Source organism: Pygocentrus nattereri, chromosome 24 (assembly GCF_015220715.1).
Source record: "Pygocentrus nattereri isolate fPygNat1 chromosome 24, fPygNat1.pri, whole genome shotgun sequence".
Lineage (NCBI taxonomy): Eukaryota > Metazoa > Chordata > Actinopteri > Characiformes > Serrasalmidae > Pygocentrus > Pygocentrus nattereri.
In genome coordinates, this window is record NC_051234.1 from 15203427 (window position 1) to 15310096 (window position 106670).

Here is a 106670-nt window from a genome sequence, read left to right on the forward strand (position 1 = left end):
CTCTTGCAGCTTTTTGAAGACATATGCTTAGGTTCTCTGTAGATTCCTCACTTAAAATAAAGAAGGCCACTGGGACTCCACAACCTTGAGGAGACTTAATGATGACAGCATAAAAAGCAAATCCATACTGAGTTATACTCTTGTATGTTGCATCAAGGTATATCATGTCAAACCCATATTTCTTCAGTGGATCTCTCTGCCAAAGTGTGCTAAAAACAATGATGAGTGCCTGCTTTTCAGAGTGTGATAGAGGCTGGTAGTGGATTATGTTATCTTTAAGCTTACTTTTGATTAATCTGTCCACACTAACGCAGTCATTTAAATCTGTGCGACTGTGTGCATTATAGCTTTTCCATACAAAAGTAATATCATCGGGTGTTACGTGGCACCGTCTGTTCTTGAGATACTTCTTGCTGTGGGTGTCCGGCCAGTCTTTGCAACAGAGCAGTACTTCAGCATTTGTATGACCCTGCTGAATGAGGGTATACATGTTGTTAATGAGATCAGGGTGAATTCGATTAACACTGCTCTCTAAGGGACTGTTAGGATCATGTCCAGATTGGTGGCTCATCAGTTGTATAATGCACCCTTTATAACAGTTTTTGCTAACAAATGTGAAAGATACATAGGCCCCACAACTGTTGGCTCTTGTTTTTTGGGGCTCTCCAGTAGACTTCCCCTTGCAGTGACTGGATCTTTCACATCACCACTGAAACTAATTGTCGTGCATTTTCTTAATGCCCACAAATTTGCCAAGCCCATTTTCTTCAAGTTAGTGCAGTTGTGATGACAAAGGCATCTTGACTCTCATCAGACAGTATTTGAATTGTCCTCTTTACATTAGGATTTGTTTCTTTTCAAAGAGAGTTCCCCCACTGCTGGAAAATAAAGCATACATTTCACAAATCTATAACCTTATTTATAATATACCCTGACTAGCCACTTCATTAACTATACCTACCTTGTATATACACTCATTGCCCATTTCACCAGCTCCGCTTACCATATAGTTTCACTTTGTTGTTCTGCAATTATAGACGGTAGTCCATCTGTTTCACTGCATACTTTATTAGCCAGTTTCACCATGTTCTATAATGGTCAGGACCCCCACAGAGTTGCACTGCCGTGTGTCTGATCCACTCGTACCAGCACAGCACACACTAACCACCACCACATCAGTGTTACTGCAGTGCTAAGAACTGTCCATTGCTCAAATCTGTGGGAGGCCTGACCAAAAATGCATTCACGTATGGTTTCATCACATATGTAAAACTATGCCTAACATTAAATAAAGACTGCTAATACAACAATCAAGAAAAACACAAAAATGGTAAAAAAAAAAATAAGTATATAACAAATAATAACATTTGTTTACTCTCTGACCAGTCACGCCATTCCATCCTTGTGGTCAGCCGTGCGCACTGTCGCTCCACAAACACGTCATCAGAGTGCTACCGCTTCTCGGACCAGTAGCGGTTACTGTCTCCATGACAGTGCTACTCACAGAGCAGGATGGAAAATGCGAACCTACTTCGACTGATACCGAGATTCACAGATTTATCTAACACCACAATCTATCTGTTTAATGCACAATCATTGGCAAACATGTCCTGCCTTATACATGACCATATCCTGGACAAGTCTCTGGATTTAATGTGCATTACAGAAACCTGGCATCAACCAGAGTTTTTTTTCTGTTTTAAACAAGACCTGTCCCTCTGACTATTGTTATCTTCAGAAAGCCCGCAATACCGGTCATGGTGGTGGTTTGGTTGTGATCTACCATAATGAATTCGATCTGTCCCCCTTGCCCCTGCCTGAGCTGTCTTCTTTTGAATGTTTGGCATTCAAACATAAACCTCCTTCTCCTGTGACAATATTGCTCATCTATGGACCACCAAAACCTAATCCATCGTTTATTTCTGAGATGTAGGTTACAGCTTTTTATCAACATTCTGTACTTCCTCTGACAATATTGTAATACTAGGGCACTTTAACATCCATGTTGACATCCCCTACTGTCGTTCAGCCGTTGAATTATTGCAAGTACTGGACTGTTTTAATCTCAGACAGCTAGTTGATATGAATGACATACAACTTTACATTAAGATTGACACAATTTCCTCTAATGCTACTGCTCCATCATCATCACCAGCATCATCATCACCATCAGCCTTTTCAATCCTCACTGCCTGTCTGGAAGAGATAAACATGTGGAAGAAACACAATTTTCTTTGGTACAAAAACTGAGGTGATGTTAATCAGATCACATCAGATTCAGTCCTCTCCCATTAACCAATATAACTGTCCGGTCGCACCACGCCTTTATCAACAACAGTTACCAATCTTGGCATAAAACGACCCGACGTAAAACGACGATATGAAGCCCATATCAAACATCTTTGCAAGATTTCCTTTCATCATCTCAGAAATATTGCCAAACTTCGCCCTACACTCACTGCTTCAGATGCGGAAAGGCTGGTTCACGCATTTGTTTCCTCCAGACTGGATTATTGCAATTCACTTTTCATTGGGATTCCTAACAAGTGTCTTCATACATTACAGTACACTCAGAACAGTGCTGCTCGGATCCTGATGAGAGTATGGAAAGATGAACACATCACACCTATCCTTCACTCTCTCCACTGGCTTCCCGTCTCTGTTAGGGTTGAATACAAGGTCTCCCTACTCATTTACCAGTGCATCCATGGAAATGCTCATCCCTACCTGAAAGAACTTCTAACTCCACAAACCTTATCACGATCTCTCCACTCTACAAACTCAAATGCCTTCTCGTTCCCATGACTAAGCTCAGTACCATGGGCAATTGTGCTTTTTGCTATGCCGCACCTCGTTTATGGAATGCCCTCCCTGACCATTTGAGGGCACCACAGACAATTGAGAGTTTTAAAAAGGATTAAAAACATTTAGCAGAATTTATGATTCTTAATTAACTTGACTGGTGTTATGCTGTTTTATAATGGTGATTTTACTTTGTAGTGCTTTGAGATTTGTTTCAAATGTAAAGTGCGTTATAAATAAAATTTATTATTATTATTATTATTATTATTATTATTAAGTAATTTTTCCACATCCTACAGGACAGCCAGACAGACTTTGGCTTCTGGCTACAATGCAATGCCATAGAAGGTGTGATATGAAATGATGATTAGCCTTCTTATCAAGCTTCTAATCAATCATTCTTTCCTATCAGTCTGTAAACTGGTGGCTTTTTTCATGCAGCAGTCTTGAAGGCACATGACTGAGACTACGGAACAAGCTACAGTGTAAAATGTTCATTGGCCTTCTTATCAGCCTGGGAGATGACAGGCTGTACAGCAGTCTTTGAGTATACTGTCGAGTATACTGTCTTTTAATGCTTAAAAAGTTGAAAGCAAAAACAATTAGCAGAGATTACAGTCTTTACCCTCATGGAACATAAGTAAAGCCAAAGAAGATATGATAATTAATCTTTTAGCAGCATTAAGGACATCAAAGTAAGTGATATTAATAGCACTACAGACATTGGTCACTGGCCTACAAATTAGCCATGCAGGCATGTTAAGTAAATTGCAGTAAATTCAAACACTGGCTTTTTAATCAGCCTTAAAAACTAAAGGTTTTCCATCTGCCTCTGAGACTAGTGTACTTCATATCAGCCTGTAAGACATACAACCAAGTAATGCCAAAAAAGTGATCACTGAACTTCTAATCAGTCTGTGGCAATGTTTCCTATGAGGCTTTCAGCATAAGACCTTGCACATCAGTCTTGAAAGGCAATCAGCTTGGAAGGTAAAAGTGTTTATCAGCCTGGAAAACATATAACTAAACACCATATAAGTAATCACTGACCCTCTAAACAGCCTGTCAGATGAAAATATTTCTATATCAGCCTTTTAACTTGGCAACTTTTACATCAGCCTTGAAGTAAATTGAAACATAAGCAATATCAAGCAACAATATGAAGGGTAAGCCATGTTAAATAGATGACAGTAAATTTTCTTGGCATTCCAACCAGCCTGGAAGGTAAAAAAGTGTTTCCATCAGCCTAAGAGGCTAATTTACTTCACATCAGCCTGAAAAACATATAACAAAGTAACAGAAATTAAGGGATCACTGACCTTGTAATTGGCCTGTGAGGTTTTGAAAACAAAGTTTTTATTGGCTTTCCCATCAGCCTGAAAGGCATATAACAAGCAACAATGTGAAATGATCACTGGCCTTCCACTTCTATGTTAAGACCGCTTTAATTTTACTTCATCATAAGTATATCTAACTCAGAAAAAGCCAGAGCAGCTTTAATATATAAATATCATGCATCTAATCTTGTACAGTTTGATTCATCAGCCTTTGTAAAGTGCAGTTAAATCAGCCTGGAAAGCATCTAGGTATTTCCAATATCTGACTTGGGGGCAAGTACTATGTACATTACAGAAATTTGATAAACTATGAAACAGCCATAGAGCTAAACTTCTAATCAGCCTGTTTTCGTGTCACTTGCACTGCAATCAGACTGAAAGGATGCACGTTTTCCTTTTCAGCTTTGGACGCATTTTACAATAACATTCTGACCTCACTAAAAAGATAACTGTTGTTTGTTTTATTCCTCTCAATTTCGACACATCAACACTGTATTAGCTAGCCATCCTGCTAACAACATTTAGAGCTGCTGCTACTAACTGCTACTAACAAACTGTATACACTGGCTGAAATGGAGGCCTATACAGATCTTCTAAAGTAATTCAGTAGAATGTATGAACAAAAACATATAGACTTCCTATGAACTATCTTGGGCATTTTGCTTAGAGCCACAGTGTGAACTTCCTTTCACAGTGTCCATAGTCAAGTTTCAAAATAAATCTCATCCAGTCCCTGACCTGGCCTAGCCTTGCTTAGCCTCTTAGATCAACCCAACCCAAAGGTTCCCAGCCCCATAGAGCCAATGGCTGAGGCAGGTTTCCAGTGTTGGCCATTTACAGTACCTCATCACTCTAGTAGGATTTCTTCATTTTAATTCAAACTCATGTTTATATCAAAGTAAAGGTTAGGTTCATAACCTGTTTCCAAATTCTAATGTTAGGCAGCTTCAATACAAGCCCTAACAAAGTCCCACATTACTTAGTTTCATACATAAGACCAGACCAAGGGTCTTGTAGGTTTGGATACACTGGATGAAACCGGAGGCCTATACAGTTTTTCGAAAGTAATTCAAAACAATGTATGATCAATTACATGCAGACTTCCTGTTAACCGTCTTTGACTTTCTGCTTAGTACCACATTATGAACTTCTTTCCACTGTATCTGTAGTTTAGTTTCAAAATAGAAGTTTGCTTGAAAACCTTTGAGCTATAGGCAAGCCAGCATAGGCTCTCATCCAGTCACTGACCTGGACCAGCCTTGTTCAGTTTCATAAATCATTTCAGTCCATGGCCTTCCAGCCCCATAGAGCCACTGGTTGAGGTTCACTTCCAGTGTTGGCCATTTAAAATATTCCACCACTCTATTAGGACTTAATAGAGGCTGACTATTTTAAAGATGTTCATTTTAATACAATTTTTTTGTTGATTTCAAAATATAGGTTAGGTTCATAACATGATTGCAACTTCTATTGTCAGTTAGTTTCAAAACAAGCCCTGACCAAGTGCCACATTGCTTAGTTTTTAACATAAGACCAGACTAAGGGTTTTTTATAGGTTTGTACATACTGGATGAAACTGGATGCCTCCACAGGTCTTGTAAAGATATTCATTACAGTATATAATCAGATACATGCAGACTTCTTATTAACTGTCTTAGGCCTTCTGCTTAGGCCCACTGTATGAACTTCCTTTCACTGTATCCATAGATTAGTTTCAAAATAAAGATTTGGTCGAAAAGCTTTGAACTATTGGCGAGGCAGCGCAGCCTCCCATGGAGTCACTGATCTAGATCAGCCTTACTTAGCTTCATAGATCAATCCAACCCAAAGGTTCACAGCCCTATAGAGCCACTGGTTGAGGCCGGCTTATTGTATTGGTTATTTAAAGCATCCTGCCACACTGTTATGACTCAATAGAGGATGACGTTTTTAACGTTCTAAATTTCCTGGGCTCACTAAGTGTTTCTACTACTTAGTTATCCAGCAAGCTCAACACAGCCCTGTAAGAGGGACAAAGAACAATAATGCAGACCTTGGTGTAATTATACTCCCCCTCTGATCTCAGCACTGCAAGGTCTGAATGACAACTTTTTTTTTGCTAGGATGTCCTGGGCTGTAGATTCTGTCCTTAAAAATGCATTTTATTCTAGGTTCTAGGTATAGAATTTTATTTCATTATTTATTATTGTTATTATAAATATACTCAGATAACCCTGAAAATATAATTTTGTAATGTTTTAGCCTAACATATATTTCTAGGTTTACTGTGCATACTCTTTCAGTGTTTTCATATGGTTTAGCTTCACACAGCACTTTGACACGTCATGATCATGAATGATATGTTACAAGTGTAACATTTAAAATAAAAGGCGACATTGAATACTGATGTATTAGTCAATCTTTCTGTATGTCTATATCGAAATTGTAGCATCTCTTTTACATACCATCATCTTACATCTGCAAATATTTTATTATATCTTTTCATGGGACAGCACTATAAAAATTTAACTTGGATCTAACTTAAAGTAGTCAGTGTTCAGGGTGTATAGCAGTATAGATTTACTGTCCTCTGAAAATAACTCATCCATCAATGTCTAAATAGCTGGCAATACAAGTTAGTCCACTTCACTGTGAATGTGTCCAAATTGTGTCCAATTGTGTCATTGTCCTTCCCTGGTGTCATAAGACTCGTTATAGTTACAAGGTTCCAGGAGTGAATGGGAAGCAAGGCTGTTAAGTTTGGTGTTTTGGGTACAATTCACTCACACTGGCCACTGAATATTCAACATGGCACCTAATGGCAAAGAACTCTCTGAGGATGTGAGAAATAGAGTGTTTGCCCTCCACAAAGATGGCCTAAGCTATGAGAAGATTGCTAACGCCCTGAAACTGAGCTATAGCACGGTGGCCAAGGTCATACAACGGATTTCCAGGACAGGTTCCACTCCGAACAGGCCTCACCAGTGTCGACCAAAGAATTTGAGTCCACATGTTCAGTATCATATCCAGAGGTTGGCTTCAAAAAATAGAATTCCAACATGTACTGTGAGATTCTGAAGCAGACCATGATCTCCTCCCTTCGGAAACTGCACCGTATATAATAAAATATTTAGCAGAAATGTGAGAGGTGTACTCACTTTTGTGAGATACTGTATGTGTATGTGTATATATATATATATATATATATATATATATATATATACACACACTGCTCTCAAAAATCATCTATATATTTAGGTGTACTCACTTTTGTGAGATACTGTATGTATACACACACACACTGCTCACAAAAATCATCAATGGAAATCAAATTTATTAACCAGTAGAAGCCTGGATTTGGAGTCACACACAAAATTAAAGTGGAAAAACACACTACAGGCTGATCCAACTTTGATGTAATATCCTTAAAACAAGTCAAAATGAGGCTCAGTATTGTGTGTGGCCTCCACATGCCTGTATGACCTCCCTACAACGCCTGGGCATGCTCCTGATGAGATGGTGGATGGTCTCCTGAGGGATCTCCTCCCAGACCTGGACTAAAGCATCCGCCAACTCCTGGACAGTCTGTGGTGCAATGTGACGTTGGTGGATGGAGCGAGACATGATGTCCCAGATGTGCTCAATCGGATTCACTGCCAAACTGGTCATGCTGAAAGATGTTGCAGGCAGCAGATCGCTCTCCACGGCGTCTCCAGACTGCCATGTCTGTCACATGTGCTCAGTGTGAACCTGCTTTCATCTGTGAAGGGCACAGGGTGAGCACAACCCCCATCTGTGGACGTCGGGCCCTCATACCATCCTCATGGAGTCAGTTTCTAACCGTTTGTGCAGACACATGCACATTTGTGGCCTGCTGGAGTTCATTTTGTAGGGCTCTCGCAGTGCTCCTCCTGTTCCTCCTTGCACAAAGGCAGAGGTAGCAATCCTGCTGCTGGGTTGTTGCCCTCCTACGGCCTCCTCCACGTCTCCTGGTGTACTGGCCTATCTCCTGGTAGCACCTCCAGGCTCTGGACATTACGCTGACAGACACAGCAAACCTTCTTGCCACAGCTCGCAAAGATGTGCCATCCTGGATGAGCTGCACTACCTGAGCCACTTGTGTGGGTTGTAGAGTCTGTCTCATGCTACCACGAGTGTGAAAGCACCACCAACATTCAAAAGTGACCAAAACATCAGCCAGAAAGCATAGGTACTGAGAAGTGGTCTGTGGTCCCCATCTGCAGAACCACTCCTTTATTGAGTGTGTCTTGCTAATCGCTAATAATTTCCACCTGTTGTCTATTCCATTTGCACAACAGCATGTGAAATTGATTGTCAATCAGTGTTGTTTCCTAAGTGGACAGTTTGATTTCACAGAAGTTTGATTTACTTAGAGTTATACTGTGTTGTTTAAGTGTTCCCTTATTTTTTTGAGCAGTGTATATATCTCCCACTACAAATATCCAAAAGAATATAAAAATGTAAATTAAATTTTGATAAATTTTTAAATTAGCTACTTAAATATGCTCAATATTTACACTATATTTACACTATTTATAGTGTATTTTACAGCTGTTACTGCATTTTTTCTACTTCTACTAGTTCTACTTGTAGTTTAATCTCTACTACAAGCATCACAGATGTCATCCTTGCCCTCTGGAGTCTTTTTAACACTGTAACGAAACTGCGAACAATGCTCACAGTGAACTTTAATGTTTAATTACAGACATATTCAGTACCATTGTTGGTTATAAATCTAACATATAATAATCTGTCAGAGCTGAATTTGACTGCAAATGAAACAATACAAATTTATGATAAAGTAATTACCAAGTTCAGGTCTTCTTAGTAGCACAAATCAGGTCATTTAATAAAAACTATAAAATTCTCTTATTGACATATAAAGCCCTGTATGGTCTCTCACCGGAGTACCTGCAAGATCTTATTTCCCATTATGAACTGCCTCACTTACTCAGATCCTAGGATGCTGGTTTTCTACTGGTTCCTAAAATTCAGAAGACTTCAATGGGTGGAAGAGTTTTTTTCTTAAAAGGACCCAAATTGTGGAATAATCTCCCAGTTAATGTATGGGACGCTGACACAGTCTCAACCTTTAAGTCTAGACTGAAAGTTTAGATTAGTTTAGCTTTTGATTAGTCTTCCCCTTTAGATAAAGGCAGGAGATCCATGGGTTCATGGGCATCGAGGCTTATGGTAAACTGAGATGTTGGTGCTGTTGACCCACCACCTCACGCGATCGCACAGGTTTGTTGACAGTGGAGTGGGGGGATCCCAGTGTCTCAGGGTACTCTCATATCTATGTTAGCTTCTGGTTCTCTCCTTTTAGTTTATGTTGTTATAGTTAGATTTGCCAGAGTCACCAGCCACACTCTGGGGGAAACCATATTTATTACTGTCATTCTCCTGAGCAGAACTAATATTGTCTCTTTATTCTTCCTGAGATAATGACTGCCCTCCCATCCTGCTGAAGACTGACCATCAGGGCCTCCTCCTCACTGTCACCAACCCACTCTCCTGTTCATTTGTGCCATCTTGTCACACCGCAGACAGATCCTCTCAGTGTTGTGAACTCCATCTCCCAAGATACTTTGGGAGAACACGTGACCTCAGACTTTCTAACACCTTCCAGAGTGGACTCCATTTCCCAGGAGACTCTGGGTGATCACGGGTTTGGTGACGATCAGCCACGCACCCGTTTCCGATCACAATCGCCAGATTACTGACTCTCCGCACCTGTATTAGGTGATCAGGTGACTCGAGTATGGTACTTAAGCCCGGGCTTTAGCTAGCTCTCATTGTGAGGTATTGTTTCATCTATGAACTTACTGAACATTTTCCTGATTCATCCATTCTTGTTTTTGTGCCTGACTCTTTGCCTGTACATTTTGACCTTGATTTTTGCCTTGCCCCTTTGGTTTGTTTGCCTGTTTTTGGATTCCTGGTTTTGACCTTTTTGATTGTTTTGACTACCTTATGTATTGGATTATCCTTTTGCTTTTGTCTGCCTGGTGTCATGACCACTCTGGTGATCATATATACGGTTCTGGTCTCGACCCACGCCTGCCTCTGGACTTCCCCACTGTCTTACGTAAATAAATCCAGTCATTTCACTAAGGTATGTATTTGTCTGACTGACACTGAATTCTTACACAACTGCAACACCCTCAATTACATCACTGTGCCATTCAGATGTATCAGCATTGAGATAGGATGGGACTGTTTCAGCTCACTCCCACTTTTCATAAAGACTCATTCAGAAACTACCTCTACCAGTGCAGTTTCTAAAGCTTTACCATCCAGTGTTCAAACAGAGATCATCTTAGCCTTTATTTGGTATTTAGCTTATTAAATTGTAAATACTGTTTGACCAGAGGAGGATGGGTCTCACCTTGTGAGTTTTGGTTCCTCCCAAGGTTTCTTCCTCCAGACTGAGGGAGTTTTTCCTTGCCACTGTCGCCTCTGGCTCTGGCTCACTGGGGGATATGTTATAACTGTATGTTTTCAAACTTCTGTAAAGCTGCTTTGTGACAACATTGTTGTAAAAAGTGTTATACAAATAAACTTGAATTGAATTAATAAAACATGACAATGTAAACACAGATGTTATCATTGTTGATAAATAGGGGTGTGTAGTCAACTTTAGAATAACGGAAGTATTAAACTGTTTCAGATTCTTGTTTCGATTATTACTGCTTGCTACTAGTTTAAAATAGTAGGCCCAGAGGTACCCTTACCAGTTTTTTGACGGAGCAAAGTGGCTATTTCCCTTCTTATGTCCTCCATGCCCTTGACACTTGTAATAAAGGAAATATCCTTGTCTCTCAGGATGCATGCAAACTGTAAAACAAAACCATAATGAATTTTTTACTGTGACTGAGAATGTTGAGCACTGCACATTCACCAGTGAATGACATCAATGAACCATGTATTTTAAAATAAAACTTGATGGTACTTAGAACCGAGGTGCAAATTTGGTCTGACTTGTTGGGGGTGTTCAATGTCAAGAGGCTATAGCTTACATACAGCAAAATATTCAAACATAAAACTGAGTAAACAAAACACAATTACTTATATTTTCTATATTTAAACACAAAACAAATAATGTTTTCATGACATTTACATTCATGGAATTTGGCTGATGCTCTTATCCAGAGCGACTTACAATTTGATAATTTTACACAAGTAGGCGAAGGTGGTGTTAGGAGTCTTGCCTAAAGACTCTTATTGGTATAGTGTAGGGTGCTTACCCAGGTGGGGGATTGAACCCCAGTCTACAGGGTAGAAGGCAGAGGTGTTACCCACTACACTACACCAACCATCATGAGAATAGTATACATATTTAATACATTATGTCAAAATAATACTGCCAAAATTCTACTCCCTGTAGCATTAACATTACCTTTCACTGGAAATAAGAGTCTAAGCCCAAAGCCTGAAAACAGGCCAAGACCATTACCTTTCCTCCACCAAACTTTACTGCTGGGACTATGCATTCCATTGGTGCTCTCCTGGCATCTGTCAAACCCAGATCTGTCCATTTGACTGCCAGATAGTTGCCCATGATTTAACACTCCAGAAAACATTTCCACTGCTCCAGAGCCCAGTGCTCAAATTTTGCACAAAGAGATCTTGTGTGCGAGTCTCTTGTGTAGAGATCTTAGGCTTGTGTGCAGCTGCTTAGCCATGGAAGCCCATTTCAGGAAGCTCTTATTGCAAAATTATTCTGATCATTTTGTTTTCAGAGGCAATTTGGAGTTCTGTTGTGAGTAATGCAACAGAATGTTCAACATAATTTTTTGAGCTACATGCTTCAGCACTTGGTGACCCGACTAAGCGCTTCAGTGCTTCAAGACTGAGCTGTTGCTTCTAAGCACTTCCATTTCACAATAATAGCACTAACAGCTGACCAGGGCAGATCTAGCAGGGCAAAAATTTCACAAGCTGACTTAAAGGGGGCATCCTATGACAGAGCCACATTTAAACCCAGCAAACACACAACATTTTGTCAGCAAACACACAACTGAATATTGTCAGATAACATTCTACATTCTAACATTTAAACGTTGTCACAACATTTTGGGCACATTGTCACAATGGAAGGTTGTTTGCTTGGAAGTCACTGAGCTGTTTAGTATAACCCATTGTACTGCCATGTTTGTCTAGGTACTTGATTTTATAGACCTGTTAGCTATGAATGTGTAAATATATAAATATATGAGTATATAACTCTGAATCTGTTTGCAGCCCTAGACATGTGTGCCATAGTAGATCATGGCTGCCATCATATGTGTGTTGATGTCAGAGAGTCCTATGAGTGCTGCTGCAGACCCGGCTTTGAGCTGGAGCAGGATGGAAAAACATGTCACAGTGTGGCACCCATTTCTCTCTCTCTTGCGTCCTTTTGCTTTCTACCTTCATCTAATCATGGTGGCCCAACTAGAATAACTGCAAAACAATGAATGGCCCTCTTATGCAAAAGTTACATTCAATAATAGAAAAGACAGATAAGGTAATTTGCTTTTTTACTCGCTATTGCTTTCAACTGTAGGCTAGTAGATTAATTATATTATAATTTATACTATAAGTTACCCATGAGTCATGGATGTAAAATTGCTTTCATAGCAATACAAATTGTCCAGTAAGGGGTAGAGATGTTAGGGGGGCCTGACTGCCCTGGGACCTCCCATGCTACAAGCCCCAGTGCTAATGACTTTCCTGCATTGCCAATAGTTATTCCAGCTGTGATATAATTATTTTGAAGATGACAATGCCATTTAACCAGTTCTGACATGACAACAAGTCACATTCTGCATGTGTTACATTCCCTTGGCAGCATAATCAGCAAGTGAAATTGCTCAACTGGCCTTCCTGCAGTCCAAGCCTTTTTGAAAACGTGGAAATGTGGCACATTATGAAGCACAACATGTGACAACAGAGGCCCCTTATGGTTGCGCAGCTGAAGGTTTGTGCAGTGGGGCAAAATATGCTTTTGAAAGTGGATGCATTGATGCCGTCAGTCTTCAAACAGTTATTAAATGTTGTTAAATGGAAAGGTGGTAAACATGCGCCTGTCCCAGATTTTTCTGTAAAGTGTTGCATGAATTAAAATTGGAAAGAGCATTAGTACATAAGGTTAAACATTGTGTTTTCACACTGTTTTCAGTTTAATACAGGTCAAACAGAATTTTACTAATTGTTGTTTTCTTTTTTTTTCATCAGCATTTTACATACACTCCTAACTTTACTGTATATGGGTTTGTATTCTGTTGTGGTGTAGTACATTGTGATGCATTTGGCATTCTAGTCTTTTCTTTTCCAGATATATTTAAACTCATTTCAAGTGAATTTTGATCATTTTTGAGATTTATGAAATTACTATGTTATTTAATTAAATGTAATTCAGCTGTACATTGCTCAAACAAAATGTTTTATATTGTGCATGTTTCACCACCTAACTCAATAGTAGAGGTATTGTGATTTTAGCAGTTCCATGTTATACAACATGTTAATTACTGTATTTACTATATAGCACAAGCTTTCAACCTGATGTTGTTGGTTGCTGGGCTTTCTGGGTAGATGACTGTGGTGCTGGCCTGCCATCTCCTGGCCCTGAGTGAAATTACTTCAGCTCTATATAGATACAGACAAAGTGTGCATGACAGAGACCACAGCTAGACATCAGAAATTCCCAAATGTGCAGATTTTCCTATTTATTTTCACAATCTTGGCATATGAATGCAATTTAGCCCAGAATTAATATTCTCTCATTTAATGGCGGTGAATTTAAAAAGATGTAGAATCTACAAGATATGTGCAGGACATGAAAATCTGATTTTACATCTCTCATTTAATTTGAAGTAAATCAGTGTTGTTTAATCCCTCTTCTAGCACAACCATCTGAGGACTAGTGTACCTGTGAGAGTTTGACATTATTCCAGAGTGAGGTATCTGAAGCGCTGAAGAAAATCACACAAAAATATATCCTTTCTATAAACAGTGAGATGTTTTTGTTGTTTTGACTGTAATGTGCACTTCAGCACATTAGATTTGGCATGAAAAAAGTGCACACTGTCAGCCTTCACATGAATGTTTACATCTATATAGTGCTGTAATTACAGCCCTTTTATACTAAACAATTGGTTGTTCAGTTGTTTTTTGACATGTACAAGACAGCTAACAAAACATCAAGTAGATTCTGGATAGGGCCGTTACTGTTGCTTCTGTTATCTGAAGAGCATGTATTGACACTTACCGAACATATAACTAAAGGCAACAAAACAACAAAACAAAAAATACAAACAAAACAAGCAGCAATTGAAAACTGTGGCATTACAGGCCTAGCAATGTATCACCACGGAAGATACCAAGCATTAAGTGCTGTCAGAGCCATCTCTGTTGATCGCAGATTTTAGTAACTGATCATTTACGAAAGTACCCAAATATTAAAGGCCAGTTTCACACACACAGATTAAGGCTAATCCAAATTCCTTTGTTGATTCACTGGATATGGCACTACAGTTTAATTCAGGACTAGGCTTTTTTCTAAATAAATAAATATATACAAACAAACATACAAACATAGGCTAATAATGCCCTCAGTGCTGAGCTACTGTGACTAGCAGTGTAGGTAGAGCACAGAGAAGGCGCAGAAGCCTGATCTCCAAAGTCTCCTTGCTAGTACACTAGTCTGGCGAATGACCAGCCCTGCTGAGACCACACACACAGGTCCAACAGGTGAGAATGATTCGCCCTGGAAAAAGCCTGGATTAAGTAAGCATTATGCTGGACACAGTGCAAGTGCACAACATATACAATGTGTGTGTCAGACTCACCAGGGTCCATAATGACCACGGTACAAACTCTGAAGTACTTCCAGCAGGTTGTGCCCAACTGAATATCGTTCCTGGTGTAGTGCATGCTCATCTTAGCCAGTGTAATGCCATACATAATCTATGGCATACTACAAGATTTCAGGCTTCCTGAAAGAAAAACACTGTATGTTATCCCTACGTACACTGAACATCAACCATTGAAAACATTCAAATACATTTCTTGTGCACAGCTCCAGTGTGCTTGTGTACATACTTGTCCTTCAAAGTTCTATCAAGATGCCCATGCCAATCATTCCACATCACTAACAGACAAGTGTGAAGACACAGGGACCCAGATACCTGAGCGCAAGGCTGTAGGATGATGAGTAAGTCGTGCCCTGTCGTACCATCTTCAGTGTCTACCTGTACACCAGCGTGTATATGCTACATCAGTCCAGTCCAGAATTAATATATTTCACTGACTTTTTTCTGAAAAATAAAGCATTTCATTCTTAAGCTACATTATGTTAGTGAAGCCTTACGACTATTCTGATGACCACGGTATGCGTCAAACCGCTGTGACAAGGGAGGGGCCTGAGTCTCTTTGCAGTGCGTACTAGGATCAATGCACTGGCCAATATACCGAATCATTGGCTGTGAGCGCATTTAAGGTATATAAATAAATAAAAAACAACCTACTGTTAACATAAAAGACCAAATTAACAACCAATGTAGCGCTAGACTCTGTTCCCCAGAATCCCATTTGTCCTGTTGCAGACATAGTTCAGTTAGCCTATCTTAATAAGTAAAACGTACTTACCATTTCTCAAAATGCTTTCGTTTCGCCTATAAACAGAAGATTCTTGTTTAAATACATTAAATAGGTGAGCCATTATGTATACGCTATTAATCCTGGTTTGCTGGCTCTTGTTTACGCTGTCACATCAGCTTGACCTCCAGTTCTTGTCGGAGCAATCGAGAGGAGTGGATTGGTTACTTTTCGCCTCTGGTTCCAGTCTCGCGAAAGCATACATCGGAAGTTGAATGTAACCCAGACAGTTTCCGGAACTCCCGAGTGAGTCTAAAATGAATGAGTTGATATGGATGAATGAGTTTATAAATGCTTAAACATGTTTAGTGTAAAATAATGCAATCATTTCCTGTAAAGTGGCCAGGCTCCTCATAAACCGGCTCTGGCCTGGCCACTTCCTACCACTTCCTTACATGCATTTTAAATTTAAAGAGAAAATGAGATCATCTGGAGAATCAGCTGCAGTACCCACTCACAGTCTAGTTCAGGCCTGAAGGACCCTGTCATTTACACTGTGATGCTGGAATTTTGTTTTATTTAACTTGTTTTAATCATTTAAATGTAATTTAAAAATCAATTTAATTAAATAAATTTAGTTACATTGAAATGCTTTATATGTTTTGTATTGAGAATCTTAAGGTAATTTTAATAATTCATAATAAAAATAAATAATATGTAAGAAACGTATGCATATTTAAAACGATTAAAATAATAGTAATTAATGACAGTGGCTAAAAGATTAATGAATACATTCAGAAATGCACAAAGCAAATAATGTTGTTTGATTCTGGCATACTGGTGACAACGACATTACAATTATATTATCATCTGAAAGCATGAGATGAAGGGTAATGCTCAGAATAAATTAACTAGGGTAGCTTTAAAATATTGTTTTACTGTAGTATTTCTCAGTTGCAAGCTGCCTTATCGATTTGGTTGTTACTTTAAACTTTGTTACTTTAAAAGCTGCTGTAAAGTATTATTACATTTTCTGTTAAATTATTACCGTTAGTGTTTTATAGTCAGCTGAGCACACGGGCACACTGTTGCCAATAGAACCACTAGGTGATGTTGACTACGCATGCTCTCAACATTTTTTCACATCTCATTCCAACCAAAACCATCAGTGACTATTCGGTAGTGATGTTCGATACCAGCGATTTCCTTTCCGATCCGATACTGAGTAAAACTCAGGCTGGTATCGGCGATACCGATCCGATACCGATACCTTGTGCAACTACACTTAATGTGTCTCGTAAATCTAAAAAAAGTAGTGTATTTCAAGTCATAGCATCATAAAAAAAATACAAGATATAAGAGTTATTTATTTATTTTAAATAAAGTATATTGAGGTAGCAGCCTCATTTACAATATAACAGAACTAATTCAACAGAAAAAACAGAGAACCCTCACACAAATTGTTTTCAAATATGCAAAAAAAAAATTAAATAAGTAAAATAATAAAACAATTAAAATAAATTAGTGTTTAATTATCTAGAACTCCTGAAATATTGCATTAACATGAACATACTGAATATCTAAATAACACTTAATTTACAGGTTTTTGTTGAGGAACAATATCATATTTACTGTTTTCCCCTTTAGTCTGTTCCGTCACTTTCTCTTCTGAGTACCGACGTATTTCAATGAGTACATCACTGGCAGCTGACCTGTGATGTTGTCCTGACAAAACCTGCATGTCAAAATCAGTCCATATGCCTCCTTTTGATACAGCTGAACCTGAGGGGGCAGGACTCTGGTTTGGCTCTGAAGTAGAAGGCCCTGAAGTGGAAGTATATGGGGAAGAGCTAACAGTAGCTGTTGAGCTTGGGGCTAGAGTGAGAGCTGCCTGTCTTGTCTGATACACTTCCTGCATTGCTGAGAGGAGACGTTTTTCATGACTTCCACATTGTCCTTGTCTCGAAATCCAAGATGTTTAAATCTAACATCCAGAAATGTACTGGCAGCTAGACAGTAAATGCTCTCAATACCCCTGAATCTGCGCTGACATTGCTGTGCCAGTTGTGCACAAGTGAGCTACCTTGACACTCACAGGCTGCTACAGCCCTGTGAATGAGTGATACAAGTGGAATAACTTTGGAGACTTAAACATACTTATCAGCCGAAACTTCCCGTGTCACTTCCTCAAATGGTCTTAATGCATCAACTGTTTGCTTGATGAGGGATAGTTCTCCCTGATTTAAGCACAGTGCATTCCTCCCTAAAAGGCAGAGGGCAGTGGTCACAGCTTCATTTTGTTCACATATCCTCTCCAGCATGTAAAAAACTGAATTCCAGCGGGTATCTACTGACTGGATTAGCTTGTGCTCTGCCACTTTCAACTGTTGTTGAATACCCCTGAGCTTTTGTGTGGCCTGTGTGCTGTGGTGAAAAAAGGACACGATCGCACTGCATTTCTCCAGCACTTTCACCACTTCTGGGACAGTTTTTATACTGTCCTTTACAACTAAATTTAGTGTATGTGCAAAACATGGATGATGCCTCCATCCAGCCTTGTGCACTGCAGCTACCATATTTGCACCATGGTCTGTCACAACTGCAACAACCTTGTCAGTTATGCCCCATTCATCTGTGATTCGTTTAAGTGTTAAACAGATATTATCTGCTGTATGCTGCCCTTGGAAAGTGTGGGTTTCACAAATTCCCTCAATTGCCAGTTTTCAATTAGATGACATGTTACAGTTAAATATGCCTCTGTGGAAACTGAAGTCCACATATCAGTGGTTATTACAACACTAGAAGCATTTTGCAAAGACGCCCTTACTTTGCCTTTGCATTCATCGAACATATTAACAAGATGAGTCTCTGTCAGTTTTTTTCTTCCTGGGAGATTATATTTAGAGTCAAGAGCTCTCACAAATGCTTGGAAACCTTGGTCTTCCACTATGGACAGAGGCTGGAGATCCTTCACAATCATCTGTCCCAGCATCTTGTGAGTGTTGCTGCTCTTGGGGAATCATCTTCAAACAATATAAAATCACAGGGCAAAACAAATTAAATACTTGCTGTTTTATAATACTGGGTAACTGAAATTGAAATTGGCAGTAAAATATTTAGTTAAATAAATAAATGCCACAATAATTGCAGAAGGTTGACAATACCTACATTTTTATATGTTAATTTAACAGCAAATTAGCCTGACTGTACATAATAATAGATACATTTTATGAAATGTTCACTGAAAGTTCACCATGGCTGTTTTATCACAATTACTATAACTTAGTGACACCTAGTATATGTAATCTACTTTAAATAATTTATAGTTATCAATTATAAATACTTATCAATTCGTTAGCAAACCTTACCTGAATAAATCACCCAGTGATGCACATATTTTTTCCTCTAAGCTAAACTTATGCAGCTTTTTGTTGAATCGTGTATTTATTTCGTTATTTACTTCATAACCATATTTATGGTATTGATTTGAACAACTCTTAACAGTAACAGCGCTTAGTGCTGCTTAAGGCTTCACATTTTCTCCCTCTGTACCTGGGTAGTGTCTGCCTGCGGCACCGAAGCCGAAGGACTCCGCTAGAGATGTCTGTCTTGCCCTAGCATTAGCAGCATCTGACACGGTGCTCTCCTCTTCTGTCCGCCTAAGCATGAAAGCCTCATGTTTGGCCTTGTGGTTTACCCTAAGGTGTTTAACAAGGTTTGTTGTGTTGCCACAACTCCTTATAGTTTTTTTACACAAATCACAAACAGCATCTTGGCTGTTTGTGGAGCTGAAATAGCTCCACACATGACTTCTCTTGCGTTCCGCCATAGCGTACGTACAGCGCCGTAGACTGAGTGAGCGTCTGTGTGAGCGTGCCGCAGTACTTACGCATTATGCACTGACCCAGGCGGAAGAAAAAGTAGTTCCCACCAACCGCATATCATTTAGACAAGATCTCAATATTTTAGTTACTTCCACAGTGTTCCTGTTTGTGCTTTGCATTACCTCAAAGGACTGAAGTATCAAAAGTATCGATATTTTGATTTGAAAATCGATTTTAGAACATAAAGACCTGGTATCGATGGAATCGATATTTCAGTATCGATCCGCGCATCACTACTATTCGGCGCTTGTTTCTCAGTCTGTGCTGTGCCTAACGTAGTGGTACACAGACCGTGCTGGTCTAGTGTGAAAGCAGGGCTGGTCATGCTAGGACAGGCAGACGAAGACAGATAATGCGACTCAGTGTTTGCTAGACACCGAGCAGAGAGCATTTCAGAGTTCCGAATAAATTGTAGATAGTGAGTTTTTGTGTTTTAAAGTTGGGCCTGCAGTAGTTCCAACTTTGGTGGAAAGATGGGCTGTTCGTCGTCTAGCACTCAGACTGTGGCTCAGGAAAACAGACCAGGCACTAAACCCGAAGAAACCAACGGAGACACGGATTTCGGTAAGTTCTTTTCCACGTCCTAGTTTTAAACTCAGATGAAGTTGACTGGCGTTAAGCTGACTTTCCGGTACAATACCCTAGCTGTGTTTTTTGTGTCGACTTGACCATAAACGATCAAACAAATAAATATGACTTCAAACACATTTTGAATGAATACATCAAATAGGAATACTCAGTATATGAATACTCAAAATTAAGCTTTACAATCAGTAAATCTCCAGAAATGTAAATAAGGATATTTCTTTTTAAATAAAAATGCCTGAAGTAATTTATAGTTTTGTGCACAAAAAAGGCTGTTTTCTATATAAAGGGTACATGGCCTTAAGAAGTAATAGGCCTAACGTGGAGTATAAAATGTCCATGACTAAGCAGACAGAGGTTTCAGAACATTGGAAAAAAATTTAAATCATAATATTTTTGTCTGTTTTTTTCTGGTTGCTGCTTTTTTTTCAAATAAAAGTCCTTTACACGAAGCGTAAGCGAAGATAATTCAGGCTGGTCTTATTGATATAGACCTAATATTATATTGTGATTGTAGTGGTATATATTGTGGTACAGCTTTGTCTGCAGTGTGTATTAAATGCATTAGTGTACACTAAATAAGACATATGTAAAATTTGAATATTGAAGCCTACATACAGCTCTCCTAATGGCATTGGAAAGTTTACTTGAAAACTGTTAGAAATGTGCAGAATAACCTGGAGGTTTTTTTGTTTCCTGACCAGGTGACTTTATACCTGATGATTGAAAAAAAAATAAAGTAGAGAATTGTCAACTAATGCCTCATTGTCCTTGCATGTCAAGTCCTCTCTGAAGGAATACATGAGAATGGTAGAGTGGAGCATACATGTTTCCAAAGTTAGAAAATGAGCTAAATAGGGGCATTCTGATTGAGGAGTCAGTAATGTTGTTACATTCTCCTGTCTGCCATTCAGAGCTCTACATTGCAGTTCACTTGATCAATATAGTTCAGTGACTGCCCCAGGCAGGGATCTTTCTGTTCTCGTCTAACCAGTCTTGTTTGTCTTCACATCAGCTGTGCATCACTGCATCCATAAGGATAAAACCAGGAGTATTCCGCTAGATACAGTGCAATCCAAGTTCCCCAGCATTGGGCTACTGAGCAACAGGATTGCATTCTTTTGAGTGGGGGAGCATCACTAAACATCTTTGGGTTCAGCTGGAGTTTGTGACCCATATTTAATTGTCCAACATCAGTACCTGACCTCACTAATTGTTATGTGCATAAATGCAATCAAGTCCTGACAACAACATTTTAACATGTAATGTAAAGCCTTCCCAGAGGAATAAAGACTGTTACTGCAGAAAAAAGAGAAAAGCTCCTTAATAATACTCTTAATTAATACCCCGCCCCACAAAAAAAAACAAAAAAGAAATCTATTTACTGGACGATTATTAAAAAAAAAAAAAATTGTAAATATACTCTGTGGTTGTGATGAACTTTTTTAAAGTTTACAGAACCTCCATTTAGCAGAAAGCTTAATTAGAAGTGTTCTCTGGAGCTGTAGATGCAAGCTTGTAAGTGCTTAAGGTTTTTAAAAGTACTGTGTGGCAAAAAGTCACTGGGGAAGCATGACCCTGTTCCTAAATCCAACATTTATGCAGACCAGACTAAAGCACATATGAGGGCAGCCTGAACCTGATGTTTTAAAACACTACACCATATTAAATTTTATCGTAAGGTTTGTGTTTTGTGACTCATATCCATTTTAAATGAAGCAACCAGCTAAATACACAGCCTTCACATTTCTGTTTCTTTTTATTTGTTTTCAGTAATTCCAGTGGCAACTTACAAAACATGTTGCTGTGGATAGTCTCTGTATTCTTTTTGATATGCTTTATGAAGCTTAAATTTTGTTGTGCCATTTGATTCTTTTTCCATTTTTCTGTGCTACTATGCCTGTGCAGCACAAATTTGCCTGAGATTTGCCTCAGGAAAACATTTAGTACAACTCTAACTAATAACATTTGACATAATTTGTGTGTGTTTTTTTTTTTCATTTTTTATATTTATTTTTTGTATTAGGTATATCATATAATACTTGGTTATTCAGTTGGATAATATAGCAAAATTAAAATTACTCTGTGGATCAAAAATCAAAGTTACAAGTGTAATCTGTATATTCCACTCTATTGTTCAAAGTACACGTCTAATTTATACATAAAATCATCTGGCTGCACCAAATGTTGTTGCCACAGTATGGCAATTTAAAAAGTTGAGTGAGATGCCATTATGTAGTACTACAGTACTACACAGGACTTACTTCTTCTGAACTTCATATTCTAATTTACCTCTTCCTTAGCCAAATTTCTCTCACAAATTATTTCAGAATTAAGATTTTTGTCAGATTAAGACCAAAATACACTTACTCCAATACTAAAGTGGAATCAATGAATATGGGCTATAATCCACCATCATGTAATGCAGTTACTAAGCCTAATGTCACAGCCTCCATATTCTAATACTTAACAAGCACTGTTTGAATTGGTTGCTATATATGTTAACCAAACCACAAATAAGTGTCCATGCACTTTTACTGTAGTGGACTATTAGCCATGTCTGACACACTAGAGATACAAAAGTGGGGCAGGAAACCTTTCATTATATCATAACTTTTTGTTCAGCATTGGATTTTTAGAACAAGATTGATACCCATGTGGCAATGCTCTACTTAGCAGAAAAATTAGAGGGATCTTCTAAAAACACAATTTACACTAAAGAAATAATTTGTACTGTATAGTGCCTTGTGCAGAGTATGTGTCAATAGAGAGATGATGAGTGGAGGTCAATATTTCTGTCTATAGTGAAAGAATAGGGACAGTGTTAGTGTTATGATGCAAAGTGCCAGTGTGTATCAGACAGAACAGAACAGTTCGGAACATTGTCGGCCATCATGCTTCAGATGTGCTTAAGTCATGAGGGCAGGGCAGTCAATGTTGTGACATATTGTCTGTAGCAGCTCTATAGTGCCCCTCTTCCCTGACGGGAGAGTCTTGTCATCTTTGGCTAGTCTTCATCTTGGCTCTTGTTGCCAAACATCTGCCTGCACCACTTTACACCAGCAGGAAATTGCAGGTCTATCTGAGGATATTGCATTACAGGAAGAGCCTCAAACTTGCACCAAAGGCAAAGCTGGGTGTATTTGTTTATTTCCATGAGCCCATGACACACATACAATAATTCTACATTATTTACTTCACTTTAATTTTTTTTTAACTTGGCTCTATGAAAGCCATTAGTCATCAGTAATTTTACTGTTCTTAATTTCAGGATTTTATTGAATATGTATTGTAGGGTACTTTAAAGATGAACATATTTGCATCTGAGCTTTTGATTTCTTCTGTCGAACTGGAAACTCTATCACAGCAGTTTTCCTGTAAGATGTTACCTGCAAGTGGACATGTTTTCATCTTGTAGACATGATAGAGTGATTGAAAGCTAAAGATCAGAGAATGTTATTCTTCATTAATCCTATTTTCATATTTTGTGCTATGCCATCACATTCCGTTCCAGTGGTTGCTCGTGGGCTGTAGAATCCTCTCTCCAGCAGCAGCAGGAAGCGGGAGCTTCAGACTAAACCCAGAATCAACTTCAGAAGAGGACACAAACAGCAGCCTTTAATATCAGCTTTACTGTGTGTGATGCATGGATGACAATCAGAATACCCAGACTTAGCATATTTACCTTACAAAAGCCAAAATATCTCACACAGTGAAGAAGGTCTTTATGTGAACAAATGATTTTTAACTGACATGTCTAAACAATGATTTATTGTCTTATTGGTTTATAGTTATTTTTATGGTGTCTTTTTTCTAGCACAATGGTCACTAACCCACCTTCTGGAGATGTGGCTTTTTACAAAATTTTGTTCATTATTTTATTTAATCAGAGGTATGGGTTTTTTGTAAATATACAGACATTCCATATTTGATGCTTGCAGCACATTCCCAAAAATTTGGGGCAGAAGCTGATTATTACCGTATTTACCTTTTCTTTTAATAATACCTAATAATTGTTTGTGGAAACAAACAATTTAGTATAGGGTCATATTCTTTGTCATTTTGTGCTTCATAATGCACTGTACGTTGTCAATGGGAGACAGGTCTACATTTTAGGCAGGCAATTCCAGCACTTCACTTTCTGAACCATGCTGTTGTAACAATATGTAGACATTAAAAGTCAGAGTATGTCACTCCAAAATATGTATAGATCTGTCAGCTTTAAAGGTGCATAGGTATAGTAAACAGACATTTCACAAATAATACCTATGTATTATAAAAAAGTACTACATTTGGATATGGCTTGTATTTACATAGTTGTTGAACTCAATGAATTAAATCATAGTTCCATAGCAATACCTTCTGTTTTTTAGTCTCACCACCAGAAGTGCGCCAGAATTTTGTGTTAAAATCACTAAAATTTGCTCCCAGAAAAGACCCCATCACAGGGGAAAGAATTCTGAACTTGTCACCTTTTTCACTGCTCAAAAGTTTTCAATTCTGATTCAGAATGTTAATTTAAACAGCTTTTCACAGTGTCCACGTACGGTTAGGTTTCCACGAACAGAATTCTTGATAAACTTGGTAGACCCTTTCCTTTTAGACTTGTTAGTGTACTGCTTTTCTATTGTTACTGGTCTCCAGTATTCTTTGTAGGCCTGAATGATCAAACAAATCTCCATTTAGCCCATGGCTGCTAAATTTAAGTCACCAAGTGGTCCATAAATAAATATTCGTCTTTATTTGTTATTTGTATCTAACAGTGTGTGGTCATATAATTAAAAATTTTTTAAATGCTTTTTTAAACAGTAGCTGCATTTGTTAGCATGATCTGAATGATATTTAAAATCTTGTCCCTACAAAGCAGCATGCTTCTTGTTTCTTCTTCTTCTGTGTTGGTGTGTTTCTAGTTGCCAGTAACGGTATTGTAGCAAAGGATGCTGAAACAATAGCAGACCAGATGCATCTACCAGTGCAGAGTGCCCTGCCAGAAGAACTGGGCCCTGGGCGGGGGCTCAAAGAGGCTCCTTCTACTTGTGATGCCCTGCAGAATGTGGAACTGGTACAAGAACCGACATTTGAGAGTGACCTGATCCAGACTACTGAGGGTCCAGAGAGTACTGCACTAGAGAAGCCAAAAGCTCCCATCGAGCCTCCAGTCCTACAAAAAGAGAGCAGTCCTGCAGAGATGATTATGGAACAGAAAGTCACTGTGACCAGTGCTGCTGTGGAAGGGACGTGTCCTGCTGAAGCTGCAGCTCTTGTACCTGCAGAAAATGTTGACGCAGATACTCTTTTCCTAGTTGAGTCACCACCTGCTGAGGAGCCAGTGGTTTCTGCAGCCCCAGTGGAAGCAGCTGCTCCATTAGAAGCAGCTTCTGAAGTTTCAGGAGCTGCACAGATGTCAGAGGCCGCACAAGCTCCAGAAGAAATGACTGCAGAGCCTACCATCATTCCCACTCCTGCTGTAGAACCCTCTCCAGCTCCTGAACCTGAACCAGCTTCAGAGCCCACACCAGTTGCAGAACTTGCTACAGAGCCAGCACCAGTTACAGAGGGCAACTCAGTTGTAGAACCAACTGCAGCTCCAGAAACCACACCTGTAGAAGCTGCCCCATCTGCAGAACCTATCAACTCCAATCTCCAATCAACTCCAGCCCCTGAGCCCACCCCAAAAGAAAACTTTGTAGCAGCAGAAGCAGATCCCACTGCAATAGAGGAACCTGAAGCAGTTACACTTCAGTCGGAGACAAAACCCGATGCTCCACCGCCCAGTGGTCCAGAGCCAATTCATGTAGAGGCTGCGGCAGCTGCAGCAGCAGCAGTAGTTCTGCAAGCAGCACAAGAAAGTGCAGCCCTTGCAGCAACAAGTATAGATGCAAACACCCCTGTCAAGTCTACCATGCAGGCCCCAGAAGCCCCCAAGGGTAAGATGGGTTATACATTATATTTGTTTAAAATTGATTAAACATGTTGGCACAAAAATCTACAATCTCACCTGTTGTATATTTCATATTATTTGCATTGATTTTTTTAGTATAAACCTCTTCATTACTTACAGCAGCATAGGCACTACATTCTGCAGTGATATGGCCCTCTAAGACAACCCTTGCTGGCAAACAAAATCATTTTTAAAAAAACTGGTTTTCAAACTACCATGAAGTGTGGAAATCTCTGTTAAGTAAGAGGTAGATATTCATTAAATACACTACCACACCATGGACCACACTGAGTCCTCACTATGCTGCTCTGGATTGGGCTGTACCTGTGCATAGCGTAATGAAGCTGGTATTTGTATGCTTTCACAATAAATATCATCTCAGGGAAAAAAATGATTATATCTGTACTCTGCATGAAAGTAGATCTTCTTGAGTTAGAGAGTTAGACATGGTGTAACATATAGTAACATATAATACAGGCTTAATTCCTTTTCTTTTTTAAGAGGAATTGTACATATATTGATAAACAACCTATGCAGCCCTGTTCATGAACACAGTGGATATTGTTTTAATGCTGAACAGTCCCTGTAATGTAGTAGAGAGGACAAAAAGCCATAGTATTGCATGCTGTCACCCAGAGTGTCGTTCTCTTTAAGAATTCTTACATACAACAGCTGCTTACATGCATCCACACAGACTTTCACACATCATGGTCCATCACATTGTGTCATTCCATTGCCTCTGCTTATATTAACTTTGTGTGTGTGGAGGCCAGTGTAAATGCCAGCTTTCTGACTGACAGAGCTACAGTTCAAACATTATATTATGCTGCAATATTTTATTATTAGGCAGTTTTTAGTGTGAAGTCATCAGGCCAATGCTGCAATGAGTATAATAATGCTACAAGTATGACTTAATTTCATAATAATTTCCTAATAACTTATTATGAAGTGCTATATTATACTTGGAATGGGATCACAGCTATCAGAGACCATTGTTTTATTCAGTTGATTTCTATTCAAAACAGCCAAGTTTTTCATTTTCAGTGTTAGGGGGAAAAAAACAGGAACATGATAGAAAATTCACAGAAACCTCAATAACATAAAACAATAGAAACATTTTCTACATATAATATTTGTCTATCATTTTTACAGTAATGACAGTTTACACAACCTTTCAGTCCCATAGCGCTGAGTTGGCTACTCACAGGAAGGATGGACAGAAAGGCCTATGGATGTTTTATGATCTGAAGCGAGAGTGGAGCTTGTTTTTCCCCTCTGTCAAAGACAAAATTTTAAGTTTATCTGTGTTGACAGTTTTGCTGCAACTTGTTGATTTATTTCTTTAAAATGGCAGTAGATTGTGCAAAAGTAAGGTATGAAATAAAATAATTATATCTTAGATTTTGGTGAAATATCTGGTGTATATACATCATATACAGGGTGACTTTTATACAGCACTGCTAACAGCTCTGATGTTAAGAGTCATATGCTGTGGAGTTATGCTGTTATGCTCTCAGACACAGAGAACACAACTGTACTTTTAGATTACGGCTTCTTAGCATTCTCTCTCTCTCTCTCTCTCTCACTTACTCCTTTTTTTGGTCTCTTTTTTTCACATATAGGTCTTTTTTTTCTCTCATGCTCTGACTCCAAGGAGTATTTCACCATTCTTAATGTTACTGAAGCTTTTCTTCTGATTGCTGTCTGTTTACAACAACCCCCTCCCCCCACCCCAGACATGTTAGGTATGCTCTGATTTCGTGTGTGTGTGTGTGTGTGTGTGTGTGTGTGTGTGTGTGTGTGTGTGTGTGTGTGTGTGTGTGTGTGTGCATGCGCATGCACATGCACATGTACATGCATGTTTTGTAGGTGGTGTGGGGGAGGGTGCAGTCTCTCAGGCTGAGACTGTTGAGACCAAACTAGCAGTGGCTCTGACTGAAGCTGTCTTGGCTGGTAAAAATGCAAAACATAATGTGGCTGACATCTATCACTAAGCTCTCAAACTCATTAACCCCTTACTTTACCTAGTTGTTAACCTTTATTTTAAAAAAAAGTTAAAAACTCACCAAATCACTGGGTTACAGTGTTGGGTGTATAAACCCTGACCCACCCATGTGCTCTTCTGTTGTGTGTGTTTTAGCTGCTGCTGAGGAATGAGGGAACACACACCTTTGACTCGGCTGAGAGGCAAAGACTGGCAGAATGGAACATTCCATAGAGCTCAAAAATTGTGATACACACACACACACACACACACATATTACCATGTATAAACACTTAGATAGTAGTGAGGAAATAATTAGCTTTGAAACCATGGTGCCTTTATTGCTATGAGATTGGAGGTGTGGTGGATTCTAGAGAACCTTATGCACTCAAAAACATTTCCGTTTAGTTTTATGTTTTGTTGATAAAAAAGCCACTTTAGAGATGGAGAGAGTGAAGGCTGTCTCCTAGACCAGCAGTGAAGGCTAAATGTAGCCACAATGTTGAAATAATTAGGTCCCAGAATGCAGGAGACCTTCTCTACAGCAGCACATTCTCCTGTCTCAGTCTCATCAAACTGACAGTGTTTCTTTTTAGTGTAATTTGAGCAAAAGTGACATAAAGCAACACTTCTTAATGCATGCCAAAAAATTAATAACTGTGAGAAATATGCTGTAACCTTAATAAATAAAGCCTTGCTGAATAGGATAGTATGGTGTAAATGTGATTACCAAGCTATTTTTTCTTGCCTGTCTGGTTTTTCCTTTACTCTTTTGTCTTTATTGTCTGTGAGTCTGAACAAGCAGGTCTCATCTCCTTTCTCCTAGTGCATCAATGCATTTGTGCAAATAGAAGACCAAAAAGCATTTTAAAATTACGAAAAGACTGAGCTGCTTTAAAGAATGTTCTTGAATCTGTCAGTATAGCACAATGTTCCTTGAAGGAAAAGGTTTAGTACACATGGATGAAGATCATTACAACATCATAGATGCCATTACAGACATCTGCTGCAGTGTCCATTGATAAGATATATTCTGTGCTAATATTTTATTGCTAGACTTAACACAGCTGAATTTGTGTCCACTGATACACTACCTGATGCATCCTCTCACATCAATCAAACCTCTGCTGTGAAAATGTGAATTACTTTACTGGTACTACCCTCCCCTGAAATACTGTTTACATAACCCTTTTACTCTGTGAGAATTACACTAATGGTTTTATTGGAAAAGAGGCTTCTAATAAATTCTTGAACTGTAGCAGGTCCTCTTTGACCAACCTGTAGTGCAGTTATGTGGATTTTTTTTTTCTTTTTCACATTTCCATGTGTACAGAAAAAATAAAGTTGTTTAACTAATGAATAAAAGGTTGATTTATTTTTTTTTATTTTATACCTTTATTCAGTACTGTAGAAACATGACTGAATATCTGCACATACACAAACACACATAATCAAGCTTAAACCAGACCTAATGAGAGATAAAGCATGTCATTGTGTTCTGTGCACACACATGCTCACACAGTGCTCATTAAAAGTTCATGTGAGACAGGAAAGTACAACTCTGAAAACCAGTATATGTGTGTGTGTGTATATATATATATATATATATATATATATATATATATATATATATATATATATATATATATATATATGACACGTCAACCCCCACACAAGCCATAACTTACCATCATGTTCCATTAAAAAAAAGCATGCAAATAATGAAAATTCCAAAAACTATTTGCAAAAGACATTCCTAAATTATCACTGCATGTCTCATGACGAAGAGTGTTAGTCATCCCTGCAGACATCAAAAAGCATGTTTTCTGTCAAGCCTGTAGCAAATACAATTCCAGATCTTTAGTAGTAATTAGCCCTTGCTCAAATAACCTAAATTTACTGTCAGTTTATGTTGAAATATTAGTACAAATAAGAACTGCAGTAACTGTAGTGCTGACAGATTTTATTTAGCCTAAAATAAGAAATAAACACAGGAATATATAAATATATATATATATATATATATATATATATATATATATATATATATATACGTATATATATATATATATGTGTGTGTGTGTGTGTGTGTGTGTGTGTGTGTGTGAAGTAACTGCTTCTTTCTGCATACGAGAGAAGTGCACCAAGACTTTCCCACATTGCTCACGCTTCATGGTGTGGATTGATTGTATTGACTGAGAGATCTGAGGTGACATTTGGTTATGGTATGTTTTTCCTGCAGCGATTCTTTCAAACAAGCTCAAACACATTTGACTTGCTTATAAAGCGCTAAAGCTAATGGTAGTACCACAAGTAGAATGATTTTCTGTTTCATCTGGTAGGGATTCTTATTTTCAGCATGTTTGTTGTTAGGCAGTTGAATAACAGCATGACTGTTGTCTTAATCCAAGGGAGGGTTAGGAACTGTGCTCTGAAAAAACTGTTTGCTAGACTAGTGGTGTGGAACTAAGCAAGTCAGGAAATCCAAGGCTGAACCATTTATTTTAATACCAAGCCCCATTCGTCAGAAAAAAGTCTTTCTCAAAGAGCAAGCTTAGGTCTACATATTTTGACAAGCTTGTTTAGTTGTCACAGTCCATTAGATTGTACTGCAAAATAAATATACAGCGATAATAACTCAGGATTTTTCAGAGGCTGCCACTAATAGTTACGATTAGTGGTGCTGTAACAAAAGTAGATATTAATTAGTTATTACTTATTTATATGTGAGAAAGGAATACAAAATTTAAAATGACAATTTCCAGTCTATGTCCATGCCCGTGTATCCTAGAAGTGTCATTTGTCGCAACTGGGTTTCTTTCCAGTTACATTTGCAACTGTCTCCTCAGATCCTCACAAATTTTTACAGATGCACCATCAAGAACATACTGACCAACTGTGTGACCGTGTGGTACAGTAGCTCCACTGTGGCGGAGAGGAAATCCCTGCAGAGGATAGTATGGACTGCTCAGCGCATCACAGGCATGCAGCTCCCTGCCATCAAAGACATTCACCACCAGCGCTGTGTGCACAGAGCACACAGCATCATTAAGGACCCCTCCCACCCCAACCACAAACTGTTCAACCTACTTCCATCCGGGAGGAGATACAAGAGCATCCGGGCCAGAACCAGTCGGCTCAGGTCCAGCTTCTTTCCCTCCACAATCACTCTGCTGAACTCCACACCTCACTGATAACACTACCACTCATACTGCACACAGCGGACTATGAACACTGCCTTTCATACTACACTCACCAATCAGAGCTGTTATTCATCATTATTACCATCGCACAAATTTAACATTCTACTGCCATGTAAATAACACATCGCAACAGTTATTCAATACAGTGTACATCTCCAACATGTTCATGTATATATCTACACACCTATAATCTATTTTTTTATCTATCTATCTATCTATCTATCTATCTATCTATCTATCTATCTATCTATTTCGGTTAGATGCAGTTCAAATGCCATCTCCTGGTTGTACTTATGTAGTGCAGCAAAAAATATTCTGATCTTCTGAACGGGACGCTGTAAAGATATAGATAACTAAAAATAATTTAGCCTTGAAACACCAATGATTTTCAACCATCTAGGCCACAAACGGACTAGAACAACCTCTGTTTAACGTTCCAAAGCCACTGTACCAGAGAACTCGGACTTGTACTACAGTACCCAGAAGCACTTTGAACCCGGAAGTACTAGTCTATGGTTTTAGCTGCGGCGTGTTGTAGAGGTAGCGTGCTCTGTGCAGTTCGTTTTGCAGATTGTACCGTGTGAAGTGTCCGTGACCGAGCCAACTTTAGAAGTAAGAATTGTATATTCATGTTCAATGTAAACTGGATTTGAATTTTGAAAGACAATTAATTAATAATATTTGTAATCAGATAAGGTTAGAATGTATTGTCGTTTGTTACTTGCGATATATTATTTCGCGATTTCGCAATGCTCTCTCTGACAAAGAATTGTACGTGCGAATTTTAAACGCATTTTGCCTCGTTACGATGATTATACAATATTGTATATTTTTTTCTGTGGAGATGTCTGGGGCCAAGGACAGGATGCGCCACAAGAAAATGAAAAACCAGCCAAGCAACGTGACATTCTCCGACAGAGGCTCAGGAGGTTGGCACAAGGCTAAAAATAAAGCACCTTTTATTGATTGTGTATAGATCAGCGTCCTTTTGGTGGTACCTTCTGCTTTGTTAGGCCGTGCTCCAACAGATCTCTTCATCTGCAGGTCGCAGTTACAACAGACTGGAGCACATGAGGGGACCGTCACAGCACAGCAGACCACAACAAGGTGGCCATAGCAGCTGGATGATTGGGCGTCAGGATGGGGGAATCATTGCCGACCAGGCCCTGCCCAAGTACATTACTGGTGAGAATCCTGGTGGAACACAAACGGAAACTATAATGGGTCTCTGTAGTAGCTTCTCTCCTTACTCTGCACCGACACTCTTCTATTCATTTCTGCTGCAGCGTCTCTTTTTGCCAAAGCAAGAGCTGCAGAAGTCAACGCCATGCTGAGGGCTGTTACCAAGACGACAGGCAGTTGTCATGTGTTTGGCGCTCTCCCGAAGCATATGCGGCGACGATCCATGAGCCATAACACCAAGAGGCTGCCCTGCAGATTGAGAGAGGCAGCACACAGGATGGTATGGCCCCTTTCCTTGCTCTCCACAAAGCCACAACATCGAATGTCTTTAGCTTTGTGGCTTAATATACTAAGACCGAGAAGCTTTAAACGTTAATGACTCACCAGCCCAATATTCTACAGTGGACCATAGCAAAACAATATCTGCATCTGGTGCAATAGTGCACAGCTGAATACAAGCAACCAAACCCTCAATCTGTCAAGTAGGCTGTGTGACTAGTTCTGCAAAACTAAAGCCAAGATTATACAATATAATTTATTTGTTAATAGACAGGTCAAAGCTTGATGTTCCCACCTGTTTGAAGTTTACTCTACAAATGATTTTCTTTTTACCTGAACAATCTAAGGAATTGTTTTTATGTAAAATCTACTTTGTTTGCATTCACTTACTCATTCCTTCTTCACTGCATATGATTGTGGTTTTCCAAGAGCTGGACTAAGAAACACTGGCCCAGAATAACACCAAAAAATTAAGTCATCAGCATGCTTGTTTTTTATATTACAGTTGTTTATTGTTGGAGGGTATTGGTGGTTGATTTCATAAGCCTCATACTATAGTGGTGTTGCTGAATGCATGCGCAGTACATACTGATGTGGGGTTGTAAGTGGTGACTTAGTGTGCCCATTTAAGTCCATCTGTGTATGTTGGATTGATAAGTTTTAGGGACGTAAAAGAAAATCTTAGATCCTAATAGCTGGGGTGTGTGTATAGCTAAAAATGCTCTACTGCAGCACAGTGTGTGTGTTTATGTTGTCCAGTTGGCGAGGAGTCAGCAGGCAGGCCAGAAGGAAAAGAAAGAGCAATCAAAAACCAAAAGTCGCCGTGCCCGCCGACGTCATGGCAATTTGCTGCTGGAGTTTAACCGACGACAGAAGAAGAACAAGTGGTTGGAAACTCACATCTGGCATGCCAAGCGTTTCCACATGATAAAGAGATGGGGCTACTGCCTTGGAGACAGACCCACATACAAGTGCTACAGAGCGAGCTACAGGGCTATGAGCACTGGCTGTCTGCTGCAGGTCAGCCTGCAACATGGACTGTACAACATTCTTTGATCCATAGAGAAAAGAAAATAGTCCACGTGTACTTTCTGGTGTAATTGTATTGCTGTATATCTAATTATTTTTCTTTATTTTTCAAGGACTTGTCATACTACTGCTGCATCGAGCTCCAGGGTCCAGAGGAGCAGCTACTGAGTGCACTCACCAAGCTCACAAGCAAAGACACAGGTGTGTTTCAAAGTTCCATATAAGCAGTAAAACAAAATGAACTTGTTTAAAAAAAAAAAAAAAAAAAAACTCTGAGGCTGAAGTCAAACAATATACCAAGAGTGGATTATTCTGAGGAAAACTGTGTATTAAAAGTGTTTGAGGAAAGTGCAGCTGGATTAACTCCATCTCAATATACCTAAATCTGGAAATTCTGCTAGTCTCTCAGTGTCAATGCAAAGTCTGTCTGTGTGAATGCAGGCCCAACGTTTGCAGCAGTGCAATGTGTATCAGGGCAGAGAGAGGGGAGTATCTTGCTCTACAGGCCTGACCAGTACCCTCATCAGCCCCTGGGCCCTGTGCACTTTCTATGGAGACCGCATAGTGCTAAATCAACTTACAGACAGCTGTGGATCTGGGCACATCCCACATTAAAGCAGGTGAGTTTCCCAAACTAAAACAGGTGAACATATACTCTAATATAAAGCGGCTTTACCTGGTCCCATTCTTGTTCTGTTTATGGCCAGTCTTGATTTGAAAGGTGATTGTGTATAATTGTGTATGTTAGGACCTTCTACCAGAGTTGCAGTCAGTGTGCCAGTGTTTTGAGGCAATGGCTCCTGCTACAGAGGCAAACACCTCTAAACCCCAGGCAGAACTAGGCCCTGCTGACCACCTGACTGCACCTACCCTTTCAGACCCTAGCTCTAAGCCACAAAATTCCAGGAAGAGGAAGCAAGAAGGTGGTGGTTATGATAACTATCCTGCCAAAAAGATCCTGGGTGATGGTACTCGCTCTCTCATGACTCCTGTTAGCTGGAAGTCCTCCAAGACTGACATTGTGATTATGTAAGCAGTTTTATTGAATCAAATATATTTACTGAAATACAGACATTCTTTGCACCCCTCAGCATGCGTAAATTGTATCTGTGGGTTTCCTTCACAGTGATCTCTCTATGGACGTTGTACGCTACCGTCTGATTGGTCCACTCTCTCACACTGTGCTCACTGAGACACTTCTGCCGGCTACTAAATGTGAGGTGAGATGCATATGGTTTCTGGCAACTGATACCAGTTCTTTTAATGACGTTGAATGGGTACTAACCCTGCCGGTGTAGTGCTAATGCAGTGCTGCGTGCATGACGTATACCTAGTCATGTGCTATTAGAATCTTGTTCTGCTGGTGCAGGGCCCAGTGTTCTGATGTTAATGAATTGACAGTATTTTAAAATGATTGTAATTCATGTTTTTATTTATTTATTTATTTATTTATTTATTTAGGTGGATACAAAAGTGACATCTCCTTTCTGGTGGCCAGAGCAGTGTAAGAACAAGGAGAGTATGTCTTTACACGAGCAGCAAGCCGATGTCTTCCAGTTATTGAAAGGTAAACATCTCACACTCGCAACTGCAGACCAGCAGCTAGACATATTTGTCAGTCAGTTTTTTCTTAATTGTTTTCAAAATACTTAATATTAGTCAGAAATCAAAATAGATATTTTTTGTCATGTCGGTTTGTTTGTTCATGTCCCTGTAATAATTCATCATACTTGCATACTATCACATCTTTCATCAACGTATAGTGACTTTTGCCTGGCTTTTAAATATGCCCTGAATGTTAATTACATCACTGTGCAATAATAAAAGAAATAATATTAACTGATATCTAATCCAACTGATCACTGTAAACATTTTACCTTTTATCTCATTTCAAAGTCGTCACACAAAAATCTAACCATTTAAAATATGTATTTGCCTATGAAACTGACATGTGATGTCACCTTTTTAAATATGCTGCAGCATTTTGTAGGGAAGCACATGGCACATTTCATGTTTGCTAAGAATTTTATCTCCTCTCTTTATCAAACAAGTTGGCCTGCAATATGATCGTTCGACTTTATAACTGGTATGTTATTCTGTCCTTATTGTGTGTAGCTTAACACAACTTGACAGATAGCTAAACAGTGTTACTTTATCCAGATTCTCAAATCTTTTTTGTGAAACTGCAAACAAACATTACATTTTAGAAGACCTCAATATGCTTTCAAAATAGACCACTGGGATGTTTGTAAAGCAACATGCTTTGTATCCACACAGTGTGTGATATAGAAAGGCATCTAACATTACTAACAGCATTTACTACTAACAGCTCAAGAAAATATATGTAATATTTTACACATCAGTATCTTAAAACATAATGCACAAAGCTTTACTCGCAGTGATGTCTAAGGCACAAAATATGAGGATGGACAGATGAAATTACACCTCCTTCATCACACACAGCTCGAATCCAACAGTGCTGCACGCCCTCTAACCCTTATCATGTGACTTAACTAGCAAATCAGAATGAACAAATATTTTTGCCTAACCTTAGTGGCATCATTTAATGGCTGTAAACTAGAATAGTCAATGTATAAAAGAACAGTAATAACATGTATAGAATACTTTTCCATTTTAGTGTGACTTTATTATCGATAGTGGATCAGTCATGTCTGACCGATACTGGAACCATTTCACATTTTACTGATCCAGTGGTGTGGTTCTAAGAAAAAAAAACTTGAGTATACTGTGAAGATATGCCACCTCCTCCAGGCTCTATGTGTGAGTCCCGACCAGCTTCATTAGGTACACATACTTTACATCTACACTTATTGTCTATTTTATTAGGCCTCCTTATTGTGTATGTGCACCTTGCAGTTCTCTAACTACAGACTTTATTCTGTACTTATTATTTAATCTGTTTCTCAGCAAAATTTGGAAGCCAACTTTTACCTTGTTCTTCAGTGGTTGGGATTAGGAGTGTGCAATATTGACAAAAAGTTATATATATATTTTTTTAAACCATGCTAAAAACACAGAAATCACCAGTACAAGGTTTATTGAGATCTAATAGTCCAAGTTTGTGTAATCTTTTTCAAAGTGGTCTACAGGATTTACTTTTTAAGAATTTGCACCTGATTAATTTTGGCGTTTTATGTGAGCACTTAAAGACATCCACGGGAAGTAAAATACTCATTGTCATTCAACTGCAGGGTACTGTTGTTAGAATCTGGATAAATGTTGAACTTCTGCTGTAAGGTGAATTGTGCCACATACAAGTGAAAATGAAACATATAGCACATTTCAGCAGCTTTGTCTATTGTTGCTTTTTGATTTTTAAACATTCTAAGAAATACAAGATCAATTTCACAGAAATTGTATTTCATAGATGTACCCAAAAACCAATCAAATAAAAAAATTTAGCCTAGTAGTGTAGACTACATGTGCGCATTGAGAGCGTGCAATGTGCTAGTATAGGTGTACATCGTCACCACACCACAAATTAAGTTAGTAGAGCTGCCTAATTTTTTTTTAACTACAAAAAAAGAGTGAACAAACTGTGCCAGGAGGGAAAATACAGACAACAGCCTTGCACTCTACAGTGTTAGATTTAATTGCTAGACATGGGTCATCCTCACTTGCATGGAGGATTCAACTTTAAAAAGACAGTTTCTTTGTTTGCTTAAAAGACATCAATCTGCAAACTCTACTATCAGCAAACTAACCACTGACCAGGATATGAAAAACTTGGGAGTCAGCTGTTCACTTCGGTAGTAAAGTTTTAAATGTACTAGCACAAAAACACTGTCAGCAAATTTTAGTGAAATTCTGCAAAAACAATGCTTTTTCTGGGCTACATGATGCACTGAACACATGGACACTTAAGACTTGTTTTTGATTTGTTTTTTGCCAAGTGACATTAATAAATAACTAAATAAAGAAATGTGAGCGCTCACATCCTTTAAACATCAAATAAGATATTATCATAGACATTACATGGGTATCACAAATCTCTACTCAGGACCCCCACACAGCAATATTATTAGAGTGCTGGATCATTCATAGCACTGCAGTGACCCTGACATGTTAATGAGTCATCCTCCAGTCCAGTGGTCTCCAACCCTAGTATCTAGAGAGATACCTTCCTGCAGAGCCTAGTTCCAACCGTAATTTGCCACACCTGCTCCAGCTAATCAACCTGGGAAAGACTTGGGAATCAACCTCTTCACAAATCTCTGACGGGCTGGATTAGATGTATTAAAATTAAGAAGAGGCAGGGCAGATTACTGTGTACCTGTTGTAACTAAACTCTACAGAAAGATAGCCCTCAACAACAGGAATTTCAGTCCACTGTTCTAGTTCATCAGTGCTTACAGGATGCTGCCCATAAGACGATGCCCACAGGTTTGTGGGCTATTCCCAGTCCAAAAACTCCAGTGGCAATGGTATCCAGTATCTAATCCGCTCTTACCAGCACAATACACACTAACATGCCACCAACATGTCAGTGTCACTGCATTGCAGAGAATGATGTGTTTTTATTGCTTTGGTTTTATTTTTCTGTTTGTCTTTTACAAGAGTAGTTGTTAAATTGCTATTAGCCTACTTAGCTGCTGAACTTAGAGCTAACTTAAGCAAACCTTACCCAAGGATAGTTAACGTGTACAATGCTAATAGAAAATAACATCTTAGTAGACATTAATGTGACTGTAGCAACTCTGTACAATTTGTTTCTCAATCAATTAATCACAGGAGTTTTTAGGAGTTGTCAATCACAATCAGTCTATTTTACCTGAAATCATATCGGCTTGTCTTTCTGTGGTGGTATCCATAGAAACAGACTAAATGGACCAATAAAAAAATTGTTTAACGTTCATCATATGAACCTGACCAGTCAGATTGTGACGTACATTTCCAAAGTAATGTCCCTTTGATCGGTGAGGCACTTTTGAATGCAGAATTCAAAATGGAATTCTCATAACTTGGCAGTCGGTATATGTAAACGGCCCAGTGAAAAAGTCAGTGTGCGGCTTATATATGCACATATACACGGACTGCAGTACTGTGTGAATCAGATTAGTTCATCGCTAGTTACATTATTGAAAGAAAATTATGATTTCTGATTGACATTAATGATGGAGTATTAAAAATGCCCTTCAGAGTTCTAGTTGCTTAAGAAATAGCCCCACACTATTATTTTAAAGCTCAGCGTGTAAGGTCTGTACTATATTTCATCTATGTAAGGTCTGCACTCCACGTCAGAGCTGCCAGCAGGGTGTGTCTTGGGGCTTACAGTGGATGACCCAAGACTGACTCTGCCTAAAAAAAAGGGGAAAGCTGCTTCTGACCTGCAGGGGCCACAAGGTAAGTTGTCACACACAGACACATGCACAAATATACCGATAGTGTAATATAGGATGAATTGGTGTTGGATCAGTTCAGATAATCCAAAATAGAAGCATTTGATTGTGGATGCAGAGCTTTAGTGTACTGTGCAGTGAAACTACAGTATGTGCAGCTCTGAAATGGGTGGGGAGCACGTTGTGTGTCTGGCCCTGAGCTCCTGGGGAGCCTCTGCTTCTCCATGCAGATGAACCAGGTTCGAATCCTGGCAAGGCCCTTATCCTTCTGTTTCCTCCCTTTTCTCTATCTCACTCAGAGCAGAGCACATCAATCCATTCTATCAGTTCCACTCCGCTTTCTTTCCTTTACCATCTGCTTATCTTTTATACACTAGAGTGAGACACTACATTCAGTGGTTTGGAAAGTGTAATTACTTGCTTCCACCCTAACCATGGATTTAGAATACTGGCTGGTCATGTATGTGCATATGTGTGTTGAAGGTGTTGAGGAGGAGAGAAGGAGAGAACTGGCCCTGAGAGGAATTCCTGCCCCCTGTGCTAATAGTGCTCTGTGGGTCCACTCTGTCAGAGACAATGTGACAAACAACAAGGTTTCGGAGCAGGTAATGTCTCTTTCTCTTACTTGGTTAGTCATATACAAGACTACAGGGTGTCAGACATTCCCCATCTTACTGTAGGACTAATTTAAAGTGATGCAGCATTGGGCAGATGAATAACTTATGTACTCCTGTCTTAGAATGGACACTTAAATGCATATTTGTGTTTCAGGATCTGAACAGAATGAAGAGGGAGTTGTTGGTTCCAGGCTCCATGTTGCCGACCCCTCCAGAGGGCCGAGTGCCCATCCTACTGGTTCACCAGGCAGGGAAACAGCACGGGGAGGAACGGCAGGACTGGGGCTGTGGATGGGATCTCCTACTACCCAAGGGTTGGGGCATGGCCTTCTGGGTACCTCTGGTGAGAAACGGGCTTTCTGTGACCACACACGATTGACAGCATTGTGTAGCTATCGTTTTTTTGTGTGTGTGTTTTTGTTTTTGTGTGTGCCAAAATTTTACAACAGTGGATAAATTTTATGAACCCAAAAATTTTGTGCAGTTTGCAAAAATTTGAACTAAATGAACTCATTAGGCCTTAATTGACATATTTGATTAGTACTGAATAGGCAGGTCATGATTTGTCATAAGGAATTGACTGAAGAGTGTAATAAATTCTCTGAATTTTCAGACCATGTTCTAACACAAAGGACATGATTATTTTAAAATGTTTGAACTTTTTTTCCTTTAATAATGACAGCAAGAGGGTTAATGGAGAGGGGAAAAAAGGAACAGGGATATTGAGTGTTGATGGAGGAACTGCTTGTTTAATGTTGATAAATGTGCGTGGGCCAAAACATTTAGGCACTTGGTTCACAATTGTTTCATCAGCATGCCAATTCAAAGCAAATTGCTTCTCCAGTTCCTCCTAAAGAATGAAAAGATGTCTGCATTTCCAAACCACAGTCATCTACAGACTTAGGTTTTGCTGTTCTTCTTATGTTTGCAACAGGTCTGGTAGAATTTCAGCTTTATTTATGGAATGTGAAAACAGCAAGATTTTGAAAAAGTTTTTCATAGCTGAGACGGATTATGAACATGCCCACTTCACAAAAATACATGAAATTCTGTATAGGACTTAATAATTAAAGCATTAATGTTTTTGAAATTTCTTTACAGAGTATGCCTGATGTGAATTAGTAATGGAAGGTTAATTGACTATTTTTGTGTGTGTGATAGGTGTACCGTGGTGTGCGCGTTGGGGGTCTCCAAATGAGCTTGAAACACTCCCAGAATAAAGGTATGCCCCACTTCCCCCATGATTTCCCAGATTGCCCCGCAGGCAATTGCTTCCAGGAGCAGCAGGAGATTGAGTTGCTGGAAAAGTTTAAGAGGTGAAAACCAACTTCTTTCCTGCCTGCCTTCCCTCACACCCATCTTTTCACCCCTAATATGCAAAATTAAAAACCTGCAAATTTCTGATACCTTGTTTTGTTACTGACTGCTGCCAGATAGGGTGGACCTTCATCATCCGTCCATTTATTTGTTTGTATGGATCTGCATATCTTGAGCAGTTTAATAACAAATCTTTATATAAATTTACAAATACTGCCACTTCCAAGCAGGTGTTGGGTCAAACCCAAAATACTTGCATTTGAGGGTCCTTTTATTGTTTTTACTAGCACATGATATTGTTGCTTCTGGTGTTTGTGATTTGTTCAGGCGTCCTCCCTCCAAACGCACAAATTACATCAAACATGGCTGCCTGGCGCCTTTCCGGTGCCCATGGCAACAGCTGGCAGAAGAATGGGAGGATATAGTAAAACACAATGGAGAAAACAGCAAGCCCCAGCCAGCCAAAATTGAGGGAGCAATATCACCTGTAGGAGATAACAACACATCCCAAAAATCTGCTTTCGCTGTGTTGAGGTACTGTAGTTGTTGAAGGGTTTTTAAATAAAATAATTTATTGTGAGCATGAACCAAAAAGTATGATGAACACCCCTGAGTTTTTAATTTATTACTGTTCCAATATCTCTATTGTATCACATAGTTATATAATGATATTTTGTCTACATTGTGAAGCCCTAAAGAAAGTGCCTATGAAGATAATAGCAGTGTCCGTTGTCTTTGCAGGAGCCGTAAGGTACTGAGGCAGATGTCATTCTGGTGTCGGCCATCTTCTGCCCACACTCGGAGAGTGACGCGCAGTTTCCCCACCATGCTAAATCATGCAATTGCCATGCAACTGCAGGAACAGTGGAGGCGGTTTCTGGTGTGGGTGCGTATATGTGTGCTTGGCAAAGGGCTGCCCACTCTGCATGCCATGCTGTGTGTTCCCACTGCAGAAGACCTGCAGCAGCTGCGTGGAGACCCCCAGTGCAGTGGCCCCAAAGAACCCAGACACAAAGACCACATCCATCACCTTCTGAAGAAAAGCAAGAGGTGCAAAGCTACTTTAGACTGCTCCTCTGCTGCTATAAAAGAGGACTCAAGCCCCACTCCTAAGAAAGAACAAGACCCTGGCATCAACTCTAAAGAAGAACAGCAGTCTTGCCCCACCCCTCCACTTAAAGACACTCATCTTATCACCAGCACTACAGTCAATAAAGATCCTGCTTTCATCCTTACTGGTGAATCAAGTACTGTGATGGGGAGTGGTGACTTATCTGGGGTTCTTGAGCGAGGATTGTGGCCAGAGCCACTGCCCAGTGTATCATCCCACTGTTCACGGGTGACCCTGGGGTGGGTGACACAGGGAGATTTTTCAATGGCGACAGGTCGTGGGGAGGCTCTGGGTTTTGTGAGCCTAGTGGGGCTCCTGCACATGCTCCTCAGCCAGCCGGCTGATAAGCGTGGCACTGTCCTACTACGCAATCCCTCTTCCCTCCAATACCGGTTTGCGCAGCTTCATGTAGAAGCCTGAAGCACTGGAAGGTCACTGCATTGCACATCTTTGCCAAGGATGTAAACTATTGTACTGCAAAAAAAAAAAGTCCAAAATATCTTTGGAACATAAACACAGCTACACCATACTCCAGAGCACATCAGCTGTGCATGGCATTCATGACCTTTAAACTAGGATTTCCTCATTGTATGTTCCTGTGGTATTAATGCCTATTTATTTAAAGCTATAATGGATGAGTGCTAGTCACATGTTTAAACATATATTTTTGCTTAAGATTTTTCTGTTAAACCTATGTGCAGGTGATCATATTTCACGAACATATCTTTTGGAAACGTACTCTTTCTAAAGAGAGTTCCATTATTTTGAAAATAGTTTAATTGTTCTCTGTTGTGCCTGTTTTTTTTATTACAATAAAATAGTTTTGAGGTTATTTTATTTTATACATTTTTTGTTGAGTGAAGGTTGAATGCAGGCAATAAAATTACTGACAAATTAACGTTTTTTTTAAGTTGTGATTTTTAATGAGGGTCAGGAAGACAGCAATATCCAACATTTCAGCAGAGATTAATCTCTGCATAAAACAAATGAACAAAATGTAAAAATTTCCAATTTTCCAAAAAACAGATTAGATATTAATATCTAATAGTTTCTTACTGTTTGATTTAGGGATGCATGGACACCAACATTCTGATACCTGCTGATACCATGTGTCGTTAGTGCGGCCGATTGTACGTTGCCACGCTAATGAACAAATAATTCAAGCTGGCAGTGAAGGAGAGTGCTCAGATAGAGAAGTGTTGCTGACTCCATAACAGTCGGACACTAGTTACTTTAAACATTTTACCTTGGCTTATTCTCACCAGATCTACTGTGTGATTTTAAACTATTTTTAACACAATCGCACTTCACCAATACGGGTAGAGACAAAAAGTCCAGCAAAACGGAGGCAAGATTTGACATTGCCTACCAAACTGTATATACCAACTTTGTATAACTGAAAAGAATAGTGAGGTATAGACCTTAATACTGTAGAGAGACCATATTGTCCTACTATTTATATTACCGCCAACTTGTTTTGTTGCAGTGCTGCTTACTGCTGTTCTTTTGAATGAAATACAGAGTGTGAATATATGTCGTAGGCTTTGACTGTACATGATGGACCATTCAGATGTATAAGCCACCAAAGAACAAGATTTCTAAAATCACAAAGTTTCTGTCTGGCTTTAGATTACAGCTTAACCAACCAACAAAAGACTCCAGATGTAAAACACCACAAGTGAGCTCAGTGGATGCATTAGCTTGTATTCTTGCTGCCACTGTGCTACAGAGACTTGAAAGACACAGATTGGGGTTTAAAACTATGAAATACTTTACATACTTTACTTACAGCTGTACAGAAACACTTTTTTGGCTCTACTCCATTGCAATGCTACTCAGTCCAAAGACAACTAATGTAGCATAGCTAGCTAATTAATATAATTTAAAATCAACTAGCATGTAATGATTTAACTGTTAAGGTACATTGCACTCATTACACCAACTACACTGCTCAAAAAAATAAAGGGAACACTTAAACAACACAATATAAGTCCCAAGTAAATCAAACTTCTGTGAAATCAAACTGTCCACTTAGGAAGCAACACTGATTGACAATCAATTTCACGTGCTGTTGTGCAAATGGAATAGACAACAGGTGGAAATGATTGGCAATTAGCAAGACACACTCAATAAAGGAGTGGTTCTGCAGGTAGGGACCACAGACCACTTCTCAGTATCTATGCTTTCTGGCTGATGTTTTGGTCACTTTTGAATGTTGGTGGTGTTTTCACACTCGTCCTACCATGAGATGGACTCTACAACCCACATAAGAGGCTCAGGTAGTGCAGCTCATTCAGGATGGCACATCAATGCGAGCTGTGGCAAGAAGGTTTGCTGTGTCAGCGTAATGTCCAGAGGCTGGAGACTACCAGGAGACGTGGAGGAGGCCATAGGAGGGCAACAACCCAGCAGCAGGACCGCTACTCCCGCCTTTGTGCAAGGAGGAACAGGAGTAGCACTGCCTGAGCCCTGTAAAATGCCTTCCAGCAGGCCACAAATGTGCATGTGTCTGCACAAACGGTTAGAAACCGACTCCATGAGGATGGTATGAGGGCCCGACGTCCACAGGTGGGGGTTGTGCTCACAGCCCAACACCGTGCAGGACACTTGCCATTTGCCAGAGAACACCAGGATGGGCAAATTCGCCACTGGCGCCCTGTGCTCTTCACAGATGAAAGCAGGTTCACACTGGAGCACATGTGATAGACATGACCAAGTTTGGAGACGCCGTGGAGAGCGATCTGCTGCCTGCAACATCCTTCAGCCTGACCGGTTTGGCAGTGGGTCAGTAATGGTGTGGGGTGGCATTTCTTTGGAGGGCCGCACAGCCCTCCATGTGCTCGCCAGAGGTAGCCTGACTGCCATTAGGTACCGAGATGAGGTTAATAAATTGGTTAATAAATTTGATTTCCATTGATGATTTTTGTGATTGTTGTCAGCACATTCAACTTTGTACAGAACAAAGTATTCAATGAGAATCATTCAGATCTAGGATGTGTTAATTGAGTGTTCCCTTTATTTTTTTGAGCAGTGTAGTTAATTCTAGGTAGGTTACTTAGTAAGGTATCAGATATGGTATCGTTACACAAGTGTATCTCACTCTGATGAAAATGGTATTGATGCATCCCTACTTTTAACATTTGCTTGTCCCTGAAAAACAGAGATAGTTTCCACAGATCTGACCAAGGATCAGATTTTCTGTATTTACTATTAACATGGGTCCAGATACAGTGCTCCTGAATGGAGATGCTTAGTGAATACCACCTCTGAGGTCATACAAGTGCTGATTTAGGCTACTCTTTTCACAGTCAGCAGTCTGAGAATCATGTATAAACCCAGAGCCCAAGTTTAGTACTCTGTTACCACAGAAAGGTTCTGCGTCTCACACTTATAAAGCTTTATTATAAACACTCACACCTGCACATTGTCTCACACAGCACTGCCTGGCTTCTCCTTATGGTCATTACTGTAACTCTCCATTACTCCACTAGGCAATGCTTTAAGAGTCTTCCTGTTGCACACCACTGTTGCATACAAGTTTGGAAGTCAGCGTACCATGTTTACTGTCCTTCTTCTCCGGCTGCACCTTCTCAGTACATTTCTTACCTGTGACACACAGAACACACTGTTCATGTAACCATTAACAACTGTTTAAATATGTTAACTCTATTTTAACTATAACTCTTAAAATATATACACAGGGGTGCCACTAGAGGTTTGTTTAGGGGGCTAAGCCTGTGCTAGGCTGGGGGCATGGTCTCCCCAGAGTTTTTTTTAAATGGCCCCATAATGTCTGTTTATCATGACTTTTAAAGAAGCAACAGCCAGAAAAAAATTGCTGTTTGGTCGAATTAGCCCACATAAACGTGTATATATATATATATATATATATATATATATATATATATATATATATATATATATATATGGACAAAAGGGACATCTCTTAATCATTGATTTCAGGTGCATAAAATAAAGCACCTACCCATGCCGACATATCATTCGTGTGAAAGAATGGGTTGTACTAAACAGCTCACTCAGTTCGAGCATGGTACTGTAATAGAATACCACTGTTGCAACAAGTCAGTTCATTAAATTTTTTTCCTCCTAGATATTCCATGATTAACTGTGAGTGGTATTACCGAAAAGTGGAAGCATTTAGGAGCCACAGGGTGGGGTTGCCAAGTGCTGAAGTGCACAGGACATAAAAGTCGCCTTATGGCAGCTTCATGGCATGGGTTTCCATGGAAGCATGCAAGGTTTACATCACCAAACATGATACCAAGCATTGGAGAGGTGTAAAGCACGCTGCCACTGAACTCTGGAGCAGTGGCAATGTATTCTGTGGAGAGACGAATCACACTTCTCTGTCTGGCAGTCTGATGGATGAGACTGCTTTTGGCAAAAGCCAGGAGAACGTTACCTGGCTGACTGCATTGTGCCAACTGGAAAGTTGAGGTCAATGTCTGATCTCACAAATACTCTTCTGGACGAATGAGCAAAAATTCCCACACTCTAAAATCTTGGAGAAAGCAATCCCAGATAAGTGGAAGTTGTTATAGCTGCAAAGGGGGGGGGCAACTCCATATTAATGCCTATGGATTTAGAATGGGATGTCATAAAAGGTAGCTTTAATGGTTTAATGTAGGTGTGGGATTAATGTGTTATACTGCTTTTGTCCATATAGTGTATATTATTCAAATACACAGTCACTACAATCAGCTGTAGACAAGCTTAATAAGCTGTAGGTATGTTCAATAAGCTAGGTGACAGAATTTAATGTTCACAGTAAGAAATATTTTCTCAGTTAATTTCAGTTAAATATAGTATTAATTTTAACTGAAAAAGCTTTCAGTTTTAACTACTCTCCCTAACTTTCTAACATCCATCAGATCTATTCCTTAAGCCCTGTCAGTCTCCATCAGGTTCTTTCTCTCTCTTTTTTTGGAGTGTTTAGTAATACATTATTTTTTAAAATTTATCTCAGATTTACAATAATGAGAGAGAGAGAGCAATCTATTTTTTTAATTGGTAAAAATCCTCTCATCTGACTGGCCTTTGACAAAGCTGTTGACTCTAAATTCTCATCTACAGCTTAGGGACTTGAAGCTTATAAAATTGTATTATGATCAACACCATATGACATTTTCTGACATAAACGTACTGTAAAACATGAAATATGGCAAATATTGGTGTCACTGTTTCCAAATACTGAGGAGAAATGTAAGAACAAAGAATATAAATATCTGCCAAAAAAATTTATTTCTATCTCTGTTGCCCTTCAGACTCTCACTCTCACCATGAAGTGAAGTTTCATCAAATTCTTAAACCAGTTGGCTTGACTAATGTTAGTGTTAGCCTAACCACTTTTCTATGCCTCACGAAAACCTAAAGTTTGCTAGCTAACAGGCAACTGAGTAAAAACCTGACAGCTATACTCACCATAATTTGCTACAAATCCATACTGTATTAGGGTTTCTTCACTCTGTAACTACTTACTGTTTCACTTTGTATATTTTAGATTTTATAATGTGTAATGTTTACTTTAGTCAGCTTTTTGCCAAAATTCTGCCACAACTTCAGTGGTTGCTGGCAGAATGAGTCAGTCTGCTATGGTTTACAGTTTACAAGGTCTGATGTGATTGGATGAGCTGGGTTCCACTTTTCACATTATGTTCAATTTCTGGCAGCTCAGGAAGCAGTGCATTCCTGCACCACCCCCCTCCCCCCTCAGGTCGCACCCTGATATCACAGTAGTGAGACCCGATGGCATGGTTCAATAATAATAAATGGGAATAAACTATAGATCACTTTGAACTAATATTTTACTTTTGTTGGGAATGGGGCTAAAGACTGGTCTAGTGACGCCCATATATATATCAAACTACAGGGGTTGGACAATGAAACTGAAACACCTGGTTTTAGACCACAATAATTTATTTGTATGGTGTAGTGCCTCCTTTTGCAGCCAATACAGCGTCAATTCGTCTTGGGAATGACATATACAAGTCCTGCACAGTGGTCAGAGGGATTTTAAGCCATTGTTCTTGCAGGATAGTGGCCAGGTCACTACGTGATGCTGGTGGAGGAAAACGTTTCCTGACTCGCTCCTCCAAAACACCCCAAAGTGGCTCAATAATATTTAGATCTGGTGCTTGTGCAGGCCATAGGAGATGTTCAACTTCACTTTCATGTTCATCAAACCATCAAACCACCGGTCTTGCTGTGTGTATTGGTGCATTGTCATCCTGATACACGGCACCGCCTTCAGGATACAATGTTTGAACCATTGGATGCACATGGTCCTCCAGAATGGTTCGGTAGTCCTTGGCAGTGACGCGCCCATCTAGCACAAGTATTGGGCCAAGGGAATGCCATGATATGGCAGCCCAAACCATCACTGATCCACCCCCATGCTACACTCTGGGCATGCAACAGTCTGGGTGGTACACTTCTTTGGGGCTTCTCCACACCGTAACTCTCCCGGATGTGGGGAAAACAGTAAAGGTGGACTCATCAGAGAGCAATAAATGTTTCACATTGTCCACAGCCCAAACCGACGTTTGGCATTGGCACGAGTGACCAAAGGTTTGGCTATAGCATATATATAGCCGTGTATATTGACCCTGTGGAGCTCCCGACGGACAGTTTTGGTGGAAACAGGAAAGTTGAGGTGCACATTTAATTCTGCCATGATTTGGGCAGCTGTGGTTTTACAACCCCAATTCCAATGAAGTTGGGACGTTGTGTAAAACATAAATAAAAACAGAATACGATGATTTGCAAATCCTTTTCTACCTATATTCAATTGAATACACTACAAAGACAAGATATTTAATGGTCAAATGGATAAACTTCATTGCATTTTGCAAATATTCACTCACTTTCAATTTGATGCCTGCAACACATTCCAAAGAAGTTGGGACAGGGGCATATTTACCACTGTGTTACATCACCTTTCCTTTTAACAACACTCAATAAGCATTTGGGAACTAAGGACACTAATTGTTGAAGCTCTGAAAGTGGAATTCTTTCCCATTCTTGCTTGATGTACAAGTTCTGTTGCTTCACAGTCATTGTCATATTTTGTGCTTCATAATGTGCCACACATTTTCAATGGGAGACAGGTCTGGACTGCAGGCAGGCCAGTCTAGTACCCACACTCTTTTACTACGAAGCCACGCTGTTGTAACATGCAGAATGTGGCTTGGCATTGTCTTGCTGATGTCCCTGAAAAAGACATTGCTTGGATGGCAGCATATGTTGCTCCAAAACCTGTATGTACCTTTCAGCATTAATGGTGCCTTCACAGATGTGCAAGTTACCCATGCCATGGGCACTAACACACCTCCATACCATCAGAGATGCTGGCTTTTGAACTTTGCGCTGATAATAATCCAGACAGTCCTTTTCCTCTTTGGCCTGGAGGACACGATGTCCATGATTTCCAAAAACAATTTGAAGCGTGGACTCGTCAGACCACAGGACACTTTTCCACTTTGTGTCAGTCCATCTCAGATGAGCTCAGGCCAAGAGAAGCCGGCAGCGTATCTGGGTGTTGTTTATATATGGCTTTCGCTTTGCGTGGCAGAGTTTTAACTTGCACTTGTAGATGGAGCGACGAATTGTGTTCACTGACAAAGTGTTCCTCAGCCCATGTGGTAATATACATTACAGAATGATGTTTGTTTTTAATGAAGTGCCGCCTGAGGGATCGAAGGTCACGGGCATTCAATGTTGGTTTTCTGCCTTGCTGCTTACTTGCAGAGATTTCTCCAGATTCTCTGAATCTTTTGATGATATTATGGACTGTAGATGATGAAATCCCTAAATTCCTTGCAATTGCACGTTGAGAAACATTGTTCTCAACAATGTTGTTCATAAAATGGTGAACCTCGCCCATCCTTGCTTGTGAATGACTGAGCCTTTCAGGGATGCTCCCTTTACACCCAATCATGACACTCACCTGTTTCCAGTTAACCTGCTCACCTGTGGAATGTTCCAAACAGGTGTTTTTTGAGCATTCCTCCACTTTCCCAGTCTTTTGTCGCCCCTGTCCCAACTTCTTTGGAATGTGTTGCAGGCATCAATTTCAAAATGAGTGAATATTTGCAAAAAACAATAAAGTTCATCCATTCACCGGTCACCGTTCGCTTCAACAATTAGTGTCCTTAGTTCCCAAATGCTTATTGAGTGTTGTTAAAAGGAAAGGTGATGTAACACAGTGGTAAATATGCCCCTGTCCCAACTTCTTTGGAATGTGTTGCAGGCATCAAATTGAAAGTGAGTGAATATTTGCAAAATGCAATGAAGTTTATCCATTTGACCATTAAATATCTTGTCTTTGTAGTGTATTCAATTGAGCATAGGTTGAAAAGGATTTGCAAATCATCGTATTCTGTTTTTATTTATGTTTTACACAACATCCCAACTTCATTGGAATTGGGGTTGTATGTTTTTTGGTTAGCACCCGAACATCCCTTTCAGACAGCTTCCTCTTGCGTCCACAGTTAATCCTGTTGGATGTGGTTCGTCCTTCTTGGTGGTATGCTGACATTACCCTGGATACCGTGGCTCTTGATACATCACAAAGACTTGCTGTCTTGGTCACAGATGCGCCAGCAAGACGTGCACCAACAATTTGTCCTCTTTTGAACTCTGGTATGTCACCCATAATGTTGTGTGCATTGCAATATTTTGAGCAAAACTGTGCTCTTACCCTGCTAATTGAACCTTCACACTCTGCTCTTACTGGTGCAATGTGCAATTAATGAAGATTGGCCACCAGGCTGGTCCAATTTAGCCATGAAACCTCCCACACTAAAATGACAGTTTCATTGTCAAACCCCTGTATGTATGTATATATATATATATATATATATATATATATATATATATATATATATATATATATATATAAACATACACACACATATATTTTGATTGAGCAAATTGATCCAACATTAAATGTCTTTCATGGAAAGGTTTATGAACTAATTCTAGTAACTGGTGTTGAGCAGCAATGACTTCAAACAGTTCTTGGTACTGCTCATCAGCCCTGCACATTGACTTGGGGGAATCTTGGCCCATTCCTTTAAGTTGACTGCTTCAACTTAAAGGTTTTCTTTATGCCATGCCTTAGGTCCTGCTTCAACATTTCTATTGGATTACTTGGCTCAGTCATTCCAAAATGCAACAGCCATTCAGCCATTTTTTGAAGACTAACTTGTGTTTTTAGGGTTGTTGTCATTTTGTAGGTCACAGCTTCTGTTGAAGTTCTAATGCTGGAATGCAGTGTTTGGTTTTTGAGACATGAGACTTGGCAAGCACTAAGAAATGTGTGTAGTAAAGACCAGACTAAAATGTGATTGTTGCTTTTTAGGTAGGGTAGGGTGAGCCACACCTACACCAGTTTATTGAACTTCCTGACCCTAATTATTCCCTATACCAATCTGATAATTCTTAAGGTTTCAATACCTTTGCTCATCAAATATGTATAATGTTGGATCACTTTGTTTGTAAAATACACACACACACACACACACACACACACACACACACATACACACACACATATATATGCGTACTTGTAATTGGGCCCATAGAGAAGAACACTCTGTCCATTTTGATTTTGGGTCGGGTTCTTGCAATCAGAAATACTCCTGCAAATGCTAACAAACACCTGAAAAGAAACAGTCACAGTAAACAAATCGCTACATTTCAGTGCTATCGATACAAAATCTTATAACTCTGTTTTTGTCATTTTCTATAATTTTCTATCAAAAAAGTAAGCTCTTGTAACATTAACATTCATTAGGATTTACCATTTTGCAGATAAAAGTTTTTGCTCAGACAGCAATGATTTATAAATTACTCCCTGCCTATACATACAGAGGGAGTAGTGTGAGATGTGGGAATTTATAAAGCAGGCAGATGATTTCTGAGAACTAAAAAATGTAGGTATATAATTTTTAGTTCATTTTTATTCAATACACTCAAAACTTGTATTTGAACACTACAAATAATACAGTATTACTCATTTCATTGTTAAGTATTTGATGGAAACAAAAAGTTTACATTCTTGAAACATACGATGGCCCATTAGGAATTGTTTTTCCCTATGGTATCTAGGTTCTTATAGCTAAACAAACTCTTCATTTGGTTATGACTTCAAGAGCTGAAGAAAATCCCTAATGCATTACAAAATATTAGCATAATTATAAAGTGAAAGAAGAATCAATCAATCATGTTTTGATTTCTAATAGGCGGGACCAGTTTCATGAGAGAAAACATTACAAGCCTTCTGCAAGTCCTACATACATCATTTACTGTAAAAACAAGTGGCAGCCTAATCAATGGGTTGTTAGAAATGGAAAACAGCAACAGCAGCTCTATGCTAGTGCTCTCTACCTAAAGAATCACTGTAAAACTGCTCCATGTTCAAACATATGGCTATATGTCAGTCACGTGAAGGTAATATGAAGGCCTAACAGCCATGGGCCACTGCCGAATGCAACACTTACCCAAGCACAAACATGATGATGTATATCAGTGATAAACCATAGAACTCCTCATAGAACAAAATCCCTGCAAAGAAATAAACATAATCAAATTAAGGGGCAGTTGTAATTCTAATAATTTATGCTTTTATACATTTTCTCTCACCTGAAATTTCACTTTTGTGAAATATTGCACGCTACAATACTACAACCCCAATTCGAATGAAGTTGGGACATTGTGTAAAACATAAATAAAAACAGAATACAATGATCAACCTATATTCAATTGAATACACTACAAAGACAAGATATTTAACGTTAAAACAGATAAACTTTGTTTTTTGCAAATATTCGTTTTGAATTTGATGCCTGCAACATGTTCCAAAGAAGTTGGGAAAGACTGGGAAAGTGGAGGAAGGCTCAAAAAACACCTGTTTGGAACATTCCACAGGTGAACAGGTTAATTGGAAACAGGTGAGGGTCATGACTGGGTATAAAGGGAGCATCCCTGAAAGGCTCAGTCATTCACAAGCAAGGATGGGGCGAGGTTCACCACTTTGTGAACAACTGCGTGAGCAAATAGACCAACAGTTTAAGAACACTGTTTCTCAACGTGCAATTGCAAGGAATTTAGGGATTTCATCATCTACAGTCCATAATATCATCAAAAAATTCAGAGAATCTGGAGAAATCTCTGCAAGTAAGCGGCAAGGCAGAAAACCAACATTGAATGCCCGTGACCTTCGATCCCTCAGGCGGCACTTCATTAAAAACCGACATCATTCTATAACAGATATTACCACATGGGCTGAGGAACACTTCAGAAAACCATTGTCAGTGAACACAGTTTGTTGCTCCATCTACAAGTGCAAGTTAAAACTCTGCCATGCAAAGCGAAAGCCATATATCAACACCCAGAAACGCCGCCGGCTTCTCTGGGCCCGAGCTCATCTGAGATGTGGAAAAGTGTCCTGTGGTCTTATGAGTCCACATTTCAAATTGTTTTTGGAAATCATGGACGTCGTGTCCTCTGGGCCAAAGAGGAAAAGGACTGTCCGGATTGTTATCAGCACATAGTTCAAAAGCCAGCATCTCTGATAGTATGGGGGTGTGTTAGTGCCCATGGCATGAGTAACTTGCACATCTGTGAAGGCACCATTAATGCTGAAAGGTACATACAGGTTTTGGAGCAACATATGCTGCCATCCAAGCAATGTCTTTTTCAAGGACATCAGCAAGACAATGCCAAGCCACATTCCGCACGTTACAACAGCGTGGCTTCGTAGTAAAAAAGTGTGGGTACTAGACTGGCCTGCCTGCAGTCCAGACCTGTCTCCCATTGAAAATGTGTGGCACATTATGAAGCGCAAAATATGACCCTGGACTGTTGAGCAACTGAAGTTGTACATCAAGCAAGAATGGAAAAGAATTCCACCTACAAAGCTTCAACAATTGTCCTCAGTTCCCAAACGCTTATTGAGTGTTGTTAAAAGTAAAGGTGATGTAACACAGTGGTAAACATGCCCCTGTCCCAACTTCTTTGGAACGTGTTGCAGGCATCAAATTCAAAATGAGTGAATATTTGTAAAAAACAATAAAGTTCATCAATTGGAACATTAAATATCTTGTCGTGTATTCAATTGAACATAGGTTGAAAAGGATTTGCAATTTGCAATATTCTGTTTTTATTTATGTTTTACACAACATCCCAACTTCAGTGGAATTGTAGATGTAAAAAGATGAAGACTGAAATACATCTCATATATACGGAACCCCATTGATGACATCCTGTATAAATAAAAATAATGTGTGGCCATGACTTAGTTATGCATGGGAATGAAATCATGGCTTATTAAGTTGTGAGAGAACAATATTAGTTGCTTGAATTAGTCGCTTGACTCTACCATATAACCATGGAGACTGATTAGCTTAGAGAGACCTTAATCCATTCCCTTCCAGGGACAAAGAGGCCAGATTCTGGCTACTGAAAGCACACAGCAACTTTTATGACATCCCACTCTAAATCCATAAGCAATAATATGGAATTGGTCACCACTTTGCGGCTATAACAGCTTCCCTTCTTCTGGTAAGCTTTCTACAAGATTTGACTATTATGCTATTATGCGTGATTGTCAGAAACAGATATGGCTGTTGTCATATCAAATAACCAGTTTAGACAGTACCACACAAAAGCTGCCATAGATCAACTCATAGATAATCGCTACATAATGTATGTTTGAGATCAAGCTACAGTATTTCTCACCTGCAGTTGTAGTTAATGTTACTGAGAATGTGTCACACTGCCAAGTGAATTATGTATTTTTCCTGATAAGGACCATGCACTATTACATCAATACTGAGTACTACAGAATGGAGACTATAGTTGCATGGATGAGTAATCACTCATGTTCACTCAGTATGTAGTGGAAATGCTATTAGCATGTATGATGGTGCCAAATTACCACTGTATTAATATATATATATATATATATATATATATATATATTTTTTTTTTTTTACATTTATGTATTTATCGACAATGCCTGACAAATAATAAAATATTTGACACTACAAGCAGGCATTAGGACTTTCAAGTCTGAAAATGTGACGCGATGTTTACCGTGGTTCTTTAACGACACTGGTCTCTTGGTTTCCTTCTTCATTTATTTTGCGTTGTTATTTGGCCTAAGGGTTGATTCACACATACTACCTCTGCGTGACGTGAGCGACGTGAAACATCTTGATTTTCATTTTCATGCTCATGTTAACAGGTCAGTAATTTTAAGCTGGCTGAGCAGGCAGGGCAGCAAAGCATCCCAGACACAGTACTGAAACACTGCAGTATTTGGAGAAATGGGCAGCTGATTTTTTCCATGTTCTGCACACACCACACAGAAAAATACACAGAAATTATCAATGACAATGCAACATACATTAAAAAATTAAACGTTAAAAAAAAAAAATCATGAATTTATGAACACTATTAATGCAATACTAATTAACATGACATGCTGTGCACAGATTTCCCAGGTCGTTCACCAGGCTTGAAAGCATCACCCAATCAAAAGTCAGAATGCTGCTGAAGGTAAACAAATTTACAGTGCTCTTTTTATTGAGGAAAATAACTGATTTGCCCACTTTTCCAATTAAAGATGTTGGTGCATTTTCTTGCTGCACCACTCCACAGCACAAACACTAGCAGAGGTAGTATGTGCAAATTAGGCCTAATGCTACTTGCTGCCCTGTGTTTCTGCTTGTAAAGAGTTGTGATGATCCTCCTTGATAATTTTTCCATTCAACACAGCTCACTTGTCAGGTACTGCAATGAATAATATATGAGAAAGCGACTAGCATACCCTTAGCAGTTTTAACCAATGAGCATGCAAATATTTTTCTTCTACAGAGAACCCCCTGTTGTCACTAGAACATAGCCTTGCCAATGTATGGGCCCTAGGTCACTTATGATAAAATGTTTAATGTAAACCTACAAAGTATTTTGGCTTCTGCAGGGAGAAACCATTCCATTTGCATTTCCACATGGATAGGTTTGACATAGAATGCTTACAAACCGTTTCACTTTTTTTTTTCGGTTTGCCAAACGTACTTAGAGCCACAGACCAATACTGTTCAATGGGAAGATAAAAGACTTTTCATTGACCTGACAGGTTAAATATTTATGTCGATTTAATTTTCTCACACAGACACCAAATAAGAAAAAGCAATGTACAACATTTAATCCACTCACATCAAAACTGCAATCTAACAGTTTCTAAATGTTAGACAGTGTTTCTAACGAGGAGAGAGTAGCTGGTTAGTATTTTACTGACAAGGGTTTAGATGATAATACCTGATAAGGATAATAACTAAATGATACAAGCTGAAATGAAACCTGTTCTATGGTGTTTGGAGCTGTAGCTTCCTAGCTAAGCTGAAGGTAGCTGGTCCCTCTCTCCTAGCTAATTTGAGATTGTCATTGCAGTATGGGTTTGATTCAAGTAACTGGTGTTCTGCTGTCACAAGTATAGATAATAAAAACTAAAAAGTGAGACCAAAGTGGACTGACTGATTGGAAAAAGCTGAAATCAAACCTATTCTGTAGTGTTAAGCTGTAGCCTACGTAGCTAGGCTAAGCGATCATACAATGCCTCCCACCACAAGAGTGGTTCAGTTAAAGGATCATATTTGAGAAAAAACTCATATTTGAGAACATAAAATAGAATGTCTGGTGTTCAAGAGACAGAAAAGTGTTTTGAGCCAGTAATGCATGACTCCTGCTACTGGAATTGATGGAGTTGACTTCATGACTCCACTTGATTTAAACCAAGACAACATATGACAAGACAATACATAATGAGGGGCAAAGTCATGTGCTGAGAAAATCACTACTCTAGTCAGACTTCTTTGAAAAGGAACCATTTTCAAATTCTTGCTTGGATGTTATCTTGCTCCTCTTTTTAAGAGGCTGAAGCTGGGTTTGAATTTGCTTATTCAATTTCACCGGTCCACGTGATGCAGCAGCAGTTACCTTAATGGTGCGCTGGTGCCAGAATGTAACTACACATCCATTTAAAGTGGAACAGATATTTTAATAAGAAGCTTGCAAAAAAAGGAGCAAATTAAATAAAATGATTAATTAATTAATTAAACTTAATTAATTTAAACACACTACTCCAGCTCAGGCTCTCTCCTGCTTCACACCCACCTCTGTCAAAATGTCCCTCGAGCCGTGGAATCAACAGTTGTAGTCTCAACTTCAAGCATTTTGAACATCAGTCATTTGCAAAGAGTCGACCCTGACCCCAAGACATGCTCAAATTGAAAGATCAATGCTTTTGGGGTTGACTCCTCATCAATACTTTGTACTCTGTACCCGGCTAGGCGATGCCTATGCTAGTGTAGTTAGCCAACTTCAGGTATAACCCACTGCACTTCAGGCTCAGTTTCACTAAATTATGCTCAAATAACACCTGTTTAGAAAATAACAGCTCGCTGAACATGCCAAGAGAGTGATGTTGGAGTTACAGACGGAATAAAACGTGTTTTGTGGTAGGTGCTGTGTGTGCATGTATAAGGTTGCTAACAGCCAGTGTTTTGTATAATTTTCTTACGCATTTCTTGGTTTCCGATTTAGCAGCACAGCAAATGAAAAAAAAATGTAACCGGTCTCACAAGTCTACTCCAGTGTGCAATGGGACATTATAGAACAGAAAACCACTGGGCCTTTTTCCCACTTTCGAGCTAAATGAAGAATAAAGTATGCCTAAGTCCAACTTTTAAAAAGAGCTTGTTTTTAAAAGAGCAATTAGAAAAGTCTAGAGCACATCTGTACAGCTAATAAAAGTAAAAATAAAAATATAATTAAACAAGCCAGGGTAACACTTTACAATACTGTTTTGTAGTTAATAAGTAATTATTCATGAACTAAGCAGGAATGAGAGAGTAGTGCTGCATTAACATTTAAGTAACTACTAAAACAATAACTACAAATAGAGAATTACTTAGCAACCAAACAGTAATCAAATATTTAAATAAATGGTTTATAATCCTTTTGAACTTACTATATCTGACATAGAGGTGACATTGCAGAACAGTAAAGGGTTTTTTAGTAGACTTAATTTTAGCAAACTATTCCTGTGACTTGGAAATGGTTTACATCTTGAGATATTTACTCTGGTGAAGTCTTTCTCTGACTGTTGACTTTGACATAGATATCTTCTCTTGCAGACTTTTTGCTGTTTCTGAGCTCACCAATGCATTCTTTCTTTTAAAGAATGAACAAAATAATTGATTGGGCAACACTCAGTGTTTTTTGTTGTCTCTCTGATGGGCTTTTTTTTTTTTTTTTTTTGACTTACTTTACCAGCAGTGACAGCTTTATGGACTTCATCTTAGGAGTTAACAGCAGCAAATTACTCTTGAATGCACTGTTTGTGTGTGAATGTACAGGAGGTGCTATATGTGAATGTAATTGTAATTGTAATTCCTACACTGTTCATCTGATTTGGCTATAAATACATCCAAATTAAAGCTGAAGATCTGTACTTTGATTGCACTCTCATATTCATTATTTAATTCCAACACTAGACTATCTATACATACAGTAAATAAATATTCACACCACAAATAAGTGTCACTTAACTACAGATAGATAGAGATATGTACCTGAAATTGTGGTAAAACAGCAAAACTGTAAACCACACTAGCCGATAGATGCTACGTTTAATATTTTGCATTTTTCTGTCCCCCCATGAAGTTAACTGAACAATTTTGTATTCTTGTCACTATGTTGTTTTAAAAACAGGCCATACAGCAACAAAAATGGTGATATTTTGAGTGTAGAATTCAAAGTAATAGCTGAAATACCACTTCTTGGTCATCATACTGTAGTTTTTGTGAATTCAAATTATATTAAATTATATTTACTAAATTATATATACTAAAACTCCAGACAGTACATCACAAACGATTCAGCCAAACAATACAGTACCTGCTACTACAGCACTGGCTGTGAAGAAGACATAATTGATAGGAACAATTTCTGTAGCATCAAACATCTTCATGGCCTCGTTGAGAAATCTGTAAAAAAAATGTTGTCTGGTGAAAAATTGGTAAATAATAAATTTAAACTGTTTAAATTTTTTTGATATTCCAACTCACATAAATCAACAAGGATATAATTTGAATTGTAATGAAAAATCCTGGAGACTCACTTAATCTGAAAGGCACAGGAGGCTACCATAACAACAAACATAATATAGAAGATAGGGTAGGTGAGCTGCAGATGGCTCCCACGAATTGTTTCTGTGAGCATTCCGGACACAGCTTTCACTGAGATCACTGTCACAGAAGCTGCAAAACATGCACACAGGCTTATACATCACGCTGTATATAAATCAGTGATGGATTAAGGTAATGTAAATATAGCAAGAGGTGTGTACTCTTACCAAGCAGAGCCACTAAGAGCATCACAATCACAATATGATTCACATTCCTGCACTTATACAGGTACAGCAGGATACAAAACAGGAACACTTCAAAAAGCTAAAAGAGAGAGAGAGAGAGAGAGAGAGAGAGAGAGAGAGAGAGAGAGAGAGAAAGAGAGAGAGAGGGAGAAAGAGAAAGAGAAAGAGAGAGAGAGAGAGATTAACAAAAATATTTGCAGCAGTGCAAAAATTGAAATGTTATGCACACAAATGTACTGCATACAATAAGGCAAATATCTAGCAGGTGGAGCTCTTTCACTCTCTTTTAATCTGAGATTTTATATTTTCAATTTTACAGTATTATAATATAACCAACATCTAAAAATAACAACAAAAAACATTCACAAATGTACTGTCATATTTTACCTCATTACATTTTAATTTTTTGCTTATGTGTTTCTCATAAATGTCTTTGTACCGTGGATGAATTTAAAAACTATATTTTAGAACTTTGCACTGATCATTTCAATTACATAAACATATCCAGGAGTATATGTTTACAACAGAAGTGTATCATATGTTGTTTTTCAGCTATTTCTGTTGTAGTCTGTATTATTTTAGGGATTTTCTTCCAAACTGAATTTCCAAGGGATTTATCAAAATTTATTACGACTAAGAATGATATTAAGACTATTATTATTAAGACTAAACAGACCAGTGGCAATATAAAATTTATATGCAGCGTATGACGTACAAAGTAAGCAAGAAACTGCCAGCTGATGAGACAACGCTCCACCATGTTGGCAGTCACATGAGGGGCAGAGTGGGGTGCAAAGGTCACCAGTAGGTATGTGCCTGTGAGAGCAAGAGCACCGCCTGTGAGAGGGTGACAGAGCAGAAAAAACACAAAACATTATTTATGATGTCACCGTCACAATGCTGTCTGAACAAAGTTATCACAACACTATTAAGCAACACTGCCATATGGTATTATGACTACCTATTAGCAACTTAGCAATATTCGATGGAGTTCCATGTACAACACAATGGAACTATTGAAAGATTTTAGGAGGTTGTAAAAATGTGCTGACAACATTGCCACTACATTGTCACAACTTTCTGGAATGTTGTCAGATAATGTTGTAACAACTTTCTCAGGAATTATATATGTATGAATGTTGTGGACTGTATAGGTAGTGATAGATGGTGGGGATGCCCTTGGTGGCATAGACCCCTGCAGCAGAAACTGGCTCTTGGTACATGGAGTGTAACCTCACTGGGGGAGAAGATGCTGGAGCTTGTGTGGGAGGTTGAGAGGTACCAACTAGATATAGTTGGGCTCACCTCTACCCACAGTGTCGGTTCTGGACCAAACTCAGGGGTTGCACAGGGTGAGAGGTGCTGGGCAGGATACTCATGAGTCCCTGGCTGGCTGCCATGCAGTTGGAGTTTGTGCCAGTGGACAAGGGGGTTGCCTCAATGCGAATTAAAATCACAAAGAGGAAAACTCTGACTGTTGTGTGTACTTATGCAGCAAACAATAGGTCGGAGAATTCTGCCTTCTTGGAGCGAGTGGGCAAAGTTCTGGAAAGGGCCCCACCTACAGACTCCATAGTCTTACTGGGAGACTTCAGTGCTCATATTGGCAATGACTGGGAGACCTGGAAAGGTGTGATTGCGAAGAACAGCCTGCCTGACCTTACTAGAATAGTATATTGTTATTGGACTTCTGTGCCAGGCATGGATTGTCCATAACGAACATCACGGTTGAACACAAGGATGTTCATAAGTGTACATAGTAGTCAAAGGTCAATGATTGAATTTGTTGTTGTTTCATCTGTCTTGGGAACATATGTTCTGGGCGCCCATGTGAAGACAGGTTCTAAGCTGTCAACCGATCACCATCTGGTGGTGAGTTGGAGCAGATAGCAGAGAAGAGTAATAGTCAGGCCCGGTAAGCCCAAGCGAATCGTGCGGGTGTGCTGGGAACCAACTGTCAGTAAACCCTGTTTGGAATGATTTTAACCTGATAGCTTTTCTCATGTTCCAGAGGAGGTAGGGGAGTCTAAATGGACCCTGCTCAAAACCTCCATTGTGGAAGCTGCCAGGTGTACCTGTGGCCAAAAGCCACTTGTGTCTGTATGTACATTCAATGTCTTTACTCCCAGAGTGAGCACTGTGTTTGTATACTCGGCATTAAGTCAGGTGCTTTCAGTGTTAGCGTTTTTAATGTGGAGCGATGATAAGGTGGACACAATTGTGGAGACAAGCAAGATTTATTATGGGCAAATCCAAAATCAGGGTCATAGAGCCAACACATAGAGAACGGGGAACAGACATAAGAAACACAGGATCCAAACAATACCCTTCGAACAGAACAAGCAAAACATCCAACACATCCAACAAATCAAACAAAGACCAACACAGACCAGGGCAAACATGGGGCATGTAAAGCACAAGGGATCACAAGACACAGGTGGAAAACAGGTGGAAACAATCAGGGGCGGAGTCACGAAACAAGGGGGCAGGACTTGGACGGAAAAACACAACAAATGCATGTGGAAGATCAAAACACAAAGCACATGGACAGGACTGGGAGGGGCCAATCGTGACACGTTGGACAAGGTTGTGCCTTGTCTCCACTTCTGTTTGTGATATTCATGGACAGGGAGTCAAAGCATAGCCAAGGTCAGGACAGAATTATATGTGGAGGCCAGAGGGTGGAGCTGTGCAGTTTGCAGATGATTTTGTTCTTTTGGCTGGATCACATGGATGCCTCCAGCTCCAGCTCACTGGAGCAGTTTGCAGCTGAGTGTGAACCGGTTGGTATGCAGATCAGCACCTCCAAGTCTGAGTCCATAGTCCTAACGGATGGCATGGTGGAGGAGTTTAAGTATCTCGGGGTCTTTTTCATGAGTGATGGGAAGAGGAATTGTGAGATTGACCACAGGCTGGGATGGGCAGCAGGAGTAATGTGGTCACTGTACTGGACTGCAGTGGTGAAGAGGAAGCTGAGCCATAAGGCAAAACTCTGTTTACCAGTCGGTCTACAAACTGACCCTCACCTATGGCCATGAGCTGTGGGTAATGGCCAAAGGAATGAGATCGTGAATACAAGTGGCAGAAATGAGCTTTCTTCACAGGCTGGTGGGCTACACTTGATAGGGTGAGAAGTTCAGTCATCTGGGAGAAGCTTGAAGTGGAGCCGCTACTCCTCCGCATTGAGCGGAGCCAGTTGAGGTGGTTCAGGGATCTGATCTGGATGACCCCTGGATGCCTCCTAGTGGGGGTGGACCAGGCATGGCCTACTGGGACAAGACCCTGGGGTCATCCCAGAACCTGCTGGAAGGATTATATCTCCATGTTAGCCTGGGAGCGGGGTCCCCGGAAATTAGCTGGAGCAAGTTGCGGGGGACAGAGTTGTCTGGGTTTTCTGCTCTCCCAACTGCTACTGCTATCTGGAATAAGCGATTAATGATGATGATGTTGTGGGCACCAAAATAATAGGTTGTTGAAACTGTCACAATGTAACCGTGTTTGCTGGGATTGGGGTTGTTTGAGACACACTGCACCTCGTCTTGGTGGTTGGCAAGGGTTGCTGAGAAGAGAGCCATCAAGCTGGACAGTTTTACCGACAGCAGCCCACATTAGCTGTCTGTCACATGTCAGATATAGCATTTATATAACATAAATTCAAATTCAACTGAATTTACATTAGAAAATAATAACCACAAACATTACATATTTTAATGTGCTACATGCTCTATTCAACAAGTTTGTGTTGGTTAAGATGGAGCATTTGAGCAAAATCATAGTTTATAAATGCTTAAACTTTTTAAATGTAACATAACACAATAATTTTCTTAATAGCATACACTTAATAGCATAAAACATGTTATTTTTTTTTAACACTTTTGAATGCAAGTTATAGGAGATTTACAGGGGCCTCATGTACATCCATGATGCCTGTCAGCGCAAATAATGAGCTGCTCTGTTTGCCAACCAATCAGCACTCAGTATCAGCTGTAAAGGAATTTTTCCAATAAACAATTATATCCTTTATTTAGTTTGGACACATTGTTGCATGTTTGTTTTCAATTCTGGAAATATCCTGGAACTTCAGTCTTTTTTTTATCTTAATGTACCAGTCCTTTGTCACACAATTTTCCACAGTACTTAATCTTTTGTTAGTCATGCCAAAACAAAAATGATTTTTTATATACAATCTATGTCCAAAAAAGAGCAGTTTGTTCAAGGTACTCAAGGATTTTTTCTGTTTACTCCTGTTTAATTACTCAGAGCTTCTGGTGACCCTGCTTACAATCAGTTATGCTTTTTAGACCAAGGATTGCTGTTTCCCCCTTGGGAAGAGTCTCTGGCAAGTCAATCAAAAAAACTTGCCAGCATGCACCGTACCAAGCCAGATGACATACAATGTTAAGAGAAACATGTCTTGAGGCCATGGGATTAAACCACAGTTAAATATTTCACATAAAACTCACATTTAAGACCTCTCTTACCGACAATATGAAACATAAGAGAAAGCCAACAGAACTTACCCAGAAGATCAGAGGCCCGTAAAGTTTCTTTAAGGAACACTACAGAAATGATAGCACTGGCTGAAAGAGAAGAAAAAGATAACAAATGGGTTCTTATTTTGTGAATTTGATCCTGAAAACTAGAATGCGCCAATAAGGTATAACACAGTACTTACAACACACAATATTGTTATTATGGATAAAAAAATAGTGATTTTTATGCATTTCGTATGTTTAAAACATACATTTTTTATGCACATGTGTTCAGCTATGCTGAAGATATTTGGTGATATTTGGTGAAGGATCTGTGTTGATTCCACTGTCTGGGTTTTGCCTGGTGTTGGTTAGTAAAGTTGGAGCTAATGTTAATTCCAAAGATGATTTTAAGTGTGTGCTCATTAAGAGGACAATGTTTGATGTCTTTCTCACTCTGCCTGGTGAGCCTTCTGTGCCAAGGACCCGCTGGTTACAGTCCTTCAAAACATACCTCATAGCTGCAGGGCTAACTGAGGTGAACACCACTAGTAAAGCAGCTGTTATACCTGCTGTGAGATTAGGCTGTAACAGATAATTAGTGTGGGCTCTCTCACCAGACCAAACACAGCTCAGGTTTATTTATTTATTTAATGTATTTTTATTTAAGAGTTAAAAGAGACTAAGCTGGATGGGAAGGTGTAGCTTTAGGAATGAGCTAATATATAATAAACAAAAACAACACTGAAGGTTTTAAAAGAAACAAACTAAGCCTGAAAACAAATGAAACTAAAACACAAAAAGCTCCCCTAACTCCCTACATTAAAACCAGGAGAAAAAGAAAAAGTTTAAGGAAAACAAAACTTTTCCAAAATGTTCACAGTTTCACAGAATTTAATAAAGCTTTCACGAAATTTACAAGCAAAGTACAGAATAGAATGAAGACTGCCAGACTGATCTGGACAGGTGTACATCTATGAGAGCCCTGAACATCTTGAACATCCCACATTTGGACAATCACAGACATACACATAATGCAATAACAATGCAAGTAAAAAACAACGCAAGAAAAAAAAACACAGACAGATACAGAAAGGCTAGTACAGGTCTTAATAATCCCACCCTTAAAAATAAACATCTTCTGTTTAACACAAAATATCAGGACTTTAGACAAATTTACACCTGAGGCTCTGATTGCAGACAATTCCTACAATCTCTAAGATCATTCTAGAAACAACACTCAAATTGCTGTTATGTAAATACTAAAGCTGAACAAAACTAATCTCCCAGAGGGCAAATGAGGAGCACACTCACACATTTTAAGACAAAGCTAACAAGTGCATAAATGCCTCGCATCAGAGTCTCGAATCTACCAGAAACCTTAGCCCATAGAGCCCAGCCAAAGAAAGAAACATAAGCCAAACGAATCCTCTTGACCTTACAAAAACGTAAAAGTGTTCAAAAAGACACAAATCAGGCCTTTCATATTTCATATTGCACTTTTCATGGTGGCTGTAAAGTTCTAAGTATCATTTTAGAATCATATAAGAAAATGACACAGATCAAATTAAAAGACCAATACCATGAGATATAGAGTTTTCATTAAATACTATATGAGATCAATTTTTAGATGCTTCTTAAAACTGTGCACTGAGCTTAACTGTCTAATAAAGGGTGTGATTGAGTTCCACAGTTTAGAAGCATAATAACTGAACCATGTTTTCTGTATTTTTCAGAGGATATTTGCAGAAGGCCAGTATCTGCAGATCTAAGATTATGTGCTGGAACATAAACAGATAGACACTCTGTGATGTAAATGGGTGTTAGGTCATTTAGAGCCTTCAAAACTAGTAGCAAAACTTTAAAATCTATTCTGAATGATACAGGTAGCAATTTTATTGAAATGGGAGTGATATGATCCTTCTTTTTTGTTTTTGTTAGGATGAGTGCTGATGCATTTTATAAGAATTGTAAAGGATGTATTATTTTCTTAGGAGGTCCAGTAAAAAGAACATCACAGTAATTAACTTTTTAACTTCTAAATTGAGGGACAGTAAATGCCCATTTCCTATGAACTGCCTATTACCTAAATATGATTTAAACCACACCAAAGAAGCTGACCCAATATTTATGATATTGGATTAAAATCTTGTAATAAATGGTATTAAAAGCCCCTTCCTGGATCAGGGCCTTGTCGTGGTGGAAGGGCTTGTGTGGTCTAGGGATCTTCAGAGCTAAGTCATCGGGAGCAATATGCACCTGGGTCTCCTAGGGCGACATTTAATAGCATTTATTTGTTTGAAAACAACTTTTTCTAAGAATTTAAATTAAAAGGAAGGTTTGAAATTGATCTAAAATTATTTGCAAAATTTCACAAAGATAAATCACCTTGAGATGCACTAGCAGAAAAGCTGGGGTAATCAAATATTTGACCAAATCAGATATCTTTCACATAAAAGCAGGTCCTACAAGCAAATGTCAGATTAACTGTGCGAATCAGGTCTTTCAAATTAAATATCCTTTGAATCTCCCACCACATCAGCACTGTGATGTAGGCATTCAAAGCCCTTACTAAATTTCCTGAGCCAAATGAAAATATAGAAATTAATACTGGAACATTTATGTGCATAGAAAATACATTTGATCAAACAGCAACAAGATTTAAATAACAAATTCCTTACAATTGTAGGTAAAGGACTTCCTAATACCTTGATGAACAAGGATAATGGTTGTACAATCATTTGAAAGAGATATGAAGTATCATGACAGAAATTGTTTCACTAATTTCTAAAACTAAAGGGGAATGCTACAGCCAAAACTAAAACCAGCAAATGAAGAAGGCTTTCACAGAATTACAGCAAAAATACAGATGATTATAGCACGACAATCCCAAATGAAGTGAACATTTCTAAGCCTTTGGCTAACTTCTTCTTCTTCTTCTTTCGGCTGCTCCCTTTAGCGGATCATCTGCCTCCATCTTGCCCTATCCACTGCCTCCTCTACTTTTACACCAACCATCTCCATGTCCACCTTCACTACGTCCATAAACCTTCTCTAAGGTCTACCTCTTCTCCTTCTACCCGGCAGCTCCATCTCCAACATTCTTTGACCAATATATCCACTATTCCTCCTCAACACATGTCCAAACCATCTCAACCTGGCCTCTCTGGCTTTATCTCCATCTGCTCCACCTTCACTGTCCCTCTGATTTGCTCATTTCTAATCTTGTCCATCCTTGTTACTCCCAACGAAAATCTCAGCATCTTCATCTCCGTGAACCTCCACTCAGCCTCCTGTCTTTTAGACAGAGCCACAGTCTCCAAAGGACTCCACAGTCTCTAGGGACACCATCTACCACTTCATCCAAATTCCTCTTTCTCCTCTAACTGACAACCAACCTGTGGTGCATATGAACTGACCACATTCAAAATCACACCATCAACCTCCAACTTCAGGCTCATGATCCTGTCTGACACTTTCTTTACATCCAGAACACTTTTCACAAGCTGTTCCTTTAGGATTATCCCTACTCCATTCTCTTCCTCTCTACACCATGATAGAACAGTTTGAATCCACCTCCAATGTTCCTGGCCTTGCTTTCTTTCCATCTGGTCTCCTGGACACACAGAATATCTACCTTCCTTCTCTCCATCATGTCTGTAAGCTCTGCCTTTACCAGTCATTGTCCCTATGTTCAGAGTCCCTACTCTAACCTCCACACTCCTGCCTTTCCTTCTCTCTCGCTGCCTTCTAACCCACCTTTCTCCTCTCCTCTTTGATGGTCTTCGACCTACAGTAGTCCAATTTCCACCCTGAGGCGGAGGCGGTCGTTGTTAACCCGGGCCTCGACCGATCCGGTATGGCAATCATATTTGTGATCCGCATGATAGTTTTGGCACAAGTTTTTCGCTGGATGCCCTTCCTGACGCAACCCTCACCATTTATCCGGGCTTGGGACCGGCACCAGAAGTACACAAAGTACACCCCTAATGGCTGGTTTAAGTCTTTGGCTAATTGTCTGAGCTAAATAATTAACCTAAGGCAAGCAAACTAAAAACACACAAGAAGTTATCAATAAGCTGTCTGTGAATTTACTCTCACATTTAATCTTGAAATTATTTTGTTCAGGATCAAATATTTAAACTCCAACATTAACAAACTTGCTGAAAAAAGGTGGTCACTTCATCCATCAAATTACAAATGTTCAGCTGGAAGTTCGAAAGTGTTCGACAATATACTTCTAATACTAATTACAAATATTAGATTTCAAAACAAGTGGTTCACTGTCACAGTGCTTCTGTGATTTTGAGTGACTTTTCTCAACCTCTGAATATATGCCTACTCACAAAGCAAATGACTGGCAAATGAACAGCTCATAATTACCTAGACCAGAAGATGAGTGAGCTCCCTGATAACAAAGCAAGCATATGCATGCTCAAGTATTCACATTGTATTGCATACTGCATTGTGTACTCCTGCTGCTGCACAGTTAAGTCAATGGCCTCTTAGACCTCTTAGACCCTTAGTGAAGAAGGAACCTATGTGCTGGGCAGTTGTAACTCGTCTGCCACAAGCTTCCGCTCCTGGTAGGAGGGCAGACTCATCCGAGGCAACCCCAGTCTCTTCTGCATCGGGGTCTGCTAGGAGGACTTACTCTCCCATGAGTTCCTTAAATACATCCTCCTTAACAGGCGAGAGGTTACAATCAGAAAACATCTGTGACACAATCCAATTTCTCTAACGGAGGGAGGGATTTTTTGTTTAAATGTATGGCAACATTTTGGTAACTTGTTGTCTGCTTGTTGTGTTCTTGTTGTGTCCTTGTTTTGTGCAGTTCTACTGTTACCAATGTCTGGAAGCAGAATGACAGTGTATGCTTGGGATGCTTGAAAAACACTGTCAACATCACATGTGGCAGTGCCTTGGACCTTCTAATTAATATAATGGATTATTTATTGGCAACATCGATAGCTGCACAGTGAGTCTGCAAGCCAATATGTTGCTAACCTATAGGTAACACTAAGTCCTGCAAGTTTGATGCGAGTTGCAGGATGAGATGATATGCGCCCGGCTAAGAACGCAAAAGTATGTAAGGCACTGTTTGAAAATGGCGAGCTGCTGCTGTCTAAGGCATTGACCATCACAGTAAATACAGAGAGTGCAGCTGAATATGCAGCCTCTCTGGCTAAACAAGGGCCATTTTCAGCCAAACAGCCTCCATAGATCCCCCTTCTACCCTATCCAGAGTGAAATGCAGCAGGCTGACTGCTTCACCAACACTGTCATGCAACTGGAATGATGACAGCTTCCTTAGCTACATTTACTTATAGCATACTTATCTACATACTTATCTTGACCACTCTGAGGTTCTCCCTCCTTGACACAAGGGCTTCTGCAAACAGCACAGGCCATTTTTGTTGCCATGCCTTTGCAACAAAAATGACCTGTGCATGAGGCACTGCATCTGGGCCTGCACACTGAGTACTGGTCTGGTGTGCACTTTGGGTACAGGCAATAGACCTTTGAGGTGACACCGCTGGTCAGAATATCTTCACCAGTACAACTTTTCCCTGTGGTTCACCATGGCCAGTGACAATAATAGTCACAGATCAATGAATGAATCAATAAACCTTTCTTTAAACTTGGAATACATTGAGGGAGCAATAAAATGTTATGATAAAGTAATAGAAATCATAAAAGATAGTATAAAAAATCATAAAGAGTATAATTGAATAATAAGAAGGTACCAATAAACCATTAAATAGATAAACCATAAATATTACAATATAGTAACTTTACAAGTAACAGATCAGATAAGAATGAAATAAATAAAAAATATATATAATGAAATAAAAAGAAATAGAAGCTGTAAGATAATATATTGACAATAATAAAATAAATAAAAAGAATAAAATAAATAAACATAATACTAATAAAATAAATAGAAAAGAATAAAAGGATAATAAAAAGTAAAAAAGTTAAAAGTTAAGTCAAATCAAAATCAAATAAAACAGTTGCAGGCTATGTGAAGGTGATTAGAGACTAAAAGTTTAAAATGTTCCTGTGATACCAGAGAACAACGTTTTCTGTAATGAATTCCAGCTCACTGGTGCACTGTAGCTAAAAGCAGATTTTCCCAGCTCAGTAAAAGCTCTCCACACCAAAAGAGCAATCCAATGACTAATACGAGTCTGATAAACTGCATAATTTATACTGAACATTTCTGTGATGTATGATGGCATATGGCCAGTAAACACTTAGATAAAAATAAGCCAATGTGTTTCCTGATGCACAGACAGAGATAACCAGCCAACCTTTTCATATAGTATACAATGACGGGTATTGTAGGGGTCACCTCTAATAAATCTTAAGGCAGCATGATATACAGAGTCTAGAGATTTATAGTAGGTACAGGTTGATATCTGTATAACATGTCTCTATAATCCAAAGCATGCCTCAATGATCTTTTTCCTTGTGTGCTTTGGGAAACATATTACATACATACGATACAAAGAGCCATTTTTTTGTCTCAGTTTACATGTAAGTTTCTTAGCACATTGTTTAAACGTACATTTGTCATCTAACCATATGCCAAGATATTTGTACTCATTAACAATTTCAATGTCAGATCCCTTCAGGGTTGTGATTTTAAAAGTTCTAAAATTAATATTAGACACTCTGGGAAACAGCATGAATGTAGTTTTTTTCAACGCTTAAGACTTAGGTTATGGCTGTAAAAAGCCGACTGGAGGACATTAAAAGAATGCTGCAGTTTATCCACTGCAGTACCAATATACTCAGCCAAGCAGTACAAGATAGTGTCATCAGTATATAAGCATCCTTTTTCATTTTTTAATTTTTCATTGAAAATAGTACAAAGACAACAAATCAAATGTTGAAACTGAGAAATGTTATTACTTTTTCAAAAATATTTGGCCATTTTGAATTTGATGCCAATAACACATTCCAAAAAAGTTGGGACAGGCACAACAAATGGCTGGTAAAGTTGTGTAATGCTGAAAAAAACACCTGGTGGTTGATTGGCAACAGGTCATTAACATGATAGGACATAAAAAGAGCATCTCAGAGAGGCTGAGCCTTTGGGCCCTCAGATGGCACTGCATTAAAAACAGACATGATTCTGTAGTTGAAATCACTACATGGGCTCAGGAACACTTCTGAAAAACACTGTCTGTGAACATAGTTCATCGTTGCATCCACAAATGCAAGTTAAAACTCTAAAATGCAAAGAAGAAAGCATATAGGAACAGGATCCAGAAAAGCCACTACATTCTCTGGGCCCAAGCTTACTTAGACTGAGTGGAAGTGGAAAAGTGTCCTGAGGTCCAGCAAATCATTTGAAATTCTTTTTGGAAATCATGGACACTGTGTCCTCCAGGCTAAAGACCTCTAAGCTTGTTATCAGTATACAGTTCAAAAGCCAGTATTCATGATGGTGTAGGGGTGCATTAGTACGCATGGCATGGGTGACCTGCACATCTGTGAAGCTACTATTAATGCTGAACAATACATACATGTTTTGGCAACATATGCCATCCAGGTGATGTCCATTTCAGGGAAGGCCTTGATTATTTCAGCAAGACAATGCCAAATCACAATCTGCACTTATTACAACAGCATTGCTCTGTATTGAGTGTATTGGTCCTAAACTGGCCTGCCAGCAGTCCAGACCTGTCACCCATTGAAAACATTTGGATTGTTATGAAATGAAAAACACAACAAATGAACCCCTGCACTGCTTCACTTTCAAAACTACAGCAATTGGCCTCTTCAATTCACAAACACTTACACAGTATTAAACATTCCTCTGTCCCAACGTTTTTGGAAAGTGTTGTTGCTATCAAATTCAGGTTCAACATTTGATATGTTGTCTTTGTAGTATTTTCCTTCAAAAATATGGTTTACATGATTTGCATATTATTGCATTCTATTTTTATTTACATGCTGCACAGCATCTCAACTTTTTTGGCGTTGAAATGGCGTTGTATTAAATAATACAGATCTACTCTCTCGCTTTGACTCTACCCCAGACCCTCAAAGGGACACATTGTAGGGAACACTACATTATCCAAATGCTGTACACACTTTTCCATATCATGGTCCGACTATGGGAACTGAGGGAACCCAGTTCTCTCTCATCTCTGCATCTTCATCTGGGACATCTGGCCTCAAAATATCTCAGGGAAGCTGGCTGGATTCTTCTAAGTCAAACAAGAGCTTTCCTGCTGTATTGGGGCTTGTGTGGTATGTGGGCTTTGCACAGAGGTCCCCAGTGTCCTGTGCATGTTTTGGCTAGGGTGCATGAGGGCCAATCAGACATCTTGAAGCTTAAGCAGCTTTGCCAAGACCTGGTCTGCTGGCTGCCAATATGTAGGGACATTGAGGCCCTCATTAAGGACTGTTCTGCCTGCCTTGTGGCCTGGGCCACCAGGCTCTCCTCGCCCCTTACAACTGATGGCCTGGCCATCTCAGCCTTGAGAACACCTAGAGCAGGGTATCTGTGACAAGATCCACATTTTTGGTGACCATCTACGGCTCTAAATATATATATTTATATATATTTGGCGACCTGTCCAGGGTGTATCTGCCTTTTGCCGAATGACAGCTGGAATAGGCTCCAGTACCCCCCGCGACCCAGAAGGAGAATGAATATATATATATATATATATATATATATATATATATGTATTAGATTGGTGTAATCAAAACCTTGCCCCACTGAAAAAGTCAATTCACTTTGATTGTAATGGACTGACTCTTCCTGTGCCAGTTAATTTCACTTTGCAGAGTTCTTCTAGGTGAACTTTTTCACACACACACACACACACACATGCGCGCACACACACACACAGACATAAACACACACACACACACATCTCCTTTCCAAAATAAGTTATATCTCAGTGAATTTCCCCAGGTAAATAAAAGTGTCCAAGGTGATGAAATCCAATCATAAATCCCATTCTGATCTTATTTTCTTTATTTCTGTACTTACAGTTAGTGTCACTGTGACAATTAGTACAAATCCTCTCTCTCTCTCTCTCTCTCTCTCTATATATATATATATATATATATATATATATATATATATATATATATACTCACATGTATTTTAATATAGTGTCATTTTTATCAGTTACAAACACTTTCATAAAGTAGTACCTTTTAGTTCAATTTGTAACATTAGGCTATATTTCTAATCAAATCATGTGCAGCTAGACTCAACAAGAAAACAAAATTAGTAAAACATTGGTAACAGAATTGGTAAGCTGGTTTCAAGGGAACCTTACTAGTATAAAGTGTATTTTTAAGTAATACCCTTATAATCAATAATGATTTTTTCATTTTATGTGATGACCTGTTAAATGTTATATGTTGCAAAACATTGCCAAGAGTTCCCCATGACTGGATGAAACCTTACAGTCTGTTTGAGCTGGAATAGTTTTACCAAAGAAGGTCCGGTAATACAATTTGTAAGAGATTTGACTGCCCAGTTCATACTGGACTAAAGCCTTCTTCAGACTGCCAGATTTTTGGCATATCCAGATTGTGTCCAGATTGATTGCTTAAAGTGTGAACAACAAAAAATTGGATCCAAACCACATTTTGATGTGGTTTAAAACTAGATTTCATTTGAATTTTTTTATAGATGCGTCTCAGTCTGGGCACTCAAATTTGATTGGATTTCAAAGTGTCAAATCTGATTTTCCTGCCGTTTGAACACAGCCAAGTAGGTGTAGTTTCCCCAGTATGCCATTTTCATTAAATTTCCATGACTTTGATTCAAACAGGGCTACTATTACCACAGGTATTCTCCAGGTTTGATGAATTATAGAAGGTAATTCACTCTGGAATTATTACTTAACAGACATTAGAGATTAGTACTGGATAAAAATGGTGTATTTTGTTGGTATTTACTCAAATCACAGCACCTCCTCAGATAAAACTAATTCTATTCAAATAGGGCATATACAGTTGTGCCACCCAAGAACCAAGTATGCAATAAGCCATTAACATCTAAACATTCAGTTTTTTCCACATGCTGCTAAGTTAAGAGTCACCACATGTCTTACACAGATTGAACTGATACATTTAAACACAACACACCATCATAGTAATATCATAATGGAAAATAAATGGGAAAAAATGAACTCGAAAGACTGCTAAGAATTCTGCAGCATGAGTACAATAAGACATTGCACTGATAGCCAAATGCTCTTTTACTAGGTATATGCCTCTTCTGACACCAGCATGATGTCAGAATAGAATAAGAATAGAATAACACATAGGAAACAATGCATTTACAGGCAGATGCTCTTTTGTTGAACACGAAGCAAGAGAAAACTGCCAGCCCAATGCTTTTTACTGAGAGCATAGCACCTCCAAAGAGCCTCTTTGCATTCCCACAGCAGCATGGCCGGTGGCAGATGCCAAAATATTGTTGAGGACTGTGAGTTTCTGTTGTTTATTTGAATTTAAGAAGTTTGACCATTGCACATTGAATCATATTTGACAATTCATTGTTGAATCATGTCAGTAAAGCACTGTTTAACAACTGCAATCTGTTTCTTTTTTATCCATCTAAAAGTGTAACGTTATCTATTGTTTGTACTTTTCTGATGTAAACAAAATAATTCAGAGTGGTTTGTTGCTTGAAGTGACATGATGCAGCAGTCTGGGTGTCTTTCTTTTCCGAAATTCTGTAAAGCTGCTTTGTGACATCCGTTGTAAAAAGCGCTATACAAATAAATTTGATTTGATTTGATTTGATTTAACAGGAAAAAACAGAGATAATGGTGAGCTCAGTCTGCAGTAACTGAAGCATCCGCTGGTGCCATAGTAGTGGCAGAAAATGTTTCAGTGCAACAAAATGTTTCAGAATAGCCTATATGGCCACTGACTTTGATCCCTAATGACCCCCCCAAAAATCCTCTGCGCTACTGCTCCCCAACCTGAAAGGGATATGTGAGTTGTAACTACTTTGCTACAAGAAAGGATTGTTATGGTGGAAAAATATCAAGGACAAAATGCTCTCTAAAAATGTCTCCGAAGTACTGTCTTTGTGCACTGCCTCTGATGGTCAGGAAAGGCAAAACTATTGCAGTTTGCCTTTACTTGTGCACTACATTAGCTACCAGAGTCATTTACTACACAGCTTTATCCAAAATATTTAACTAGATAAGGAGAGAGGCTTACCAATAACGGATACGCAGCCGAGTGGAGCAATGAGGGAGGCTGGAGCGAAACCGTATGCTGCAAAGTTGCCCAGCTCCCCAAGTCCCATGAGCAGGATACCACACCACCATAGCCGGCTTGAATAGTATGGCTTAGTGCCCCGTTGGGATTGCCGTATGTGGGTGTACTTCTACAGAGAGAGAGAGTAGGTTAGCAGCATGCATATCTAATCCACATGTTGTCTTTAGAATCTCACTGACCTGGATGTTCAGTGAGATACTGATGAGAAAGTTGCCACATACTGCAATGATGATTCCCAGGATATATACCTGAAAACACACACAAACACTGCATCGGTAAAATACATTAACCCTTACTTGCACTCCCAGTTGTGAATTTGTTTATGACTTTTGTTTGTTTGCTGTTTAAATTAATTTAATAATAAAACAGCATGTAACTCTGAACAATCATATTAGAAATTAATTACAGTAAATTTATATTTAATATAAATTATTTCAAATTTAATTTAAATTGCAAATAATTTATAAACATTATATGTAAAATATATATTTATAAATTATTTCAAATTTATCTTTTTGGATCAGGGCCTTGGCGTGGTAGAAGGGATTGTGTAGTCCAGGGATCTTCAGACCTGGAGTCACCTGGAGCCGTATGCTCCTGGTAGGGGCTCTGGAGTGAAGACTCAAATAACATAATTCAAAATCCCTTACAATCAGAGGACGCAATATATCATGTATCTTATCTGAGAGGGGGTTACCGGGACTACCCTTGAAGCCAGGCATAGGGGTAGTGTTCCTTGGCAAGTGTTTGGTGGCCGGACAGCCTATATAGCCCAGCTGGGTTTTGCCTGGAAGGGCAACATGGGTGGGACCATGTATGGGGAAAGGTGCAATATCTTATAGGCAGTTGGAGATGGTGGGGTGGCCCCCGGTGGCATGGACCCCTGTGCCAGAAACTTTTCCCTTGGTATGTGAACAATGACCTCACTGAGGGGGAAGGAGTCTGAGCTTGTGTGGGAGGTTGAGAGCTACCATCTAGTTATAGTTGGGCTCACCTCCATTCACAGTGTCAGCTCTGAAATTAAACTCCTTGATAAGATGATATAAGATCATCCTTTATTAGTCCCATAAATTTACAGTGCTAGAGCAGCAAAGGGATACCAAGGTGGTCAAGAAAATAAGTAAAATGAAGAGAATTAACAAGCAAAGTAATTAACAAGGTTACAGTTTATTATGTATTGCTGTACTGATAATATATATAATCCTAAAAATAACTTTACATTTATATAAACTCTCTTATAAAAAATTACAATATAAACACACACACACACACACACACACACACACACAGACATTTTTTAAGCCACTCCTTCCTCAGGGTCGCAGGGTGGCCATGGAGCCTATCCCACTGGTCAGCGGGCAAAAGGACAGCCCTGGACAGGTTGCCAGTCCATCGCAGGGCAGACAAACAGACATAGACAGTCAATCACACACTCACACCTAGGGGCAATGTAGCATGTCCAATTGGCCTAACTGCATGTCTGTGGGAGAAAACATGCAAACTCCACATAGAAAGGAACCTGGTCACCCGGCCGGGGACTCAAACCTAGGCCCTTCTTGCTGTGAGGCAACAGCGACACCAGCATGCCACCCTACAATACAAACATAATAAATAAAAATAAAAAATAAAAAAAACACTGTAAGGATATTTTACCTGAATTGCACATGAAGTATTGTTTATATTGCATACAGATTTGGTGATGAATTCATTTTAGTGGGAGCAGCACTGGTTGTACAGTCTAACAGCAGTAGGATGGAAGGACCTATGATAGCACTCCTTCACACACTTGGGGTGAAGCCGTCTGTCACTGAAGGAGTTGCCCAGTGCTGCCGGAGTCTCATGCATGGGGTTAGAGCTATTATTCAGCATGGACACTAGTCTAGCTAACATCCTCCTGTCTTCCATCACCTGCATTCAGTCGAGGGTACTTCTCAGGATAGAACTGGCCCTCTTAATTAGTCTGTCAAGTCTTTTTCTGTCTGCAGTTGAGATGCTGCTGTCCAAGCAGACCACTCAATAGAAAACTTCTGATGCCACCACAGTGTCGAAAAAAAAGGTCCTCAGAAGTGCCTCCTGCACTCCAAACAACCTCAGGCTTCTAAGCAGGTAGAGTCTGCTCTGGCTTTTCCTGTAAAGTGCACTAATATTATCTCACCAGTCCAGTCTGTCACTGAGGTGAAAACACATATACTTATAAGAGTCCACTCTATCAATGTCCATTCCCTGAATGTTCACTTGGGGAGGGAGGGGTTTTCACCTGTGAAAATCCACCATGATCTCTTTGGTCTTCACTGCATTGATCAGGAGCTGGTTCCTCAGACACCAGTCCACAAAGTCCTGGGTCTGTTCTCTGTACTCTGTCTGTTCTCTGTACTCTCTGTACACTGATAGTGCAGAAGAGGTGGGTGCAACAGGGATAACTGTGTAGGGGCAGGTGAGTGATCAAATCTATTTGAAAATAGTTTGAGATCATTCACCCACTTTTGGTCCCCTATAGCCTGGAAGTCGGTTTTCTTGTGGCTGGAGATTGTTTCAAGCCTTTTCCAGATTTTTGTTTTTTCTGCAGCTGTTTCTGCATCTTCTTCCAGTAGTTGGCCTTCTTCTTATAGGGGTTGGTCAACTCTCTTACTCAGGAGTTGCACAGTGTGAGAGGTACCAGGCTGGTGTGGGGATAGTCTCTGACTGGCTGCTGTGCAGTTGGAGTTTGTCCCAGCAGAGAAGAGCATCACCTCGACATAAATTTACATTGCAGGGAGGAAAATTCTAACTATTGTGTGTACTTATGGACCAAACAACAGTTTAGAGTATTCTGCCTTTTTGGAGTGAGTGGGTAGGGTGGGGTTCTGCAAAGGGCCCCTTTATGTCTGTAGGTGACTGGGAAACCCAAATGGCAAATTGTTATTGGACTTCTGTGCTAGTCATGGATTGCCCACAATGAAAAGAACAAGTTTGAAGACAAGAATGTTCATAAGTGTACCTGGTATTAGAGCTCCTTGGGTCAAAGTTCAGTTATCGTCATACTTGGTAGGCCCAAGCGAACACTGAGTGTGTGCTGGGAGTGACTGTCATAGACTGTCATTTCTGTTTGAAATGATTTTAACTCCCACCTCCAGGAGAATTTTTCTCATTAACTGGAGTAGGTTGGGAGCACAGAGTCCAAATGGATCCTGTTCAAAACCTCCATTATGGATGCTGCCATGCATAGCTGTGGCCAAGAGCTTGCTGGTGCTTGTCAGGGCAGCACCCGAAAACCCCCCTGGTGGAAACCAGTGGTGAGGGAGGGCTTCAAGCTGAAAATGGAGGCCTTTAGGGACTGATTTGCCTGGGGGACTCCTGACTCAACAGTTAGTCACTGATAGTGTTGGGGGTAGCAGAAGCAAAATCTAGAACATGGGAGGAGCTTGAAGAGGCCATAAAAAAAGACCTTTGGTTGGCTTCAAGACGGTTCTGGATAACTGTCTGGTGACTCAGGAGTGGTGAGAGTGGCTTTGCTTAAGCCGTGTTCAGCAGAGGTAGAGAAACTCTGATTTCAAATGAGTATACTGTTGTCTGGTGGAAAGAGTACTTTGAGGAACTCCTAAACCCCTCACTCAGTACTCATGGCCAGAGGCTTCTAGGGTGTCAGACTCCATTTCCTTACCTAGAAAGGGTGGCATGCCCCCTCCAGGTAAGTGGAACCTGTCCCAGGTGGACTTTAAGTATCACAAGGTCTTGCTCACAAATGATGGGAAGAGAGATTGTTAGATCAGCCACAGCCTGAGACAGGCAGCAGCAGTAATGCAGTCGCTGTTCCAGACTGCAATGTTCCTGCTTACAGGTAGGTCTACATGCCCACCCTCACCTATGGTCACAAGCTTTGGGTAATGACCAAAAGAATGAGATGATGCACACAAGAGGAAATGAGCTGTCTTTGCAGGGTGCATCCAGGAGGAGCCCAAAGTAGATCTGCTACTTCTCCACATTCAGAGGAGCCAGTTGAGTTGGTTCAGGCATATGAACAGGATGCCCTCTGGCTGCCTTCCATTGGAATTTTGTCAGGCGCATCTGGCAAACCCCAAGATCATCCTAGGACCTACTGGAGGGATCATATATCCATCCCACAGAATCCTCCCAAAAATGATTTGAAAATATTTAAAGATATATATTGTGGGTAGTGAGCTTTACACATACAAGAAATACCACACTTTTTAGAGAAAAATAGTTTTTTTCCATTATTTATTATTATTCTTTTCAAAAACTCTTTATAACCATGCAAATGATATACAATCTGCTGTGAATAAACTCTCACAATAACTTTTTTCCATGAGATGTTTCCTTTCCTAAGCAACACTGACTTTTCATGTTAAACTCTACTGTGTGGAACTAAAGCATTTAAAATGTGTATATTTTTGTGTTTTTTGAGTGGATTATAAAATAATAACTTGAGATGGGACTGTGTGAATTAGTTTGACAGGGTTTAAGGACAACTGGCATGCACATATAGAGATACACAAAAGGACCAATTTCACAATAAAACTGAGGGCAAGCAAACAAATATTATAAGGTTATCTTATAAAAAGCACTTCTAGCAAAGTCTTCATTGTCTCTTACTATAAATGTTAAAGTGGGATTTCACTGTTTTTCCTAAATTTCTGCATAATCGAACCATTAAGATAAAAACATGTTCAGGTCTGATGTGAGTGGTACATTGTAGAATACAGAATATAGATTTGTATAGGCAATTATTTGCTTTCCAAAATGACAAGTGAACTTACATGTGTTATAAATGTACAATAGTCATAAATTATAACAAAATAAGATTTTGTTTTGATGGGGTCCTATTTTGCTTCTAAACACCTTGCATGGCTATACCTCTGCCTTGAATGGATTTTTAATAATGTGTTAGACCAAAACTTTCTCAAAACTATTGCAGTTCAATGTCACAGCCATCAGGAGACATATCTGTAAATTTCATTTAATAGCTGTCTTTGATAGCTTTCAGAGTCAACAGTCATGTTCTGCATTTGATTTCAAGATATAAGGGAAATTTCATTGTTGAACTTAAAGTTGGCTTGAAAAAGCCAGCTAATTACATTAAAAGGCCAAAATAGTGGGAGACTGTTTATGGTTGCTAAAGTGTTGCTTAGATGTTGCTAGGTGGTTGCTATTGTATTACAGTTTTACATACAATCTGACATAAAGTCACATGCTTGCCATATCAAAACACTGTCATTCAAAATGACACTACATGAGCGAACTGGCCAATATATGTGTCACCTGGCCAAACACCTCAATTGTTAATTGTTAGCACTTTAATCAGGAAGTAAGCACTATAAAAAGACCACAGGTGAGCACCTTTTTTTTTACAACATCAATGGAAGTTGCAGAGAGAGGAAGAGGGAGAGTGATAGGTAGGGTTAGAGCTGGTAGAGGAGTTCATGGCCAAAGAAGACAACAACTTTCAAATGAAATCAGAGCAACCTACCTTAGTTGATCATGTCATCAACCATGGGCTGACAATGCAAGAGGCTGGACAGGGAGTGTAACTCAACTTGAGCTGTTTTACTGTCACCTCTGTCATCTGGACATATAGACTGGAGTACAGGTATGTAACCAAAGTTTCTTTCACACTGTGTAGTACACCCCATGTCATAGTGTATCAGTTGGGTGACACCTGTTTACTTCATGAATGGCTGATGTCATACATTAACTGTACAAGTTTCCTGTATAATTTGCTCTACTGTGGGGGAAATATCTTTAGGCTGCATTGTCCAAGCCCTATATTTTATTTTTGTTTTTCTAAAGTACTGAGAGACACAACCATGGTGGATGAAGGGGCCAAATGTTCACTAGGGTACAGGAAGCTGCCATTGTAAACTTGGTTTGGGAAAATAATGAAATCAGATTATGAGAAATTCAAAGCCACATCATCCAAGACAGCATCATATTCAACAACATTCAATGAGATGTGATGGGAACATCACAATATGTGCTGCCATCTCCAGTACGCATGGTGTCCTCCACCATCATGCCAACCTTGGACCATACAACATAGCCCATATTCTCACATTTCTTGACAAACTCCACAATATTCTCATACCATGTATGAATGATGCAGACCATCAAAGAAACAGGTAGGTTGCAGTATGGGACAATGTGAGCTTTCATCACGCAGCCCCAGTCCAAACCTGGTTTGCTGACCACCCACCATTTTTCGTGCAATGCCTCCAACCATACTCACCATTTCTGAACCCCATACAAGAGTTCTTTGCGGCATGACCAGCAGCCCTTTGTGCGCATGCCTCTTGTGCAGGCTATGAAAAAGGCATGTGATGAAATTGATGTGGGTGCGATTCAGGGATGGATAAGGCACTCAAGGCACTTCTTCCCTTGATGGGGGGAAGATACTGCCTATGATGTGGACGAGGCGCTGTGGCCAGGCCCAGCTGCACGGTAAGTTGCTGCCTAATTATTTTTCTTGCCTCTTTTTTTCTATATATTTTTTCTGCACATTTTTTCTGTAATTTTCTTTTTCAGTTTACTGTTTTTTGTGAGCAAAAAATACATATTTAGAGTACAAAAATAAATGATCTGCATTCATTCCAAGGTACATTTTGTAAAGACAGTTTTCAGAACACAGTTACTCTTTACATTTTTTGGAAAAATACCTTTAGAATACATTCCCAGTAAATGAAAAAAGTCTAGACTTTAAAAGAAACAGCATTGATACTTGCTTTTAAATCAGCCCACTGCATGTAGAAAACATGCTTGTTAGATGAAACCAAAATGAACAGTTTCTTTACCAAAAGAAGCCTGAGTAGACTGATAAATTAATGTAATGGAATTGATTACTGAATACATTTTTTTTTTGTTTTAGCCATCACTATGTTTTTAAAAACATAGTGTCAGTGTTCAGTACTGGTCTTGTGTGTTGTGTTTGGTTATACATTATACATTTTACTCATTTTAACAATATCTTTTAATAAAATCAAACAGAGACTACATTATTAGAAAAACAGAAATGTTTAAGGTGTTTCAGATTGAGCACAGCAGTGTGTAACTTGTTCAAACAGAATCAGATTGTATGGACTCTGTGTGCACCATACAGTGACAAGATTGGGGTTTTATTGTATAGTTTTGAATGAAGTGTTTAATTTTGCATACAATCTGTAGTGTTCTGCTGCTTATGTGTGTGGCTGTGTAAATTGTGTATTGTGTTTGGACAAAATGAGGCCTGTTTTCAAAATTGTGACTAAGCAATCGTAAAAAAGCCAACGTAATGAGAATGATCTTCAATGCAATTTGCAAAGTGTATGTGTGTGTGTGTGTGTGTGTGTCTGTGTGTGTGTGTGTGTGTGTGTGTGTGTGTGTGTGTGTGTGTGTGTGTGTGTGTGTGTGTGTGTGTGTGTGTGTGTGGGGCACATGTTTGTATAGGTGTTAGTATTAACTCTGCCAAGTGTGTGCCCACACATAATCCATGCAGGGTAAGTGTCCCTGAAGAAATTCAGATGTCCAGAGTGTGCCCTCTCTGCCTCTCTGACAGGGAAAACAATGAAACACTGCTCAATCAGCTATGTTTCAACTGCCAGCCTTTTATTTAGAAATGTTTTTAAGTTCTTTTTCAAAATTGCTGTGCTAAAGTTGAGATCAAAAGAAATGAAACCCTGAAGCGACACTGCACCAGTAAATTTCACCAGTGTTGCATTTCAACACAAATAGTACAAGAAAGGTACATGCAGGTCTGATAGATATTTTTATTATTTGTCTCAATGTTTTGCTTCTGTGGAAGTTGCTCATTTTCCTTGTCTACTGTGTCACAGATCATACTAATCTTTTACCTGTGTTAAGTAATACATTGTAGTTTGAGTTGGTACTTAACTTGTGCTAGCAGTCAAAGCTGTTACTCATGAATGTCTTTGATTAAAGAAACAGTTTGATAAAGGTTAAAGGCTGCAGTTTGACACATAGCTACAAAGAGGTTTGACTGCAGGAGGCAGTTTGAAAGGTAGTTTAAGCTATAGCTCATACCTCCATGATGGACCTTCAGGAGCAGCTTCCACGAGGCATCAGAAGAGAGTGAAGTTTTCAGTCAGAATGCACAGACACTCCCTCACACGCTGTACTTTCACATACACTGTACGTAGTAAATGAAGGTAACAATAAACACTTAAGAATTTAAGAGACCCACAGTGATGTAACTTTGTTTTGCACAAGTTTATACAGAGTGTTAGTGGTAAGCACTGCAAAATAACACAGGAGTCCATTGTTAGCACATTCCTTTATGTGACCTAATCACACGTGACTTGTGCAATTGCATCATTAGCAATGTGAAATCAGCTCATTCATTCTTTCTCTTTCTTACCCTTTCCACTTCTCTCACTTCAGTGCTCTCTCTCTCTCTCTCTCTCTGTTTCTCTCTCTCAGGTTTGGTGTAAACCCCTTAGTCACTCATGATATATCTTTTTGAGACAATAAACTTTTTTCTTGAGATAAGGTCAATTAACCTTTTTCTTATGTCTTCAGAAGAAAATTTCAATGACTGTGTGCCTTATGTGCCCCCATGTGACCCCATAGACAATTACATCCTGGATTAGACTGTATCTGCATAAGGTACACTATCCATATTAAAACTGCTAACAGGTAAGTGCTTTAACATCTTTTATACATCTATTGATATACTATCAAAATTGTATTGTCACAGTGACTAGAGTCACTTCTGTATCTGTACTTGTATCAGATCTCCAAAAAACCCTTTATTCTCTCAAAAGCTTAGAAGAATTCCTAACATTTGAAACAACAACCACTGAGAAGGTACATCTGTGGTTAAATTATCTTAGGGTTGCTCTGTAACACTGCTTCACAACATTCATATTGTACAGCACAAATACTACACCACACACAAGCAACAATCTATGTTTAAAATCATCTAAAATGATTTATTAATACAAGAAATCTGTCTATCACCCTAAATTCACACAATGAGAGCACGAAATGCAAAAGGCCAATATGAGGTCTCCATCTTAACCCCAAACCCAGACATATCAACATTCTAATAAAATAAAAACACTACCTTTAACAAAGCAGGTTCTATGCACTGAAATACGTACATTGCTGCTGGTGAGACAGAGCCAGTGGTCTTCAACAGAGTGAGAGAATGTGTGACTGTACAAGCTGAGTCTTTGTGAAGGAAGGGACAATAGTGGTCTGTGCTGTTGTTGGACTCGAAGGAGAACAGAGGCAGGGGTGGACCTACCAAAGCTACTGGGGAGGGGGCACAGCGGTCCACTAGGATGAAGACCATCAGCTGCCAGGACACTAGAGCTATTCTCTCAGTGCCTGCTCCTCTGCTTACCACAGTACCACTAACATACTGATGATTTGTGTGTGTGTGTGTGTGTCAGTGAAGTTATAATATCAAACCACAATGCAATACTGAGAGGCTCTTTGTTTCCATATTGCACTGTCATTTACATTTAGCAAGCCTCAAGAAATGAAAACACCCACAGCAAGAGAGAAAGGACTGTTTCTTTGGTTCTTCAGAGGTTCTTAGTAAGGACAGTGGTTCAATACATACATAATGTATATGGTTCTATAAAACATCTTAGTAAATGGTGTTATATAGCACCAAAAAGGGTTCTTCTGTCTGAAAAAAAATATTTGTTTGTCGAGCTTTCTTGTGATGCGTTCCTCATCGAGATTGATCAAACAGCACAATTGATCATGAAATGTTCTCACTTTACTGATGTCATGCTACTTATAAAACTGAGCTGGTGAAAAAAGTGGACAAAATGAGCACCCCCTGAATTCACATAAAACAGCACAAGAATTTGCCTGTTTAGTCCCTGGTCAGTGAAACAGAGTGTGGGTGAGTGAGTAGGTGGAAAACTGCAATACAAACTGCAAAAAGTATACATGAGAGTGGGTGAGTAAATGTGTTTTCTCTTGCCAGATCAAATGCAGAAGTTATATATATATATATATATATATATATATATATATATATATATATATATATATGCATTATAGTAATTAATAGCTTTCGAATTAACAACTTATTGGTTCTGAACATATTACAACTTTCCTTGTATCAGAATGTAATCCACAAAGTCGTATCATCATTATTGAAATGCGCTGCAATAAATCTTTCAAAAAGGTATATATTCATCTCCATCTGTGGTCACTAACCTGCCTCTTAGAGAACTACCTCCAACCCAAATCTCACAGATCAGTTCTATACCTCCTGAAGACAATCATTGGCTGGGTCAGATGTGGGGGATAAGGTTTGGAGTTAAACCCTGCAGAAAGACTCTAGGAGCAGAGTTAGTGACCAGTGACCTTGAAATTTTTCAGGATGCTAATATCTATGGTGAACATCCATCACACCTCTAGCCTAATTAGAGAGAGAGAGAGAGAGAGAGAGAAAGAAAGAGAGAGAGTGAGAAAGAGAGAGTGAGTGAGTGAGAGAGGGAGAGAGAGAGAGAGAGTGAGAAAGAGAGTGAGAGAGAGAAAGAGAGAGTAAGAGAGAGAGTGAGAGAGATAGAGAGAGAGAGTGAGAGAGTGAAAAAGAGAGAGTGAGTGAGAGAGAGAGGGAGAGAGAAAGAGAGAGAGTGAGAAAGAGAGAGAGAGTGAGTGAGAAAGAGAGAAAGAGAGAGAGTGAGAAAGAGAGAGAGTGAGAGAGAGAGAGAGAGTGAGAGAGAGAGAGAGTGAGAAAGAAAGAGAGAGAGAGAGAGAGAGAGAGAGAGAGAGAGAGAGAGAGAGAGAGAGATTATTCCAGCTTTTGTATCTTTAATTTGCTTCACCTGATTACGCGCTTGTAATAATTATTAGCTTAACTGTAAATGGACTGATGTAAAATTTGAAGACACTAGAATGGTCCATGGGTTGAAGCACCATTTGTAGGCATCACGATGAGAGAAATTCCAACATTTAACTATGACTACAACATTATTCAGATGTCACTATGAAAGAACCTCTTATTACAAATATAGGTTTATAATACAACTTCCTGGTCACTACACCTCACAAGCACTGAAATTAATGTCGAAACCAACAAACAACATTAGGATAACTGCGAATTTTCTTGATCAGTTGTAGCTCATGCGTGGGCTAAGCGACCGTTTTCATGACTAACAGCAGTATAGATTTATGAGGTCACTTAAAACCTTGAGGAACTTATTTTGAAAGTATTGCAGAATAGCGTGCGTCAAATTCCCACGTTACAGTTTTTCCCAAATGTTTAAACACATTTCTAGAAACTCGGCTCAGTTTCTCAAAACTCTAAACACAGACTGAAAATTATTAACTGCTTTGTTGAAACTCCACAAATATGTAGCAAAACTGATTCCTTCCACCAAAACAATATACATAGCTATTTATATGCTTATCTCTTGCAGAGCATCAAATAAACACTGACAAGACAAATTCAAAGCACTATTATCAGACGTATTTGTGTATGTTTTTGACTTCATGGGGCCACTGTACAAATTAAAATGCATACAAGTCCATAGAAATATGTTGGCTTTCTTTTCTTTATATTTATTTGGTGCAGTGTAGTACCCCCCATATAGCATTTACAGTACTACATGTATATCTGACACACATGTAAGCCATTTTTACTGTATGTAGTATGTTGCCATTGTAATTTTGAAATTTTTAATTTTCACCTATGTAAGCACAATGAGAAACATGATGAGGAAAATCAGTTCACATACAAAGAGGAAACATAAATGTATTTATTGTAAAATACAAAGAAACAGATCATCAGACCTCTGATCTTGGTCAGGCCAGAGGACCTCATCTACATCAGCTGCAATTTTCTCCCTCGCCAAACAGCGGGGGAAAAAACGCCTTGCATGGCGAATCCATCCTTGGCAATCATCTGCGTGGATGTCATCACATGCCTCCTCCATTGCCTGAAGTAGTGCCACACGCTCGTGGGGTCTGCGTTCGTACACTTTCCACCTCCATGCAGAAAAGAATTCCTCGATTGGATTGAGAAATGGGGAATATGGTGGAAGGTGCAGCACAACAAATTGTGGATTGTTAGTGAACCAGTCATTGACCAGATGACAACATAGGAGGGCTGCTCTGGTTCTTCTTCCTGTGGGAGGTTGAGGAGGTTTTTGAGTTGATCAAGAAATGATACCAAACGAGGAGTGTTATAAGGACCAAGTTGTGCATGGTGATGTATGACCCCATGGGGACCAATGGCAGCACACATGGTGATGTTTCCACCACGATGCCCAGGGACATTGACAATGGCACGGTTGCCAATGATGTTCCTCCCCCGCCGCCTGATCTTATGCAGGTTGAACCCTGCCTCGTCAATGAATATATATTCATAGGGAACAGCACTGGCATCCAGTTCAAGCACTCTCTGGAAAAAAAGGAAAAGGATCATATTAGACAAAAGGCCTACCTAGACACAATGAGGTAAACAGTGACCTGTCCAAAAAGGGTACTGAGAGGGTGCTGTACTCACATGCACATATTAGTATCGTTGCTCCTTCACATGGTCAGAGTTGCGCTCAAATGGAACACGATATACTTGCTTCATACTCAGCTGGTGACGTTTTAAAACACAGTCGATTGTGGACAGGCTGACCTGGTCAATGTTTGTGAAATGAACATTGTCTTCCAGGACTCTGTCCCTGATTTCCCTCAGGCTAATGGCATTGTTTTCCAAAACCATGTTTACTATGGTGGTCTCTTGTTCAAGTGTGAATTTCTGGCGTCTGCCGCCTCTTGCTGGCCGTCTTTCTATTCTGATAAAAGTATATACACACACATTATAGGATACGCATTTCACTATATTGCTACATAAATATAAAGACAAACATTGCACTATAGTGCACATTTCTGTGAACACTAAAACCAAATGGTTACTTACCTATTCTCTTCTGTAAAAGCCCGGATAACTGAGGCTACTGTATTGTTATTTGGCTGGACTCGACACCCAGCTTCAGCCATGGTTAGGCCATGATTCATTACATGGTCCACTAAGGTTGCCCGTATTTCATTTGAAAGATTTCCTCGTCTTTGCCTTCCTCTTCCTCTTCCTCTTCCTCATCCTCTTTGGCCTGCTAGGCCTCCTCTTACTCTGACTCTTCCTCTGTGCTCCTGTTGCTCCATCATCTCGCCTAACACCTGTATCAGTCACTTGAGGCCTCTTTTATACTCTGACAAATGATTGAAACGTTCTTCTAATTAAGTTTGCACAGGTGCAACTTGTATGAGACTACTTGGTAATTAGGGTTTTGTATTTGAAGTTCAGTGATTCTTAGGTGACCAAGGTGTACTAAATGATGCAATTTGTGTTTAGCGATTTGCAAAGCTGTGATTTAGAATGATATTTGAGTGAGAACATATGGAACTGTGCTTAGAGTTTAGCCGTTTTGATTATTTATTTTTGGATTTGTGTGCATTGTTCCACATTTTGTGTGTATACAATGTGGAAAAACTGTAAACACCGTTATGACGAATAGTCTGCACAGCTATTGATGTATAAATGATACTGTCTCCCATCTCCTTATATCTCTGTGAATATGTCACGTATTATTATTCTACCGATAGCAGTTATTTTTTTCCGTTGTCGTTGTCGCCCCGGCCGAATTACCACGCAGTGGCATGCGCGCCCCTGCAGCTGTTTTCGTCAGTGATCTCGCGGAGCTGTCCCTTTCAGGACCACCTACAAAATATTTAACGTGGTAGTACGTGTTGCTGCACAGCAACGGAGAGCGCGCGAAGGATCTGTGGAATTTGCTTCGTCAAAGATAAAGACGTGGAAAATGGAACATCGTTGAAGCCTGCCCTTTTTCTCAGCACATCAGAAACCAAATGCAGTAGAACGCTGCTTTTTGCTAAACGAGTGAGATTGTGCTATGGGAAGGAAACCCCTCAATCTCAAACAATGCCTGACATATAAACGTCTAGGCGGCATGAGTGAGGATTCTGGGAGACGGTTGGTTCACCCTCAGTCTCAGCTCACATGAGTCAGTTTAATGGAAACACCGGGCTAATTTCTATCATCGGAAACACAGACGTTTCATACAGTAGGTGAACTCTGGTTTCGAACGTTTAAGAGAATGTGCTATCTGTTTTGTAAGATAGGACGTCGCGTTTAAAGACAAGTTAAGCCTATTTGCGTAAGTAGGGTAATGTGGAATCACTGATCTCATTTATAGTGACAACGCTGAAATTCTCAGGTCTTTGATAAGTGTTATAACTTTGACAACGCGATAGTGCCGTGCACCTTCTACATCGCCAACAGAACTAAGTGATAATGGTTCGTTTTTCTTGCTATTGTTTGCAACACAAAATGTGGATCAATTAACCGTTTCATTTTCTTTCAAGATCTGCAACCAGTCACAATCACACGAGCAGCCTCAAGACATGACTGGACAGAGTCTCAAGGATTCAAACGTAGCCCATACTGAGAATAGCGCCATTAGCATCAATGTCGGAGGCTTCAAAAGGCGACTTCTCTCTAACATACTGTCTCGCTTCCCTGAGACACGTCTTGCCCGTTTGCTTCGATGTCAGTCAAAAGAATCCATCCTTGAACTGTGTGACGACTATGATGATGCCGAAAAGGAGTTCTACTTTGATCGTAATCCTGCTCTTTTCCCCTATGTTTTGAATTTCTATAACACAGGCCGTTTACATGTTATGGCAGAGCTCTGTATTTTCTCATTCAGCCAGGAAATTGAATATTGGGGCATCAATGCGTTTTTTATTGACTCCTGTTGCAGCAACACCTGCCACTGCAGGAAAATGGAGCCAGACCGGGAGGAATGGGAAGACAAAAGTGATGAAGTGAGCACTACTTCTTCCTTTGATGAAATCTTGGAATTCTACAGCGATGCTGCAAAGTTTGACAAGCAGCCACTGGGGAGTGTCAGAAGGAAAATGTGGCTGATGTTGGACAACCCCGGCTACTCCATACCTAGCCGAATCATCAGTGTGTTCTCTATTCTGGTGGTGCTGGGATCCATAGCCACCATGTGTATGAACAGCATGAGTGAGTTTACCCTGTTGGACAGTGAAGGCCTCCCTCAAGAGGACACACGTTTTGAGACCGTGGAGCATTTTGGAATAGGCTGGTTCACTTTTGAGCTAGTTGCTAGGTTTATGGTGGCACCGGACCTCCTGCACTTCTTCGAACACCCACTGAACATGATTGACCTGATATCCATTCTGCCCTTCTACCTCACGCTCCTAATTGACCTAGTGGCTGAGAGCAGTCCTGCTCTGGCCAACCTGGGCCGTGTAGCACAAGTGCTTCGGTTGATGCGGATCTTCCGAATCCTAAAGCTGGCGCGTCACTCCACAGGCTTGCGATCACTTGGAGCTACACTGAAAAACAGCTACAAGGAGGTGGGACTGCTGCTTTTATACCTGGCAGTAGGGGTGTCCTTCTTCTCAGTGATGGCCTACACCATCGAAAAAGAGGACAATGACGGACTTACCACCATCCCAGCCTGCTGGTGGTGGGCCACGGTTAGCATGACCACAGTGGGCTACGGAGATGTGGTGCCAGGGTCCATTGCAGGAAAGCTCACTGCCTCAGCCTGCATCCTGGCAGGCATCTTAGTGGTAGTGCTGCCCATCACACTTATTTTCAACAAGTTCTCTTTGTTCTACAAAAGACAGAAGCAGCTGGAGATTGCCATGATGAGCTGTGATTTCGATGAGGGTATTAAGGAAGTGCCCTCTGTGAACCTGAGGAACTATTATGCTCATAAAGTAAAGTCTCTTATGGTCAGTCTGTCCAACATGAGTCGCAGTTCCCCCAGTGATCACAGCCTGAATGAGTCTCTGCAGTAGTTCAGGTATCTGAAAGCAAACTCCTCTGTATGGCTACATGAGAATATCAGTTTAAGTGTAGAACATTCAGTTGTACCAAATAGTTCTGTCCTACCAGCAAAACATACTCATCTGATATGGACCAGATTTGCTTAGTTCAGTTTTACTTTCTGAAACTCTAACCCATTTGTATATTTGCCATCTAAGGTCCTGAGAATAGTCTGTTTTTCACAATAACAGAATGCAGGTGTTGATGCAGAGTTAGATTTTTTTCTTTGCACCAATTATAACCACTGTGTTTTAAATAAATAAATCCCCACAGAGTTCTAGACTTTTAGACATCCAGTATCTACTAATTCATTGAAATATGGACACAGTCCTATTTCAGTTTTCATACAATGGTTTATACCCCATTGGTTCAGTGAAATTCGGTCTGTAACAATGTTTCTTTCTCTGTTGGAGTTTTGTATTTGAATGCTGACAAAGTTTATTCAGTGCTACATACTCTAGATATAGGGTCTCTAGATGTGCAGGAGGACATACCCCCTTACTAGTCGTGTCTTATAAGAGTTTTATGTTATTTAAATGTTGTACAGTGGAAATACAGTTGCTAAATCACATGCAGTTGCTAAATTACACAAGACAACAGATTTTTAAAAGAAATAATTCTGTAAATCTCCACAGCTGACACAAGCAGACCTAATTGATATAGAAGGCTGTCATCTGAGACACAGCAGCATGAATATTGTTACTTGGCAGGCTCAGAAAAGAGCAAAGACTAGGCTTTGTGTTTTGAGGGAGTGGGCACAATGATAAATTTCAAGCAAAAAGCTTTAAGTGTTACATTCATTTATACTGTCACAGTAATAAAGGCTTGGTGAGGGAAGCAATAACCTATACATGTATGGCTGAGCTTATTTGTACAGTTTTATAAAAATGCAGGAGTGTGTTTCTTGATGAAATTACAGTCTCCTACTAAGCGTTTTTAAGCTATATTGCCTCTTGTACAGTTCAATTCCACTTTTTACTGGATATGGTGAGTCACAGATCCAGTAGAAAGGAGAGTGGAGCTGTATAAATAGCAAGATAACTTCTAAAAGAACATAGAAGCACTCTTTTTAAGTTATATTCCTACTTATACAGCTCAACCCCCTTTCTACTGGATCTGTGACTTGCTAGATGTGTGAAGCTGTCTATGTGAAATAAAACAAGCTATAAAAGCTTTAACCAGATTTAGGCAGCGAGACTATTTTTTGCCAGAGAAGGCGATGTTTAAATTCCAGAATTAAAATAAATGAGCTTCATTTGACATAACTACTGAACTTCACAATGAGTTAAAAAGTAAACCAACCTAAGTCTGATCCATGTAGGTGCATTCAAACATTAGCACCAAAAATGTTGTATGACTGACAAATGGGAACCTAATTTTGACAGGATGCTGTTATGAAAACTGCTGTGAGCTACAAGAGATCAGCATGCAGGATGACAGATTCAAAGTGCTAGTTCAGCTAGCCACCTGTCAAGCAAATTGGCTTGATACCATTATCCCTATGCAAGTGAATGCATTTGCATGCACGAAAAGATGCAAAATTTAACAAATAAACTCTCCCCAACAGCCAGATGTAGATGTTTTATAAAAAATGTCGCATGGGAAGCTGGAATGTGCTGGGATGCTGATGTGTTTGTGCTAATTTAAATTAACACTGTTGGCATTTTTTGGGTCTATGTAAGCATGGTATCTATGTTTGTTCAAAAAGCACTTTAACAAATTCTTGAGGCTTTTCCAGGCCCTTGCCTTCTTTGTCTGTATGTTATACATCAAAATGTACTTAATCCTTGAAGAGGGTTCTTTTTCTTATTTTCTGGTTTCAGTCATGCACAGCAGCACTTAAGTGTACTAATAATCTCTTAACAGAAGGCCCAAGTATAAATTGTGCAGGGTTAGACAGAATACATTTTCCTGACAAGGTCTTGCTGACAATCTTTATTATATAATAAAATCCCATTGTATTAAATCACTAACTCAAAGTGTGAGCTTCTTTCCATATTTCTCAAAATCCCATTTTGTATTCATACAATAATTTCTGCAAATCCAAAAGCTCTTGCATTACCACAGCTTACTATCAAAATTATTAATCAAAGCTCCCTTTCTCATTTGCTAGGTTCAATCTGCTATTGTTTAGCTGGCTGCTGGGAAGCTTAACACTGCTCTTCATGAAGTAATAGCTTGACAAAAATAATTTAAGCTATTTTCCAGAATCAGAATCAGAATCCTTTATTGATCCCAGAGGGAAATTGCAGTTGTTACAGTTGCAACCATTTATGTAAAAGAATAAACACTTTAATAACTTAAAACAAAGATAAAGAGAACAATTGCAATAAGTACACAAGATTTAAGTACTTATGAATATAGTAAAGTGGCGGTGACTGTAATAATAAATATGAATCATCTAGTATAAAGCAGTTAAAATTATAGTACCTCTGAGTTTTTGCACACAATTATTATGATTACACATATGAACAGTTTGGTATTGAGTTTTGCACAGATGAACCACACTTTGTGATTTATGTTGATGCCTAACCTAATGCATTCAGAAGATGCTGCCTCTGATTCATCCTTCACTGTGCTCAATTCAGTCATCACACAGTGAGAGATACAAAAAGTCACAATTAAAATATGAACAGAATTATCAGATTATCAGACTTGTTAATAACCGCTGACTAAGATGCACTTAAATGTACTTATATATAGAGTACTTGGAAGACAAATATGGAACACTTTTTCTCTATAGTTTTTCTATCAGCCCCTTTTAGAGAAGACTACCTGGCTAGTGGTCCACATGTAATTTGAATTTACATGTTTATTTTAAATGAAGTTTAACTGATATTTCCATGATGGCTTAACTGGACAAATCGGAATGTTTTCAATTAATAATAAAATGCATGTATATTGTTGAGTTATATTTAGTTGATGTTAGGTGATGATTCTGAGTATATTTTAGAGAAGAAGCGAAAGCTACTATAATTTATTAATATATACCATGTATAATGAATGATAGTAAAACCACAAATGTCAGAGGTTTTTCATTAAAATGTTTGGTAAACATTTTAATATCCAATTGAATTAAATGAACTTATATTGAAGTTACATTTAAGTAGAATTGCAAAGGTGGAGTTGCGAGTGCTGGGAGTGGAGACTTTAATACTGATAGAAATGTTGGAATACACTTCATCAGATAGTTGCTCACCAAGGCTCAGCTATTGTACAAGTAATGTTGAATTAATCAGTAATTTATGAGCAGTTATTCTAAGAAACCATGCTTACTAAGTAATGCTCTATGAGACTTAGTCGTAGAGTGGTTGTTGTTTAGTCAAGTCAATTACATTAATCATCAGCTCACTATTACCTACTGAGTAATTAATTAGGATTTCTTTTTACTTAAAAGTAGTTACTTAAATGCTAATGCAGCACTATTCATTAGTCCCTGCTTAGTTCCTGAATAGTTACCTGTTAAGTATGAAATGGTATTGTAAAGTGTTACCAAAAGTTCTGTGCTTCGACAGAACAAGCTGTGGACACTAACTCTCCAGGAACTGGAGATTATAAATCAAAACAACATAAGAGGTTAAACTGAATATTTCATGAATCATACAGACTATTTTGTTAACCAGTTCATTAGCCTATCTCTGTTCTCCATGATGACTGACTCCACTGACTCCCACACAGCTTGTTCTTTCCTGCATCAGGCTGGTGGCCTGACATTTATTGTGTATGTTGACAGCAGCTTCAGTGGTCATCTTCTTGGGCCTACTGCATTCTTTTTTTGGTGCAAGTTTTTTGGAGCTACAGTGTTTCTGTTTATGTTTGAATCAGACAATTTGGCTATGGGCTTCTTTCATATTAATCACCAGTAACGAAATTTAGTAAATTCCTTTCTCATTGCGTACATCTTGAATTTCCCAGCCCTGTTTCACTACAAGCTCACATTGTTTCCTACCCAGTTCAGGCTGATAGCAGAAACATATGGTTGGGATACTGCTAGGTACACTTGACTTTTCCTGTTATGCCCAGGTCACACCAATGTATTTCTACATCCTTGGTAATCCTAAATATGACTGTGTAATTCACTGGTATGAGATCTCAAACTGAATGTGAAAGTGTCCACTGTGCTCCGCACCACCTCCAGGGGTCATCCGGAACTCAGAAAACCACAGTTACATTTTGTAATATGTTTTTTTGCCTTGTTTGTGTTGTGTCTGCCTATATCTACAGAAATGCTGCCTCACTTATACTGAATGTTGATTAAATAACCAGATTAATGGGCTTGCTGGTCTACACTTATTCACTCATCTCCAAATAATCAATGAAAAGATGAAGTGGAAAGAAAAAACTTTTACCATAGTAAAAATGTATCCAGTCATTCAGATATATTTGAGAATCTTTCATTTACATCATTCCCCCCTTGCGCGACAAATAGTCGCGAACCATACATCTTCTGTGTTTCTATATGCTTATAATAGCTATTAAGTGATTAAATGTTTCTGTTTGTGATTCTTGGATAAATGTTTCTGTTGATAAATGTGTCTGTTTCTAAATACTGTGTACTACATCTTACATCATTCCTCCCAAATACATCTACCTTCCCAAGTCTGCTAAAAAGTTAAGAAAATCAGTATATATTATGATATTACAGGAAGCTAGTAGTAATATGTCAGTACACAATCCAAATAGGATGGCAATAATAAATTTGGAATAGCTGGTGATGGACATCCAGTCCTGGGTGACTTAAAGAGTCAGTCAGGAGGGTGGCCGGCACAGCATGTGCTTTAGCCAAACACTCGTCCCACGCTAGTCCTCACAAGGATAGCATACACAGAACTCAATCCCCATTCTCAGGGAGAGATGGCATGCTTCAGCTGAATTGTCAGTCACCCGAGCCTGCCAAACTGCTCAGGCCTGTAGCCTTTTCTTCACACCCGAAACCAGTCTTTTAGTGTTAAACAACAATATGCCAATTAATCCAAATAGAGCTTCCTATCATCTATCATACAACACAGATCTCTATGAGTACATATGTATATGGTGTAAATATTGCAGCAAAGCTTAACAACCCCTGTTTCTAAAAAACAAAAATGGTACTTGCAATGGCATTACACACATGAATGAAATGAATACATATGGATAACATATTGAAAACATGAAAATGAGTACATGCGGATAACATATTGAATAACATGTCATGATTAAATGATTGTCCATAAATGATTGTCCAGGCATTGTCCTCTTCTGCCCGTTGTGGTATTAGGGAGAGGTTACCAGCACATCACCTTGGTCAGTTAAGATGGGTCGCTATGGATGACAGGTTGAACGCGACAGATCAAACGAACAGTCTCAGGTAGTTCAAGAGGCAGTTCGGCATGGATCGTAGTGTACTGTCCAGTAAGGTTGGAAAAGATTTTTTCCACCATGCTGCGAACGAATGGTACCACACAACAACCCAACACACACAAAATCACAAGGAAAATCAACAATACCATCCCTAGCCTAATTAAAATAGCTTTCCATTGACCTGAAAATATCCAATTAAACCATCCCTCCCCAGGGGCCTGTCCTTTTGTGTTGGATACATGCTCATCTCTTAAATCTTTTAGTTGTCTCATAATTTTTGTGAAATTACCCTCTTCTGCTGTATGCATTGGAATGTATGTACAACACTCATCACCAAACGAAACACACACACCGTCATCTGGGGCTCTCATGGAATCAATAGCAAACCTGTTTTGCATTGCCATTCTGGACGTAGCATCTAGTTGTTGTCCCAATACTTCCAAGGCAGCAATTGTGTAATTCATAAATCTTTGTTGGTTGTACCAAATGTAGTTGATCCACTGAGCATTCTTATAATTTTGAAACCATGGAAGGAATGCAACCCAATTTTCAATACTGCTATGAGACATTGCCAAATGTTCAAGTGGAATATCGGTTGGAACACCGGAATATGTAAGAGTAGGTTTTTCTAAAACTGTGTGCTTGTCCTTGAGCCAATTTGAGGATACATCCCTTTTACCTCGAGCTAAAGGAATGTCCATGGGCAGAAGCACATCTTTGCCAGAAAGTGTGATTGGAGCACAGCATCCCGTCTATGTAGGAGCTAGAAATTGCGACAGTTGTTTACCATCTGCACAAACCCAAAACATGTCAGTTATTGGAACTGTTCCTGCAGTGAGATCTATGTCTAACATTTGTTTGTCATTATTTAATTCCCACCCTGTGGCATTTATCTTACGTGTACATCTATTGGGAATCCCTACAATCATAGTGTAATCATAATGGTGACAGAAACAATATGGATAATGCAAACCATCATCTTGAACCATCAGGGGAGGAGAAGTAATAGGCTTGTATAACAGGGAGCAATTATGGGAGCGCTTAGAATTAAAATGAACCTCCATGCTCCACAGTAGACGATGCAATGGACATGAAACAGTTGTGTTAATGCAATCAGTTAGTCCTCCCAATGGAATGACGGATGGAACTCCTTTCTTTGCATAACATGCTATGCAATCTGTGGCAATGCTTGTTTGAGCAGTGTAAGTATTGACACAACATGTTTTGAGTAGCATACACAGTAACTACCTCGCTTTTGGACTCATGATCAATATTGGGTGTCGACGTGTTAGTCGTACCCAAGTCATAGAGTTCTCGAGCTTGCCATTTGTGAATCACAGCCCTACGTGAATGATTAAGGTGAATTTTCTCATAACACATGAGTGAGTCACAGTATGTTCTAACTGTAAGTATCATTGGGCCATTGCACTGTGAGTTTTTAGGGAGTCCAGTGGAGTGGAACTTGTGTCTGTGATGGAAACATTGCTTCCCACATTTCTGAATCTGACATGATAGTCTTGTGCAGTTTTGGAGCTTCCAAAATTATGTATGTGATGTATGAGTACTAGAGCCATGGCACATTTTATCATGTGAGTCTGTCCTGCAGGTGCTACTAAGGCGGGATTGATACAATTTGGTTCTTGTGTGCAATTGGAAAATCCTGGATAGGCCACAGAAGTTTTAGACCGATGAAAGCTTTTAGCGTCATTCCTGGTCAATGTCCACTCATGACGCACCATATACTGACCCTCTGTAAGTGGTAAGTGTATCGACTCACCCCAACGTTGGCTATTTATTGGGCAGTATTGCTCACACTCTATGCCATCAGTGAGATTCCAAGTTTGATGAACTAAGGAATAATCTAAAGTCGTGACCGCTCGTTTCTGTCTTTTGTACGCTAAGAGTTTTGGGTTGGAGACTCGGTCTGTGTTGCATTCGGATGTGTCTTTTGTCGTGGGCGTGTCGGTGCAGTTTGTTACCTCTTTTGGATTGTCAGTGTGTGAAACGGTTGCAGACAAAATTACAATGATGACAGACAATAACATTAACACACATGTGGTACCGCTCAGTTCACAGAGTCCTGGATGTCGGAATGGGTGCCAAGCCAACATTTTGTCAGTTTGTTCGGTGTTAGGTCAAAGTCACTTGTTCAATCTGTGATTGTATTCAATAGTGTCAGTACCTGCTCTGTAGAGGCGGTGCTAGGCTCACACCTCAATTGTGAGACAGGAAAATAGTCGGTCTGGAGGGCTGTTTTCCAACCGTAGGGCAGACTCTCAACTTATGTTACTCAGAGTCATCATCATCTGGCGGCGTTGTTCTGGTGATGCTCCTTGTGATCGGCGGTGAAACATCACTCGGTCCTGCTACAGCCTGGTCCCCTGCTCCTGAGTCTTCAGCGATGTGTGGCTGCAGCTGATCTGAACTTCCCTCAGTCTGCTTCTTGTGAAACCCTCCCCTCTCTCTTTCTCCTGTGTCTGTGTGCTGGTGTCGTCCTCCTTGTCTGCCACACCCTTGCTCAGCTTTACTTGTCTCTCCTGCAAACACAAGTCTGCTAAACACAAAATGTATTATTTTCTTGTCAATTTTAACTTTCCAGATTTTACTAAGTGTGAATATTCTAAATGCTACCAGTCATGCTACAGTCAAGTCCCGTCCAGTCCTTTCACTTCAAATCCCATTTTGTCTCACCACTTCCACATGATACATCCCTAGGGATGTATGTCTGTGGGTTGGTCTAGGGTTAAACACTGCCCCTTCATTCCATTGTAGTATTACTACCAACTTTTTGAGCGTCACATTCTTTTGTTTTGGCAGTTCATGGTCATAGCCTGGTCCAAATGGATTAAGTCTGTTAACAAGGAGCGAGGTAGCTCTCCTTCTCTCCCAGAAAACCTCCCTTTTTTCCAGGGCCAATCTTGCAGACAATTCACTACATTGTTACTCTTACTTGACTAGTCTTTTGTAGTGGCCGCATATTAGACAAACAAGACAAACAACATTTATCTCTCAGCGCTTTTTCACTTTTTCTCTGTTTCTCTTTACTCTTGTGCACTTTATCTTTGTTTCACTGAGCTCTTTTTAATCCTTACTTTTTATACAGCCGGGGTTTTCTGGTAGTTTTCTATTACACACAACACAAATTTTTATTAGACTGAGGCCTTGTCCTAGTTCTCACACCGTGCACCTCCCCTTTCCTCACACACCGCAGTTATGTAAGTTCAGTCAAGAGGTTCACCAAGACCATCAGACTTGTTTTTATTTTATACTTTTTCTATCTGCCTGGGTTTTCTCAACTATTACTCCTTTTTTTGAAAATTTTTATCATGCAGTTCTTCCTCCAATGAGTCTTCTGTTTAGTTATGCATAATCAATCATCATCATTTTTAATCATACCAGTACATAGCTTTCAAACACATTGCATTTCAATCTTTGTGGTGGAGAGACTCAAGACCCATCAATATGCAGAATTTATATGAAAAAAGGCTCTGCTTACACTTGCAATGAGCATTGGTTTCTCTCATGCACAAAATGAATGCAACTTCAGAATTCAGAAGTGCAGGTTCTTTATTCCTTTTGAGCATGGAGAATGTTCTTCCAAAGGCCTTTGGATGACACTCACACATATGCAAAGTTTGTACACATGTTTTATACCCTTGGTGAAGGTGGGGTGACAACGCCCCACCTCTTTTTGTCATCTCCTGATTTCACAAAACCACCATTATATCCAAATTGACCTTCATATGTCTATCATATAGGGTCTTGTGTGAACCATTATCTCCAAGTTTAGTTTGAATCCTTTTTTTAAAAAAACATTGTGCCAAGCGCATGCTGGTACTTTTCCATCTCGGCTTTTGACCTTGAAAGGTTCACAAGTGTCTATCTTCTCTCTTACGCCCTACTGAGGAAGCTTGTTTTAGGGCACTTGCTCCAATGTGCTAGGCCTTTATTTATGATCTATCCTGCATAATACATGGCATTTTAATTTTGAGAATCTTTAATTTACATCAGCCTCTTCCTAATGTTCCCTCTCCCTCTGCTGCATAGTGGCGAGTGGTTTCCATACACACACACACACCCACACACCCACACACACACACACACTAGGCCATTGACCACAGTTGTCTCCCCACTAATAATCACCCACTTATCACATGCTTACATGGAACTCTTTTGCTGCTTTGTTATTTAAAGCCTTATCTCACCCTTATTCCAGCAATTAAATAAGTGAATGTTCAGATTCCAGATCTGACCATCCTTACCTTGCATTGTCTCTAATTAGAGATGGGATTGTGTTGCTATGGAAACTGGCATTTACACTATCTAACTGTGTTTAATGAATTAAATTGGTAAATAGCTAGTTCAGAAATGAAGAGAAGAGAAAGAAAGGTCATGTATATATATGTATTCAATGCATAATGGTATTTTCCAGTGAATTAGTTCTTTTGAAAATATGTCCAAAATTTCCAATTGCATTTTGGTTATCTGGGCTTCCAGTTAGAGGGGAGTCCTGATTTGGGCAAAGATCCATTTGTTGGTTTTCTCTGCCTTTCTTTTTGAGAACTAATTTTGTCTCTTTGCTCTTCCTGAGATAACAACTGCCCTCCTGTCCTGAACGCTGTTGGAAGACTGACTATCAGGGCCTCCTCCTTACTTATCACCAACCCGCTCTCCTGTTCATTTGTGCCAACTGCAACACCCTCAATTACATCACTGTGCCATCCAGATGTACCAGTATTGAGATAGGATGGGACTGTTTCAGCTCACTCCCATTTTTCATAAAGACTCAGTGAGAAACCACCTCTACCAGTGCAGTTTCTAAAGCTTTACCATCCAGTCTTCAAACAAAAATCCTCTTAGCTTTTATTTTATATTTAGCTTATTAAATTGTAAATACTGTACAAGAGGAGGATGGGTCTCCCCTTGTGAGTCTTGGTTCCTCCCAAGGTTTATGTTGTAACTGAATGTTTTCAAACTTCTGTAATATATATATATTGTATATATGTTGCTGAAATTCTCATGCAGACAATAAATATTACAAGTTATTACACAGGCCTTTCATTGTATCAGCTGGAGGTATGACATGTAAATCATATAAATTACTTAAGGCATTAATGTGGGATTTATTAATGAAATTCACACTACACCCTTCTTGTGCTTCAGATTGTAGTCATAGAGCCCTTTTCCACAACACTGTTTTCCGTACTTCTCGCATATACTGATCATCAAACAAACTACCATGACCATAATAAAGCATCTGTGCATATGTGATCTGATCTCAAATGGGGAGGCAGTTCATTTAAATTGCACAAAACAAGCCAAATAGACTGTGAAGAGGATTTGAATGAAGGTACACCATCACAGCTAAAGGTAATAGAGAAGTTGTGGCAATCATTAAATGGTGTTTTCAACACATGGTAATTCTTCATTAATGAAGTAGAAGTCAATTTTTTATTTATTTATTTTTATTTGTAAACAGCCCAAATGTGAAAACATTCCTGAGTTAGCTGGCTATATCATTGAAAATAATACACCCAACCTAAATTAAATCAAAATTTGTCATTACTACTGAAGGAAAAAATCTTAGAGCTGAGACAGTATGTTCTGTTAATACATTAATTACACATCTTACTGTTTCTTATCTAAGGCACAAAGGTTTTCTGCCTATTAGCTTAGCTAACAACAGCTAAATTAACTAGATAGTTAGCAAGCACTCATAACAGAACATTATAATTTTGAAACAACTACGGTCATCATACAAGAAGACTGAGTCAGCTATCTGTGTCTGTACATTAGAGTTGAGTCCATTCTGCTAGTTCATGCTTAACAGAAATGTCAATACTATCATAATCAGAGTCCAGTGCAATTCTACAGTTAAAGTGTTTATTTAATTCAACACTAAAATGTTTATCATTTTAAATGTCAAAACCTCTTTGTATTTATTTTACTACAATAATAATAATAAATCATCATCATCATCATCATCATCAGTAGTAGTAGTAGATTGTGGTGATAGAAGACTTAAATGAGTGCATATTTGAAGTACTTGGATGAAAAATACATAACATTTTCCCTACATTTTTTTCTACCAGGTCTTTTGGAAAAGACCACCTGACACTTGGCCCACAGACAATTTGACTTTAGGACCCTGTATTTTATTATTTATTTTTTAAAAAGTCTAATTTATCTTTCCATGAAGGCTTGACTGGGCTGATCAGAATGTTTTCATTTAATAATAAAAATGGATCTAGCTTGTTTGTTTAAAATTTAGTTGATCTAGGTAGTGATTTCTGTGGACGAAACCAGTCCTGCGTGTTCGTTGATGCAAAACAAATTAGACGAGTAGATCAGACTGAAGTGAAACAAACGGTTTTATTACAGAATTCTGGAGAGGTTACAAACAGAGAACATGCATCATGTATCTCCCAAGTAAGCTCTGACCCCTTCTCATCTGACTCCCTTTTTTATAGTCGCATGACAGCTCTTTCCTTACCCCAGCCTCCAATGTATGCGTTAGCCCATCTCATCAATCTACATCATAAAAGTGTAAGGATGTGCTCGAGACGTGAGCGCGTCTGCAAGGTCAGCTTAAGGTATTTCCTGTGTTTATCAACTCCCCCCCGCTTTCCAGACAATGGCTTTGCTTATCTGACAAGATGAAACACGTGTAGTGTGCTAATCCCAGTGTCTACTACTATCAGCTTCGAGGTATTACCTGTTATCTGACATCCTTGTGCATTCCACCGTTAGTCAGCACACAGCCTTATGTGCTGACTCTTAGCTCTTAGAATTGGACAATATAACAATTAAGCTTTCAATGGTAAACATAAGCTTTCTTTAATAAATCTTTAAAAAGTAATATGAACAATACTAAGGCTAATAATTCTGCATTTCGAATAGATTTTAGAGAAGAAGGAACAGGGAATATCTACCATCATCCCAGCTGGCACATGACTGCCCTTCAATGTTGAAATGTGGTTGAAATAATGTCAGTTGTTGTTTCATGTTGAAGGTAGGCTAGTCACTGTGACTTTGTTTGCTCTCACAATGTAAGGAATTATAAAGTTAGTCAAAAGGTAATTTACTATTTTAAAATTGGAACAATGTTGTCAAATTCATGTTCTACATCTAGCTAATAAACTAAGTTGCTATCTAAGTTAGCTGAAGTTTAGCTAACGTTAGCAGGCTATCTAACAGCTCTGCTGGAAGACAGGTTCAATTCCAGCTAACTTAGCACAAGTGTGACGAATTTCAAGATAAATTACTCAAATTTGAGTGAGTGAAGTGGAGTGAATGGTGCTGGAGTGTCCGAAAAGCAGAAACCAATTAGGTTTTTTGGTGTGTGGGGCTATTAGTGTGCTAGCTATTAGTTTAGAAGATAAAGCAGAAATCTTTAGAGGGAGAGATGCCCAGTGACTGGCGCTGGAGTTAGTTAAAATGTAAAGGAGAACTCAACTGATTTTCAAAAATTCTGCATAATTAAATGGTTCCGATGCTGATAATCATTCACAGCAGTTTGGCATAAAATCCCTTGTTGTAGTGAAACCTATGATTGAGGATGTTACATGGCAACAAAATTCAGACAAATGCAGATCTTGCAAAAGGTCAGATTTAATCTTTACCAGAGGGAAAACCAGAATCGTAGTCAATACACAGTCCAAAAAGTCAAAACACTGATCAAGCATTAAAGGCGACAGTACCAAAAGGACAAGGAAAACAGGAAGGCAGTGCAAAGGTCAAAAAACACAAATAGGTAAACATCCAAAAAATCACTCAGTAGATCACAGGGATACAATACTTTGCAATATTCCTATTCTAAGCCTGGGCTTAAATACTAACTACTAATGGTCATATGACCTAGTCCACAGGTGATCCACGTCAGTAATCCGGGGATTGTGATAGGAGCGCCTTGCTTGGTTTTCTGTCACGTGAGTCCCCTGTGACTCCTGAGAAATGGAGTCCGTGTCAGACTTTGATTGTGTCTGAGCCATCATGTGATCTCCCATGTGTTGCTGGGAAATGTTGTCCAGACCTGTGTCTGCTGAATGCATAACAGTGGAAATGTTCAAAGTGAACCAGATGTCTGAAAAATTCAGTGCCTCTGAAAGCTCCCTCTCAGAAAATTATTAAATGAAATGGTTAGATATATGCTTGTGATGCATGAAAAGTTTATGGTAGTTTTGTGCTAAAATTTTAACTTACTGTTTTTTTTTTTTTAAATATTTGAATTAATTAATGCTGGAGGGGTACATGCAGGGCAAAATAATCTCACTGGTAGTTTTGGATAGTAAATAAAATGGCTATATTTGTGTTGTAGTCATGGTGACCCATGATTCCTGTCACCACCATTGTAAAGAAACCTGAGGCAGTACATTTATTTACAATGAACCCTTTTATATCAAACCACTCTGAATGACTCTGCAGCAACATGATTAGATCTCATTGGACTGAATTATTCATTTTGCACTGGTAGAACTCTGTTAGGTATCCTAACTGAACTGAGCGATAACTTGGTTGCTCTCTGCACAATGGTTTTACTTGCTTGAATTTGAATATCTGAAACAATTAACGTTAGGTCAGTGTTAAGTATACTCAGTATACTCGGAAAAATGGCAGGGAGAGGGAATTAATTTTATTCTGTCTGTTTGTATGTAAAACAGGGAATGTGAACATTTCCAGAGTGTGGCTAATGACTCCGGCAGATCTGACTATGACAGCTTAACTAAAAGGAGAGAACCAGAAGGACACACAGACACAAGAGCACTCTGAAACAATTTGACATCCTTCCGCTCCACCGTCCACAAACCGTGAGTGACCACATGCGAGCAGCGGGACGACAGCACCAGCGTCTTAGTTTACTATAATTCCCTGTGTCAATGGACCCCTGGATCTGCTGCCTTTATCTAAGGGGAACAATTAACTACCAAAAAACTAAACTGAACAAGTGAGTTTTCAGCCTAGTTTTAAAGATTGAGTCTGTGTCTGAGTCCCGAACATTTTCTGGAAGATCATTCCAGAGTTTTTGAATTAGTTGTCTAATATTTTCGATTTTATTATTAAAGAAGTCCATAAAAACTTCAAATGGTGAGAGTTGCCGGAATTTTTGGTTCAGTACCTGCCTGATTTTTTGTGATTCGGGAAATCGCACTAAACAGAACTCTAGGATTTTATTTATTGTTCTCGATCAGCAAGGCCAGATATGTTGAGCGAGCTTTAGTGAGAGCATTTCTATAGTCTATAAGGCTGTCCTTCCAGGCAGAGTGGAACACTTCCAGCTTGGTCTGTCGCCATTTCTGCTCTAGTTTCTGAACTGTTTGTTTTAAGGTACGGATTTTATCGTTGTACCATGGGGCGAGCTTTTTCTGCCTTATTCTTTTTATTTTAAGTGGAGCCACATTTTCTAAAGTAGATTGGAAGGTATTTTCTAAATAATCGGTTAGTAAATCTAAATCCATTGGGTCTGATGGAGTGAAAACTGGGGTTGATAGTTCTGGGAGATTTTCTATAAATTGTGGGGCGGTAAAAGGTTTTATTGAGCGCTTTGTAGAATAGCGAGGGGACATACAGATATTATGGCTAAGTCGTAACTCATACGAAATTAGGTAATGGTTGGAGATTGCTGAGGTTTGTGCTAGGATAAACTTATGTTAAGACCTAGTGTCAAAACTAAATCTAACGTGTGACTTCAGTAGTGTGTAGGCCCTGTTACATTTTGGGTAATACCAACAGAGTCTAGAATTGAATGTCATCTACCTTCTCTAATTGAATATTAAAATCTCCTACAATTATTACTTTATCATTGCACACAGCTAGGTTTGAAGCAAAATCACTAAATTCTTGTAAAAATTCAGAGTAGGGCCCTGGTGGTCTGTAAATGTTAAATAATGAAAATGCGCTTTTTTTGTGACCGGATATCTTTTATCCTGTTTACAGGATTTGTAACGTGAATGGAAAGGACCTTAAAGGCAGTGAAGGTGTCACATTGTTTCTGACTATCTAGAGTATTTTATTAGATTACACATACTCCACCTCCCTTGCCTCATAATCTTGGCCTATGTGCATAATTATAGCCTACAG

General features: G+C 39.3%; 4 protein-coding genes across 7 annotated transcripts; 3 read left to right on the forward strand and 1 right to left on the reverse strand.

Moving 5' to 3' along the window:
- Positions 1-19863: 19863 nt before the first annotated feature.
- Positions 19864-29478, forward strand: LOC108411426 (cell wall adhesin EAP1-like). The gene is made up of 4 exons (XM_017682987.2): positions 19864-20167; positions 25099-26115; positions 27999-28082; positions 28270-29478. The coding sequence occupies exons 1-4, from the start codon at positions 20077-20079 to the stop codon at positions 28284-28286; spliced, it is 1209 nt and encodes a 402-aa protein (XP_017538476.2). The 5' UTR covers positions 19864-20076; the 3' UTR covers positions 28287-29478.
- Positions 29479-31830: 2352 nt separating this feature from the next.
- pop1 (POP1 homolog, ribonuclease P/MRP subunit) lies at positions 31831-43043 on the forward strand. The gene is made up of 16 exons (XM_017682986.2): positions 31831-31928; positions 32161-32245; positions 32361-32501; positions 32603-32778; positions 33537-33797; positions 33920-34007; positions 34248-34426; positions 34555-34835; positions 34933-35026; positions 35268-35373; positions 39051-39170; positions 39650-39771; positions 39938-40126; positions 40945-41099; positions 41428-41634; positions 41842-43043. The coding sequence occupies exons 2-16, from the start codon at positions 32161-32163 to the stop codon at positions 42629-42631; spliced, it is 2994 nt and encodes a 997-aa protein (XP_017538475.2). The 5' UTR covers positions 31831-31928; the 3' UTR covers positions 42632-43043.
- Positions 43044-45595: 2552 nt separating this feature from the next.
- On the reverse strand, positions 45596-84591 carry LOC108411427 (NIPA-like protein 2). Of its 4 annotated transcripts, none has more exons than XM_017682989.2 (12): positions 84508-84591; positions 83429-83534; positions 75643-75669; positions 75362-75530; positions 64193-64252; positions 60388-60509; positions 59655-59751; positions 59421-59559; positions 59198-59286; positions 52735-52798; positions 51799-51893; positions 45596-45817 (listed from the first exon to the last, which is right to left on the reverse strand). In XM_017682989.2, the coding sequence occupies exons 2-12, from the start codon at positions 83432-83434 to the stop codon at positions 45711-45713; spliced, it is 975 nt and encodes a 324-aa protein (XP_017538478.1). In that variant the 5' UTR covers positions 83435-83534; positions 84508-84591; the 3' UTR covers positions 45596-45710. The 4 variants fall into 4 exon arrangements, with proteins under 4 accessions (XP_017538478.1, XP_017538477.1, XP_037389735.1 ...); XM_017682988.2 differs by having other exon boundaries at positions 75601-75669; XM_037533838.1 differs by having other exon boundaries at positions 75601-75669; positions 84471-84572.
- Positions 84592-89058: 4467 nt separating this feature from the next.
- On the forward strand, positions 89059-93568 carry LOC108411422 (potassium voltage-gated channel subfamily S member 2). The gene is made up of 2 exons (XM_017682980.2): positions 89059-89451; positions 89753-93568. The coding sequence occupies exon 2, from the start codon at positions 89792-89794 to the stop codon at positions 91223-91225; it is 1434 nt and encodes a 477-aa protein (XP_017538469.1). The 5' UTR covers positions 89059-89451; positions 89753-89791; the 3' UTR covers positions 91226-93568.
- The last annotated feature ends 13102 nt before the right edge of the window (positions 93569-106670 follow it).

What these genes read in the sequence shown, in the direction of transcription:
- LOC108411426 (XM_017682987.2), top strand. Translation starts at nt 20,077, where the DNA reads ATGGGCTGTTCGTCGTCTAGCACTCAGACTGTGGCTCAGGAAAACAGA. An exon ending in CAACGGAGACACGGATTTCG is followed by an intron (nt 20,168 to 25,098) that starts GTAAGTTCTTTT and finishes GTGTGTTTCTAG; the next exon opens with TTGCCAGTAACGGTATTGTA. An exon ending in GGCCCCAGAAGCCCCCAAGG is followed by an intron (nt 26,116 to 27,998) that starts GTAAGATGGGTT and finishes CATGTTTTGTAG; the next exon opens with GTGGTGTGGGGGAGGGTGCA.
- pop1 (XM_017682986.2), top strand. Translation starts at nt 32,161, where the DNA reads ATGTCTGGGGCCAAGGACAGGATGCGCCACAAGAAAATGAAAAACCAG. An exon ending in CTCCGACAGAGGCTCAGGAG is followed by an intron (nt 32,246 to 32,360) that starts GTTGGCACAAGG and finishes CTTCATCTGCAG; the next exon opens with GTCGCAGTTACAACAGACTG. An exon ending in GCACTGGCTGTCTGCTGCAG is followed by an intron (nt 33,798 to 33,919) that starts GTCAGCCTGCAA and finishes TTATTTTTCAAG; the next exon opens with GACTTGTCATACTACTGCTG.
- LOC108411427 (XM_017682988.2), bottom strand. An exon ending in AGCCAGTGCTGTAGTAGCAG is followed by an intron (nt 52,799 to 59,197) that starts GTACTGTATTGT and finishes ATTTCTTTGCAG; the next exon opens with GGATTTTGTTCTATGAGGAG. An exon ending in CTCTATGGGCCCAATTACAA is followed by an intron (nt 45,818 to 51,798) that starts GTACGCATATAT and finishes TGTGTGTCACAG; the next exon opens with GTAAGAAATGTACTGAGAAG.
- LOC108411422 (XM_017682980.2), top strand. Translation starts at nt 89,792, where the DNA reads ATGACTGGACAGAGTCTCAAGGATTCAAACGTAGCCCATACTGAGAAT.